General features: G+C 39.0%; 7 protein-coding genes and 1 pseudogene across 8 annotated transcripts; 7 read left to right on the top strand and 1 right to left on the bottom strand.

The window, feature by feature from the left end:
* The first annotated feature begins 38,831 nt into the window (after positions 1-38,831).
* Positions 38,832-51,451, top strand: LOC146363472 (N-formyl peptide receptor 1-like). 2 transcript variants are annotated; one of them, XM_084920000.1, is made up of 3 exons: positions 38,832-38,978; positions 46,180-46,360; positions 48,336-51,451. In XM_084920000.1, the coding sequence occupies exons 2-3, from the start codon at positions 46,187-46,189 to the stop codon at positions 49,227-49,229; spliced, it is 1,068 nt and encodes a 355-aa protein (XP_084776126.1). In that variant the 5' UTR covers positions 38,832-38,978; positions 46,180-46,186; the 3' UTR covers positions 49,230-51,451. The 2 variants fall into 2 exon arrangements, with proteins under 2 accessions (XP_084776126.1, XP_084776125.1); XM_084919999.1 differs by lacking the exon at positions 38,832-38,978 and adding an exon at positions 43,405-44,117.
* Positions 51,452-70,940: 19,489 nt separating this feature from the next.
* On the top strand, positions 70,941-73,313 carry LOC146363471 (formyl peptide receptor 2-like). The gene is made up of 2 exons (XM_084920183.1): positions 70,941-71,117; positions 72,275-73,313. Exons 1-2 carry the CDS (start codon positions 70,941-70,943, stop codon positions 73,085-73,087), a joined length of 990 nt encoding a protein of 329 aa, XP_084776309.1. The 3' UTR covers positions 73,088-73,313.
* A 2,873-nt stretch (positions 73,314-76,186) lies between these two features.
* On the top strand, positions 76,187-80,818 carry LOC146363470 (C3a anaphylatoxin chemotactic receptor-like). The gene is made up of 2 exons (XM_084920182.1): positions 76,187-76,455; positions 79,861-80,818. Exons 1-2 carry the CDS (start codon positions 76,222-76,224, stop codon positions 80,677-80,679), a joined length of 1,053 nt encoding a protein of 350 aa, XP_084776308.1. The 5' UTR covers positions 76,187-76,221; the 3' UTR covers positions 80,680-80,818.
* A 2,024-nt stretch (positions 80,819-82,842) lies between these two features.
* LOC146363469 (N-formyl peptide receptor 1-like) lies at positions 82,843-90,461 on the top strand. Its single transcript, XM_084920049.1, has 3 exons — positions 82,843-83,064; positions 83,178-87,556; positions 89,109-90,461. Exons 2-3 carry the CDS (start codon positions 87,326-87,328, stop codon positions 89,901-89,903), a joined length of 1,026 nt encoding a protein of 341 aa, XP_084776175.1. The 5' UTR covers positions 82,843-83,064; positions 83,178-87,325; the 3' UTR covers positions 89,904-90,461.
* Positions 90,462-96,195: 5,734 nt separating this feature from the next.
* LOC146363468 (formyl peptide receptor 2-like) lies at positions 96,196-98,130 on the top strand (annotated as a pseudogene).
* Positions 98,131-108,924: 10,794 nt separating this feature from the next.
* On the top strand, positions 108,925-114,377 carry LOC146363467 (formyl peptide receptor 2-like). The gene is made up of 3 exons (XM_084920311.1): positions 108,925-109,078; positions 109,702-109,867; positions 111,344-114,377. Exons 2-3 carry the CDS (start codon positions 109,724-109,726, stop codon positions 112,154-112,156), a joined length of 957 nt encoding a protein of 318 aa, XP_084776437.1. The 5' UTR covers positions 108,925-109,078; positions 109,702-109,723; the 3' UTR covers positions 112,157-114,377.
* A 6,675-nt stretch (positions 114,378-121,052) lies between these two features.
* Positions 121,053-130,288, bottom strand: slc39a7 (solute carrier family 39 member 7). Its single transcript, XM_084919816.1, has 8 exons — positions 130,010-130,288; positions 127,323-127,832; positions 125,675-125,843; positions 124,953-125,033; positions 124,673-124,807; positions 124,346-124,459; positions 123,388-123,584; positions 121,053-122,221 (listed from the first exon to the last, which is right to left on the bottom strand). The coding sequence occupies exons 2-8, from the start codon at positions 127,821-127,823 to the stop codon at positions 121,967-121,969; spliced, it is 1,452 nt and encodes a 483-aa protein (XP_084775942.1). The 5' UTR covers positions 127,824-127,832; positions 130,010-130,288; the 3' UTR covers positions 121,053-121,966.
* Positions 130,289-130,599: 311 nt separating this feature from the next.
* On the top strand, positions 130,600-140,382 carry LOC146363465 (uncharacterized). Its single transcript, XM_084918981.1, has 9 exons — positions 130,600-131,131; positions 131,808-132,074; positions 132,535-132,813; positions 132,984-133,286; positions 133,526-133,745; positions 133,806-133,823; positions 136,571-136,869; positions 137,469-137,747; positions 137,896-140,382. Exons 1-9 carry the CDS (start codon positions 131,083-131,085, stop codon positions 138,348-138,350), a joined length of 2,169 nt encoding a protein of 722 aa, XP_084775107.1. The 5' UTR covers positions 130,600-131,082; the 3' UTR covers positions 138,351-140,382.
* Positions 140,383-144,179: the final 3,797 nt, after the last annotated feature.

The following is a 144,179-nucleotide window of genomic DNA, read 5'->3' as shown; positions in this document are numbered from 1 at the left end:
AGTTATAGCAGAAACCACTGATTAGCCCATACGGACATAAACCCAATACAAAAAGCAAGAAGACTACAGCTGCTTTGTCTATAAGACTGTTAAAAAACATTATACTTAACTCACAGTGAATAATACTTTGTATCCAGTACCACAGTCTCTTATTTTAGGCTGCATGGCTTCAGAATAGTTGCTACACTGACCACTTTGGAAACAGAAACTATGAGTTTGCCTTTTTACTATCATACAAAGTTGTTTTGCTGAATTTGGCAGTTGCCTAATGACACATTAATGCCAGATTTGCCATTTTCCATCAATACCTTATTGTAGCTCTGGTTTTGGTCTCCACTGGTTTCTGGGGAAATTATCTGTCTCTTTGGCTGCTAAATGCTTAACTATGTAAACTCTATTCAAATACCTTCCCCCCCCCAGTTTTTCATGAGTCACAGCTACCTCCTGCTGCCCCATTTAGGTTAATGAAGCAAAGGTTGAGGGCTGTAAAACAACAGGCAATTAATCAAGAACACCAAACTGAACTATAAAGCTGAGGGGCACTTTAGATATGTCACTAGAAGCAGCACAGTGTTTATATTTTACGGCCATCCCATTTAATGTTTACGTATGAACGATAAAAAAAAATTAAGTCTGATGGACTGGACCTCCGTGACTGAATACCTCCTACTGTGCTTAGTTAATCCCTGGAAGAAGAACCACCCAGATGTTATCTGTTTGAGAATGAATAATTGCAATGAGTCTTCTGTAGTTTGTTTTGTCTCTATTTCATAAACTTCTTTTCATCATAACTGAAAGGAGTAACACCAAAATCAAGATTAGTTCATGTCTGCAGGTCTTTGTAACTTCAGAAATCCCATTATGCAGAGTAACAAAGAAATGAACTGTCCGTTAGTGTTAGATCAGGGATAAGGAATGAGAGGTATGCTGTGGGCTTTTTTTCCCCAGCCTGCTCTGGGCCTCTTGTTGGAAAAGGAGAAGGGAGCTGGCGCAGAGGTCTGACTCAGATTAATCTCTTGGCGGTGACATCACCGGGCAGATGCCCCGGGCTGCGCTTTTAGAGGGAAAACATCCACTTTGTTATGAGTGTCGGAGCACTTTAAACACTTTTACTGCCACTCAGGCACTCGGGGCAGTATACTTTATGGGCTAAGATTTGAGGTCAACAATGAGGTAAAAAGGGTGAAATTGTTTACCTAAGAAAACAAAGTGAAGTTTTCGTGATGTTTTATCCATTTAAAATTAAAACGACTTGAATATTTAAATTATTTTACACAGTTCAGTAAAGGTGAAAATTTATTAAATGTTTCTACTTATTTTCTTCCCTATATTTTAGGTTTTATTTCTTCCATTTTTGCTTCTATAGTTTTTCTTTCTATATTTCTATATATTAGCTTTATTCTAGCTGCTGTCGCTGGAAGATAAGTTTCAACCTTGATCTAATTTGCTGGTGACCTTTGGTCAGACATTATTCTTTGGAAGTCAGATTTCATCTCGTGACTTTGGCTGATCAGGAAACAGCAGGAAAGCAGAAGGTCAGCAGCCAGACAGACGTATTCCCGGAATTTTGACAAATAGTGCTGAGCTGTGAAATGTTACAGTAATGTGATTACAATGTGAATTTTATCCTCCACTTTTTAGTTACTAATCCCAGCAATGCTGTGTGATAATTTGGGGCCTATTCCTAGGTTTGAATGCTCTCTATTTAACATTCACCCTCCAATAAATGCATTGGAGAGCAACTTCAGCATCTTGCCCAAGGATAATTTTGCATGCAGACTGGAGCAGCTAGGGATCAAACCACTAACAACCTTCTGATTAATAGATGACCTGCTCTGCCTCCTGAGCTACAACTCGAAGTAGGTTAATGGAGTTTTGATTGTCTTGTGAGTTTAGCCTGTGGAACAAAACAGCAACCATTTGCTAAAAGACTAAAAATTTCATAATGAACTTGTAGTATACTTTTATGTCTTACTGACCAGTAAAAGCAAAATCATGCCTCTCCCTATTTGTTAAGATAGCACTTGGTCTTAGTCCAAATTAAATTCACCAAGATGGCATCCATATGGCCCTTTGTTGGACTGGGAACATGTTCAGGGTGTACTCAGTGTTTTAGCTAAAGAAAGCTTAGATAATACGCAGACCTCCCATGATCCAAATAAGTGTTTACTAATGGATGGATGGAAGCTGAGTCACTGAGGGCACCAGTGTCATAATGCTGAAACAAAAGATGGCTGTTAAATCAACGCATCTGGTGAGATGTACTTTTACATTCACAATGTGACTATTAATTAACAAACAATAGAGCTGTTTGTTAATTAATGTAACTGAAATTGATGAATTTAGGCTTTAAAAAATGTCCCCCCATCCCCCACACCACCACCACGACACACCTTCTTCATCCAACAAGTCAATAACTTTATTTTCTTCTTAAAAATCTCAATATAAAGAGTTTTGCTCTTTCACTCTTCATCTGTTTGTTCTTGTTATGAGTGCTTAATATTAAATGCACAGGGGGTCAAGAAGAGCTGGGAAACAATATTTTTCCGCCATCAGCATTCATGTCTGGATCTTATTACAGAGCTAAAATACTGCATCAGAGAACAATTTAATACTTTGATATGAGTCAGACATCGACCACCAGACAAAAATATTGCTGTCTGCTCTTCACTTATCCTCAATTTTCCCGATAGCACAAAACCTCGTGGCTTGATTGTAAGAACAACATAGTTTTTGGATTCAGTGTTGAACAAGATTCAAACACTAAATAGTTAATAACAAAAGTACAGGCATTGAATGAGTGCAACTGTGGCTTTTGCACATGCAACAGCAGGCTTCATGTTAAAATGATTTTCAGTTAGTGAAGGGCTCAAAATGCTTCATTTATTTATTGGAAAATTACTGAAAAAGCCATCAGCAAAACCCAACTGTCACACTAAGAAAAACATCCTCCAGCAGTGCTGCGTACAGTCATGTATTTGGCAGAGTAAACAGCTGTGACAGCATAACGGCACAGATCAAAGTTGCTTAAGAAGCAGAGTGAATGGGCCACCTTTAACGTGTTTAACAGGTCATTTCATCAGCACTCGTTTACCCACGCACGAAACATCAACACACGCACATGCAAGCTCTCACATAATCACAAGCTTCCACCGTTTCCGATCGGGTTCGTGTGCTCTTTCTTTCTTGCTGAGTCAGACAAACAAACCCTGGAGTTTCCTGTGTTTTCTCTCTGACACAGTGAGCGCCTTATTTCTTCTTATTTGCTCTTCTTTTACTTTGAAGACCGTCCAGTGAATAAAGTGTAAAGCCTGAGTGGCGGGAGGAGCTCTGTCATCTTTCTCCAAAACCATCAAATAAACAAGAAAATGGTAACTTTGTAATACCTGAAGTGTGAGGTTTGGCTTTCAAACAGGTTGTTTCAGGAGCAGAGTGACAGCACTAAGAACGTGTTTATACGTTTTTCTACCAAAACTAAAATAAAAAACACTTTGGATACTTCAGATAAACATAAATATATAATTTTATATTAACAGTGAATCAAATGATTATGTAGTCTAAAAGGTGGCACCCTAAGGTGACACACCCTATAAAATTATAACCTGACTGTGCTGTTTAACTCCTATAAAAAGCTTTACACTATAACAATCCAAAAGTGTTTACTATTTACAAGCCACATATTTCCCTTTAGGGAGTGGAGGTGGAGACCTGGAGTAGAGTTACAAGAGTGTGAAAGTTGCACTTACAAATTGAGGTGTAAGTTCAGTCACTCTGGATCATTCGGGGTTTGAACTTCAGCGTCTGTTTGCCTAAACTTCTTTTTATAGGTACAATTTTACAGAGCTACAAGTACAGAGTTGAAACCAGAAGAAAAAAATTTTTGACTCAAGAAAAGCCAAAGAACAGAAAAAAAAAACAAGAGAAGGAGGGCATGAGTCCTGCTGGTAGGATTACGCTCTAGCATCCTGGAAAGTACAATAGTTCTATAGAAGTTTACACAAGCCCAGTTTCAAATTACTGTTACAGAGAAATGCAACAGGAAGTGTGCTGAAAATGCCACTCTGCCGGCCTAACAGATGTGCCATGTCATTGTGGCTGATTGGTCCCATATACATAACTTGTGAGGTTCTTGCAGCACTAAATTGTTGAATCTATCCAAACCTGACATGAACAAAAGCATGTGAATGTCAAAATATTGCTGATTTTCATGCTATAAAAATCAGCTAAATGGAGGAAGAAAAAGATTCTTAAATATAAGTGGCATTGATTTAATTAACAATTCTTAATAATATTAAATTAGCCAAACATTTATTTTACTTTGTTTTTCAAATTGCAGAGCATGACTGTGTGCAGTTTCAATTCCTGCAGCATCCTGTTTTCTTAGGTTCACTGGAGACAGGGTGACATCACTCCAGTATGTAGCTATATACAGACTTCACTGGAATTAATCTTTGCTCTGCCCCATACAGCTAATCCATTTATGTAGCATAACAAGGGGAAACCTATTCCTTAAAATGACTCATACTCACTACAACATTATAAAAAAAATAATCATAGCCAAGCTTGAAATCTCCCAAGAAGCTTTGGACCATAATGGATAAAACCACTGCAGTAATAATGATTCGCGTTATGTGAAAATGAACATTTTCATTTGAAAATGAACATTTTCACATAATCTGAATATTGAGGTTGTTTATATTGAGGTTTAAAAAAAATTGGAGTGGATGAGTTGCAGTACCATTTTTGTCCACTTGGGCAAGCTGGTATATGAGCTGACTCACTCCACAGCAGAATCAGGGTTCAGGCCCCTTATAGTGAGTCTGCAAATTACATTACAGTAAATGCTGGTGATGTGCAATGATGACATCACTGTCTGATGACCTGACTAGTAGCTTTCACAACTTTTGGATAAACAGACTCTGGGTGCCTCATGGCTCCTGTTTTTGTTACTAGTCATCATGTTTTCATACTTAGTTGATGATCCAGTAGTTTTTGACTTAGTAAGAGTGTCATACAATACCAAACTGATTGGATGAGCATCAAGGGAATATCATTCCCAAAGCACAGATAAATACACTTAACACAGGCTCAGTTCTTTAAAACTACTCCAGCTTTTAATGTTATAAAACCTGAGATGACCGCACAACTAAAGTAGCAACTTGATTTATTCAGTTATTTTTCCTCCTGTCACTGTGACTGATTACCTCCAGACGACTGTGCGAAAGCAAAGGAAAAGTGGTGTTTTCATGTCAGTAAAACTGTCAAAACGTTTTTTGTTTTTTCTGCTGACTACAAAGGAAAACCACAGAGCCCACCTTCACTGCCCAGTGACCACAGCTTCCTTTTCATTCATAAATATGTGCGCCAGTTACACAGCCATTCATTTCTGTTGCTGTCAGAAACTAGGAAGTCCACGTGTAGTGTTGCCAAATCTCTCAGCTAAGCAACAACAACAATTTATGACTTTCATACACTGTGTTGACATGATGATTGCCTCTGTAAAACATTAAAACAGCACCATCATGTGAAGTTATTTTACTTCACTTTGATCCTACACAGCACAGTTTTATAACTGAGCATTTCAATAGTAAAAACTAACTAAACACATTCATGCAGTACTATATTAAATACCTCTACTTTACCTGAGAAGTTACATTTTATACAACCTTATGCGACTACTTCATTATCTGAGTGATATAGTTATTACTTAGAGTGTTTCTCTTCCACCTTGAGCAGTTACATTACAGAGCAGTTACGGTGAAATGCTGCCTGTAAATTCATGTGTCAGCATTAAACAGTAGGTTGGCCAAACAAATGCTACTTTCTACAACACTTTTAATACCCTAAGCCCATTCAGCTTAAAGTCCTTGTGTACTTAAGCAACTTTACTTTTCACATTTATCTGTGGGTACCTGTTTTTTATCTAAGGATCTACTTTTTAACCAGCTCGAACAACCCGGGAAACCCCTAAGACACAAAGACATGCACACTGACACACACACAGCACCAGCCAATCACAGCCCAACCTGAAACTAAACAGTGGCTGATTTCTAGAGTTCAAATTAAACATTTAAGCACTTCAAATATCACTTTGAGTTTAGTTTCAGCCACAGACTGCCCAGGATTTAATCATTCATCCATCCATTCATTGCCTCTCCCTCTCCACTTCCTTTAGGCTAAAAGTAAAAGTAGGAGACCACGTGCAGCAAAGCCCCCCTTCTTCACACAAACATTCACTCTCACACTCAGTCACTCACACCTCCCCCTCTTTCTTTAAAAAGTAACTTAGACCAACTTACATTTCATGTTTCTGCTCCTGCCGTAGTAAACAAACCTTCCTCCGAGTCCAGTGTGAGTACAGTACGTGTGAGTGATTGTGTTTGTGTGGACAAATGTAAAAGTTCCCTTTTATAGCTTAGAGTATGACACATCACCTGAGTCATCAGCCATCGTCGCCATTTAGGCATCACACCCACGCTGGCCAACCACCCCTCCTCTAACCCCCCCTTTATCTGAAAAAGCTTCAAATTTCTTTGTTTGTTGAGGTGATTCTAAATGGAGGAAATGATAAATTAAAAAAAAGCAGAAAATACCAGATTGAGCAATTTTCCTTTCCTCCTCTCTCTCTTTCTCTCCACTCTTATGTCATCACCTCACTTTCTTATTTTAACTACATTAAGTTTAGAAAATAAAACTCAGTTTGCAAAACACTGAAAGAGATTTAAGAAAGTAAATGTAAACTCTGTAGGAATGAAAGTGGCTGTAAAGCAAAATATCATTTGTACAACAACATATTAAATAAAAGAGGATATGGTGATACTTGCAGGAGTAAGTAGCGCAAACAGCGTGACCACATCCCAGCAGCATTGACCATTAATAATAAATGTACAGAAGGTGAAAAACATGAGGAGATGAAGACCGAGTGTAGCTTCGTGCCAGGAGTTAAGTCAATACTATTCCCAGATAATAGAAAGTAATACTCATAAAGGAGGAAATCTCACTTCTGTTTCTGACACTTTTCTTTGTATTTGATTTTCTGCAATTTCAAAAGTTTGGAAAAAGATGATCTTTTATTGTCATTTCGTTAATAATCTCCTGCCTGGGTTTAAAAAAAATTGATTCTTTTTTTCTAAGAGCTGAGGCTGTACTAATGAATTTCTTCAGAGTTGTGAGTTTGCGTATCAAAGGGATCACGTCAGTTCCCCCTGCTGAAAGTCATCTCTGTAGTGTAGTGATGGAAACGTTCAGGTTTAATCATTTTGTTTGTAAGCTGATTAAAGCACCACCTCACTTCTTGTGAGGTGGTGGAGACCAAAACAGAGGTAAAAGAGAATTAATCTTGGCCTGACTCACACATTCAAATGGAACATGATGTAAATAACTGTTTGCAAATAAAGCTGCCATATGAACATTAAAGAGGATAATAATATATGTAGATCTTGTTGCATTCAAAAACTAGCCCAAAGTGTTCATGAGAAGCTGTGCTTTAGATTCACTACTATATAGAAGATATTGGTCTGTAATCTAAAGCATTTCTGCAGGATTGTCTTCCAATGAACAGTTATAACCCATGGTTGAAACAGGAAGGGGCTCTCCTTGGTCAGAACTTGCGGCAGATGGGTGAGAAAAACAGGACAGAGACCAATGTGGACTTTATCTCTATTTGGACCAGTCAGGTGATCCCTGATTAAGGAAGTGTTAGGACGTGGACAAAAAAAAGCCTCAGGACAATAAGGAAGTACGTTCTAGTTGTGACCAGCAGGAAACCACCACACTCACAATAGAAGTAGTGAGTTGGGAGTGTAATTCTGGCATTGAGTCCAGGGCACAAGGACACCACACTCACAGTTATCATCCTGGTTACAAACAGGAAATGGTGTTCATTCTGACGAACAAGCAATCAATCACATCTTTCTTAATTAACATTCTTAACTTTTCCTGAGTTTTCATCAACCTTAATAGGCTTTGTTTTAGTAGGCAGTGAGTTTTCTCACCAGATCTTGGAAATGCAACCTTCAGTGTCATCTTCTTCAGGTCTTAGGTGCTTTCATCAGGTGGCAACCCTCTAATTGCACAATAAGGTTTTAATCCTTTGACAGTTTCTGGTCCAGTCTTATGTTAAAAATTCCACATATGCCCTGATTAAAAACGGATCCTCCTTTCAATAAAACTATTTGCCTTTAATTCAATTAAAATCAATTAAATTTCATTTGTATAGCTCCAAATCACAACTGCCTGAAGATGCAATAAGGTCAAGACCCTACACCCACCTTTAAAGATGTGCTTTTCTCCAACTAAGATCTCCAATTACAACCAGCTGCTCCTGTGTTCTACCTGGCTTCCTGTATCCCCACCCTCCTTTCCTCCTGTCTTGCTTCTTTATAGAGACGGGTCTCAAACTCACACCAGTCAACTACTTCTAGTGTTCAACTCCAAATAGCTGTCAGCTGAACTAGAGGTGGGATCTCTATTCCCACATAGGTGTGGTCTATATATAACCCATTAAAAATATACAAATAACTAATAATCCTAAGTAGATTGTCTCAGTTACTCTAATATTTCATATTCTACAACAGTAGAAATATTGTGTCAAAAATGAAAGTTTGTAACAACGGCTGTGATGTCAACTTGATGTCAGCCCTGTTCATTCACCAGGCACTGAGTTTTATAGTGAGGTCCTTAAAAGAGTGCTGAGCAGAAGGTGACTTGAGGTGTTCAACGTCTGCACAATTTCAATTTTAGAACTATTTTTTATCCAAGGCTTGACCGGTGTCAAACTATTTGCCGACAATTGATTTTTTTGTCTATTTTCTGTGATTTCCTTCAATATTGTTCACATTGCTTTTAGGCTATTCTAAAGAACCATCAAATGTTCAGCTCAAAAGTTCAAAACCTGATTTACTTAACCAGAGGAGCACATCACAGTGGCTACATCGGTTGTTATATAAAGTTTATACTATAAAAATGCTTTTCTTCAAATGTTAGCTCCCCTGCAACAGATGAAATGGACCATATGGCCAATACTGTGCATTGGTTTGTTGTTTGACCATCAGTAGTATTTTTTTTCCACATTGTCTTGGCAGAAGACTCTGGGTGCCTTTTTAGTCATAAATATTGATATTAACATTTGCTTATTGACAAATTCAGCAGTTATGGGGCAATATCGGTTTTTATATTAGGACGTGTGCATCTGATAAGATGTCTATGTGAAAGATATATTCTTTTCTTACAAATTGATGATGTGTGCACATTTCTCTTCATTTGAAGCGTACATTTTTTCCTCACAGCCTGAGTGTTTTCACTTACCAGGACCTCAGCCCTACCTAGTCTTTATAGATCTCTATACTACTTCTTCCACAAACAGACAAGTCATGCTTCAAAATTTTTCTGATCCATTTCCTAGAGTTGCAAAACTAACTGGACTGGACAGTGTCAGGTAAACTTATTCACACCTTTCTGCCTTACCGTAGTAGTTAGTCTCCAAAATCTGTAGTATTTGTGTTGATGATCATTGGCAAATTTAATCTCGGCTGTCCTATTCTTTCTCAGACACATATTCTGGCATTTGAGATGGGCTGTGGTTGGAGGGAGTTATTTGCTTTTGGAGGTGCAAGCAAAATATACTGAGATTGCAAGATCAATTGTGTTGCACTGTGAAATATTGCCATTTCAGTGCCAGTGCATAACTGTGGTAAAGTAAAGTAGAGGGCGTGACTCTCTTCTACAAAAAGCTCCAAGTGTTCTCTTCTCAGGCTCTTTATCGTGGCTTGGGAATTTACATTTTCATCGGATGACGATTCTTTTTGGCCCAAGAGTGTTACACAGTGAAACAGAATTGATCTTTCAGTCTCAATCTCAGGCCTGACACCCTCCACACACAATGGTGGATAATTTGGCATTGTGGGTAGAGCATGACGTCAGTCTGTGTAACAGAAAGTTTTGAACTTATGAATGGTGTCCCTCTGTGCCCATGCTCACTGATCCTATCTCAAGTTGCCTGTTAACTGTTGTATCTGGAAACTCATCTGTAAACTGATCTTGCTGCTGTTTCTTATCTGTTTTTGTTGACGCAATTTGCATTGAAGAGAACAATGTTTGCCCTTTTCCCACTTGACTATGCCAAGTGTCACTACAGTTGCTTTAACTAAATATCCATCCATTCATCTTCTAAACTATTTATCCAATAAAGGGTTGCCTATCCCAGCTGCCATAAAATGTAGGGTGTACTTTGATCGCCAGTCCATCACAGGATTAACGCATGATGACTAACATCCACACCTGCTGCCAATTAGGTGTATCACCAATTAACGAAACTAGCAAGTTTTCAGAGGGAACCCACACAGACACAAGGAGAACAAACTTCAGAAAGGCCTTTCTGCACACAAGAGACTGTATGACAATCACTGAATGGAGGTGGTGGCTTACGACACCAACCATCAGGCATCACATCTTGATAGTTCAGTGATGGTGGGGTAGGGCAATATCTCAGCGAGATTTCCCCCATTAACCCCAGTGACGATAATAACCCATGCGAGTTAACGTGAGTTAACGACCCTCACGACCACCTCCAAAGGAGACAACCCCACTAGGGTTTTATTGCCTGGAACTCTACACAAGCTCTTTTAGAACTGAAGGAGCTTCTTGGATGGGAGAGGCGACATGTCTTCACAAACCTAATGCAGCCCCCTTGTCTTCTTTTTCAAGCCCTCAAGATTACTATGACTTGAATGAAACCTACATAGACATTGAGACATAAGACCTTGCACTGAGGTAACACTTGTAACAAGTGGAATTTTCAAAGCATGGCAGGGTGGGAGGAAGGTGAATGTTACGTTCAGTAACTCACAGCTTACTCAGGTTGAGTCACTATGAACCTGAGGTGTGTTAGCCAAAAATCTATACATTTTAAGTAACAATTGCAGTTTTACCCTATTTTATCCATTACCAGTGGTTTGGCTTGTGTCACCGCTGCTTTGGCAGGGGGCACCGTGTCTAAGGAGTGACGTTACAGAGTTTCCAAGAAGCCAGTAGTTTCCTGCTTCTTATGAAATGTGTTTGATAGTTAAAAACTCCACCCACCAGGATACAAAGTTGATATATGTGCATGAGAACTATATCCTTCCCCCTCATTTCTAATATACATATTACTGTAGTAATTGGATAGTGTTTTTCATGAAATGCTGAACTAATGAACTTTGTGCTAGAGAAAGTGATGTGCAAGAACAGAAGAAACCACGTCATAAAGGTTGCAGGATGACTCGCTAATTCTCTCTTTTATCATCAAAGCCATATGGGGGTAATGGAGAGACTGCATGTTTCAGTAAGCGAGCGTGCGGATTGGATGAGGTGGTCTCATCCTCAATAGTGATTTGCACAGTCGGGTCTACTTGTTTCATCATTTCCCCAACCACCCACGCTCCGGATATCATTTACTCTAGTTCACGCTCTTCTCGTGTTCTGTGACCTCTGCTGAATGAAGGCATGTGAAGAATGCAGCAGTGAATGGGCGACTGGGGGAGGCAGCAATGCACATCACTCAAAGATCCAGGTTTTTCTTTTGTTTGCTGACACTAATACAAACACACACAAAGCTTAAAAATATGCTGAAGGCATGCTATTAAATTTATTACTTGCAACAACATGCTCAGCTCAGTAAGAAAAACACAATCCAAGCGTGAAACAATGCAAGCCACCACCCGCAAAACAACTTTCAGATATTGCACAGATTTTGGCATTTTGCCTATTCACACTTTGACACGCATTCACTATTTTTAGAAATCAAACGCTCTGCGGTCTGGTTTTGAACCCTCAGACTCAACCAGGACCAATTTAAACCATCACATTAGGCAGGAATTCAGCTTGGCAGACAGATGACAGCCAGATATCCCTATAGACAACAAATGAAGCGTGACATCAAAGCTGAGATTGAGGTAACAAGTGTGTCAGTGCTTCCTGTGGAATTTGTTGAGCCTGTCTGGGTTCGATGTTCTGTCTGAGACCCCAGCGCAACTCTGATCTCATTCTGGGGTCTGCGCGGAAAGGGGGGGGGTTACATACCCCATTCATATGTTATGTAGTTATAAGTTTTTCCAGCTTAAAGAGAAGTATGTCATCTTTTCACCATGGTGTTTCATAGCATGAAAGTGAAAGAATGTAGCTCATCTGCCATTAATTTCACTAAGGCTGAAATACTTTTATGGTCTCAACACACATATTTAGTAACTGATGCCAAAAATAGCAAAAAGTCTTAATCTGACAAGTCTTAAATCGATTTTCCAGAATGACAAAGAAGTATTTTTACTTCCAAAATAAACAGAATAATGAGTCCAGTGCCAGCACAGATGTTATGGCCCCACAGGGTCCCTATCTCAACATAATTAAGAGAAAAAAAAGAACTGTGGGAACAACCTACCTGCCAAACAATGGAATTGATGCTTTTTTTTAAGGTGACAGGTGTTTATATTGAATGTGATTTATTTTTTGGTTATCTGTTTAAGTGCCATAATGTCTCTGCCCTCATCCACATTTGTTGTGTTGCATATAAATAGGGACATAACATTTGGTAAATTTTGTGTGGTTCTCAACTTTTAGGTGGGCTTGTTTTATTTAAATCCATTACTGATCAACTTAACATGCATTTTTGGATTTTTCTTTAAATATTATTCATTCAGACAATCAGGTATTTTTAATCATAAAGCCTTGTTACCAGCACAACTGCCACTTTGATGAATTGCTGAGACAATTGCAGACTTGTGTGGCTTGATAGACCTGCATGGTATTCACACAGAGAGCATTGAAGAGCTGTGAGTGGACTGAGTGTTAGACTCTCAACCCTCCAGACACAAAAGCATCTGCTAATGATACAGTTAAATATTTAAGGGAGTTTTGACAATGACACTCATGTGTTAAGTTTTGCCCCACAGGGCCAAATCAGTCACCTGACCTCAACTCAACAGAGAGTTCTTTTCAAACACTTATGACAAAACTGAGCGCACAAAGACCCACAGACAAGCACCAGCTGGAGGGAGCTGTAGTAAACCATAATAATGCGGGCCCACAGTGGGTAGGTGTGGATGAACTGTGGGGCTGTGTGGGCAGGACAGGGCAAACCACAGGGCCCACCACAGGGCCCACAGAAGTTGTGCTCTTTGAGGCCCCTATTTGGGTTTTCTATGGGTAAGCACATGAGTTGCTCACAGAAAACTATAATGGGGGCCTCAAGGGGTAAAACTCCTGTGGGGCCTGTGTGGGCTAGTATGCATCAAGGGTTTTCCACCAGTTAAAAGGCCCATCAAACTCTGGGTTTGATAACTGATGATTTAAATACTTTCAGCTGTAACATTCAGCCCTAAATATGCTTTAAAACATGAGAGGATTATCAAAGCAACACTTCCACATTGATTTGTTCCCAATTATGCAACACTAGGATTAAGCTAAGATTATTTGCTTAGTTTGCAGTGGCCAGACAGCAGTGGGGTTTACCAACAGCTGTGTACATTCTTGATATGTATAAAACACAGGTACTATATTTTTGGTGATAATATGGTATGGGATGGCATTTTAAGCTTAGTAAGATTTAATTGATTTTTTAAAGTTGTTTTTTTTTAACATACAATAGAAAAATGAGGACAGCACGGTGGCATAGTTAGCACTGTTGCCGCACAGCAAGAAGGTGCTGAGTGAGGGAGTGAAAGTGAGTGTGACTGGCTGTCTGTTTCTTTGTGTTAGCCCTGCGGTAGACTGGCGACCTGTCCAGGGTGTACCCTGCCTCTCGCCCTATGACAGCTGGAATAGGCTCCAGCGCCCCCTGAGACCCTGAAAAGGATAAGCAGAAGCGAATGGATGGATAGAAAACTAACATATAGCTTTAAATGTTGCTTTTGGCCATTAGAGGCAACATTTCTAAACATTTTGAATACAAAGGGTTCCTTTGTTCACTATTTTATAGAAATGTTACCAGTGGTATTAAACAGATCACAGATCAGTTTTACACCTCCCCGTAAAAGGCTGATGTGGTATTGTCGTTACACTTCTCAGGGGGCAGGTGACCTGAAAACAAAGTTTGTGAATGTGATGACTCAAGTCACTACTGGGAAGCTTAGGGGTACTACTGGCTGCCACCAGTATTTTTACCCAAATATGTACATGTTCGACTACACAACTACGCTATGATCAGGTTTCAGTTTTATAAAGTTTTCACAACTTTCCTGTTTACACAGGTTAGTTTCATTCTTTCTCATGCTACCTTAAATCTTGAAAGCTATATGTGTGTCTGTTTTTCATATCAGGGACAGACAAGCAGATTGTGAAAGATAACTGCCTTATGTGTGTATTATGCATGTGGAAAGAGACTGAAGCAATTGCTTTCTTAAAATGAGCAAAAATATCACTTGTTGAAGATCAGTCAGCAGTTAAACCAATGAAGCAGTCGAGTAAAAAGTACATTTCTTCCTTTAAGGTAGGGAATCGGAAAGACTTTATGCTCACTTAAAGTAAAAATACTTTTCTGTTTAAAAGTAGTCAACGCTGTTCTTATACTATTTTACAATTCTGAACATACAGTAGGGCAAAAAAGTATTTAGTCAGCCACCAATTGTGCAAGTTCTCCCACAATGAGAGAGAGGCCTGTAATTTTCATCATAGGTACTATGATACAAATTAAACTATGCGAGACAAAAATGGAGAAAAAAATAAAAATAAAAAAATAATATCCAGAAAATCACAGTCTCTTATTTTTAAATAATTTCCAAATTATGGTGGAAAATAAGTATTTGGTCAATAACAAAAATTCATCTCAGTACTTTATTTTATACCCTTTGTTGGCAATGACGGAGGTCAAATGTTTTCTGTAAGTCTTTGCAAGGTTTTTCACACACTGCTGCTGGTATTTTGGTCCATTCCTCCATGCAGATCTCCTCTAGAGTGTTTTGAAGCTGTTGCTGTGCAACATGGACTTTCACTCCCAAGATTTTCTATGGGTTTGAGATGTGGAGACTGGCTAGGCCACTCCAGGACCTTGAAATGCTCTCTAGCAAACTTCCGACAGGCCTGGACATGTCCTAGCTTGAACAAGGGGTACGTCTCTCACTGCAGGATATCAGTCCCTGGTGGCGTAGTGTGTTACTGATGGTAGCCTTTGTTACTTTGGTCCCAGCTCTGCAGGTTATTCACTAAGTCCCCCCGTGAGGTTCTGGGATTTTTGCTCACCGTTCTTGTGATCATCTTCCGTGGAGCCCCAGATCGAGGGAAATTATCAGTGCTCTTGAATGTCTTCCATTTTCTAATAATTGCTCCCACAGTTGATTTCTTCACAGCAAGCTGCTTACTTACTGCAGATTCAGTCTTCCCAGCCTGGTGCAGGTCTATAATTGTGTTTCTGGTGTCCTTTGACAGCTCTTTGGTCTTGACTCTTGGCCATAGTGGCGTTTGGAGTGTGACTGTTTAGGGTTGTGGACAGGTGTCTTTTATACTGATAACGAGTGGAGGACAGAGGAGCCTCTTACAGAAGAAGTTACACATCTGTGAGAGCCAGAAATCTTGCTTGCATCACAATACTTATTTTCCACCATAATTTGCAAATAAATTCTTTTAAAATCAGAGAATATGATTTTCTGGATTTTTCCCCTCATTTTGTCTCTCATAGTTAAGGTATACCTGTGAGGTATTACAGGCGTCTCTCATCTTTTTAAGTGGGAGAACTTGCACAATTTGTGGCTGACTAAATACTTTTTTGCCCCGCTGTAGCTATCTATCCATGTGACATTTTGTTTCTAATTTTACCTTTTTGTATTTGCAGCTGATCAACCTCACAACATGACAGACTAACCCCACAAGTGCTCTGAACCCATCACAGCAGCATCAAATGGTCACAAGCTCCATCAGATTACTCTAAACTTTTCTAATCAAGAAAGTCAAAAATTAAAGGTGAGCACTCATTTCTGGCTTTCATGTTTCACATTATCCAGTAGATGATGAAATGAGATCATATTACATACATTGCATAAATGAAAGAAAACTAATTGTAAGTAACAAATTACAACTGATGCTTTTTAAAATTTTACTTAAATGTCTTTCCAAGTGTGCATATGTCTCTCCTCCTTTTCTCTCAGCCTTTGTCTTTTTCACTTTCACTTAACTGCATGAGTTGAACTACTATGAAGATTTAAATTTAGCTCAAAAAGCTGTAGTACAGCTTTTCCTCTCTTAGATTCTCTACAATATCCAGGCCAACCAGAAGTGGAAGTTTGCAAGCTAGAAATAGTTTACGGTGCATTTTTGCATATTTCAGCATCATCATTTCAAATAGGACAGGAACAGTAAAAATGAATCAGTGCATCCGGCAGGTGTCTCAGTGGACAATTTGAAATATTTATGCTGACTGGCTGACATCACTCACAACTAATTAAGCATTCTGCACACTAGTAAATTCCCCCAACTTGTGTCACTGTGCAGATCAAAAGGTCTGTGGGTCTCAGCTTTTTCTCTTCATTTCAGAGGAAACTAATGAGGCCAAAGTGACATCACTATTTGGTGTGTCACAGAAAGCCCTTTGAAGCAATTCAGTAGCTAAATCTTGTATGTGGTGTGTAAACATGACTGTTATGTTAACACGAGCTTATTCTTGACCTTTTCACCTTTAGGGTTTCAGCATTCAGATCATTGCATCTGTTGATTTAACCCCATGCTTCCCAAATGTGCAGATGTTGCTGTATTTTCTTTCATATTTTTAACTGTTTAGATCTTCCCTGTGCAGATTTGGCTAAAGCTTAAATTTAGGGATGTTGCAACTTTGACTGACAGATACTTAGATTGCACTGTTGTTACTTTTTGAAGCATTTAAATAGTATTATCTGATTAATAATACAGCCTGCTGTATGGTACAGACCATGCAAATTTGTGCCGAGTCAAATTCTAGTATTTTACCATTGTGTTGCACTATTTGAGGTATCTCTCTTTGAAAAGCGTCCATCCAGTTTCTGACGCAGCTTTTCATCCAGCCTGTCGGCGCCCAATAGCTGAGCAGTGAACTAGCTCATCCAAATATGGTCACTTCCCAAAGAAAGAACTAATTAACCCTTGTGTGGTGTTCATGTTTTTGTAACTTAGCCAGTGTTTGTGGGTGTGTAGACCTGCTACATTTTTTTGGCTTTTAAATGAATTCAGCCATAGATATTCAGGAAAAAAATACTTACAGAAGTTTACTTTATTCTAAGCCATACAGATTGTATATATATGTATGTATACATATATATGTATACACATATATATACATATATATATACACACACACACATATATATATATATATATATATATATATATGTATGTATACATATATATGTATACACACACACATATATATATATATGTATGTATACACACGCACATATATATATATATGTATGTATACACACGCACATATATATATATATATATATATATATATATATATATATATATACATACATATATATATATATATATATATATATACACATACATACATACATACATACATACATATATATATATATATATATATATATATATGTGTATACACACACACATATATATATATATATATATATATATATATATATATATATATATATATATATATATATATATGTATATGTGTGTGTGTGTGTGTATGTATGGTGCTGAGTCTAAAACTCAGCATCATTCAGCCTCAGCCTACTCCGTCTGATCTGATTGCTTTTGGACTTCCTGCCTTATTTCCTGTGTACCAAACTTCCTACCTCAGTAACGACTATAAACTTAGCCAAAAACACAACTCAGCTTGTGCTTTTGGGTCCTTATCCTGAGTTGCCAGTCTTTGATGGCACCTAGGATTAAAAGTGAAAAATAAGATAATGCCAGAGATTCAAAGAATTTAAAGAAAAAGCACTATTTTGTGATATTTATGGTTATCAGGATAAGAAATGTCTTAAATCAGGATATGAGATTTTGGTCATATCGCACAGCCCTAGATGTAGCAGTGTCTGTGAAGCTGGATTAAAGAAATAAGTGCTGAAGTTTTAAAACATGTTTAGCTCCATCTTCTGTCAGTACAGAATGTGACTGACATGTCCCCGTTGAGCTAACAGTTGCTAATGTTAAGTCAGTCATTTGAAGAAAGACCTGGGTGTATTTATCAGTGGGCCATGTCACTGAATAAGTTTGTGCTCAAAGATACAGTTATTATATTCACTGAGCATAATGAGAAGGAGAGGCTTGGACTCAGATGATACATCTGAAGCTTTTCATTGTAATAATGATAGGAATAATAATAATGGGAATAGACATCTTCAGGATATGAGAGAAGAATTTTAATATTACTTTTTTTTTTTTTTTTAGCAGAACATCAGAAAAGGTTTAAGGTTTAAAGACCCCTTGTCATGGTTTTGGGCCCTTTTTGCCCAACATTTTATGTTTTGTGGTATTTTTGTATAATGGGTTATGTCCTGGTTTATTAATAGTCTTTAGTTACCTTATTGAGATCCTCTAACTATTTAGATTTCCCAGTGTCTTCTCCCTCTGTGTGTCTGTGTTTGTACAGTTGTGTGAGTTCTTGTGCCTCATTTCCCCTCCTTGTGTTTTATTCCATTATGAAACATAACGGATGGGCCCAGCCCAGCATGTCTCCTCTCCCTCCCTCGTGTTCCCTTGCTCCCTCTCTGCCACTCACGCATCATATTCCTCTGTTTCCTGTTTTCTTTTGAAGGTCCCGTTTTTCCATGTTTGTTCTGTTCAGCCTTGCTTCCCCTGTCCCGTTGTGGTTATTCATGTCAGCTGTGTTCTTTATGTGTTCTCACTTCCTTGTTATCTTCTGTGTATTTAGGTCAGCGTCTCCCTCTGTCCTTTGTCGCATCCTCCCTCATAGCTGTGTGACTCTCCCTGTGTTTCCCTGTGAGTTTAGATTCTTAGGTTATCCCAGTTTAGTTTATTTCTATTTGTACCACCTCCACGCCTGCAATAAAGCAGTGTATTCTGAGTACACGTTTTGGTCTCCACGCCTTTAGGTCCTTTTCCTGCCTGCAGATCAGTCTTGCTAGAACTAGAAAACTCAAGTGTGACTCTTTAGATATTTCTAAAATTCCCATTAATGTTTCAGTATTTGTTTTCCTTTATTTTTTTATTTGGTGGTGTTTGTCTTGTGTATTTACAGATGTTGCTGTGGACAAAACAAAAATGATTGGTGGCTACATCTCAAAAAAAAGGAAGAAATGTGTAAAACACACTAACATGTTTAAATAAGCATGTAACAACTATTTTCAATTCACTTTGTTTTTAATGTTTATGTACTTTTATTTTCTTGTCTTGTATTTTTCGTTATCCTACATTTTTCTAATATTACAATGAATCTGTTAAAGTGCTTGAATGGTGCCTCTGTTACATTTCAGTCAACTGACCTCGTTCGAACACTACACTTAGCGTAGCTCTCTGTAATGTTTTAGATGTAACAGCTTCTTTAGGTGCTGCGGTCAATCTTGAAAAAACAAGAAAAAAAACAGATATAAAATGAAACCAGACTATATTTTAAAACTCTACGACAGTCCCATAATATAAAAGCAATCAAAACGATAAACTTACGCTCCTTATTTAATATCTTGTGATTCAACCTCTAGCCTGTCTAATTGTTATTATACAAAACGCCCTGACATTGTGTTATTGTAAGGAATGAGGCACCTGCATGGCATTCAACATGGTGAAGCCAGGCCCAGCACAATGGGTGGATATTCTTGTGCGGAACATATCTTCACATCCATGTCTTCTTCTGAGCACTGATGTGCTTGTTTAGGAGCTGACTCACCTTTGCCTCACTGCCAGACTCTACATTAAGGGTGACGCAATAGCTCACCTGGCTGAGCGGGTGGCCCATAAACTGCAGGTTAGAGACCTCCCCGCAGGGTCTGGTTTTGCAGACCCTTTCTTGTGTGTCATTCTCCCTCACCGTCTCCTTGCCTTCCCGTTACTATATCCAGTGTCCAAAAAGCCTCAGTTTCGTAACAATCCTTGAAATCTTCTCTCTCCCCTCTTCTTCTATTCCCCTTGGACTTGAACACTACATGTGTAATGTAAATGTGTGTGTGTTGGGGGGTAAAGTTACTTAATGATCAATCGAACCTAAACACCATACAAGAGGTAATAACTCCAGAAAACAAGAGGTGATGTCATAGTGGCTCTATCCATCTTGATATACAATTTATGCTATATCCACACATTGAGTCAAATATTTGTCAGTAACGCATTAATACAATATATTACTGAACTAAACAAGAATAGAATATAGAATTAAAGATAAAGAAGAAGAGCAAAATTATGGAGCTATTGACAGATTTTGAGGAGTGGACATATGGGGATTACATTACATTGTTATTGCATGAAAAGACACGAGTGCAACCGTAAAGCACGAACTGCATCGAGGTCGCAGACACACCTACGTTATGCTGCTAACACAAGTTTGGATCTCTGTAAAACATCTGCACAGACATGTTAACACAAGGCTACCCAAGAACCAGAGTGATGTTAAAGCCGAGTGAATGCTGACCCCAGCCCAGCAGCCAGACCCTGAATGTTAACATGTAAGCAGGCAGGCTGCTGCCCTTAAGTAGAATCACTGTTGAGTGCTTTAAAGTCCCCTTGAACTGTCTTCTGTTTCAGAAGTAAACTGTTTACAGATGCTGGGTTTTGTTTTTAATTTTAATTTTTTTTATTTTAATAATTGTCTCTGAACATTTCAGTGTGAACACTTGTTTTATGAGGGTGGGAGTTGCTGAGACCAAGATCTACAACGCGTGGGAAACTTATCAGTGCTGCAGTTTTAGATTAACAACTGTTTTCAGTTATGTTTACTGCATCTGATCCTTTTTGTGAGTTCTTGTTGTAAATGTTTAGTTTTTAATTTGAGAGTTTTGTTTGTGTTTTGCAGGGATCTGATTGAATCCTGCTGTCCTTTGTTTTCATTCGTCCACTCAACCCTGTACGGCTGTAAGATGAAAACGTCTGTGTGTGTGTGTGTGTGTGTGTGTGTGTGTGAGTGAGTGAGTGAGTGAGTGAGTGAGTGAGTGAGTGAGTGAGTGTGTGAGTGCAGGATAACTGCAGCATTTCCCTTTCAAAGGGTGCTGCGGGTAAAGTATGGTTATACTTAGTAGTGTGAAATGACTGCACTGCTTTCAAAGATATGGTGTGATGATCGCAGTGCAGTTATAGCTATTTGGACTTTAGTTATTCATTTATTTTATTTTTCAGGCCTCGCTTTGACTTTAGTGTATATAGCGCATATAGTTAATCCTTTTTGGAGGATTACTGGAGGCCCTTGTGTTAAGGAGCTGGCAGGCTAATGACCACTTAATGTCTGAGCTGACTCCATCACTGATTTATGTTCTAATGTGCACCTTTGTGGGGTGATGTCTAGACAATTTCAAGGTTGCAGTGCATGTGTGTTTGCTCCTTTTGCTCACTTTTACTCGCTTGCAGGGACTCAACATTAGGGAATGCTAACAGACAAACCAATTAAGTTTCCATATTCCATTCTTCATAATTCATTTAAGCCTTTAAAGCCAAGTGTATCATATTTGATACATGCATTTTTGTGACTTTTTGAGACTTTACATTATGAGCGTGACTTTTTTTTTTTAAACTCAAAAATGATATAAATTGCATGACAAATTTTTAGTGACTAAATTGCAAATATAGGGCTTATTCAGCAAACGTGATACAAATGAAAACTCATACATGCAGATTAAAACACTCCATTATCGAAAAATTAAAGATTTCTGGTAGTTATTTCATGGTTCAGGTTTTAAAGTGTTAATGGCACTACTAAGAACTGCTACAAAGTATTTTTACTTCATTATTTACTACCTTTGGCGGTAAATACTTTTGTAAGAAAAGTGAATAAAAATAAACAAGTTTAAGAATTTCAACAGTAGCTACTATGACACCAGAGTGATTAAGTATAGTTCTCACATCTCTTTCTGGATTTTATAACTTTGCTTACTTCTACTACTTTTTGACAGATTCCAACCACTGCCGGCCGGTCAGAGTATTTATTTCCTGTCAGATGCCAGAAGTTCAGAAATGAAGGACAAACAACTCCCGCCTCAGATGTCCAAACTGCTCAGACATGTTTGAACATGTTCCAGCATGTCTGAACAGGAACACCACACCTGGAGCTGGTCACAGTCAGAGGCCACACTGCAGGTCCCCAGATTAGGCTAGAAGCCCCCACCTCCCCACCCCAGCTCAGTCTGCATAGTAAACAAGGCCTATAAATTCAAGACTGACTGGCCACAAAATGTCACTGACATCCTTCCTCGTTTCATGCATTTAAAACATAAGTGGCTGCTGACATGCATCAAATTCATTTTCCCGACAAAAAGGTCCTTAGGTGAACTCTAAAACACGAGGTTTAGGTATTACGGCTGCTTTAGTAGAGTTGAAATATTTCAGGATGTGAGACTAGTATTAGATATGACAACTTAATTTCACTACCCTGTGGTAGCTCAAAATAAGGAAGTAAATGGAAAGTAAATGCTCGCTGTGTTGAAATATGTGGAGGATTTACAGATGTACTACTGCAGTGATGACAGTTCTTACAGCAATGAATGTGGCAGATCATTCTCTTACCTTCTAATATTCTATGAATCTTTAGTGAGCAACACTTAAGTTCTTTCACATTCAACCACTCACCACCTCCAACTTTATCTCTTTGCATGCCATTTTTTCTTATCGTGTTTCCTGCATGCAATATTTACCAAACAAGCCTTCTTTCTTAGGAAATATATAATTTATCTTGCACCGAACACATTCTGAGTGTATTTATATTTGCCTTTCCAAACATTATGCACACAAGATAGTGAGTTCTTAATAATTTCATTTACGTCTCATCCATTTACACATTACTCATCCCGACTTCCTGCTTCACTCAGAGATGTAAAGAACCACAGCAAAACCAGACTTTGACGTGTCAAAGATGTCAAAACTCCTCTTCAGATTACACAGAGGGGTATTTTTCAGACTGTCTTTTCTTTAGTTGCATGCCAAGGGGAACATTTTAAAAAAAAAATCCTTAAACCTCATGGAAAGATTTGGAAGGAGTAAAACAAACAGTGAAAGAATGTTATCGAAAAAATATGAGGAAGGATTAGTCAGCAAAGCAGGGCAGATGAGTTGTTTGGAAAAAAGCAGCAGGCAGGTTTTCAAAAAGTCAGCACTTACAGCGATTAAAGTTAATCTTCATAAAGTACGGTATGATTTTTAATCAAGAAGCACAATAGGAAGTGGCTGCTGGCTGGATGAGAGAATTAAAGCATGAAAGAAGAACAGACGTCAGGGGTTTTATGTCGGTAAATAAAAGAGATAAACATCACAGTTTGTTATTTTTCTCCAATTTGTGACGTTAAAGTTTTTTTTGTCTGAAGCATCTGCCAAACTTCTGTTGCAATCAAGTACTTTTTGGTGTATCCACTTTCCTATCAATTCTTACTTAAGTCAACAATTTCCTTTATTTCATTTACTCATTAATTTTTCACATGAAATTTTATCAATTTAAGCAAGAGAGTAAATTTTTTCTGCTCTTCAGCCACTTTTAAAAAACCGTCACCAGTTTAAGAAGTTTCATTTCTTTTTCTGAATACTGATAGTTAAAATGATAGTTTTCATTCCGTCCAATGTATTTTAGTCAAAATATTGTTCTGTTTTTTTACATTGTAGCTTTACCTCATCTAATCTCACCTCCTTTTACTTCAGCTCACCTCACTTTGTGGCTTTACTTAATTTTAATTTACAACCATATGTCATAAACGGCTGTGTAGCACTGGCAGGATAGGACCCAAATGTATTGTCACAGGCATGACTTAAACTCCAAGAACACAGCTTCATTTGCTGAACAAAAAAAGTGATGCAAAAACTATATAGGGAAATCTATGAATCTGAACATGTAGGGAAACACAGGGAGAATTACACAGCCAGGAGGGAGATCACGACACAGGACAGAGGGAGACGCTGACATAATTACAGAGAAGGATAACGAGGAAAGTGAGAACACATGGGGAACACAGCTGACATGAATTAACATGACACCACAGGTGAAGCACAACTAGACATCCCGAACGTGGAAACACGAGACCTTCACAATAAAACAGGAAACGGAGGTACATGACACAGAAGTGGAGGAAAGGCATAAAAACAGAACAGCCTGGGCATTATAGGAATAAACTCAAGACTAACTAAATGAATTTAACAATAAACTATATGACATGAAAATGCAAGAACACAGAACACTGGGTCAAATGACCCAGGACCATGACACCATAGGTAGCTGTCCTTCAATTTCTTTTGTACTTTTCCTTATCTTAACTTACTAGACTTCAATTTTCTTAACTGCTCACTTTGACATAAATTCAGTTTTATTTACATCAACTCAAGTTTTTATCTCATCTGGTTGAAGAACCAATTAGCAAGACACACTCACTGCTCCACCTAGAGGATTGGTTAGACATTAGTGATGACCAAACTCCAGTCCTTGAGGACTTTTTCATGTGTCCCTGCTTCAGCACACCTAAATAAAATTTGTAGGTTATTAGAAAGACTCTACAGAACTTGACTGCATGCAAAAGCAGCAACCCCTAACCCTACTCAAGTAGGTTTAAGTAAATCTAAGTGTTTGGAAAAATGTACTTCTATTGCACCATGTTCATTCACTCATGAGCTGCTGTAACATGAATCAAATGGCTGAATTGCTGCCTCAGCATGCAGTCAAATCTATAGAAGCTGTGTCCCAAAACATAGGCTGCATCCTCCTGAGGCCGCACTTGTAGACAGATTACGTCACAGCGATTCGCTGAAGGCTGTCCCAATTCGTAGACTCCCCCAAATCCGGCCGACAAATGCATCCTCCTTTTCCTCAGATTTGAAGCAGGGGTCGGGTGTATCCTTCGTGGCCCACCAAATCCCAGAATTCATAGCGTGGCCCAGCCAATTCCAGTTTCCAACAATGGCGGCCGCTACTAAGTTTTAAAATTACTCTTATTACACTTTCTGGGTCACAAAATAAAGTTTTAAGATATTTTCAGGCGAGAATGTAGCTGTGTGAACTTCAAATATCTGCTTGGTTTATCAAGATATCACATATTTGCAAAAGTGCTCTGACGTTGTCATAGATGTCTGTTACCAACCTGCTCGATAGCTAGCCGGGGGGTTCAATGGTCATTTGAGTCGGCGAGAACAGCAGACTCCCGGCTTCATTGTTTCCAAGCCCCCGCGGTCTTTCACTACTCAGGTTAAACATGCTATATAAGTCGCTCGGATAACTTTTTGGTAAAAATTTTATTGTTTGGCTTTTTTCAGCTTTTTTTTTTTTGTTCCTGAGTAAATCAGTTTGGCTGAGATCAAAGTTATTAGATTAGATTAAATAAAACTTTATTAATTCCTGGGTTGTAACACACCCAAAAAGATTCCAGGTCTAACCAACCGTCTCAGCTGTGGGCAAAAAGATGACAGTCAAGAAAATTCTAAAAGATAATTTATTGACACAGTACTCAAAAGATAAAACAGTCCAGTGTCCCATTTGCAGATCAAGTAAAAGCACACAGTCCCAAGGCCAGAGCCAGCTATGCCACAACGCCAGTTGCACTCCACACATCGACTTCAACAGGAGGAGTTGTCCTCTGAGACCAACCACCCTTCAAATAGATAGCCAGTGGTCACTCCAGCCTCTGCAACTCCGCTGCCTTTAGACTGTGGCATATAATAGGCCCTGGCCTGCACAGAGAGACAAAATTACACCTTCACTATATAATTCACAGTGCAAAACCCATCCATCCCAAACATATCAGGCTTCATCACATTACAAACCTGCACAGAGAGACAAAATCACACAGTTTTTGTAGTGTGGGCTATAAGTAGACCAGTGTATCAGTGCAATCAGTTACACCTGCCTCTAATTAGTCCAACCCCATTACAGCCATTAGCTCACCAAAAATGTGACACACACACAACCACTCACAACCCAGTGCAACTTCACACAATAATATGGAGTTGAATTAATACAGGCACATTAGTCTACCATGTTACAGGGTTCCTCTGGGATTTTCACACAGCTGAATAAACGCTGAACAGAAAACTGATTAAACAGAAGTGTGAGGTGGTCAAAAAATTTACTCCAGTGTCCTGTTATATTTTAGATAACAAGGAGCAGACAGCCGAGTTTATTCAACTCCACGAGACAGCGGTGACACAAATCTGAAGGCTAGACCGTCCAAGTTCACAGCCTCGCACTTCGGCCTTCTCGGTCTTTGAAGGACCCGGCTCCCATAGACTGCGATGGCTCTGAAGGATGCGGCCTACGTTTTGGGACACGGCTAGAGTCTTGCTAATGACCTACTCATTTTATTCAGGTGTGCTGCAACAGGGACTCATGGAAACGTTGCAGGACACCGGCCCTCGAGGACTGGAGACCTAACAGGTCAGGGGTCTCAAAGTCCACAGCATATTCACCATTTTTGTGGACATTTTTCCATTTCACAGCATCAAAGCTCACAGTGTCACCAAATTCTTACTCCTGATCAGCAGAACAATTTGATTCAGTAACATCATTAACCTAAAATTCTCAACGTTGATAAATGTAGCAGCACAAAATGATAATGAACTTCATGAAACAGCCAATGACGTGACAAGCTGAACATGTTGCACTGCACTTTTATCCTATTTGATGATGATAATCAAGTGGTCCTATTGGCTCTCTCCCATATTAGGAATACATGATTGGGGCACTTCTGTCACCATATATCATATAAGACAGTGTATGATGTTCAGTGCTATGACTTGCTGGTGCTTTCACATATTTTCATGCTTCCAATGGTCGTAGTTCCTACTAAAACTAAACCAAACTTTCATTTGATGGTGAACAAGATTCATTTATTCTGGATATGACGATGTTTACGAGCTTCTTTGACTTGATTAGTTTGTGAAATAAAGCCATCCAAAGGCAAGAACATATCTCTTTCTTTCTGTCTTTCACAGATCAGAGCAACCAGTGAACTGTGATGGATTGGGAACCGGATGAGCTACTTAAATTATGTTACTTTCAACCTTTCCACCACAGGGCTCAGTGGGTGGTTTTGAAAAGTGTGAAACCTGCAGAGAAGTTATTAATATTTTACAATAAAACATACTCATATCACATAAATAAGTTAAACACTAGAGTGTAGTCCGAGATACTTTACATGGGAAAATTATGAAACATTAAATAGACACTTTAAACAACACAATGGAAAATACAGAAAACCAGGAACATGAAGACGATGGGGCTATAACAGTGAGAATCATAAAGAAGCGAAAAACAGAAAGTAAAATGAGAAATGAAAGACAGATAACCTTCAAAGTAAGACAGGAAATAACCTAAAGACAAGACAGCAGAAGGGTAACACTAAGCAGCATCACAGAAGTGATGGAAGTCACTGACACTTAGATAAGACAGAGGGAACTCAAACTGTGGAGACTAGTAATATTAATATCATAAAAACTGAAACATATCACTAGAACAACCATAAACCTAAAGCAGGAACTCAAAACCTTGACCAACGTTTTCTTTCAGCTGCTCCCATTAGGCCACATCATCTTCCTCCATCTCATCCTCTCCCAAGAATCCCTTCTGTAACATCAACCTTCTGCATGTCCTCCTTCACTACGTCCATGAACCTCCACCTACCTGACAGCTCCATAGTCTACATCCTTTGTCCAATATGTCCACCCCACCAACAGTAGGACAGTAAAACAAGAATAAATTAAAACTCAGATGGACCGTAAAAACAATCTTTTGCTTTTTCAAATTTTGTATTCTTGTCTAATATTACTAAGCTCAGTATGTAGCACATGAATGAGTTTGCCTGAAACTGTAGCATCTACATTTCTTTTTGGCAAGATGTTGACTCCACCAACAGTCTGGTCACGTTATCATACATGAATCTAGCTTCTTGTTTCAAAAATCCACAGACTCGTATCCTGCTCGATATAGACATGTAGCAACGGCACGCAATCGCTGCTATGCAGAGACGCTCTGCAGGTACTGACACGCACTGCAAAATGCGAATCTCAGCTTTGATTTTGGGTCAAACTGTGCTGCTTTGATCGTGTCCATCACACATGTGCCTACTTTTCCTGCCGCTATCAATCTAAATTACACAAATGCAGGGACTTGTTACAACTGAACCCTGAAATTATATTTGGGTGCAGTGAGGTGATATTGGGGTGTATTCCACCTCAACTCATCAACTCATTTCATTGTCAAAAATCAAAGAGTCTTAAAACACAGGTCGTACTGCTGGTTTGTGTAATTTACTGTAGGTTTTTTGTCTGTCTGTCTCAGATACAGGAGACTCCCGACATCACTAACTGGTGAATCATCAGTCATGTTTTTGTCAATTATTAGTGTTCATGAAGTTCACTGATTCAGTGACTGTCTGTGACTCATCAGCCACGAAATCCAATTGTGCAATTTCAAAGCAGAGATGACTGTAGCCCGAGCACTACCATGATGGAGCTCACAAACGTGCAAACCTCTAGAGACACACGGTGAACTTCATTAATCCTCTCAGGCTTTGAGCTTTACACAGATATAAGCCAACATTCTTCTTGAATTGTATACCAATTTTTTTAAGCCCTCAGCAGTAAAAGGCTGACGGGGTAATGTCGTCACCCTGCTGGGTCCCCTGAGAGCGAGGCAACACCGGAGCTTTAAATTGATACAGCTGGTGCTTCTACCAGAAATGCCGAGCAAGCTCGAATTTCAGTGACCTTTACATGAAGAGGTTAAGTTTTCTGAAAATCTTGTGCATGCCATAACTTTCAGAACACGGCGACGTAAGATTTTGAAATTTATACAGCAGGTATAGGTACAGGCTGAGGGGAAGCACAGTTGGTCGGCAGCATTTTTTTTCCTTCACTCTTTAAGGTTTTGGTTAAGAAATATGAGAAATTATTAATTGTATGATCTGAACTAGAATTGATGCATTAAGAAAGACCAAGTTCAGGGATTTTCTTTTCTTTAGGGTGAGGTGGTCTCTGGCTGGGGAAGACAAAACTGATGGCAGGTAGGTTTCCGGATATGTTTTCCCAAAGGTGATACAGGCTTGTTTCGAGCTGACACGTAAGAAGAATGTAGAGAACAGAGAGAATCACAGGTGGGCAGAAAAAAATGACAGGTTAATGGCTGTAGTTGTAAAAGTGAGCAGGGATGGTTTTGTTAGCCTGAGAGAGACTGGTGACCTGTCTCGGTCCATAACAGCTGGGGGAGGCTTCAGCACCCGCTGAGATGGATAAAGCAGAAGATGGATGGATGTGAAACACATCTTTCTGTTGTCTCTGTACCAGGTGCAGGTCTTAAGGGGTTATTATCATAAAAGCAGCATTTCAGATTGAGGCCTGCAGAAAGAGAACTAGATCTAGAACTAGAACATCTGGAGGAGAACAGCAATAAAATGTCAGTATCTCCATGCTGTAGAGAAATGGAGCAGTTTAAGCACTTTTAAACATCTGATGACTCATGCCTGTGAACTGATGTTAAGAAAAAAGACTTTAGACTCAACACTGTTGGACCAGCGATGAGCTGGTTTAATGATTTTTGAGGTTTTGAGATAATACAATCAGAAGAACTGGCAGAGGAGGCATCCTTGTCAAAGGAGCTTGCAAAGAAATCCTTGTAACATTTGTCATCCTCAACATAACCTGCTATCTTCATTACCCATTACCCATGATGCAGCTGTCCTCTTCACATATGTATAGCAGTGCATGCACTATGAGGTCTCCACCCTCAGCTCTATAACCCCAGATTTTGTTTTTTAGCATTTCAAATGTGTAGTCTTAAGTCTGGGTGACATTCTTTCACACAGCTCTCTCTGGCTTTAAACAATTTCCTCTGAATTTCCCAAAACTTGTAAAAAAAGATAAAAGTGTAAAAAAAAAAAAAAAAAAAATCACTGGAGGGCTTCATAATTGTAAAAGAAGTTGTACCACCAGAGTCTTTAAAAACATTTACACAAAAAAATACTCATTGTGGGAATGTTCTATATTTTTTTTTCCTTTTTGGAAAGTGGCTGCGGGAAGTTTGGACCGTTTCTTCCCACAGTCCAGAGACATGCTTGGGTTAAGGTCTTTAAAATACTTTCCAAAATCTCCCAAACTTTGTCTTCTGGGAGACAGATTTGAGTTACTTTCAGACGTAACTAAAGCAAAATTCACTCTATCACTGGAAAATGTTTGTCTCCATGTGTTAGCCCTGTGACAGACTGATGATCTGTCCAGGGTTTATTCTGCCTCTCACCCAGTGGTAGCTGGGATAGGCTCCAGCCCCCCATTGCAACCCTGAAAAAGATAAGTGGAAGAGGATGGATGAATGGACAAATAACACATATAATTACACAAGTGTAGCAATGCAGTATAATCTGAATGTAGCATAAAGCACTTTGTGGTCCTTAGGGACTAAGTAAAGTGCTATACAAATACAGGCCATTTACCATTTTATTGTAAAGTTGCAGATCAAGTTTTCCTTCATGTCTGTAACTGCTGACGCTGGAAATCACACACACACACCTGCTTGCACCACAATAACAATGGCACCCTGTGCGTGCCCGCAGCCATGCCCACTGTGGTTTCATCACAGCACTGAGATGCTGTCTAATTAAAGAAATGCTTCTGACACGGCCAAAAAGTCCCGTGTTGAAACAAGTCGCTTGTTTTCCCAAACTGTATTTTATTGTGTCTAACATGTTCTTCAGTGTTATGGACAATAAATCTCTGTGTATGTGCTCATTATTACATTCAAGTGGTAAGAAAAAGGAAGAAAAAGATGAAAAGGAAGAAACTGTGTCAGCACATTTATGAATGAACAAAAGGGTTACTTTAATGGCTAAATCGTCGACAGTGATGAATTCCCAGTTACGGAGTAAAGGTTATGAAGACTGTTTTTGTTGACAGATCTTGTAGATATAGAGATCTGTCATATATAGTTCATGGCAGTAGTACTTAAATCTTAAAAGTTAGTCATAGCTCGCTGCCAACTAAACAAATGTAGAAGGTGAATAAATACAGGAAAAACTTAAAAGTAGCATTACAGGCTTGGATAGATTCTTAGCCACTGTACCACAGATTTATATGACTCTTTTGGGTTCTTACATACAAAGCAATGTATTGTATATAACGTTTTTGTTTACACTGTTAATTCCTAATAAGCATCATCTGGGTAGGTGCAGCATAAACAGATGTGTCAGCAGAAGACAGGTTTTTTTTAATCCACACTGCTCAAAACCATAAAGGGAACGCTTAAACAACACAATGTAACTCCAAGTCAGTCACACTTCTGTGAAATCAGACTGTCCACTTAGGAAGCAATAACTGTTGTACAATCAATTTCACATGCTGTTGTGCAAATGGAATAGACAACAGGTGGAAATTATAGGGAATTAGCAAGACATCCCCAATAAAGGAGTGGTTCTGCAGGTGGTGACCACGGACCACTTCTCACTACCTATGATTTCTAGCTAATGTTTTGGTCACTTTTGAGTGCTGGTGGTGATTTCACTTTAGTGGTAGCATGAGACGCAGTCTATAACCCACACAAGTGGCTCAGGTAGTGCAGTTCATCCAGGATGTCGCATCAATTCGAGCCGTGGCAAGGTTTGCTGTGTCTGTCAGTGTAGTGTCCAGAGCATGGAGGCGCTATCAGGAGACAGGCCAGTGCATCAGGAGACGTGGAGGAGGCCGTAGGAGGGCAACAACCCAGCCGCAGGACCGCTACCTCTGCCTTTTGTGCAAGGAGGAACAGGAGGAGCACTGTCAGAGCCCTGCAAAATGACCTCAAGCAGGCCACAAATGTGCATGTGTCTGCTCAAACAGTCAGAAACAGACTCCATGAAGGTACCATGAGGGCCTGACGTCCACAGGTGGGGGTTGTGCTTACAGCCCAACATCGTGCAGGAAGTTTGGCATTTGCCAGAGAACGCCAAGATTGGCGACTTTTCCACTGGTGCCCTGTGCTCCTCACAGGTGAAAACAGGTTCACACTGAGCACATGTGACAGACGTGAAAGAGTCTGGAGACGCCGTGGAGAACGCTCTGCTGCCTGCAACACCTTCTAGCATAACCAGTTTGGTGGTGGGTCAGTAATGGTGTGGGGTGGGGTTTCTTTTGGGTGGGCGCACAGCCCTCCATGTGCTCGCCAGAGGTAGACTAACTGCCATTAGGTACCAAGATGAGATCCTCAGACCCCTTGTGAGACCATATGCTGGTGCGGTTGGCCCTTATGCAAGACAATGCAAGACCTCATGTGGCTGGAGTGTGTCAGCAGTTCCTGCAAGACAAGGCACTGATGCTGTGGACTGGCTCAACGTTCCCCAGACCTGAATCCTGAGCACATCTGGGACATCATGTCTCACTCCATCCACCACATTGCACCACAGACTGTCCAGGAGTTGGCGGATGCTTTAGTCCAGGTCTGGGAGGAGATCCCTCAGGAGATCATCCGCCACCTCATCAGAAACATGCCGAGGTGGTGTAGGGAGGTCATAGAGGCACGTGGAGGCCACACCCACAACTGTGGCTCATTTTGACTTGTTTTAAGGACATTACATCAAAGCTGGAGTGGGGTTTTTTTTCACTTTAATTTTGAGTGTGACTCCAAATCCAGACCTCCCTGGGTTGCTAAATTTTATTTTTATTGATAAATTTTATTTTTATTGATAAATTTTGTATGATTTTTGTTGACAGCACATTCAACTTTGTAAAGAACAAGAATATTTCATTCATTCAGATCTGGAATGTCTTATTTTTGTGTTCCCTTTATTTTATTTTTTCTTTGAACAGTGTATTTTTAAATGTGCTGTTTATTATCATTAGTTATTTAAATGCTGATGTCAGCACCTTTCTTTCTTCAGGACAGGTAAACTCCTCTTACCTGTGCATGGTTCTTGTAAAAGCTGAAAACAGTCTCATACAGGACAGTCGGTCACTGGGATGCTGCAGATGGCTCAATGCTGCCCCCTTGTGTCAGCAGGGAGGAGAACATCCATGTAGCTCCTAAATTATTGAAAGGATTTCGAGTCTGCTACAGAAATAAAATATGGAGTTTATAGTTTGTAATGCCATAATTTTTTTGATTGTTAAGATTTGGTATTACATAGCAAATAAATGACCAATCAGACTCACTGGCCACTTCATTAGTTGCACCTTGCTAGTGTTAATATCAACACTTCACCGAGTTCTTTTGATTCCTCAGAGGCATCTGATGGAAGACAAAACACTGCTCAGTAGACCATTTAACTCTTTCTCGTTCACATTACTTCTAGAAGGGAGATGCGTCCTGCATGACATGCTGCCGCGAATCTCAAAATGGTGATGTGTCCCTGACATTTTTATTACAGAAACTCTCTCATTCTAGTCTAAACAACAGTGTCTCAGTAACTTTCCACTTGAGATAGTCCCCTCTTATCTACACTTTTCCCAGGCAAGTGTGAGTGAGAGTCTGCAGCTTTCTACTCCCCAAGGACACATGGTCTCATGCCTTTATTTTTCAGGGCTGAGTCAGCTTAATACTACACTATATAACTTTATAACACTTATCAATAAAAAAAGCATGGCATTATTGAAAATTGCACTGAAAATTGCACTGAAAATTATTTATTCCCAACACTAGTTGTAGGTTGGATATCCTAAAACTGCTAGAAACATTTCTCAGAGATTCTGGTATATATTGACATGACAGCATCACACAGTTGCTGCAGTTTAGTTGAACATCCATTACAGGAATCTCACCCTAAAGGTTCTCTGATGGATTGAGATCTGGTGACCGTGGAGGTCATTGTTATGTTCAAGAAACAGATTTGAGGTGATCTGAGCTTTGTTACTTGGTGCATTATCCTGCTGGAAGCAGTCTCAGAAGATGGGCACAGATAAAGGGACAGAAAGGCTGTGAAATTCTCAAGTGGGACTAAGTCACCACATTGTGACTTTACCTTCTAAATGTCACTGCAGAAATCGAAAGGAGGTGTTGTTTTTCCAGACATCTGTAATTCAGCCTGAGTTTCCTACACTTAGCTGGCATGTGGTGTAATCTTCTGCTGTAGTCCATCTGTACACTAAGTTTGACATGTTGGGTGTTCAGAGATGCTCTTCTATATACCTTGGCTGTAATGAGTGGTTATTTGAATGACTTTGATGTTGCCATCCTGTCAGTTAGAGTCAGTCTGGTGACCCAGACTTTCTCCTCTGACCTCTGACATCAGTAAGGCATTTTCACTAAGAGAACGCTGCTCATTGAAGGCTCACTTTTGTCTTTCTCAGACCGTCCTGTGTAAATTGTAGAGATGGATGTGGAAAAATCACAGTAGATCAGCAGTTTCAACCAACTATGTCACTTTCAAAGCCACTCAAATCACATTTACTCCTCATTCTGATGCTCAGTTTGAACTTCAGCAGGTCGTTTTGATCAGATCCGTGTGAGTAACTGCGTTTGAATAACTGCCGTGTGTGACGACCCACAAAAACTACATCACTATGTACCACTAGAGGGCAGCACAAACCGTGGAGTCATGCCTAAATGCAAGGATAAGCTGCATGAAGAATACTTCCACACCACACTGGCAGACACATGCACAACAACAATTCAGAAACACACACACAAACGGAAACCTTTACACACAACACAAATTGATTATTAAACCTAATCCTAGTGTGTTCTGAGTGTTCTACAGTTATAAGCTAAGTATATCAGATATTATATGTGTATGGACTGAATAATTCCATTTATTATTTTTTAATGTCACCTCATTTTCAATTGGATGTCACAAAAATCATCTAAATATTTGAAAAAACTTGAGACAGAGAAGTTGTGTAAGGCTGAAAAACAAAAAACAAGCAAAAATAAAGACATGTTGTAAAAAGAGCTTCCTTTTTTTTTCCACCGAATATTTGTATATGTGTATATGGGGGTCAGAATGCACATTTGTGTCTGTGTGTACCTGTTTGTCTCTGTCTATATGTCAGGTCAGGTCTTAGACACCACCCTTCTGGGAACATCTCAGGCCCTCCAAGGTATGGAGGCCTATCTCCCCTCACTCTCTGCCGGTGGCTGATGCCCTCAGACGCCGGTGCGTTGGTGGTTCTTGGTGTCCGGGGCTGGGCGCTCAGGCATGTACCGGCTCACTCCCGGTGGCTACTTGGCAGGGCCTGGCACCTGTGGCTCGGTTGGGCCCCTTCCGGAGGGTGGGGCCTCTGGGCCGTCAGGCCTCTGCGGCTCGGTCCACTCTGACGTGGCTGGCTGCTAGCAGAGCCCGCGGGCACGTCACTGCAGCCCCTCTGGCTTCTGCTCTGTGGCTGCTAGGTGACCCCTCATTTGGGGCTCTCCTCAGCTCTTCCCAGGAGGGTGGCACGGATGCCCCTCCGATGGTCCTCCTTGGGCTCTCGCACTCTGGGGCCTCTGGATGTCTGAGGGCTGGATCTCCTCTATGCCTGCTTCATGCCCTGGGGGACGGGGCTATGGCTCCCCACACCCTCTAGCAGACCGTTACATGGAGAAACCTTTTGAATACAAGTGTTGATCCACACAGGTGTACACACAGGTGTTCACAGACACAAAGGTGACCAGGTGGGAAAATAGTTCAAAGTGTTGTTTTAATGTAAGCTGCCAGGCAATTTAATGGATGCATATTTTATCATTCACACTAACTCAAACACTCCAGCAAATTCTAAAAAGGCTTTAGCCCTTAGCAGCAGCATATGACACTGATCTGTCATATCAGATTGCAAAAGTTGCTTCACTCTTAATACTTAACCCTGCTCTGAATGTTTTTGGTGTGTTGCTCAAAAAGAAATAAATTCATAAATGTTTAGCATGTGATATAAATCATTTGTACAACTCTCTTCCAAAATCATATTTTAATTGTGTTTTTAAATATTTTGTTATTATATTCTGCTTTTTAAAAGTTTTTCCAGAGCATTTCAAGTTTTTCAGAAATAAGTTTTGTACCCTGTCATTTAATGTTTTTCAGGTCAGTTTTAGTTAAAATATACTTTAATATTTCTAATGTCTGTATAATTCATAGGTCATACAAATGCAGTGATGTGATTACAGGACAGTCAGGGTAAAAACCGAACACAGCCTTACTGTTTTCATTGGAGTTCAGTAGGTCAGGAGCTGCTAATCAAAGGCGTTTGATTCCCTGAACATCAGCAAGTATGAACACCCCTATAAATGCATGAGGCTTTTTTCAGTTTGCTGGTGTGGAGCATTCAGGTGTGTGTTTGCACATCTTCACTTCTCTGAAGATTAATCCTGAGGACAGATCCTTCAGTGCTCAGAGAAAACGCAGCTGTAAAAAATACTCACAAACCTGTGCCTAAATAAGTCCACAGTGGTTTGAGAAACTAATAATAGCTTTTGCTTATAAAGAGAGTTCTACAAACTGCTGAATCATAAAGTCTATAGTGGTTTCTAATTGACTGGCTGAGTACTATCCCTGCCTCAACTTTGTGAAAACTTGTACTTATGTTTTATTCACACAGAAAGTCACACTTGCTCTCTTAATGTACTGCTTCACTGGTATTTTAGGAACCTTCAAGCCAGACGTTTTTACTCAACACCTGTCCTTTGACAGTTTCCTTTTATGGGCTTTTAAAGACAGTTCAAAAGAAGTTACAAAAATTTTGTTTTTTATCTTTTTTTTAAAGTTTGTGTGAAGCGGCAAGAAAGAGTTCACACGCAAAAATATGTAACCACCAAAACAAATGTAAATTTGACAAATTTAGCAAATTTAACAAATTTAAATGATCAAAAAAGATGAATAGTTAAAAAAAAATGTGGATAAATGAGTACCACTCTCTGCCCTGAAAAAAAATGAATGTTGTGCAATACATGGGGCATTTTATTATAGTTGAGCTGGTGGATGTTTCCATGATGGGAATCTCATCCCAAAGGTACTCTATTGGATTGAGATCTAGTGTCATGTTCACGAAACCGGTCTGAGATGATCTGAGCGTTGTGGCACATTATCCTGCTGGAAGCAGTCAGAAGATGGTTACACTGTTGTCATAAAGGGACCGACAGCACTCAGGTAGGCTGTGCAATTTAAATAATTCTCAGTTAGGACTAAGCGGCCCAAGTGTGCCAAGACAATATTTCTAACGTCACCACTACCATCACCATGGAGGCAACAATGGAGCCATGCTATCATGTTTTTACGCCACATTGTGGCCTTACCATTCAAACAACACAGCAGAAATTGAGAGCAGGTGTTGTTTATTCACTGTTCCGACATCCAGTTATGTGAGTCTGTGTAAAATGCATCAGTTTTCTTACTGTTAGCTGACTGCAGCGGCACATGATGTGGTCTTCTGCTCTAATCCAGCTGTACACTAGGTTTGACATGTTACCTCCATACTGTTATTTGAGTGATTTTCTTCAGAACATCCTTTGGAAACTGTAGAGATGGATGTGTGGGAAAATCAGCGATGAAACAATCAAAATCACTTAAATCACCTTTCTTCTCCAGGATGGCTTTATCATGTACAAGCACCTAAATGCACTTATTGGTCAACAAACAGTCGAACAGGTGTACCTAATGAAGTGGCCAGTGAGCGTATTATTAATAGTAATCTCAATAATAGTCTAAATTAATGGATCATTCTTCTTTTGTTGTTGTTGTTATTGTTTTTTTATATGTGAAATTGTCTAAAATTGGCATAAAAAAATAGACACAGCTCTGAGATGAATATAGTCCTGTAAGATGTAGTGAAATACAATATAAACCTTAAATGTGTACTTAAACTGTTATTGTGATCAGGCATATGAATGAAATGATTCTCCTAAATGTTATTGTATTTCAGAGACTATATAGACTATATACACTCTGCTGAGTGTTTTCTGTTTTCTCCTTCTTTCCTTCTTTTCAAAGCGTAGTCCCTCGTGTGGCTTTCGGGTTTTAATGTTTACTTGCCTCATTGTCCACTATCTTTTAATAACCTGTAAGTCACTGAAGTTCTTTGTTTTACTGCTGACCTGTTTCATTAATTTCGCCTGTGCTAAATCAACATTGTTTGCACACAATCAGAGGATCCGTTCTGGCATTCTCTGTCTGCTGGACAACTGCAGGATCATGCTTTTTTCTCTTTATACTTCTTGTCAATAAAGGTTGAGGTTTAAGTTCACTGTTTATTTTAATATGTGGCACTTTCCCCATACTCAGTGTTCCACAGCTTTTTATGTATATCAGTCATGTTACTTAAGCTTGGTTACATTTTCATTTTGATACAAATTCTTTTACTTTCTTTTTTTGTGTGTGTTTTTATTATTTCTTCAAAGGAGTGAGTTGCATCAGCCACATCTGTGGTCTCCTCAGTTTCTGTCGTGACGTTCTATTACGGGATGACTATTCAAGGCCAAATAGCCCCGTTTCCTGGAAACAGCTGTAACCAGTTCATGACGACATGGAGGCTGCGGTTCAGTTTAATAAATTGCTACTCTAAAATCTGGGCATACATTTAATGGAAATCAGCAAAAAAATAAAAAATAAAAAGGCTCCAACATGCATGACAATGCGTGAATCCCTCTGCTGTAACTACGCAAAGTCAGCGACTCCATTTGAATAAATGCGATGCTGAAGAAGAAAGCAATCGCTCTAAAGTCTGATTAATTTGTTGGTCATTCAGTGTCTGTGCTTTTGGATCTGTGTTTGTTTGACAAACAGAGAGGCGACGTGAGGGTGGGTTTGTGTGGAAAAAGAGAAGCAGCTATATAAGGAAAGGAAGACAAAGCTAGACACATGACAGTAACACAGAGAGGAAGTCTGCGTGTGATAGACATGATACAAAGAGAACCACTTGAAGTAACTGCGACACAGATAACAGAGCACACATCTCCACTTCTGCCTCTGACCACAACGACTGAAGCACACCTCAGCTCTGAGAGATCAGTCCAGTAACTGCAGGTAAGGACTCTGAACTTTGTCTGGATTTGTCAGATGAGATTGTTACTTGATATTTCCCACTTCTGACCAAAAGTTTTACATGTATTGTGGAGTTTTTACACACTTTGTGTTTTCTTACATCATCCAAATTTTTAAAAAGAAAAAAACAGGTAGGGTTTCCTTATATAATTCCTTAAGAGTTTGAGCTGTATATATTTGATTGAACTTACAATAGGCTGGTGGTTGTGATTGATAGTAGACTAAAAAGGGGAAATGTGTTATGATAATCTAAAGACTACACTCATAAAGACAATGATTAAAGATTTGATCACGCATTAGATGCTACAGGTTTAGTAGGCAGAACACTTTTGAACATTTATCAACACATCCATTCATTTTGTTAACCACTAATTCAGTGCAGGGTTGGGGAGGTAACCTACCTCAGCTGACAATGAGGGAAAGGTGGGGTACTCAGCAGTCTATCACAGGGACAATACAAATACATAAACATTCACACTGACAATCAATTTCTAATTATCAGTTGATCTAATGTATATGTCTTTAGACTGTGGGAGGGTGATAGAGCACCTGGAAAAAAAGAACACGCATTACAAATACTTCAGAACTACCAACACCACAAACACAGTTAGTGACCCAGGTTAGAGGAGGCTGTAAATCAGGTGTGAGCAATTAGGTCAAATGACAAATTGGGGCTGTTGTGGAGGCATGCTTTAGATAATATGCCAATTTTATAAGCTGTGCAAGAATTATGGTAAATACTAGTGTTTCAACAGTGCTAACCATCGTGCCACCGTGCTGCCCTATCTATAATCAATCAAAATGAAATATATACACAATATGCACACGCATGATGTTGATATACATGTTGTGTGATCATCAAAAAAAAGATTGCCATACAATTTCACTTCCTTGTAAAATATTCAGATGTTAAAACCTGCTAGAGATTAAAATTTAATACAGTTCATCAAAACTTTTCTCAAACTTCATGCAATTAACATGTATTTGAAATGAATTGATTCTAGACATTTGATCTATCAGTTGCTTCTGTAGCACCCGTGAAAGCGAATAATTATCAGGTAACAAGATACCTCAAGGCTACAGTCCCACAAACTGGAACAAATCCCTGTCATAATGAATGCACAAGCATATTTGTGTGTGTGTGTGTGTGTGTGTGTGTGTGTGTGTGTGTGTGTGTGTGTGTAAGTATGACCACAAATCAACACAAAGCCAACAGCGAAGCTGAAAGCCAGCACTAGGGGAGCTTCATTCAGTGAGTCCTCTGCTGAAATAAGTATGAGCACAAGCTCAAAGCCTGACAGTTAATCGCTGCTTTAGTTACCCGATGAATGCATGTGGTCAGCATACTCACCTTTAGCATAACTCTGGTTCTTACCTGTTAGCTTTCTGTTAGCATGCTTTCTTTGCAGGGGATTGCCAACAGCTACTGTCTTGTTCAAAGCAGCAGTTTTCTGGCTGCTTTGTTTTTTTATTTTTATTTCTGCAATGAAAAAATAAAATTAATGTTCACATTTCCACTCCTCATAAACTGAAGGCTGCTCTCTCATTTTCTGCCTCACTGCACGCAAATGGAAAGCAGCTGATTGTAACAGCAATTCTGTCTTGAGGATAATTAAAGAACTCATTGCAGGCAAAAAAAAAAAGTTTGACTTGTGGCTGTAATGTGATTACTGTAATTATTTTTACTACATTATTGTGATACTTGTGTGATTTTCAGTATTACAGAAAAAAATTATATTTTTACTTTTTGGTAGTGATGCATTTGCATTAAAGCTCCCCGTTCCTTCTCTTATTGTATTTAAAGCTGTTGGCAGTAGAGAAAAGGTACCAAATTCTGTAGTTTTGTCATGAGGACAAAAGTCTGACTGTGTTTAGTTTCACTGCAATCCATGCTGTACAGCAGGAGTGGACTAACTGACCAAACAAAAGAGTAATGTTTCTGTCCGTAGATCAAAGTTAAAAGCTTTAATAGGTACTTTGTCACACAGCTGTGGGACTCTGCTAACAAAATGAGGGCTTCGCCATCTCTAAAGGCAAATAGAAGGCTCATTAGCTCCTAAAAGCCTAAATGTATTGCACATGCACTCACATGCAAGCTGGAGATCAGCTTCTAGTTCAAAAGACACTGTGCCATGTACAGTGAATCAAAACAAGAATAATGAGCATGACATTACACACAAACAGTCTGTATTCATTAAATGTTAGAAAAGTGATTACGTTTTTCATATGTTAAATTTGGAAACTCTGGGAGATTTTTGTGTGAATTAGTTTTAAAAAAAACCCATCAGCATTAAGATGAGCTGTGACTCTCTGAGTGAAGACGAACAGTATCAGAAGCCTGAAATTGAAAACTCCCATCAATCATTTTATAACCATCTGTAAACCGAATGTGCAGCATTATCTAAGTTTTTAACCACTTTCAGAGATGTCCTGATAAGTCTTGTATCTTCTTTGCTGCATTTGCACATTATCTCATCATCTCCCATATCAGAAACATCCTGTCTCAGAGTGATGCTAATAGACTAGTTCATGCATCTATTATTTCTAGAGTGCAATAATTTATTAGGATATCCTAAAAACTCCATAAAACCTTCAGTTCATCCGATAGAGCACGCTGCTTTAAGACTGCTGGTTTATTTCTCTCAATTAGATGGTCACGCAAAGCCAACGTAAGGAAACACTTTGTTACAGCAAAGTGAATCTAAAAGGCAAAACAGGATTTTCACAGTGTTTGATCTTATTTTTGCAGTTGTAGAAACACAAAGATTTTATGATTTAAATTCTATTTAAATGTTTTCTACAGTTTATTTACTCTACAGCCTGCCTCTTTGTCTGCGTGCCTCAGATGTAAAACACCTCACACGTAAAGGAAATGACATTCAGAGCTTCTTTTCATCTCTTTCGTGTTTTGTGAAGTCTGTGGTTGGCTGCTGACTTTCCTGCTGGTAAACCACATCAACTGTGTGTCACCTATGTGTGTAAAAAAGTCTGAAGTATTTTTTTAAATTTTCTTTATAATCTGGTCATTGCAGCCATTCACCTTTAAAAGGTTTTAGCAAGAATGTTAATTTTAAAAGAAATATAAGAAGCCTGTTTACGTGCTCTACAGCCATAAAAGTAACCAATCGTGTTGTATTAAGTTCACGTGCACTTTTCGGCTGAACAGCTGCAAGTATGTTATCAGATTAGTAGCCAACTTTCAATTTAACACTTTTACTAATGAAAATGTATAAACAAAATGGTTTTCTGATCAAAAAGCCAATTCTCTGAAAAATACCAGTAAAACAGGTAAATGGAAAGAAAACATCTGTGCAGGAGATGTTTTGGATGGATGGTAACCAAAACACTTCTCAGATTGTTTTCAGATTCTCAGATGAATTCTAAAACTATGTTTTGCTTGACTTGATTTTGCCCATTGTTTAAACTAACATAAGCTGTCTATCTGTCAGGGTATGGAGTAGAGAGGACCTAATGTGGGAAACAGGCAGTTTCAAGCTGTTTCTAGCAATGAGAAAAAACATAAAGGAAAAAGGCCACAAACCAAAAAATGAATCCAAACACACACATAGTAATTCACAAATGTCTTGACAAAGGGCAAAGGGAAGAAGATATAAAATATGAAACTGAAATAGTAAACAAGAATGAACTAACACGGGGGGAGGCATAACAGGACAACAGATAAGCCCAGTGACAGAGTAAAGACAGAAAACAAAAACATGCAGAAGTGAAAGTCCCTGTATAAACAGATCGTGTTAAACGGGAACCAAACCAGAGAATCGCAGTCATTCCCAAGAAAACCACAAAGTTAAAACTGGAGTCAATGACATGAAAAGAAACATAACTCACTGTTAAAATAACCAAGAAATCAACAAGTTTGACAAACACAAAAAATCTAAACACTAATGACTATAACGGTATCTCATGTAGCAACATAATCTCACAGCAGTTTTTGGAAAACTCAGCTATAAGCTATTGACTGTTTTTAGGCCAGGTCTTTCTGACCGTACTTGCTGGCACACGGTTACACTCTATATTAAATATTAATGAGTGTGAATTCTTTAAAGCACTGGTAGAAATCTGTGGTTTGTTAAGCATTTGTATCTGCTGTCCTTCACAGACTGATGACACACTTCCTCAGTCACATTATCTCTTGGGTTTAAAAAGGTCAGATGACGCCTCCTCTGATCTCGGCCATCTTGGCTGCTATGTGAACAACTGAGCATTTGCGCTTTTTGGTTTGTCCTGCAGACCAACTTTTTTTTAACCCACGGTAACCCATATTTCAGACAGCCCAGCCAATTCAAAAACAAGTCTTACACAGTCCTGTCACATTTTAATCTAATAATTTAGCTTCATTAATTCTATTTTTTTTTTTTTTAGGTTTTTTAGTTTAGTCTCAGAAAGTTGATTTTGCTCATCTGGACGTAGCGTCGTCAGTGAGACGGGTTCACGGAGAGGACTTCATCACTTGCAGCCCACTCACTCTTATCATCATGGCCCTGTCAGGCCACAGCCCACACTTTCGATATTGCTGCATTAGGGGAATTTCTTCAAATCTACCACAAATGTACAGTTGAATTTCAGGGTAAACAGCCTCAGAGCTACTCTGAGCCCACAAAACAAGATTCTGAAACAAGAGCCATTTAATTACTTTAAATTTTTCATGAAAATGTCCAAAAGGATAAAATGTTGAAGTGATTTGTAGACAAAGACAATGGTTATGGAAGAACACTTCTGGTTATCATTTAGTCCTGCAACTTAAAAACAGAAGGAGCAAATCTGAGCTTTTTTTCACACTTTGTCAGAAACTGAATTAGTGTAATTATTTTTTGAAACCCTAATTTCTTCCTACAAAGATTTCATTACCAGCTGAATGATAAACAAGTCTAGGCATGGATGTAAAATGCCGTTTATCTGGTTTACAGAGACATTCAAACACAAGGCAGGGTTTTTCCTGTTTTGTTTATTTTTATCTGTGGTTGAAGTAGGCTGTGCACTCACTGCAGTGCCATGTTCATTTCCCCTTTGCAGCAGCTTTGCTTCTCTAAACAGCAGAAACCATGTTTGTGCTCGACAGCTGGGCTCTTTTTCTTTAAAGCTCAACAGTATTTGCTTGCAGTGGTAAGATCACTTTTTCATTTATGACCTCTTGAAACACATTTTATCAAGTAAGGTTTTGTTAACATCTTGTGCTGCACTTCATAGCTTTGTGCTGTGGCCACCACAGTTGTTGATTATTTTGTCGGCACTTTCACTATAGCTGAGCTAAATCAAACTTATCTAAACTGACTCGGGTCTTTGAGGGTTCCATGCATTTATTCTGAAAGAAACTCGGTCTCCTCATTAGAATCATAATAATTTTGATTTTAGACTTTTTTGGCCCTTTAAACTCTCATGATCAGACCTTTGTCCTAGAGTGACAGCTAAACATGTGCATTGAGTGTTTTGAAAAATGTAATTCTGTAACTCTTCTGAAAATTGTGCCAGGAGTAACATCCTATAACCACTGTTAAAGATAATATTAATAATGACACATTTCTAACATTTAAATGACAAAACTGTATGCAGTAAGGTGTCTGGAGATCTCAAAGTATATACCAACACCGCACTGCATTAGTGCACATATAGAGAAGTCTCTAAAATATTAGTTGACCAAGAACTTTCAGGAAGGAAATAAGACATGCTTCTGAAACATTTCACCTACATGTGAATAATGGAGAAGTGTAAACACGACTGTGCAGATAATCCGCCCGTATGTTATGGGACGAAAGAAACTGACTGGCTGTTTTCCAGTGTTTAAAATACCCACACCTGTGGGACTAATGAATGTATACATTTATCTACTTAAAATGGTTCTTATTCTGCTTTTCATTATTTTTTGTGTTATACCGTTATAATCATGCAAGCTCAACTTTAATATGACTTCAAATACAGTTGTCTCTGTATATACATTTTGTTAAAGGGAAACACGGGCATCCATAAAACACACAGGAGCTAAACTAATACTTTGGAAAAACTCAGGAGCCAACCAGAGCAGAGCCTTAGTGTGTTCCAGAAAGAGAGTTTACTTCAACTCTGAGTCAGTTACGGAGTTACAGACTCTGTGAACTTAACTGGATAGTTTCTCTTTGAGTTTATCTCTGATTCCTTCCTTCCTGCTGCTCCTGCCGCTGTCAAAGTTCAGAGCGAGGTGAATTATTCTGCAGAAATTGATCCTGATATCCCAGTAAAATGTGGGTTTGTTCCACTGACAACTTCATGGTTAATAAAAATATTAAGTGTGGGAACAATGGTTACATCACAGATTTATTCTCAGCTCAGAGTTAAATCTTCAGACTATCGGACAGTTTCCTCGCAGTGGAACTGAAAACTCAGAGTTGCTGATTAAACTCAGATTGTTCAGTCTGCTTCCTGGAATACGGACTAAAAAAGACAGGAGTGAAAACAGGACAGACAGTCACAGAAATAAACTGAAAACAAGAGAAAAAACAAAACCAACAACTAAAGTAAAACAGGAAGTGAACAGACAAGCAAACAGGCAATACTAAAAAAAGGAAGACAGTAAAACAGAAAAAGGAATATTAAACATTTAAATCCATCTATAGGAGAACAGGATTATAAAGTATAAAGACAGAGCTGAAAAAGAGTGGAAGGAAAAAAAAATATAGATATACATATACACACATAAGCAGAACGGTGAGCTCATGATTAGCACTGTTGCCTCACAGCAAAAATGTCCTGGGTCTAAATCCACCATCTGCATCATTGCACGTTCTCTTTGTGTCTGCGTGGGTACTCACAGGTACTCCAGCTTGGGGTTAGGTTAATTGGTTATTCTATATTTCCTATAGGTATGAATATGATGTATAAAACAGGGCTCCAAAACTAAAAAACAAACTAAAACTCGGGGATCTGCAGAGCCATGTGAAACCATGGACCTGCTCTAAACACGTTTCCTGCTCTTTAGTCTTTAGGATGTCAGCGAGGTCATATGGTGATCTCATGCCTAACTGTATACAGATAGGCTCCGTCAATCAGAAAAAAGTTGGCTTATAGGTGGAGTCTGTGAATCTATATTTGTTTTTTAATATAGACTCTTGTGTTTTCTTCCCGTCTTTCGGTTGAATTACACAATAAGTAACATGCCTGACATTTTGGCCCTTTTCTGTTTTCTCTTTTCCAGCCACACAATGTTTCCAAATACTTCTCTGCCCACCCACACACTCAAGTCTTCTAAGGATGACCAGGCGGTGGACATTGATGCCATCATGGACAATGTCAGCATCATCCTGTACACACTGACTGTTGTACTTGGCATCACAGGGAACTCTGTGGTGATCTGGGTGGCTGGATTCAAACTTAAGGTAGATATGAAGTGTGTCATATATTTGAAATAACTTAATATTTATAGTTTAATATTGTACAACTCCCTATGAGACTGCAGGTTTTCACTGCAGGTAACATGTATGTGTAACATTGCATGTGACAAATAAAGGCGTGTTTGATTGATTGATTGATAAGCGTAAGTAACATTTGGGTAATAACATATTGGGATAGAAGACGGCACAGATATGTGACTTTGTCAGTGTCAGTGTCACAGCACCAACACAGGAAACCCAAAGCAACTTAAAATAAAAGAAAAAAACAACAACAATTTGTCCCCTGTTTGTAACTTTTGCAGGGAGCTGTAACCGGGATAATTCACTTGAATATAGGGGCTCTTTTCTTTGTTACATAACATAAGATTCACACTCATATAAACACTAGCTGTTTTTGCTAATGCTAAAACGTTGTAAGATGGTTTAAAATATGGGATTATTCATGAAACGTGATACAAATTAAAAATGCAATTCTAGTCAACATTTTATCTCACGCAATCCTTTTTTAATTTAACCTTCAAAATAGGCACTTCTCGCGCAGCATATAAGGAAATCAAAAAAGCCTAAAAAGCTTATGTCCAAGTGTGTCATAGCTAAAGAAATAAGAGTTTGGCAAAGGGTTAACAAGAGAAGTAATGATCAGTGAGCAGAAGCTTGGCTCTGTGAAGAGAAAGAGCAATACAAATGTGACGTCTTGTCTTGTCTTGAGAGTGTCGATGGAGAAGTACAGAGACAGTCAGAAGTAGTTGTTCTGTGTCTTTGTGGATTTAGACAAAGCATATGATAGGTTCCATGAGAGGAACTGTGATACTGTATGAGGAAGTCAGGAATGGTAGAGAAGTATGTGAGGGTGGTGCAGGACATGACGACATGAGGACAGTGAGATGGTGGTAGGATGTGTGATAAGAGTTACAGATGGGTTGAAGGCATCAGGAATCTAGGCCCTTTTTGTTTGAAGTACTGCTGGACAGGCTGAAAGATGAGGCCAGGCAAGAGTATCTGTGGCCTGTGATGTTTGCAAATAACATTGTGATCATAGTGAGAGCAAGTGAGCCTGGAGAGGTGGAGGTATGCTCTGGAGAGATGTGGAATGAAAGTCAGTAAAATCAAGACCAAATACATGTGTGTGAAACTGATGGACATGCAGGGAGTCGAGATATTTGAACTCATCTGCCTTCACTACCTGTGTTCAACTATCCAAACTAACAAGAAAAAACAGAGAAGAAGAAAGTAGCAAGAGTGAAAGAGGAGATTTACAAGAGAAGGTTTAGTGAGACATGCTATGATTAATGGTTTGAATACAGTGACATTAACGGAAAGACAGGAGGCTGAGTGAAGAGCTGAAGATGCCAGGATTTTTATTGGGAGTGATCAGAATGAACAAGATTAAAAATTAGTACATCAGAGAAACAGCTGGGGCTGAGCAGTTTGGAGGCAAAGGAGGAAAAGATGAGGAAAAGAGGAAACCCAGCAAGGAGGCGAATCATTGTGGTGAATCCTAAAGGAATCCGTGAATCTGTAAGAAGAAGAAATTATGAGGAATTACTCACAACACATTATGCCTGACTGGTGATTTGTTGCTTGTAAAAGTGGATAGTGTGGCTAAATTTATATAATGTTTAACTAACAGTTTTGAATGTGGTCAGTCCACTGAGTAGTCAGTTGTTATTGTTGCAAACATATTGATCCCCTCTACCTGACCCAATAGGACATGGTTAACACTTTTCTCAAGGTACTTACTTTACCCTGCAGGACAGCACTAGTAATGGGTGGTTACCAGGTTTAAGGCCAAACTGTTTCCAGGTAAAAACAGCAGAGGAGGGCGCGTACTAGTGATGTACAAATGATAATGGCAATTCAGTGCCATCAAAATCAGGTTACATGCTTCATTTAAATAATGGCTTTGATTTTCTTTATGTTCCTGTTATCATTGTTGTTTTATTTTCTTCTTCATCCACAGCCAAAGGTCACCAATGTGTGGTTGGTGAATCTGGCGATAGCAGACCTGATCTTCTGCTTTACACGAGTTTTCTCTCTCACTAAGAAGCTCTTCTTCGACCACTGGCCTTTTGGTCTCTTCGTCTGCAAGTTCAATGGCTTCTTTAAATACGCCAACATGTTCTGCTCTGTCTTCCTGCTGGCTGTGATCAGTCTGGATCGAGTGCTCTGCATCTGGCAGCCCGTCTTCACAAAGCGTCGACGCACCATGTGGGTAGCGAGGATGGTGGCGGTCTGCATCTGGATCGCAGCGATCCTCTTCAGCATTCCCTACTTCATCCATCGCCAAGTCTACCTGGGCAAGAAGAACCTGAGTAAGTGCTCTGTGGATCCGAAGGAGAAGGCAGAGGGGTACAACAGCACCAAAGCTGCTCTCTACACCATCCGCTTCCTGTGCGGCTTCATATTTCCCTTCATGGTGATTCTGGTCTGTTATATCTTGGCCGGTGTAGGAATCAGACGCACCCGCCTGTCAGGGAAATCCCGCCCCCTGCGTATACTAGCAAGTTTGGTCATTGCCTTCTTCCTGTGTTGGGCACCTTACCACTGCCTCTTACTGGTGAAGATGGTGGACAATAAAAATGCAGTGGTGAAAATCTGGTACCCTGTAGCAAAGGGCGTTGCCTACTTTAACAGCTGTGTGAACCCATTGTTGTACTTCTGCATGGGGCTAGATGTGAGGGGGCGATTCAGGCAGAGTCTGATGGGTGTTTACAAAAGAGCTCTGGCAGACGATGTTGATGGACAGACAACTCACTCCAACGATCGCTCTTTGGATGAAACCTCGGTGTCAAAGCACAGCACTCTCATAGCGGCGGGATCAGGTCTGACAGCAATGGGTGTGGCTAAAGTTTAAGTTTTCCCTCTATTGATCCTGAAGCTTGAAGGACATGTTTCAAACCTATCACAATATCATCATTATATGATATGTACACTGGAAATGAAATAAATAGAAAGTCTTCCCCTATGATTGGATTGATCCACAGTGGCTCAAAAAAAAAAAGGAGCTGTGAGAAGTGTTCGTGTCCACCTTAACCTGGATTAGCTGGGTTGATGTATCACAAGAGAGGATAAGGACAAAATGAGTATATTAGATAAATTATCAAACTGACACCCCTCCATGATATCAAAGTACTACAAGATTGTGGTATTACTATCCACACCAACCTAGGGACTAAAGAACCAGATTTAAACAGGTAAGTTTATGTGGATAAAATAATTCAAGAAAACAAAGAAAAAATTATGTTTAGATTAGACAAGAGCGCAGCATACTAATAATCATCGCCTCTGTCAGTGCGCCCCAGGGTGGCTGTGGCTACAATGTAGCTGCCATCACCAGTGTGTGAATGTGTGTGTGACTGGTTGTGTAAAGCGCTTTGGGGTCCTTAGGGACTAGAAAAGCGCTATACAAATACAGGCCATTTACCATTTACCATTAATCAGCTAATGCTAACAAGCTTGAATAGCTAGGGTCACACACTGACACAGAAGCCTGTCAGACAATGCTCAATGATATACAGACGTCTTGGACAGCTTGCTTGTACAGTTACTGCACAGTTTTATTTTTCATGTTTGTTTTGTTTTTTAAATGACAACAAAGAGAAAATAGTCTAGTGTTGTTTACTGATATGTAAATTGTATGTTAATAACTGCAACGTTTTTGTAACTAAAGCAATAATTAGCATCCAACCACCAAAAAAAAGGTTATTTATTTATTTTATCCATTAATTAATATCAGTAAAGTGTGAAAGTAAGATGTGAAGGATAGCGATCTAAATTATGCCAAGTAGTAGAATGCAGTCTAACGCAGTCCACTCCTCTTTTGGTCTTTAGGTTTTTCTACAAGCATAAAAGCATAATAGTTCATCTGTACCTATACGGTTTTGAGCAGGACTTATTTGACTCCAGATGAAAAGTGTACTTAAAAAAATAAAGATGGTCACTTTGTACTTGATTTCTGCATAGTGGGCAAAAAATATTAAAACAACTAATGTTGTAATTCAAGTACTGGGACACTCTTTCTTTCACATTTTCCTTCTCAAATCGGATTTTATTTCCCGGTGGTGCATTTGAAAAATTCCACAATGTGAGCAAGTCATTTTTGAAAATATTTATTTTTAAGAAAAAGCTATTGTGTTGTAGATATATTGCAAAGCTGTTTTACATTTTATGTTGTTCAAAGTGGGCAGCACGTGATATAGTGGTTAGCACTGTGGTCTCACTCACAGGCCAGTGTGGAGTTTGCTTGTTTTTCCTGTGTTTGTGTGGGTTCTCTCTGGGTACTCTGGGTTCCTCCCGCAGTCCAAAGACATGCAGATAGTGGTGTTAGGTTAACTGGTGACTCTATATTGCCCATAGATGTGAGTGTGTCAGTAGAGCCCTGGATGTCACATTTCTGAGTTGTGTTTTTGGACATGTAATTGAAGTCACAGAAGAAAAGTGGAACTGTGATGAAGCAGAGGGAAGTGAGACTATTAAAAGAAAAGCCAGTAATAGCTTTAGTCATGACTCTGTCTTGTGTATAGAGGTCATTCTGAAGGTTAGATGAATGGAAACTGTGCAGTGTACCAAGCTGCATCGTGTGGTTTTTGTTTTTGTTTTTCGTCTTTTTTTTTTACCATGAGAAATGCGTCAAAAGTATTTCATCCATCCTGTGTGTATCTTACTGCTACTTAAGAGGGAGAGTGGGCTGAGACTTTTATGGCAGTCAAATATTATGAACATGGAATCTAGTTAATATCAATCCATAGCAACCAGCTTATAAAACACAGCACCAGAGTATTTACTCAGCTGCTTACACAGCACTACCTCTGTTTACAATAAAACTGTTTATCTGAAACCTGCTGTTCCTTTTGTTTAATAACATTTCTGCCATAAAAATATGATTAAAGCTAAACAGAGTAGCTGCAATGATGTGCACGTGGGTTTTTGTAAATAACTGAAATATAAGATATGACTTTGTAAATAGCACTGTCTATGGGATTATATTGATAAAGTTTAATTTTGAAGTGTCATTGTGCGAAGGTCTGCAATATGTCTGTGCTTTAAGAAACACAGTGTTCATTAAAAACTGAAAAAATAAAATTGCTTTTGTGTTTTATGTTTACAATAAAAAGCTCAACTACTAATTGAAATCCTTCTGACATTCAGTGTAAATCACACAGGACGTAAACGTGTTCAAGTTGTATTATATGGACGGAGATATTTCTCTTTGACATAGAGCACTAGAGTTTGCTTCCTTTTACAGATTTGCCACTGAATTTCCACAACCATAACCTTAACCATACTGAAGCTAACACAGACAATAACACTGACATTCAGCTTATAAACTATATTTTATACCTTTGTGGAGATGAACAACATCAGTGTTCTTGTCTGGGGATATGTAGGTTAAGACATAAATTACGATGATGTAAGATTAAGACTGACATACTTCATCACATGACCTGATTCTTTGGCTTTTGCCATCATGAAGAGAAGCTGGGGGTTATCAGACTCTTCTACTGTGTTGAACTGCCAGTTATGAATTCTGGAGGGCAGTACAATGTAAAACCTTTTATTTGGCCCTTTGTCAGTTGCATTTCTTAAAGAACAAATAACTACTCAAACTGAACAAAAGTGGCACTTTTTATTTTGCTTCAAATAAATCTCTAAATGAGCAACTTGACTTTCTGTCTTGAAAAATTGAAATGGAGCTAAGCTCTAGATTCCCACTGGCCTCATTGTGGTGTGGCTCAGCCCTAAACAAGCTGGCTAAATCAAAACGAAACTATGTATTGACAAGTATCTTGCCTTCAAACAGAAAGCTATAATATGTGAAATGAAAATGGGGGAAAAAAACAAAGAGGATGTGATCTGATTATTTCTGCGAAACCACTGTTCAGAAGAAGCTTTCAGAAGAAGAGGAAGCTGTTATTTAGAAGAACATTATTACAGACACTGTCCTCATTTTGGATATTTCTTGTCTGCTACTTTCACTGAATCAGACTTTAAAGACTTTGAAGCCATATGTCACAGTGGCTGGTGTCCTCTTCTTAGATATAATGCATGTGCACATACTACCACCTGTATATGAAGTAGTGGATTACAGTTTCTGTAGTTTACACATAAAAACAGTCAAAGATTTTATGTGTAACTAAAAGTAAAATGTTAAATGTGTTTGGAGTACCTCTGACTTGGTAACAATAGCCAAACCAAAATTTTCATATTGATGCCAATACTATTATTTGGCGTGAAGGCTGCCACATAAATTGGTTCAAATGTGAAGGAGGGAGGAGGAAAATGTTCTACTTCTACTCGTAACAAATCCTTTAACATATTTTAACATTTTTGTGAATGAGTTAATGTTGTTTGCTTGTTGGATGTTGTTTTGAAAGTACCTGGAGTTGGGTGAACATCAGCACCTTTAACTAATATTATTTTTCTATTATGTTTAAGTCATAAAGTGTTATCAATACAGGAAATATCCAGATCCAATTTTAAAGCTAAAAATAACATTTAAAGTAAGGTAAAAATAAAATCAGTTTCATACTCACTCCAAATGCCATGCACAGTAGCAAGGCGACAGATGTTGTGATTTGGCACAACAGAAATAAACTGAATTGAAGGGAATTGAACCAATTTATTTTATTGCGTTAAAAAATGATTTTCAGAGCTTAATTTTCATTTGTTCAGAAGGATTTTTTTCTATAATACTGACACATTGTGGCACCATTTGCACAATCATGGTACACCATGATTACATTTGTAGTTTATTATTAACAGGAACACAGTGGAAAGTATATTATTGGGATCATTTAAATGAGTGGTGGAAACCACTTCTTCTTCCACCTGTCATAGTAATATGCAAAATATGACAGTGAAAAGTCATCACGGTTCATGTGTGCTCACTCACTCAGCTGACAATAATGGCTGATCACAGACAGCCAAGACACAGTTTATGACACATGTGGCAAGACCACAAACCTTGTCAAACACAAACAAAAGTAAATCATAACACAGAACATGATGATGAGTTTGATGATGAGATAACAAGGCAAACTGAAGAGAGGGATAAACTGAGAGGGATAAACTGAGAGGGATAGGTGCTGCTGAGGAAAGAGAAATGTCACTCGTGGAGTCCTTTGGTGCTGCAGGCACTATCGCCTCACATCAATTAAGTTGGTCAATATTTAGTCAGGTAATGTTGTAGAGCATTTAAAGTGGATTATATAGAATAGGTTTCATTAAATTATACAGTATATCTGCAGTGAAGGTTAGGCTTTCAAAAATAAAAATACAACTTAAGAATATTTTATATATAACTGTCACGTTCCTGGGTCTGTTGACCCAGTGTTTTGAGTTTTAGTCTATTTTGATGTTTATGGTTTATTTTTTTAGTTCATTAGGTTATCTAAGCTCATTTGTTTATTTAGATTCCCCTTGTGTCTTCTACCCCTGTGTTTTAGTCTCCTTTTGCCCTTTATGTGTTTCATGCTGCGTGTCTTATGTTATCAAGTTTGTATTGTCATGTCTGCTTCATATGTTTCCTGTTTTATTTTGAAGGTCTGTGTCCTATGTCAGCGTAGTCAACTTTGCTTCCCTTGTCTCGTTATGTCAGATTAGTGTCAGCTGTTTCCCCATGTGTTTCCACTTCCCCTAATCACCCTTGTGTGTATTTAGTCTGTGTGTTTCTGTTCATTTGTTGTCAGGTCGTCTGTTGTTCATGCCAAGGTTTTCATGTCATGTTTCCAAGTTTCACGTCTAGGTTTTTCTTGTTGTTTATTTAGTTCTCCCAGTTTAGGTTGGTGTTAGTTTACTTCAGTTTGCTTTGCCCTTTCTTTGTACCTTTTTTTTTTTTACCAGCCTTATTAAACGGCTTGCTTTTTGTTAACATTCAAGTTCTGTTCCCTGTTCCTTGGAGTCTGCGTTTTGGGTCCTTTTTTCAATTCATACAGTCTGCCCTTGCCAGACTGTGACAATAACATAGATAGATAATAATATGTAAATAGAAAATGTTTCCCAGCTTTATTATTATTATCAGTCACATTTGTTTTGACTGACTGCATTCTCGTATGATAATTCTTCATAATGAAACAATAAGAACAAGTAGGCTGTCTAGTATTCATTATGAATGTATCATTTGAAGTAACCTACTTTTGCTTTGGATTTTGCAAACACACTAAGGTTTTATAGAAAGTATTTGTTTCAGATCAGTATCGTTGATATCAGCCTGAATTTTACTTGATATTAGACTGGAATGAAAATCAGTGGTGTCACACATCACTGCTAGATCTAGCTGTGTTTTAACAATGCCATTGGCATTTATCCACTGCATCTGAAAGAGGGTGCCTTTCAAATGGATGAGAAGGAGTGGAAGAGCTCATGATCCAAAGCATACCACATCATCTGTAAAACGCGATGGAGGCAGTGTGATGGGTTGGCCGTGAATGGCTGCCATTGGCACTGGGACACTAGTGTTTATTGTGACACAGGACAGAAGCAGCCAAATGAATTCTGAGATGTTCAGAGACATACTGTCTGTTCTAATTGAGCTAATGCAGCTAATGCTAAATGCAGTCAAATCGATTGGGCTGCATTTCATAATACAGATGGACAATGACCCAAAATATCCAATCAAAGCAACCCAGGAGTTTATTAAAACAAAGAAGTGGAATACTCTTGATTGGCCAAGTCAGTCAACCTGCTGCAGTAAAGGCCTAGCAGGGCATTAAAAAGGAGGAAACCCAGCATCTGGTGATGTCCATGAGTTTAAGACTTTAGCCTTTTATTGCCGGAAAAGGGTTTTTAACCAAGTAATGTACATAGTTTCAGTTATTTAATTACTCCAAATACTTTAGAGCCCCTGAAACATTTACAATTCATTGTAGTAACGTACAGAACCAAAATTATTAAAAAGTCTCTGTCCAGATATTTATGGACCTAACTGTATTTACATGTAATTATATCTGGTTTATATTGTGAACTTGACTGGCATGCTCTAAAAATATGTTAATATATGTTAAGTATAGAAAAAAAGAAAAGAAAAAAAAGACTAAAAGACAGAAAAAGAATAAAATGTTAGACTGATGGCATCTTGTAAACAAAAGGTCAAACTAAACTTAAAAACTAAAATCATTCTGGAAGAACACTTTCTGGGCATCAATTTAACTCTAGATTTGAGCAAAATAGCATTTTGATCTTATTTCACACTTGCATACTGAATTGGTGGCACTAATCTATGGTGCTCTACTCACTTCCTTCAAAGTGTTCAGCACCTATGATACATGACAACACGAGGGAAAGCTGCAGGTCATTTGGTTGGTAAAGACACAGCCACAATAATGTGGTTTCGGCTCAGGCTGACGTGGGCTGTGCAGTCATTACAGAGCCATGTTCATTTCTTGACCGCAAAAGCTTTGCTTCTCTAAACAGCAGTGAGACAGTCTTTGTACTCAATCGCTGGGACCTTTTCCAGTATTTGCTTCCAGCGGTACGATCACTTTCTAATTTATTACATAACTCCTCCATGAGCATGTCTTCAACTAAGGCTTTCATGTTACTCCTGGAAACAGTTAATTATTATAAAAATAATTATGTAATTTTCATCTCTGAGAATCAACAGGCATATCCTACAACTTCTGTTAAAAAATAATAGTAATAAAATGATCAACCATTTTATTTTCAAAACGTTAGATCAGGAAACAGCAAACAAACATTGATCTGAATATCTCAGACTGATGCCAGTGGCGACACAAGGTTGCAGGGTTTACGTATGGGAGGTGGCTGGAAACTATACTGGAAACTTGACTGGCATTCAAACAACTTTTTTAGGTTTTGCAAATTTCAAAACAATGCTGTGACACATGAGGGGTCGGAATAATGTAGCTCTGACAGCAATTTGTGGCTTTCTGAGCAGGACAGATCTGAAACCGTTTGTGGTGAACTACCATTCAAAGAGCCGCGGTGGTGTGCTAACACATCCTGTGGCATATTATTACACTTGCTGCTAAAACACCCAGATGTGTCCCACTTGTTTAAATCGATTTATTTCAATTTAATTACACAGTGGCAATTCACAACACCAGCTGCATCAAAGCACTTGACTTTACCTTACACTACCTCCTTTCAACAAGCCCTTGGTGATGGGTGGCTGTAGCTCAGGTGGCAGAGCAGGTCAGCCACTAATCAGAAGGTCGGTGGTTCGATCCCAGGCTGCCTCCTGGCTGCATGCCAAATATTCTTGGGCAAGATACTAACCCCGTGTTTGCCTACTGGTGGCGCCAGTGTCCGGCAGCCTCGCCTCTGTCAGTGCGCCCCAGGGCAGCTGTGGCTACAATGTAGGTTGCCATTGCCAGTGTGTGAATGACTGAATGTAGTGTAAAGCGCTATACAAATGCAGGCCATTTACCATGAAGGGAAGGCAAAAACTTGTTTTTAACAGGGATAAACCTCCTGCAGAACCAGGGTCATGGATGGGCAGTCTGCCATCATCCGTTAGGAATAAGGAAATAGCAAGCAGAAGGATATAGGACAAAGGACAGACAGGAGGAGGCACACTTAATAATGAATTATTAATGAAGAAATACTCACTGCGTCATGGGAAATCCCCCAGGAGCCAATGCTTGTTGCAGCATATTTAATGGATCACTTATCTCGAACAAACACTAGTAAGCCTGCTGTCTGAAAGAAATGAAATGTTAGATACTATGATGCTTTGAGATCTATAAGATAAGATGGGGCCTGGTTATGTAAAACTTTATATGTGAGGAAATTAAACTTTGGATTCTGTACGGTTAATTTACTTTTTTCTGAAAATGGATGAAATGCATTGGCACACATTTACTAGTTAACAAAATAAGAATCTGGCTCCAGTTCCACACACTTAAAAATACAATCTGAAAAATGTTTTAACTGGTGGTGTTGCATTAAAAGCTGTTTGCTTTTCTTTAGAATTTCTGCAGACGGTTTTTGAGATGAGCAGCCTACTTTCTGTTTTCCCCCTTAACTGCAGAGCATTGCAAAGATGGTTCCTTGATAAAAAAAAAAAGCCATTTCTCTGAAACAGCAATGATAAAGACATGTAAATGACAAACAACTGAACAGATGTGCGCAGCAGTTTTTGATAACAAAAATCATTTCCCAAATTCTGTGAATTCTAAAACCACAAATGGTGTCAGTTATTACATCTTTTAAAAAAAGTAAAAAGAAAAAGAAAACAACAATTGAGAGGGCAACATGGAAGGACAACAGCAAAACAGATAAGAATACTAACTAAGCGTATCTGTAACCGGAAGGTCGCCGGTTCGATCCCCGGGCTCTCTGTCCTGGTCGTTGTGTCCTTGGGCAAGACACTTTACCCTGCCGCCTACTGGTGTGGGCCAGAGGGGCCGATGGCGCGATATGGCAGCCTCGCTTCTGTCAGTCTGCCCCAGGGCAGCTGTGGCTACAACCGTAGCTTGCCTCCACCAGTGTGTGAATGTGAGAGTGAATGAATAGTGGCATTGTAAAGCGCTTCGGGTGCCTTGAAAAGCGCTATATAAATCCAATCCATTATTATTATTAAGTTTACTAGCACTTGATTGGTCGATGACCTATTTACTCCAGAGCTATAACCACCACAACAGTAGTACAACCGAGGCAGCTAAGCCAAAAAAACTGAAAGTCACCATACAAATACGCCATACAAATAAATAGGAACTGAAACAGAGAAATGTGAAATTCAGTTCTTGGAAAATCATGAGGCTAAAAGGAAAATCAAAACTCAATAATGTTGCAAACACATCACTGGAAGAAAAATAAATAAATACAGTAATAATAAGGTAATGTGTCTCATCAGAGGGTGATGAGACACACTCGTCACCACTTCGCATCAGTGTGAGGATTTATGCCCTGCTTTTGCTGTTGTCAGTGCATCCTGTTTTCCCCCTCTAGTGTGCTTTTCTATGTTCTGGATTCTGTTTTCTTTTGTTTGTGTGCATTTGTATTCTGTGGCTTCTGTGCCAGCTGTGAAAAAGGGGCTTGTGTTTTAATAATTTATTTATGCATTTGGATCTTAATTCTGCAACCTCTGGCAGTATCTATGCTTGAACAGCTGTGTGTTTGATAACCAAGGAGGTTATGTGAATGTAGTTGTGTTCAGGAAAAAATAAAAGAAAACAAAACCAGTATGCATGCAGAAAGGAAGGTTTCTTAGCTCATTTCTTAAAAGGAAGATAAAGCCAAACACATGATTAGAAGAAATAGAGGAAGTGATGTGCATGTGTATAGAGTACTCGAATGTGACAGACAGTAGATAATAGCCGAACTTGACGTAACCACGGCACAGATGAACATGAGCGGATGCATCTTCAATTCTGCCTTTGACCACTGAGACTGAAGCAACTCCCCTCAGCTCTAACATCAGTTCAGCATTTCAGGTAAAAAAAACTTTATCTTGGTCAAATTTCTCAATTTATATTCCTCCATTAAGACAAACATTTGTTACAGTTACTGTAGTGTTTATTAACAGTATGGTTTTTTTTCTGCCTATTTCTCCTGCTTAAAATATTTTTTCACTCTATGTTATATCATCAAATGGTGCTCAACCAGGAGCCTAACCTGACCAGGGGAGACATTGTGTTTTTACTCTTTGACTGAAGTCTGGCACACATTTTATTAACAACACGTAAGTAAGTACAACTTATTTATATATCACTTTTTTATATATAAAAATCACAAAGTGCTTCACAATAAAATCAGAAATATCAATAAAATAATATAAAATGACGGAAAAAATTAATTTAGAGCTTGTTTCTAGAGAAATGTATTCAGAAATGTCTTCAATGGAGTCTAGACAGCGTAAACACAACAGAAGAGAATTCTACAATTAAAAAAGAAAAAGAGAAAAATGTGAAAATTTAAACTATAGATTAACAGAACACACTTTAAAAAAAACCTGGAAAAATAACATATCATGTCTGATCATGCATTAGGACTCAGAAGATTTTCTGGGAAGAAACATTAGCTCAGTCACTAATATAAGCCACAGGAGGGGCCGTTAGAGGTTTGATGCACTCTAGTTTAGTCAGCAGTCAGACTTCTATGTGAACAGAGAGGCACTCTCAAAGTTGCATGTTTCTTTTGTGTTTGTTTTTTTTTCTGTCTTTAAGTTGCCAAAAGATTTTTTGGAATGTGTTATTCCAGCCAAAATCTTTTCTCTTCTTTCTTCATTATCACATCTTTTTTGCTAATTTGCATTAAAACCGTAATTCTGCTTGCTAAAGTTACTGAACATAACAGGTTTATTAAAAAACATATAATACATTAACAGACACTCATATGGTGAAACTAATTTTTGTCCCATTTCTTTAGAGTCTTCAGTTTAATCTATAACAGTGACACCTGATCAGATATGGATGTAAACTTTAATTTGAGTGGTTGGTAGAGACAGAAAACCACATGTTTTCTCATCTTGTAAACTGTATGGTCAAATCGTTCGTTGTTTGTTTTGCCTTTGACTGCAGCAGCTTTGTTTCCCGATAGAAAACACACTTAACAGCTCTTTTCCTATGAAGTGCTACTTACCCTCTTTCTATTTTTTTCCCCCCTCCACACACTCATTCAGCTGCATCATACATGCAATATGTTTTGTAGTTCATCTCCGGTTGTATTGAGCTACTTTTAGGACCCACTGATGGCTGGATTATTCTGATGAAATCTTGATACATAAAACCTTATATTGTGTAAGGAGCTTGGAAGAAAAGCGTCTGGACTTCTTTAAGTTGCTTGAAGACGTTTCACCTCTCATCCGAGAAGCTTCTTCAGTTCTAAGGGTCAAATGTGGAGAGTCCCAGATTTAAGCTCTGTGGGAGTAACCCACCGAGAGGGACAAAGGACCCCTAATGATGCTCTACCTATATCACATGAGTCAAGGTGTGAAAATGGGTGTAGGTCACAATCAGCCAAGGTTTCGGGTGAGCTCATTGTGAAACCTAGCCCCACCCCATATGTGATTTCCTGAGGTCAGATGGCCCAGGATGTGAGTGGGCGTTACGGCGTCTGGGAAGGGATCTCAAAACTGGATTATAGATGGCAGACAGTTGGTGTCGTAGAGAGAAGAACACAAACCTGAGGACAGTCATACCCATTGTTAGCAGCATAAACTCAGCCACTTACAACATTTCGAAACACCTTGCTACCATCCTTGCACCTCTTGTGAGGAACACCCCACATCACATCAAGAACTCCACCGACTTCACCGACAAGGTCCAGAAACTTACCCTGGATTCAGATGAAACCTTTGATGTAGTCTCTCTCTTCACAAGAGGAAGTGTGCACTGTTTTATCAAGCTCAGCAATGCCTCGGCACCTGGACATCAGGTACCAGAAGCAAAAAATTCCTTGATCAAGGAACTGACCTCACAGTCCATTGTTCTTTCAGTGGGCATGTTTCAGTTATTGTGCAAATGTACTGTTTATGAGGTTGGGGAAACCTGCAGTCAGCTGAGACTGAAGAAATCACTTGGAAGGGTGCTGAAACGTTTCTCCCACTGAAAACAGATGTACAGGATCAACCTTTTGGAATCTACTTAGCTGGATGATTGCGCATGCATCAAGAAATCTTATTGGGTGTTAACCAAAGTACTGTGGATTCAAACTTGTTAACTATTGAGTTTGCCAGTTTATATTCATCTGGAACTCCTGTCTGTATTCCCATTGCATCCATACATGTTGGAGAATTTTGTGTAAGATCAAAATTGTCTAATGTGGACTGTCTACTTAGATTTCTGGACTGCTGTACCTTTTGCCTATGTCCTATAACTGTTACTGGCAGTCCCAACTGGTACCTAACCAGATACTAGGGAGGAAATTTAACAGCCTTTTTCCTCCACAATACCAAAACAAATCTACCCATGATATCAAAATCTTGAGGAATTTGACCATAAAGTCACATTCATTGTGTTGTTACCCCAGTCAGGGCTTATCTCTCCCACTTTGTTAAGATTCCTCCGTGTCAGACATGTATAATTACCCTCCTTTGATATGAAAACTGATGGTGTGGTCAAGTCGGGTGCTATAGGAAACAAAGGCTCAGGACAGAACAGTTATCAGTCATGTGTTGACTATGCAAAGTTAGTATACATTTAAATTCCTCTTGATCTTCTGGGTATAATGGTACATTATAATTGGATCTATCAGGGTTAAACTCAATGAGTTAAATTTTGTCTTTCTTTTTTGCGGCACAACATCAATAACATATGCCCTTACTAGTTGTATTCTACTTTTTACTGATTGACTACCTTCAAGGAAAAAAAAAAAATCAGTCCCGTGGACGAGTGCTTGCTATTACATAAATCCATTTTGGATGTGACAAATTGGCCATATCCTTTTTTATATACAAATATTGTTTTGGCTATTTTACTCTTGAAAGTTCGATTAGCATTTTTTACAATGCCGTGCAATGCTGGATGGTAAAATGCTTCACAGATGAGTAACACCAAGAGCTTTCTCCACCTCTGCCAAATGTTTTTTGGAGCAGAACCAAAACCGAATCCACACAGGCAGTTCAGGAAGCTGATCCAGGGCTGGCTGCATGGACTCCCCGGAGCCTCCAACGGAGACGGAAGATGGCTGGAGCGGCTCCTCAGACGCTCCAACGGAGACATGCGGCTGAACGGGCCCCTCGAACCCCCAGGGGAAACAGACAGCTGACGCGGTTCTCCAGAACCCCCAGCGGGAACAGACAAAGGACCAGCGTGTGCAGAGACCTCTGGCGAAGATGAGACAGATAGCTGGAACAGTTCTCCTGAACTGCCAACGGAGACAGATGGCGGCGTGGGAGCCGCAGCATACTGGATGGCCTCTCGTGAGGCTCCAGTAGGAACAGATGCAGGGTCAGAAGGTGCAGAGACCCCTGACTGAACAGTTAGCTGAACAAGTGGTTTAGCTAAAAGGTAAACAAATGCAACCGATGCAGGAAACGATACATTTTTAGACATAAGTTGTAATGGCCGCTGTTTTCTTTGTGAGTATTTATTACACGGCGTGCTGCGGGGAAAAGCCTGTTCTAACGTTTCAGTCTAAGGTTTATTTTTTATCACCTGGCAGCTCTTTTTTACTTCTCATCCGTAAATAATAATCTGAATAAACCTCAAAACGATGAAAAAATATTGCCGTTAACAGTTTATTTTGCGACACCATGAAACAAACAATAGCGTAAAATGAAACGATAGACGTTTTTATATCGTCATCCGATATATATCGTTATATCGAACAGCCCTACTTTCAGGGACTCTTTCAGTTCAAGTTGTTCAGATCTGCTTAAATGACGGAGAGATTATCAAACTAAAATTTCAGTGCACTGTGAAAGTAACAAAAATAAAAAGTGTGGTTATATTAAATATAAGAGAAAGAGAGAACTGTAAGAAATTAATATAGCCACTACAGTGACCATCAAAACAGTGAAAAAATATTTCCGCAAACGTTTATTTTGTGACACCACTAAACAAACGATAGCGTAAAATGAAACGACAGACGTTTTTATATCGAACGTGTGAGGAAGAAATTGAACTCACAGATAGATGCATGCTCGAGTAATCATAGCTCTGTTTCCCTCCCTCTGATGCGTTCTCAAGCAGCTCCTGCTCTGAAAATGTGTAGCTTGCTCATCAGCTTAGAAGTGACTGCATGCAAAACAACAATCAGACTCACTCACACGCGTGCACACACACAGACCTATTCTGACGTCAATAACGAGCCTCCCTTCGCGTGTCCTGACACGAGGCTCCACACAGTCCTTGAATGTGGCTTTACCCTGCACGTTGGTAAAGGCTTTTATGTCACCCTCGGTGATGGGCCCCTTCTCTATGTGTGCCCGACACTGGGCCTCACAATCCCCGATCATGGCTCTCCCCGAGAGACTTAAGTAGTTCCCAACTACACTCCGTATATACGAAACTGAAAGTATAGTCATACAAAGTTGTTCCCAGGTGAGGTCTGCTTTGGAAGTGTGGATCCGTGCCCGTCGAGGGGGAGACAGACACTATACAACTGGCCCAGCAACAAACCTTACGTCCTGGGACTTCTCTACAGGCCACCTAAGGTCCTGGCTGACGTCAGGCTTCGGCCCGTCGTTCCCCTCCTCGGCGAACTAAGATCCCACATCTGCCTCGAAGGACCAATTAAATATCAGGGATTAGGGATGGGTATCGTTTAGGTTTTATCCGATACCGGTGCCAAACCGGTACTTTTGAAACGGTGCCGGTGCTTAAACGGTGCTCGAACTGGTGCTTAAAGAATGGAGAACACAAAATTGGTCCAAAAACCTCTCATGTTCAGCTGTTTTTTTTTTTTTAAAGATAACAATATTAGCCTTTTCTGCAGCTATGGGGCATATATGGTATCACTCTTGGCTGGAAGCAGTGCTTAAACAATGGAAAAAACACAAACTTTGTCCAGAAACCTCTCATGTTTAACTGTTTTCCACTTTTTCTTTGATCATTTTAGCCTTTTTGGCCAGGGTGAAGGGAGCATCTGCCATCAAACAATAAGGCAGCCGCATGTAGCTATGATGATGTTTGCTAGTTCACCTTACATGCATTAATGTAATAACGTGGTTAGCCTACTCAACGTAAATTACACACGAACAACATTAAGCTACTCACGCAGAGAAGAACGGCTGCTGCTGCCATCATCATCCGTCATCATTTCTGCTACACTGGCAAGGCTAGGGGCCAGGACTCTACTCTTTGGGTTTTTGGGGGATGTTGCTAACTCCGGGTCCGATAACAGGCACCACACCCGCAGTAGATGTGCACGGTGTGAGGTCTCGCAGCAAGCTATCAAATACGGCGCATTTTTCGGCTTTTAAAAAAAACGCTATGCGTCGCCAGGTGTTTCCTCCTTTGACAGTATCACAGTATCAGCTTAAAGCACTTGTTGCAGGCTGCTGAGTTTGCATCTTTTGCTGTGAAGTACAGCCAGACTTTGACCGCTTCTCCTTGGGCATTTTTAATCAGTAGCTCTGCTCTAAAAGAACGTACGTACCTGGACCCGCCTACTATCCTCGTAAACGTAAAATGATTGGCTAGAATTCAAAGTGTATGACATCTCAGGAAAAAAAAGCACCGAAATAAAGCACCGAAATGTGCGCTGCTTTTCGGTCTGGTTACTACCGTTTATGTCAGAACCGGTGCCATCATGGCACTGGATACCGGTACCCATCCCTATCAGGGATATATACCTGAAACTGCTGGATAAGCAGACACTCACTCAAGAACGAGATAGCACAGCACTCTTTATTGCATTTGCTGCAAAGGAAGTAGCTGCCTCCGAACTACTTCAACTACCTTCCCTCTGCAAGCTGCTTTCATTGGTTAGCCTCATGAATATGCATTTTACAAATACATGTGACATGCCTAAGCAGGCATATCTAAACAACATCAGTCTGTGTGTGTGTTTGTGTGTGTGTGTGAATGTGGGTGCATTTCTGTGTGACTTCCTGCTGATTACAAAAGGGTCATCTACGCTCCTCCAGTATATGGCTCAACTTTAATGGTTCACCATATACAAGCATAGGCGAGCCACTAAGTGGCCGGGAGTGACCATTCCTCGGAAGATAAGGAAACCAGGATCTCGCATGTAATGTGCCTGTAGTTAAACATTACGGCCTCCCCACAATTTAAAGGCTGGGGAGGAGAGCAAAAGAATATCTGAACATACTCTTTAAGACAAGGCTTACAACCTAAAGCACAACAATAACAACATTTCATGAAATCACTCTAACAGCCTACTCACTTATTTCCTCATGCAGATTACAGTGTTTACCCTCCGCTGTGCAGCACCTGATCTTATCAGTTCTGTACGTTATAAAAAGTTTTTGTTTAACCATGCACGAAATCCTAATCCTTCATTTGCACAGTGAAATGTTTCCTCTTTTTCTGTTTGGTCATGTTCCCTCCAGTTAGGCAAAGGACTTATGAAGGTTTTTCTCTATGATTGCAGAAACCACATTTTTACTTAACAGCTCTTTTCCTTTAAAGTGCTACTGTTTTTGCTTCCCTGGTAAAATCTCTTTTACTTTATAACATGTTAACTTTCTGAACATATCTTGTTTTACCAACAACAGCATTGTTAACATCTTTATCTTATCTTTGTGGCTCTTTTGGGGAAAGTTATGTAATTTAGGACTACTGTAGAACGTTATTTACTCCATTAAGCTCTCACAGCAAGAGTTTTTCTTTTTTTAAATCTTGCATTAAAAAAACAAAAAAGAATTCCTAAATCTTTGGAAACTCTAGTAGCTGAAAGGACTGATATTTAATTTCCAACGCCTATGAAGACTGGAGAAGAATGTTTTCAGCTACAAATAATCCATCAATCAGGGTTGAACCTTGAAAGAGGCTGTACTTTTTTAAAATGCCTTACAAGTAATCTGGGAAACAGCTGTTTCCATACCAGGACATGATGTTCTGTGTGAAGATGCTTTCCACAGCACCTGTATAGAAAGTCCTGAGCATCCCTGGAGAGACCCTGAACTTCCTCAGTTCACTTGGGGTGGGATGTAAGACCATCCTTAGAATATAATCTGAGTTTTAATATTTAGAGATCTTAGTTTATAGATTTCAACATGAGCCTGTGCATAGTTTTTGTTTCTTGATACTTTTATTAGTTTCATTTTGTTTTTGTCATGGTCCTGGTACTTTTACTTTTGATAGTTTTATGTATTGTGACTGTGGTGTTTTGGTTTCCCTGGGTTTAGTTGTGTTCCCTGTTTGGTGTCATCCTTGCCTGTGTATCTCCTTTTGTGTTGTAAGGTCTCTGTGTTAGTCCGCGTCTCTGAGTCTGTGTCCGTGTGTGTTTCCTGTTTTACTTTGAAGGTCCGTATCTGATCTCAGTGTGTTCAGTTTACTTTCCCCTGGCTCATCAGGTCTGATTACTCCCAGCTGTGCCCTCCTTTTGTGTCTCATTCCCTCGTTATCCTTCTGTGTATTTAAACCTCGTGTCTGCCTCTGTTAGTTGCTGGTTCGTCTGTGTTATTTGGTGTTTTCTTGTCTGTGAATCTCCCTCTGGCATCCTGTGAATTCTCCCTGCAAGTTGCTTTTTCTCGTGTTCAGGTTTGTTGTTTAGGTTTTAGTTTTCCCCAGTCTAGTTTATTTTTAACTTTGGTTTTTCGCCTTTTGTTTGTTATCACTCGGGTTCTGTGTCAATAAAGCCCTCTCACTTCACTGCATATCCGCATCTTGGGTCCTTCGTTAAATCCACACGGCTTGCTCCAGCAACTAGTGATGGGCAGATGAAGCTTCCTGAAGCACTGAAGCTTTTCATCCAATTGGTTCACCCCAGCGCAAAGCGTCTTGAAGCTTCATTTGCTCTAGTAGGACACCTACAGGACGTAAAAATATTAGTTGGCATGAATTTGAAGAGTGTGGCCTTTTGCACACAGCCTGTAAATGTCAACAACAAAAGGAGTGTGTAAAACATGCATATTGTAGTCATGGCAGTATACTGTGTATATTTATACTGGCACTATGGAAAATGATCATTTGGAAATGCTTAAAATGTAAATCATCATTTACTGTGAGGTGAGGTGTGGTTGGGGTGTGGACAGTGGTTGTGCTTTTGTAATGTTGAGGTATGGACAGCTACACACTGAGGCTTTGAGCCTCAGTCCTGCCTGTTCACATTTTATTCTGTAAAAACTAAATTTCCACTGCTTTTATGACCTTTTTAGTGGGGAGAACATAGCTAGGATTTAATGATTTATCAAATCTTTTAAATCCTTTGTCCTCCACAATGCTAAATGGCTGGGAGTCCTCGATCACCATGCTAACCAGGTCTTCATCTATTTGAGATTGTTCTCCTGAGGAAAGACAACAAAAACAAAGCACAGATATAAATATCACACACGTAACTTATAACAGTTGTATAATATTGTTATATCATTTAGTAACATTACTGCATGCTATATTATCATGACATTTGATGGCTCACCTGGTCTTGCTCCACAATCGGTGTTCCCCTTATTCTCATGCAAAGCTCTGTAGTGCCTAAGCATGGATGAGGTGTTGTTGTTATATCCCAGCTCCCTGGCACATAGCAAACACTTCACCTTGTACAAAAGTAAAGACACTTAACATAAATTGTATTGCACCATCAGTATTATGAAAATACATCTTCTGTAGAAATTTACATACCTTGTTGGGAGATATAAGATCAAAATGTTCCCACACAGGGGAGGACATCCTCCTCTTCTTAGCTGGCCCCATCCTCTCCTGACTTACTCTCCTCACTCTCATAAACCTCCAAACTGTCTCCAAACTCACTAACCGCAACTCTCCATCAAACACCCACATTTTGAATGAAGTCTGAGGGGTTTATATCGCTGTCAAAGGTTCGGCAAAGTTCGAACCACTTCCTGAACCAGTCACGTGGTACAGCCGGGCAACGAGGCTTTGGACGTCATTTTCAGCTCCTCCCATAAATGAAGCAAGCCTCGATACGTGCATCGCGGAAATGACCCCTCAGTTACTCAATACCCCTCAATTATTATTTTTCTGCATTTGGGTCTTAATTCTGCAACCTCTGACATTATCTATGCTTGGGCAGCTGTGTGTCTGACAATCAGGGAGGTGGCATGAATGTGGTTGTAAACAGGAAACAATAAAATAAAACAAAAATGCTATGCATGCAGAAAGAAAGGTCTTTTATGTGTTCATGTCTTTAAAGGACGATAAAGAAAAACACATGATAAGAAGAAAAAGAGGAAGTAGTGTGCGTGTGTATAGTACACAAATTTGACAGACAGTAGATAACAGCCAAACTTGATGTTACCACGGCACAGATGAACATGAGTGTGTGCATCTCCACTTCTGCCTCTGTTCACTGAGACTGAAGCAACGCCTCAGCTCTAACATCAGTTCAACATTTCAGGTACGAAACTTTGTCTTGGTCAGATTTCTCAATTTTTATTCCTCCATTAAGACAAATACTTGCTACCGTTACTGTAGGGTTTATAAACAGTGAGTTTTCCTGCCTTGTTCACCTGTTCAAAATAATCTTCCTCTCTATGGTATATCAGAACAATGATGCTCACCGTGAGCCTAAACTAACCAAAGAAGGCATTGTGTTTTGTTTCTTTGATTTTAACACATTTAATTGACAGTAAGTTAAAAAGAAAAAATAGAAAGATATGAAAATTTTCACTGTAGTTTAACGGAGACCACAAGTCTCTGCTAGAAGATTTTGAGGGAAGAAAAAAAAGCACTTTGTCGGTACATTCGCTCAGTCACTAATATATTGTTACATTGAGGATAGATGTCCAAAAATATCTTATTCACTGAAAAATATTTGTGGACACTACATTTTTCCTTCCTCAAAACTGTAACAAAATCCATGGAAAATGAGAAAATATCACTAGTTGGCCAAAGAACACAACAAGCGGGGTTTGTGTATCATAAGGATCCAGGAGCTATGTTCTCAGGCCCAGTTGGGTCCCGTTAGAGCAGGGGTGTCCAAACGTTTTTCACCGAGGGCCACATACATAAAAATATAGGAGGGGCTGGGCCACTTACTAGAAATTAGGTATATAGTCTAAGCTTTAGTGTATTAAAGTTAGAAAAATCAATTAAAAGTGGTCAAATATGTTATATTGTTGAATATAATTAAAGACAAAACTTTAAATATATTCAACAATATTTAAGTTATTAGGCTTAGCAACACACCTATTAACGTTCATTTGAAACAGTTATCAACATTAACAGACTGAACTGGACTTAATAACAGGAGTGCATATAATTTTAGTAAATTATTCTGGTTAGTGTCATCTGCACTGGGTATGTAAATCGGGGCATCCAGCTGCGGTGCTGATCCGACGCCACTTGTGCCACAAATCTGGAAGAATGTCACTTGATCAAGGAGCAAATCTGCATCAGATGACATCAACTAACTTTGTGTGTGCACTGTGCACAGCGGTGTGTAGTCTGTGTGTTAACAAAAAAACGCATATAAGAAAGTGGTGCTCAAAAGCAGGGTAGTGACAGAATTGATGCGCGTGATTGATATTTAAAGCATGTGTACCTGCACATGCATGCTTATTAACCCACAGGTACTGTGGAATATATTTTTTACTCACCTAAAGTGGGAACAGCATTGCACTCAGTTGGAGCACTGATGCTGCGCTGTGGACCGAAGGATGGCTGGTAGGTCTGGAGTAAACTTAGTGGTTGAGATGCGAAGGACATCTTGGAGATCGCTCATTTTGGTTCTTTGCTCACATATGTATGTTGAGCCAAATAGACTGATAATTTTTTTTGAGTGGCATCATTTAAGTCCCACTTTGTGAATTGAGTCTGACAGCTTCAAAAATATCCATACCCGTTGTTGTGCCTTTTAGACTCTTAAGATCGAGCAGCTCCTCTGAAACTCCAAAGTTCTCATCCACTCCCCACAAAAAAATTAGCAGCTGTCCGAAGTCTGTGGCATCAGTGCTCTCATCGCATGCAATGGAGTAAAAATCCTGCACTTTTTCCGGACACATTATTTAGGCAACTTTAATGTGGCAGTATTTTATGAGGTCTCCATCTCAAAAAGGCTTGCCATGTCTTGCGATGAGTTGGGCGACTTCAATGCTGGCTATTGTAGCCTTTTCCTGGACCTTTGAGCACGAAAAAAAAACTGTTGCTGACCCTGCAGGATAGCTACCATTTGCTTTACTTTCTGCTCTCGCTCAGCACCAGTGTAGGATGCATAGGCCTGATGTTTGATTTCATAATGACGTCGTACATTATACACTTTTCATAACCGCCACAGTTTCAGTGCAGATCAAACAGACACACTTCCCCTTGAATTCTTTGAAGAAATATTCACTCTCCTACCATGTCTGAAATTTTCTGCACTCACTTTCTACCTTTCGCTTCTTTGGTTCTGCCATGTTTAGTAACTTGAGGTAAATTTCTTCTGTGATTGTCCTTTTTGATGGAGTACCTGCCTTAATCAACAGTAGCTCCCCCTGGTGTTAAAACTAGGAAATGCAATACACTCAAGCAAAAGCTGAAGTGCGGGCCATATTCTATTTTATTTACAAAATTTCTTGTGGGCCTATTAAATATGGGCCGTAGTTTGGAAACCCCTGCTATAGGGTCTCCCAAGGCAAATTAGTCATGGATGAGGGGTCAGACAAAGAGTGACTGAAAAAAAAACCTTAAAAAACACAAACCCTATGACATCAGAGACATCACTGCAACAGTTTACTCTGCTTAACTGGTCACTTGGGTTAACTGGTTCTGGGCAGTTAACCCTGTCCCACCCTAGGCTCAAGCCCTGGGATGGGGGTTTGAGGATGTTTCTCTATCTCTCTTAGCCCATAGGATCCAGCCTATTGGCTAACCTAAAAGAGCTACACACATCTGTCTTCCTGTTAGACACAGGAAAGGCTGTTAGAGGTTTGCTTCACTGTGGTTTAAAGATATGATCAATGCAGAGAGAGGCACTCAAGCAACGCAGCAAAGTTGCATGTTTCTTTTGTGCATAGTTTTTTTGTGTCTGTCTTAAAGGTGCCATTTTAAATTTTTTCTGTTCTGTTTCTGTTTTTTTCCTTCTCAGGCACACAATGTTTCCCAATGCCTCACTGCTCACCGACACTCTCAAACCTGAGGATGACCAGGCAACTATGGTGGGCATCAATTCCATAGTGCACAATGTCACCATCGTCCTCTTAATGCTCACCGTTGTGCTCGGAATCACAGGGAACTCCGTGGTGATCTGGGTGGCTGGGATCAAACTTAAGGTGGATATAAAGTATATAATATGTTTCAAATACCTTCTGAGCTTGCCATTTATCTTTTTAACAAAAGCTCAGTGAAAACAACAACTTGGATTTAATATCTTGGCTAAAGAGATTTGGCATGCAGACTGGAGCAGCCAGGGATCAAACCTCCTACGTTTTGATCCAAGCCTGCCCTTATCTTTCACGTTTATGTATCAAAAGTACTTGTTTAGGGCTAAGAATGGACCAAAATACATCCTTTTGCAGTACAAATTAACAAGTTGACTAACTTAGGATGACATTTGCTACCACAGATCTTCATTAACTAAGTAGAAGATGTTTCCTGTCTCATCCGAGAAGCTTATAAAAGAAACAGCTTTTCAGAGGTCCTGTAACAAGTACTGACAGAGACTAGAAAGAGAGAGCACATTTGTCCCATACAGACTTCACTTCATTGGCCCCCTGTTAAATCAAGAACCTGGTATAAAATCCTTCTTCTTGAATACAAGATCTTGAATAATCATCAAATCTTGTATAATCTCTATTTTCGAGATTGGCTTATATCAGAACTTGATCAGGTGACTCTGGATCCTCCTTTGCTTCACAGGAAGCTTCCACGCTTAGTCTAGCTGTCCTAGCTTCCTCACATCACCTGCAACTGGTCTTGGCAAATGGCCGCACCTCCCTTAGCTTACTTCTGTCAGAGATTTCTTCCTGTTAAACGGGAGTTTTTCCATCCCACTGTCCTCATGTGCTTGCTTACGTCATCCACTTTCAGTGACATGTAGTCAGGATTTTGGAGAACTACATGGAAGCATGTGTGGGGTGGATGAAAACCCCTCTCATCCCTCTGAGTGGAATCGTGTTTGCAGAGCATGAATCTGCTGTAGCCTTCGCAAAGTGACGCTCTGGTGTGCAATGGCTTCTTTGTGGTTGAGTTCTAAACGTGCAGATATTTGAACTGACACACACCAAATGTAACTTCATATGTGGTAATAATACCTAAACCTGTAAAGTTATCTTATCTGCTTGTGGTTATATCTTTTTTAACACACTGCTTTTGACATGAATAAATTGGCATAGATAACATCCCAGTCAGGTTACTTGCTTCTTCCATTTTTTCTATTTTTTCTTCCTCTTATCTCTTTTCCATCTTTTATTTTCTTCTTCCTCAACAGCTGACGGTCACCAATGTGTGGTTGGTGAATTTGGCGATAGCGGACCTGATCTTCTGCTTCACACGAGTCTTCTCCCTCAGTCGGCTGTTCTTGTCAGACCACTGGCCTTTTGGCCTCTTCCTCTGTAAGTTCACCGGCTTCTTCAAATATGCCAATATGTTCTGCTCTGTGTTCCTGCTGGCTGTGATCAGTCTGGATCGAATGATCTGCATCTGGTGGCCAGTCTTCACAAAGCGCCGACGCACCCTGTCGGCAGCGAGGGTGGTGGCAGTCTGCGTCTGGATTGCAGCGATCCTCTTCAGCATTCCCTACTTCATCCATCGACAAACTTACATAGACAACAACAACCTGACTAAATGTTCTGTGGACCCAAAAGAGAAGGCAGAAGGGTACAACAGCACCAAAGTTGCTCTCTACTCCATCCGCTTCCTGTGTGGCTTCATATTTCCTTTTATGGTCATTCTAATCTGTTATACCTTGGCTGGGGTGGGAATCCGACGCACCCGTCTGTCAGGGAAGTCCCGCCCTCTGCGTGTAATAGCATGTTTGGTCATTGCCTTCTTCCTGTGCTGGGCACCTTATCACTGCCTCCAACTGGTGAGAATGATCAATGGTGATAATGATGTGAACTGGTTTTATGTTGCACAGAGCATTGCCTACTTTAACAGCTGTGTGAACCCACTGCTGTACTTTTGCATGGGGCTAAAATTGAGGGATGGGTTTAAAAACGGTCTGATGGGAGTTTATACAACGGCTCTGACAGATTATACAGGTGGCCAAAGTACTCCGTGCACTGATCAGTCTTTGGATTGAAGCTCTGTGTTTACAACAATCTTGTAACAGCAGAAAGGAGTTTGACAGCAGTTTTTTCTGAATAATTGTGATGCTCGGAAGATTACGTGTCCATTTTTTAGTTTTTAACAAATGTAAACTGGAGTGCAGACACTTTGATCTGTCTGTTACTACACAGGAAATTAAATTATTATTATTTTTATTACTTTCATTGTATTGTGAAGAAGGCACAAAGATCATAAATGTTGCTCAAAAAATGTACATATGTATATAATATGTTATAGATCTTGATTTTTTTCTTTTTTTAACATAGTAGACAATTTTTTAAATGCCTTCAAATTTATGAAAGAGTATTATTCTTTGATATCTATTGTCCGTCAATGTAACTTGTAATCTCTATGACTGTTGGAACAATTTACTCAAACAATATCTAAAAATCAAATAAATTATGTATATGTATATATTCGTGTCTCTGTGTGTGTGGTTTCAAAGTTTGTCTCATAACCATCTGACACCTGACATGCAGTTTTTATGTTATTTGGGGCCGTTACTACTGAAACATTTCCACACACACTACTGAAAACCAAGGTGTTTCAGGTGAACAGGACAGTGACCAAAGACAAACTAGTATATTTCAAAATGCAGATAAGTGCTAAGGCCTAAGCCTCAGCAGATACCATCAGAACTTTGTTGAATGCAACAGCTATGGGGCAGCAACCTGTTGCAGCTACAAGTGTGGATGTGCTGGATGGTCATCACTGATCAATGGCCATGAGTACCAGTTGGGGAATCGCTACAATCACAGCATTGTAAGATGGTGAATGATGTACCCAATGCCCAATATATTTTCTCAGAAATAACGGATTTATGTGACTGAGGACATCATTTCCTGTTTGATTGCAGAAACCACATTTTTACTCAACAGCTCTTTTCTTTTGAAATGCTACTGTTTTTGCCTCCACTGGTAAAATCTCTGGTAAAGAAATTTATGTTCAAATGTGCCACGTCCCCATTGTCTGTGTTCAACATTTTCATCTTTATATTATTCTTGTGACTTGAGCTAATCCTGCAGGATCTAACAGCCATCTATGTGTGTGAGTGACAAACGGGCAAGTAAGGTGTAAATGTGTTTCTGTGTAAACTAAAGTGACACAACGCTATGCAAAAACCAGGACAAAGTCAGAGACAGTGAAAAAAGGAAGCTGTGTGCGTGTGAGTGACATAACAGAAACTAACAGTAATAAAGCTATAGTTCCCATGACAGACATCGTTAGATTGCATTTTTACTTCTGCCTCTTAGACTGAAGCAGCTCACCACAGCTCTGTGAGAGCAGTTTAATATTTCAGGTAAGAAAATAATTCTGGGTTAGATTTCTCATATCAGATTGTTGTTTGATATTTGGACTGTGGTCAGGTGATGGGATTTGATTTTTGTGCCATTCATGGTTTTGTCCACTACACCGAAATGCGAATAACAAAATATTTTCACAGAACTTACAAAGGATTCCCTCTTTGATTGCAGAAACCACATTTTAACTTAACAGCTATTTTCCTTTGAGCTGCTACTGTTTTTGTTTATAACATATTAACTTTCTGAACAAATCTTGTTTTTACCAACAACAGTGTTGTTAACATCTTTATCTTATCTTTTTGGCTCTTTGGGGGAATTTTATGTCATTTAGGACTACTGTAGAACATTATTTACTCCTTTAAGCTCTCACAGCAAGAGTTTTTTTTTTTTAAATCTTGCATTAACTTCCAAACATGTAGGAAGTGTCATGAAAAAAGAATTCCTAAATCTTTGGAAACTCTAGTAGCTGAAAGGACTGATATTTAATTTCCAACCCCTATGAAGACTGGAGAAGAATGTTTTCAACTACAAATAATCCATCAATCAGGGTTGAACCTTGAAAGAGGCTGTACTTTTATTTACAATACTTACAAGTAATCCATGGGCAATTGTGAGCAGTGTAAAGAGCACCCATATGTAGGGCAAGAAGTCCCCTCATATGAAGCAAAGTAGAAGCCGGTCACAGCCAGGTGGCTGGTGTGAGGTGTGGGCAAATGCAGACAACGAAGGTGGGACTGAACTTAGCAAAAAGTGAGCCTTTATTGTGGCTGATGAGAGACATAAATGTAATGAGGAAACCAGCTAGATGAGAACTAACATAAAAACTTAAACTGGGAAGAACTAAATGCATGGAACCTGAAATACTTGGAGGCATGGAGACACATAGAAAACTGTGCCGGACAAACACAGGGAAACTCGCACAATATATAAACTTGAGGGTGACGAGGGAACGCATGGGAGCACAGCTGGGACAGTAGACATAATGACATTGCAAAGTAACACAGAGCACACTGAACACGGGATGAAAGACTGTCAAAATAAAACAGGTAATATACTGGGAGGAAGACTAAAACACACAGGTTTGACACTGGGACCTGGGGGAGAACAAACATGAGGACAAACAGACTGAGAAGATGGAGAGGGTGAGAGAACAAGAGACAAGATGGGCTGGGGAGAAAACACATGGATGCACATGACAGACTGGAGAGACATGGTAGTGGGTGGCTGTGGCTCAGGTGGTAGAGCAGATCAGCTACTGATTGGAAGGTTGGTGGTTTGATCCTTGGCTTCCCCAGTCTGCATGCCAAATATCCTTGGGCAAGATACTAACCCCAAGTTGCCCTCTGATGCATTCATCAGAGTGTGAATGTGTGTGAATGAAGATTAGTTTGCACTTGAGTTTAGAAGTGCTCGTATGAGTGGGTGTGAATGAGGTATGTTGTATACAGCGCTTTGAGTAGAAAAGTGCTATATAAGAATCAGTCAATCTACCATGGTGTGAAACACAAGGATGGGAACAGAAAAGGGAGACGAGATACAGAGGGAGAGAGAAGGGGCAAGAGATGTGAAGTAAGGCACAAACATGACTGAGGACACATAAACAAAGGACAAGACAGACTCTCACAGGAAACACAGAGATGATGGAGAAAGAAGGGGAACTTAACACAATAAAACATAAACTAGGCATACAAGAAAACTTTGCCTCCAGTTAAGTTGGTTCTATGTTTCTGACTGTAAAAGTGGAACTTAACCCATCTTTAAAATGCAAAAGTCACAGAAACTGCTGGGTGCTTCCTGTTAAGTCATGAGAGACATGCTGAGTAACTTGTTTTTCTTCTGTTCTGTCGTTTTCAGCCACACAATGTTTCCCAATGCCTCTCTTCCCACGCACATACTCACCTTTTCTAAGGATGACCAGGCAACTAAGGTGGTGAGTGCTGGCTTGGTCAATGTCAGCATCATCCTGTACACGCTCACTGTTGTGCTTGGCATCGCAGGAAACTCCATAGTGATCTGGGTTGCTGGATTCAAGCTTAAGGTAGATATAAAGTGTAGAATATGTTTGAAATACCTTCTGAGATCGTCAGTAATCTGTTTAACAAAAGCTCACTGAAAAAAAATCAGATTTATTCTGCACCCCATTTTACAACTCCCCACAAAGCAGCTTCAGCAAAGACAGTAAATATACTCTGCAATAGCAAACTGTGACCTTCAGTCAAGTAAAGGTGACAGCCACGATTTTTATTACCTGTGCGAAACGTGCAGAAAAACTGTAACCAGGATACTTTATATCAATATTTCCCAACCTTTTCGAGCCACGCACATATTTCACATTGGAAACATCACACGGCACACCACCAAACAAAAACGTCACAAAAAGGATATTGATAATATTTCCCTGTGTACCATGAATAGCGGAATTGGCTCAGTTTGTCCCCAATATACCTTTTTTGCTTTCTTCTTCACTACTCATGCTAGGGCCTTCATCTGGATTGGAATTTTCTCCAGGAGCCAGGATAGATTGACTATTTTTCTTTTCAAATATTTATCTATTGCTACTATGCGCTGGTCGTTTCACAACATGACTATCATGTAATTCCTTCTTTGTCATCTTCTGTTTTACTGGCAGTTGGCAACCCGTTTAATTAGAGTATGTACTTTTACTGCCCTCTAGTGGAAAAGAATGTAATTGTTCTGCCCATTACTCACACCAAATGTTTAGAGTACTAATCAGGTGGAACCAGATAATCTTCCATGGCACACCTGATCATTTCTCAGGGCACACCTATGTGTCACATCACAGTGGTTGGGGAACACTGCTTTGTAATATAGGGCTGGGGTTGGCAACCCAGGGCACGTGTGCCACAGCTGGCGCACAAAGGGTTAACCGGTGGCACGACCATAGCTGGACTGGTAGTGCCATCGGGCATGGGCCAATGGTGATTTTTCATTTTTACGGGCCTATGGTTTTTGTTTTGTATGTTTGTTTGTTTGTTTGTTTGTTTTGTGTGTGTGTGTGTGTGGGGGGGGGGGGCTGTAACTGTATAATGTGTAAAAATAACTCAGTTGTTTGGTGGTGGCTACGGCGGAGCTTCCACAGAGGCCAGCAGGTGAATGAGGGAAAGGGGAGGCAGGAGGAGGAGGAGAGACCCGAGGCGGCCACCGGTCCGGTAAGAAGTTATGACCTGCAGTCTATCTGGGTCAGATATAAACCAAGTTTAGGTGGAGTTTATTTTTGTTGTGCTGACTTTTTACAGTCAGTTACAATAACTCGTACTGCGTACTAGCTAGCATGACGGAGTTTCTATGAAGCTGGGTGAGTGCTATGATGTTACTGATAGTGAACTTTATTTTATTCATAAGGTTAGTTAGTAGAGTTGCCAACCGTCATGTAAAAAACAGAATCGTCTCGTATTCAGAGAAAATATTAAACGTTTCGTATTGAGCAGAAAAGAAACACAGTTTGTACTTAAGCTACAATGGAAAAAAGACACAAAGCTGGAGTCATCCTGTCTTTCCGGTGCACACCTGCCTCTTCTTCTCTCATTCTCTCACCCTCCCTCTCCTGTTGCTACTTCAATCATGAAACTGATCAATGATCAGCTGATTGGCTTTTCTCTCTTGTTTGTTTATCGCCCACTTTGCACCAGAAAGAGGAAACCAGCGGATTTCGCGCTAAACAACAGCAGCACGTTTAAGCTTGATCAACTGTTGTTAGAATTTATTTAATATGAATTTCTAGTATCAGCTGATGTTTGCTGGAGCCACAGCTCTAAAAGCTGCTGGTCATGATGTCAGTTTGGATATGTGGTGAGAGGGAAACATGAAGATGAAACCAAGAGATGTCCTTACTGAATCATCAGAGCTGAACAGGTGATGGAGAAACAGGTTTACCTTTTAGGTGACATGAATGAGTTGAAGTTATGAACTGTTTCTGAGAGACAAATAACACCAGGATCCTTTTCTAAGTAGCTGACAGCTGGTAACTGTGCAGGGGCGGGTCTAGTAAAGTTTTGTCAGGGGGCCAAGTAGGGCATTAACAGGGAAAGGGGGGCACAAAGAAATACTTTTCTTTCTTATTCTCATTTAAAATGTCTAGTTTTTAATAGATAATTATCTGAATCTTACAACCAACGTTTTTATCTGATGTAAAATGTATAGAAATCATACATATACCAACAAGACAGTGTACGTGACTGTCACAACAGCGTTCATTTTCATTCAAAGGCTTTCTGGTTTTTCCTATAATACCTGGTGGGCTGGTCTCTAGTCAAAATGCCTGGGCCGATTTTCTGTCCCAGTCCAACCCTTGGCACGGCATGCAGTGAATTAATCTGAGAGGGTACAATAAAAAATATATTCAGGAACTGTCCGCTCAGCGCAGCATCAGCACCGCGGAAGTACATGCCTACATCCATAGACTCGAGACAGAATTCACAATGCATTTTCAGGACTTTCAGGTCTATGGACCAATGTTTTCTTTTCTGATCAAACCAGAAAGGTTTAATGAGCAGCTGGATTTGTCTCGCATTAACTGGCTGCACACAGAGGACATCAAAATGCAGCTGATTGAACTGAAAAGCTCGACTCTGTGAGGGTCAAAGTTTGCAGAACTATGAACGCAGCTGGAATCCATAGCTGTGCGTGTTCATGGAGCTGCATTTTCACCTGCTGGACATCACTACCTGACAAGTTTAACTGTCTTCAGAACATTGCGGATGCCTTATTGACAGTATTTTTCATTGTTATGAGGAGACCATAAATTTGCATTTGCATGTTCTGTTGTACAGTTCTTGTTATGGATAAAAAGTGTTTTGGTTTTTTTTGTTTCCAAATAGCTGATAACTGCTTATAGCTGCCAACATCTGCAAACAAATATTATTCTATAAAGTTGTTCTATATAGTGTTTAACTGTTAATATAGACCGTTATTACATTTATTGCTAATGCAATCATATGGTACATTAACTTCGGAGGAAATTTTAGATGGCACTCATCATCAGAAAGGTTGCCGACCCCTGATATAGGGTAAAGACTGTACAATAATAGAGAGAAAACCCTGACAATCAGATGTCTGGACACAAAGACTATAATTGGGGATGAGGGGAAAGAGAAGTGAAGGGAGGAAGGAGATAGGATAACATGAGAGAGAGCCAGAGTTTAAAGCAGTGAGAAACTCCAGGCCTCGAGGGCCGCTGTCCTGCAGCTTTTAGATGTCATCCTGTTTCAAAACACCTGAATCAAATGATTAGTTCATTACCAGGCCTCTGGAGAACTTAAAGATCATGTGTTTATGTGTTTTTAATGTTTTCAATGGCTTTTAACATAAAGAAATCTCCATAGACAACATCCCAGTCTGGTTCCTTGCATCTAGCAAATGTGAGCTTCTGTTTTTCTTCCTCTTGTCTCTTTTCCATAGTATTTTTTTTCTTCTTCCTCAACAGCTGACGGTCACCAATGTGTGGTTGGTGAATTTGGCGATAGCGGACCTGATCTTCTGCTTCACACGAATCTTCTCTCTCACTCGGTTGTTCTTGTCAGACCACTGGCCTTTTGGCCTCTTTCTCTGCAAGTTCAACGGCTTCTTCAAATATGCCAATATGTTCTGCTCTGTGTTCCTGCTGGCTGTGATCAGTCTGGATCGAATGATCTGCATCTGGTGGCCAGTCTTCACAAGGCGTCGACGCACGCTATGGGTAGCGAGGGTGGTGGCAGTCTGCGTCTGGATTGCAGCGATCCTCTTCAGCATTCCCTACTTCATCCATCGACAAACTTACATAGACAACAACAACCTGACTAAATGTTCTGTGGACTCGATTGAGAAGGCAGAAGGGTACAACAGCACCAAAGTTGCTCTCTACTCCATCCGCTTCCTGTGTGGCTTCATATTTCCTTTTATGGTCATTCTAATCTGTTATACCTTGGCTGGGGTGGGAATCCGACGCACCCGTCTGTCAGGGAAGTCCCGCCCCCTGCGTGTAATAGCATGTTTGGTCATTGCCTTCTTCCTGTGCTGGGCACCTTATCACTGCCTCTTAATGGTGAAGATGGTGGACAATAATATTGCACTGTTGAAAATCTTGTACCCTGTAGCAATGGGCATTGCCTACTTTAACAGCTGTGTAAACCCGCTGCTGTATTTTTGCATGGGTCTAAAAATGAGTGAGGGATTTAGACAAGGTCTAATGAAAATTTATAGAAGGGCTCTGTCAGATGATATGGATGTCCAAATTACTCAGTACACTGAACATTCTTTGGACTGAAGCTCTGGGTTGAAACACAGCACTGTTTCTGTGCCAAAAAAGAGTCTGACAGCAGTGGGTGTAGCTAATCTTTGTGTTTCTCTGATTTATCCTAAAGCTCAGAAGAATAAATTTTCATGTTTTGATCAGTCTGTTGTAATTTCTCAACGCAAACCATTGTAATGCAATTAAAATGAAAATGCTTTACAAGGCACTAAGATTAGTATACTTAATCTTATATATAGTTACTTAATATAGTTACTGTAACAAAAAACAAATTATATACATATATATATATCTATATATATATATATAGATATATATATATATAGATAGATAGATAGATAGATAGATATGCGTGTGTGTGTGTGTGTGTGCGTGTGTGTGTCACATTACTTTGTTTTCTGTCGAATGCACACACTGCCTGTGTATGAAGTAGGGACTACAATTTATAAATGCAATGAGTGCATACAAATTCTTTGTCTAAATATTAATAACACAAATTAATAACAGTCTACACCATTAGACTGTTAACGGATACAATTCTCCTGGATCAATGCTTAACTCTCCCTTGAGTGCCTGAAAATACATTTTATTAGCTTTACCTGACAGTGAAAGTCAGGGTTAGACTGGATATATTGTATGCATTTTGGTGCTTGAGGCATTAACAATAGGGAAACTATACAAATAATGACTGTGTAAGCTGCATACTTGAGTTTAAGGTTGGACTCCTGATTTTCAATAATATGTTTAAAACCAAATTCAGTTTTCCTATAGAACCAGACAGTAACAGTCTTTATAACATATCATACTTAAATTTACAGGGCTGTTTCTATAGGTGCCTGTAGGTGAAAGACTTCCTTTTTGTAGGATTCCCCATTATTATCCTCTGCATGCACACCTGGGACAGGAGTCTGTTCCAGGAAGCATAATCAACGTACTTCAACTCCAAAATAAGTAACTCTGAATTATCAGCTCCAGAACTGATCAGAGTTTGTTCCGTCCTGTTCACCCTGGGTGAAGCACATGCATGAGTAGAGAAAAAATGACATCATCAGTGAAGCTCAGACACACACACAATTCACCATGGCAATCAGACAGAAAGAAACAACAACAACAAAACATTGGACTCATTTCACCCCAATTTAACTGGATGTTCTGCTGTGTGTGTATGGTGAGTATAGTGCCAACTCCAGCTGCCTTAAGGTGCTTTATATCATTAGGCAGATACCCTACACCGATACAGAGAAAGTCCCAATAATCAGATAAACCCCACTATGAGCAAGCATTTTGTGACAGTGGGCAGGAATAAAACTCTTTTTAACTGGAAGAAACTTCTGGCAGAACCAGACTAAGGGAGAGGCTGCCATCTGCCACGACCAGTTGGAGATAAGGTGTGGAAAATGGGACAAAAGGCACGCTGTGGAAGAGAGCCAGAGGTTATTAACAACTATTAAGGCATGGGTTTAAATGGGTAAGACACATTTTTCTACTCTCATTTTGGTTTTCCTTGTTTTGATATATTAAGCAAGACTATAAGAAAGACTGTATGAAAAAATGGTTTTAGAGTTCTATTTAGCTAACAGAAAGAAGGCAGATGTTTGCAGAGGTTTCTAGTGCCTTCAGCATAGTCTAGTTGCTGAAGGCATTGCTGGAGTCAGTCACCTCCCAGGACTTTAGTTTCTGCTTAAAATATGATTATTTTCTATGCTCATACTGATGACATTCCCTATTGAGCCTTCTGCCTAAACAGAACCCCTTCCATCTGTAAGTAGGCCACTCAGTCCTGAGATTTTATCCACAAAAATCTCACTCTTCAACAGAGGGTAACCATGGTTAAATGCCATGACATGTCATGAAACAAGCACAATTGTGTAAATGCTCATGAAAACCTCGGGACATTTATTACAGCCTGACAGTTAGACTAGATAAACTAGATATGTGTGTTTTAACTTCAAATCTGTAAATCTATATCTGATACACTTTTTTAAGTATTTATTAAGTAAGTATTTTGTTACTGTTTTAAAGGTGGCTCTTGGAGTTTGTTGCTGGAGCTGTAGTCCTGTGCTCTCATCATAATTGTCCATTTTCATTGGTTTCTTGTGTTCCCCTTGTCTATGTCTGAGAGTTTTCCATTCACTTCCAGACTTATTTTAAGGCTCGCTTCCTCATGTAGCCTTCAGTGTTTATGCTTCATAATGCAGCACATTTTTTTTGTCAGGTCTATACACGTAGGTTATAAAAACTCTTTGTTTTTCCATGCACTTTTTTCTTTTGTTTTTTTTTTATTTATTAACTAATTCCTAACCGTTCATTCACACAGTGAAGTTGTTTCTGGCATTTTCTTTTTCTGAGCGGCCTGTTCCCTGCAGTTGGGTATCTGAAAACAACAATTCTGTTCTTAAGGTAAATATTCATTATAATATGTGTTATCACATCCTTGCATTCATATCAGCGGTGTTATTTGACCTTAGTTAAATACTGGTAATATTTTAAAAGGTTATTTTCATTTTTTTCAGGGTGCTGCTGTTCTACTGGGAAACTTTAATGCTCAAGTGGGCAACGACAGTGAGACCTGGAGGGACACGATTGGGAATAGCAGCCTGTCCGATCTCAACCCTTTACCTGAACCACAGTTTTTTTCATAACCAACAGCATGTTCAAACATAACGGTGTCCATAAATGCACATGGCACCAGGACACATAAGGTTGCAGGTCGATGATTGATATTTATAATCATATCATCAGATCTATGTTCTGTACACTTGGATGAAGAGAGGGACTGAGCTGTCAAGTAAACGACACCTGGAGGTGAGTTGGATCAAGTAGTTGAGGGAGGATGCTGGAAAGACCCGACACACCTAAATAGTGAGGGTGTGCTGGCAACACCGAGCAGAGTTCCCAGTCCACGAGATCCAGCCCAACTCCCAACTCCGGCAGAGCTTTGACAGCATTCCGAGGGAGAATGGGGAACTTACGTCTCATTGAGCTGCAGCTGGAAGTTGGTTGGTTGCCACAGATTGTTTTCATAATTTTTATGGACAGAATTCCTCAGTATAGCCACTTTTCACCATGAGGATCTTGACTCTGCTTTTCACAGATGATGTGGTTCTGTTGGCTTCATAAGGTGGTGGCCTCCAGCTTGCACTGGAGCAGTTCACAGTCGAGTGTGAAGTAGCAGGAATTAGAAGCACCTCCAAATCTGGAGAGGGTGGTCTGGCTGTTCTCCTTAGGCTGCTGCCCCCACGACCTGGCCCTGGAGAAGCGGATGAAAATGGGCGGATGGATGGATGAATCAACTTTCCATTGCTGGATGCCAATTAAGCCTTGTTTCTTGGAAACAGCTGTGAACAGTTTATAACAGAAAACAATTCTGCAATTGAATTTAAATAACTTATTCACACTTCTGGTCTTATGCTCAATTGGTGTGTGAATCTATGTCTGAGAAAAAATGGGAGGGAAATGTGGATATGGTTGTGTGAGGAAAAAAACAGCTATATTCAGAATGGAAGATAAAGCCAGACACATGACGTGAAAAAAGAGGAAATGGAGGGTGTGTGAATGTGCCTGGGAGTGTGTATTCACATGTGTGAGAGCCATGACATAAACTATGTAACAGCCAAACTTGAAGTAACTACAGGACAGACAAACAAATACACCCTCACTTCTGCCTCTGACTACTAAGAGTGAAGCTGCTCACTTTAGCTCAATATTTAAGGTAATAAATTCAATTTTTCTTTCTTGGTTAGCTCTCTCAGATGATACTTAAATTCTTATTTTTTTTAATTTGTGTTTTTGCATTTTTGTTTTTCCTGCCTGTTTAAATGTAATATTAGGTTTTTCTGCTTAATAGAGAGCTTTGGTTATGTATAGTTGATTGAAAATCTTTGGAAAAGAGCTTATGATGAATTAAATTGTTTACGTGCAGTTTTTTAAAAAAAGAAATCAAGAAATATTTAGAAACCACATCAGATCTCCCACAATGGGAGAAAATCCAACTCAATATCTATACTGATATTGACTAGGCAATGTGTTAGGAATGAACACATTCAAATGAATGCTACATTATTTGATGGAAATGAAAGTTATTAACCTAAACAAACAGGATGTCTTTGTGAGAATTTAATTTGCCTTTCCAAAGGAAAGTTTTAGGAACCTTAATATGGATAAAGAAATGAAACTAGAATTTCTTCTAAAGCAGCTGACCTGTGGTCTTGTAGGCATCTAAAGTGTAAATAAACATGTGCATCAAAGCATGATTGGGCCAACTGTAATAACAACTTTTTACCAAACTAACAAATACTAAAACCCAGACAGTTTTCCATATATAAAGAATTTCTTTGTAGTTAGTGTTCAAAATTTGTTCATCTTGCTCAAATCTTTCATGTTCAACTACATTATGGGTTAAAACTTGAGGGTCAAAATACCCAAAACAGCACATTAAGTTATAGCCTGCTACATTTTTTGGCAACAGGCAAAAATATAGTGATAAAGAAAACCATATGTCACCATATGTCCTGACGCCTCAACAGAGTGAAAGTAGTTGCCACTAACCTGTGGAGGAATTGAAAAATCGAATTTTTTCCTAAAAGTAGGGAATAGCTTGTGTTACAAGTGTGAGTATAGGCTGGATTTGTCACAGTCTGGCTGAGGCAGACTGTGTTTGCAAAAGAGGACTCAAACGCAGACCAAAAACAGAAGGTGATGTGGATTAACAAAAAACAAGCCGTTTATTAAGGCTAGCAAAAACGGTACAAACAAAGGCCATGGGTGAAAACTAAACAATAACCTAAACTGGGTGAACTAAAACGAAAACATGAAAAAACCTTAAACATGGTGAACTGACATGGATACCTGAAAACACGACGTGAAATAACAGACGACCTGAGAAGGAATGACTGAAAACATACAGACTAAATACACACAGGAGGCTAATGAGGGAAGTGGGAACACATGGGGAAACAGCTGACACACATGAACATAACGATGTCACAAGGGGAGAGTAAAACTAAAAACACTGAACATAGGAACACAGGACCCCTTCAAAATAAAACAGGAAACATAATGAGACGCAGACATGAGAACATGAACTTGAAGGGCAAGGGAGACTTAACAGGAGTTGAAAGCACAAGGGGAAACTAATAAGCAAATGAACTTAGATAACCTAAATAACTTAAACATACCATAAACATCAGAATAAACCAAAACTCCAAAACGCTAGGTCAAACGACCCAGGATCGTGACAGGATTCTATTATGTATCTGCACTGATTAATGAACAAGAACAAGATCAGGCCTCTTTACAGATCGGGGTGACAGTTTAATATGTTATTAACAGCTTTTAATCTAATATCTTCTGCATAGCAGAAATTAGATTATTTTTAAGTTATATAAACTAGTATATTTAAGCTGTTAAACCTTAGTGAGTTGTTGCCAGAGTCACATGTATTCAAAGACTAAGGTCTAAGGAAATAATCTCATCACAAATACCACTTGTTACTTGTTTTTAAGCTTTTGACTCTGTAACATGAGCTTTATCAGATGATGAAATTTGCTTAATGTCACAATTTTTTTTCTGACCTGACCCATTTTCATAACATACTTCCTGTTTCTATAAGTTTAACCATTTCCCACACACTTTAAAATACAACAAAACCTTCAGCCAACAGTTGGTCAAGAATTACACCCCTATGCATACATATATGCATATATAATTTATACACACTTATATATACTATATTTTGTATGTTTGGATGAATATTTCTTACCACTGCAAAACCTGTTTATTACCCCCATAAGTGGTGCCACATTTGCACATTTGTAAGGATAATGCATTTATGGGTTGAGCAGTGGAGCTGAGTGTGTCGGCTGTGCCCATGAAAAACTTGTCAAATCTTTTTTTGCCAAACAGCTTATTCTGTCATTGAGTCGTGTTTATTGGATTGGATTATTGAAGTCTAATGAAATAAAACATATTGGAAATGTAACAGCTTATTCATTTAAGAAACAGCAGCCTTAGTAGCATGTGGAAGAACCATACACAGCCAAAACAAGTCAAATTGTTTTAAAATTGCCTTGTAACCATTTCACAGACTAATCGGCAGCAACAATTGCTTCTCTGAGATCACTGCTGTGTATGTCCTCCTAGGCTCTGTGTAAACAAACACCTGAGTGTCCCACAACAGACAACTGCCAAATCATTTGCTGTTATAGATATGATCACACTTCCTGACGCCCAGTCTAATGCACTTACAACACTCCCCCTGCTTCTTAGCCTCTTAATTTCTATGGAAGCAGTAAGACTAACACTCAGTCTCTGGCTCACTGCTTCTGCATATTGGTTTTTGTTAGATAAATAACAATGTCACTTTTTTTTGTTCATTTGAGTTGTGCACCCATTTGAAGACCCACTGGTTATTTTTATTGTAACTTGATATATAAAGCAGAGTACATTCTTTACAATGGCTGTAAAAGTAATATATATATCATTGTGAGCAGCGTGACAAAGACCTAAATAGATGAAAAGATAGCAGCCAATGTGAATCAAAGCAAATGCCATAGCTGGACAAAGAAAAATCATCTACGGAGTCAGTGAGTATGATAATATACAGCAGCGTGTGAGGTAATCTTATGACTTCCTATTCACTGTCTGGAAGATCAGGAGTTACATGATGAGTAATATTTTGTTATTTTTCTGTTCTCTCTTTTACAGCCACACAATGTTTTCCAATGTCTCTGTGCCCAATCAGATGCTCAAGTTTTCAAAGGAGAACCAGACAACTATGATGGGCATCAATGCCATAGCGGACTATGTCACCATTATCTTATATGCACTGACCGTTGTGCTCGGCATCACAGGGAACTCTATAGTGATCTGGGTGGCTGGATTCAAACTTAAGGTAGATATAAAGTGAAACATGTATTTCAAATACCTTCTGAGGTTTTAAGTATCTCTGTGAAATTCTCATATTTAGTTTGTACAATATTTTATAGGCAAGAGTTTTCGAGACAGCTTCAGTAAATATGTTTTTGGGTTTTTTTTAATGTTACATATCAGTGCATGAATGCAACCAGTATACTGATTAAAAAATACTCAATGGCAGATTTATCATTCACCTCTTAGTGAAATATTTCCTTTTGCGTGCCAAAATGCAGAGGTGGCACAAGAACATACATTCATCACTTAAGTAGAAGTACAAATATTTGAGTTTGTTTGAAAGTCTTAATACTTTATTAAAGATAAGAAGCAAAAATATAACATGTGCATAAATATTTACAGCCTTTGAGGTCAGGTGCATCCTGTTTCCACTGATCAGCTGTCAGATTTAAGCCCCAGACTGACAGTGCATGTCAGAGCACAAACCAAGACAGGAAGTTCAGGGAATTATACCCGACCTGAAGTTTCCCAAAAGTATCTGAAGGAGTCTCAGACCATGAAACACAAAATGATCAGGTTCTCTGAAAAGAAAGATTGAACTCACTGGGCTGAATGCCAAGCCTCATGTCCGTAGTAAACCGGGCACTGCTCATCATGATGTACAGAGACATCCTTGATAATAAACTGCTCAACAGCGACTGGACCTCAGACACGAGTGAAAGGTCATCTTCCAAGAGAACAAGACCCTAAGCATACAGCCAAGATAACTAAGGAGTGGCTTCGGTACCACTCTGTAAATGTCCTTGAGTGATTTCTTGATAAATGAACCCACCAACCCTTGGCTTAAATAACTCCAAATAACCCTCTTTTTTCTTCTCTTTTGTTAATGAACCCCTTCTGTCATAGTTTCTAGTCATATCAGCATATAAGGAAATCCAGCTGTTAATAAACTTCTTACATCCATTGATTTGGTATGATTAAACTTATTTTTGACCAATTAAGACTTAATAAGTTAAAGCACTGATTATGACTGTACAAGTTGAAACACAGTGTGTTAGGTCTCAATGTGCACAGGGTGGCTAAATTTAATAAGTACATCCTCACCTATCAGCCTTTGGCCTTATCAGCCCAATGAGTGATCATTATCAGTCAATATCTGTCTCACCTCTTCCTCCTACTGAGAGCTGGTCACCCTTTCAGAGGTAGTAATGGATGGTGTGTTTGCAAGTTAAAATAGGAACACAAATCCCCACTTGGAGGCTGGGCAGAGGTTTATTTCACTTAGCTGAATTGCTAAGTGAATTGCTAATTCACTTAGCAATTGCCTTGTGATACAATTTGCCAACAGAGTCCTCTCATGTATTTTTTCACATAAACACTAGATGTTTATTGATACCACTGATAATAACAACCTACTGAGTTTGATACAAGATTAAGATGAAGGCCAAATAGTGATATTTTAAAATTGCTAATATAGCTGATAAAATCACAATCTGGTGACTTGCTTCATATAAATACATTTTTTTCTTCCATTCTTCTCTTTTCCATCTCGCTTTATTCTCTCCTCCTTAAAGCTGAGTGTCACCAACGTGTGGCTGGTGAATCTGGCGATAGCAGACCTGATCTTCTGCTTCACACGAGTCTCCTCCCTCATTCAGATGCTCTTCTTCGACCACTGGCCTTTTGGCCTCTTTCTCTGCAAGTTCAACGGCTTCTTCAAATACACCAACATGTTCTGCTCTGTCTTCCTGCTGGCTGTGATTAGTCTGGATCGAGTGCTCTGCATCTGGCAGCCTGTCCTCACAAAGCGTCAACGCACCCTGTGGGTAGCGAGGGTGGTGGCAATCTGCGTCTGGATTGCAGCGATCCTCTTCAGCATTCCCTACTTCATTCATCGCCAAATGTACATGGACAACAACAACCTGACTAAATGTTCTGTGGACCCGAAAGAGAAGGCAGAGGGGTACAACAGTACCAAAGTAGCTCTCTACTCCATCCGCTTCCTGTGTGGCTTCATGTTTCCCTTCACAATCATTCTGATCTGCTACACCTTGGCTGGGGTGGGAATCCGACGCACCCGCCTCTCAGGAAAGTCCCGCCCTCTGCGTATACTAGCCTGTTTGGTCATTGCCTTTTTCCTGTGCTGGGCACCTTACCACTGCCTCTTACTGGTGAAGATGGTGGACAATGAAAATGCAGTGGTGAAAATCTGGTACCCTGTAGCAAAAGGTGTTGCTTACTTTAACAGCTGTGTGAACCCGCTATTGTACTTCTGCATGGGTCTAAAAGCGAGAGAGGGTTTCAGGCAGAGTGTAATGAGAGTTTATAAAAGAGCTCTGACAGATGAAATGGATGGTCAGATGACTTAGTCCACTGATCGCTCTTTGGATTAAAGCTCTGGTTTGAAACACGACACTGTTTTAGTGGCAGGAATAAGTGGGTGTAGCTAAAGTTTAAGTTCCCCCAATGATCCTAAAGCTAAAAAAAATGCATATCTTTATATAAACCATTAGTATAGCAGTGAAATGGCAATAGCAAAGTCGTTATTATAATGTAACTTGTAATCTGTTGCTTTTCATTGCAGTTTATGTGCAGCAAGAATTAGTAGGTATGACTGTGAAAAGGTGTTTTCTTTCATTCTGTGCTCAGTGAAAAAAATATATGTTTGGCACACTGGAGTGAAACACTGTTTTGTGACCCTTCTTCTAGAGTGTCTGCAGCTCCAGGGGGATTGCTCCAGGTTTCTCTTGTTTTAAAAGCTAGAGGCTTTTAATTGTCATTTTATTTTGTTTCTGTGACTCTTTAAAAGCCATTTAGCATCAGAGCACTTTCACTGAACAGTGCCAAGCTAAATCTCATCGTTCTATAACTTGTTTCTATCTATCTATCTATCTATCTATCTGTCTGTCTGTCTGTCTGTCTGTCTGTCTCTCTCTCTCTCTCTCTCTCTCTCTCTCTCTCTCTCTGTGTATATATATATATATATATATATATATATATATATATATATATATATATATATATATATATAGTAACATTTTAAAATTCAAAGTGTTTTTGAAAGGCAAATATTTTTAATTCAAATGCAATACAGTAGTACTGCATTAAAGGAGTGATATTGTTTTTAAAGTAATGTTAATGGTTGAGTAAATAACAACATTTAACACTTATACCTATTAAATAAAATTATTTTATGTGAAATAGATTAAATCAACAGTTTGTACTTGATGTTATGTACACTATAATGTACTGTAACTGAAATAATGATTTTCTCAATGATTTAAAAAAAAAAGAGAAAAGCTAAATCTAGTTATTTTATATGTGGAAATATCATTTTAATGGTGAATGTCTCTTAAATATACAAGTTTTTTTTTTTTTTGCAAAGATACACATCACATTAGAATTGAATGATGGAATGTGTAAACTCATTAACTACTTACAAAAATTTTGGACTTTTAATGGGTGATATTTCATTTGGGTACATTAAATATAGATTATATCAGCGGTCCCCAACCCTTTTTTGCACCACAGACATGTCTATCATTATGTCCAACAATATTTTCACGGACCGGCATTTAAGGTGTTGCAGATAAATACAACAAAATAAAACCAGTACCAGTACCAAAAAAAATTGATTTCTTTAAAACACATGGGATAAGACCCAGGGACACAGAGTTAACGCTAAAACCGTTTAAAAGAAAAAATTATGTCAAAAACCAATAAATACTCTGAAAACCATAAATTTCACAGCCGAGCCTCAACTCTCACGGCCTGGTACCAAACGACTCATGGACCGATACCGGTCCGTGGCCCTGGAGTTGGGGGCCGCTGGATTACATATACAAGACTGTTCTGTACATAATGAAATGCAGCTTATAGCAGTGCAATCAATGCAATTTAAACTAGATTATTTGTATTACAACTATAATACAAATGTATTTTTAAAACATCATCTACCCGTTATAGTAAGCAGATAACTTCCATTGAGATCTGTTTCGGCAATTATCCTCCCGGACACTCTGTAAGGCTGGACCCACCCAACATCAGAAAGACAGCTCTGTCTTCAGGCCACAGCACATAGCAGGCTCTGGTTAATACCACCACACCATGATTATCTCTTCATCATGGCACCCGTGTATAACAAGAGCCAAAATGTGATGGACAGACAGCGAGGTCAGAGCATCTTCAAAATCACAGCTCTTGTGGGATGTTCTGGTCTGCAATGGTCAGTATCTATCAAATGTGGAAGAAACAGAAGGGACAGTGATGATAGGGTCATGGGTGGCCAAGGGTCATGTGCATGGGGAGCAAAGACTCCGCAGTTTGTTGTGAATGGGGCAGTGCATAGCCACAGACCTGTCAAGATGCCCATGGTGACCCATGCAACTGAAAGCACCAACAATGGGAATGAACATCAGAACTGGCACCAACACAGCATCATGCAGGTGGTCATAATGTTAAACCTGATTGGTCTATTTATTTATCTATTTATTTTAAAGAGTACATAAGTAGTATTCAAATGTGTAAAACGTTACACAGACAGGCCGATTCTTGGAACACTAAAGATCAGGACTCAACATTTCAGGAGACAAGACGAAGTATTTTCCAAAGTACTATGTACAGCACTTTGGTATTGTGATTGATTGATTGATTGATTGATTTTTATAAAATAGCCAGTGACAAGGAAAAAGTTGGGGGAAGGAAAATGAACCATTTATACTTTGAATGGGGTGAAGGAGGACAAACAAGAACAGCCAATGTAAATGCAAACTTTCAAATCAGACATGAGAACATTCTAAAATTGTTGTAACAAGAACAATAGTAAATTCTAAGGAAAAAGACTATTCACTAGTGATGTGATGCACTGTGCCAGGATTTAATCCAGGAAATCTTTTATCAAGTACATATCATAGCTAGGTTTAAGGGTGAGTGACATCAGTCGTGATGTGTGAAGCCTCGCTGTTTCAGAATGTGGTTTGAGTGTTGATGTGATTCACGAATATTCATAAGCACCATGGATTACCCCCCAAAACTGCATGTTAGTGTTCATGTTGGAGTTTTCCCAGTGACATGAGGAGGTTGTTTTCATGGAGCCTGCTGAAAGGAGAAGCATTTCCCCCTGTGTGGCAACACTTTGAGCTATTACACGTAATATTCCTGTAAATAATGAAACATGTTACTGTAGTTTTAGTCAAAGTCAACACCAGCTTTGTTGTCAAAGACCAGTCATACACAGGAAATTGAAATTGCAACACTCCCACAAACACAAACACGTCATGATTATTCCCATGATGACACTGTTGTAAGAAAGCAAAGAGGCTGTAAGAAGTAGTTGAAAGATTTTGACCAGCAGGGTGGGTCTGTGTACACATGAAGCTTTTGGAAATGAACCAATTTTTAACCAGTTGGATGGAAAGCTTCAAGGCCATCACTACCATATCTATACTTACCAAACATACTTGAGCTTTGATCTGTCATATCTAGTCCAAAAATCATCAGACACACTGACTACTAAAAAAACCCTAAATGGTAGTTTGTATGCCTGTGTGTGTGAGTGTGTGTTTGTGACAGTAGCAGTACATTTTAAAATAAAAACAAAACACAGATTTAATTAAGTAATTAGTTAAATGTGTCAACTAATTAAAACTGGAAATAGAAATAACTTCTAAAATGTTTTAAATGAAATGAATTGACATTTAAATAATGATAGATATATTTGATTATTAATTAATTACAATTGTATTTAATTAACGACACATTTAATTAATTATTTAATTAACTCATTTTGGCACTCGGGACATTTCATACATGCTCACCATGGCATGGAGGTTACAAATTTAATTTTGTTTGCCATTTCCTCAGACATCTCTGACAAACATGCATCCGTGAGTCACACGGTGATGGAGATGGAGGAAGAAACTGTATTAACAGCTTCAGAGAGGAAGACTTTTTTTTTGGCCTTTTTCCTTCAATGTAAATATTTAAATCTATATTAGTGATGTCTGTATGGACATAGATGTAAACTTTATTTTGAGTGGTTGGACATACAACCACAAGGTGGTGGGGTTTTCTTCTTTTTACTGTGTGTGGCTAAAGAAACTGTACCGTCCCTGCACTCCCACGTTTATTTGCAATTTGACTCCAGTAGCCTCTAAACAGCAGAAAAAACCTTTGTTCTCAGCCATTGGGGATCTTTTCTTTTGAAGTGCTACTGTATTTCTTTCTACTGGTAAGACTTCAGTTTTCAATTTATGACATAACACCGCCCTGAACACTAACTAACTTCTAACTTCTTTAGCTTTGTGAAGGTTTCTACCACCACAGTTCATTTTGATGTGATCATGAAGTAATGATCTTTTAATTTTCATTATAGACTCTTTTTTTCATAATTAGCAAAAGAATGGTTAAACAATTATTTACTCCTTTAAAATATCACAGCCAGAGCTTTTTTATCTCGAAATCACTTCCAAGTATGTGTGTGTGGTGCTTAAAATCATATCATGTTATATGTTATATTATATGGGGAGTAACACGAAGAATGTTATCATTTTCATATTGAGCCAAGGTGTGTACATCTTAAAATTAATAATAGTAATAAAACCAAAAAAACTAATCTCAATACCTTGCCATGTATGGTTAATTACATTTTTATGTAAGTAAGTGTTTGGAAAAATAATCCTGAATTGATTTCTACATCAACAGGAACAAATGGAGTAGGATCAGACCTATAACATTTCTGGTCAACAGCTTGACATTATTATCACTTTTCAAGTGTTAGACATGTATAATGAATATCATCTGCATAGCAGCAATTTGATTACTCTGTAGAAATGTAGACTAATACCATGCATCCGGGAAGTATTGATGGCACTTCATTTGTTCCACATTTTGTCATGTTTCAGCCTTATTCCAAAATAGATTGAATTAAAAAAAAAATGCACCTCAAAATTTTACACACAATACCATCTAATGACTAAGTAAAAACTGTTTGCTCAAATTCTCGTGAACTTGTTAAAACTATAACATAACAAGGTGTAGTAGGTGTAAGTAGACTGCGGAGTCCTGGCCTGATGAATTAGCTCTTCTGTGTTGTGCCATCTGCTTCGCCACAGGTTGTTTGGTTTCCTCGATATATAAACCATGGCCATCCTCCTGGCACTTAACAGCGTACACTATATTATTCTGTTTGTGTCGGGGGACCCGATTCGTGGGGTGGACCAATTTTTCCAAAAACAGTGTCTGCGTGGCTTTTAAACCCCAAAACACGCTCTGCCAAAAATTGGTCCACCCCAAGGATTAATGATCAAGGAACTGATCTCACAGCCCATTGTTCATATAGTGGGGTGGTTTCAGTTATTGTGCAAATGTACTGTTTATAAGGTTGAGGAAACCTGCAGTCACTTGAGACTGAAGAAGTCACTTCGATGAGTGACGAAACGTTTCTCCCACTGAAAACTCTGCATCCAGATGAACAGAATCACCTTTTTGGACCCAAATTACTAAAATATAGATATTTTAGATATGAGAATTGATTCATAAAACATCTGGCATTGGAGAAGTCGATATTTTACTATCAGTCCGCACACCACTAATGCTTAGCAGAGTAGTCATTTGAATCCACACTGCACTGGTGCAGAGAGAAGCCAGCTTCTAAAAGATTATTAGAAGGGATTTATTAGTTGTAGCTTTCTGTGCTAGAAGGAAGGAAGGGAGAATTTCAGCAAGCCTTCTTTGAAAGAACTTACACCTACATTGATAATGAGCAAATGCGATGGGTTATTAGCATATAAGTGCATATTTATATGATTTATTTGACATTTCCAGACAAGAAAATAAATATGTAAATATAAATAAGTCTGCACCCCTATAATCACACTTGGGATCTTGTTCTAATGTATGGCATAGAAACTGAACATTTAACAATAAAATAAAAACCCTTCAATGACATATTCCCCTATAATATAGCACAGGTACCTAAGCTTACCCACAAAGGTCTATTATCTTATTAATAATGTTGAATCATGACATCACTATCCTGGATAGTGTGTCTCCTCTAAAAAAGGACAGTCTCAGATAAACAAATAAGCTGGAAAGGAAATGATGTGTCACTAATTTAGAAGAATGTCATTTAACCTGGAAAAAGACTATTAAAAAAGCCCTCTCTAACAGGATATATTACTCATCATCAATTAAAGAAAATAAGAACAACCTTAGGTTTCTTTTCAACACTGTAGCCAGGCTGACACAGAGTCAGAGCTCTGCTGAGCCATCAGAGCTCAACTGTAACTACTAATAACTTCATGATTTCCATCACAAAAAACTCACTGGAGAAAAAATAATATATAGCATAACCATCTCACAGACATATCATTTTGTACAGCTATTTTCAATACTATTTACATTTACTATTTACTATTTTATGCTGAACTTTGTGAGGAGGACCCAAATGCACAACATGAAGGCAGCTGATGTGAGGCAAAAATCCTTTATTCTGAATTTAACAACATAAATTCATAACAACTTCTGATTGTACAAATTGTATTTGGGATTCCCTAAAATTATCTCTGTAAAAAGAATCTTCTGCTTTGTTTACCTGCAGTTTTCCCCTTCTTTTAGGTTTTAGACAATTTCATTTTAAAATAGTGTTAGGGAGTATGATAACGTAGAGCAACATGTGATATAATCTTACATTTTCTTACTCACAGTCTGTTAGGTTAGGAGTTACATGATAGTGTACAATTCTTCTGTTCTCTCTTTCCCAGACAAAAAATGTTTCCCAATGCCTCTCTGCTCACCCTGGGACTCAAGCCTTCTGAGGAGGCCCAGGCAACTGCGGTGGATATTGATGCCATAATGAAAAAATTCAGCAGCATCCTCTACACACTGACCGTTGTACTCGGCATCACGGGGAACTCTGTGGTGATCTGGGTGGCTGGATTCAAACTTAAGGTAGATATATTACATAATCAGTTTCAAATACCTTCCGAGTCTGAAATTTTTCTGTACAATATTTTATAATGCCCTAAAAGGCAGCTTCCTTGAACAGGAAATATACTTTCACAACATCTACCCAGGAAAGCCACAATCGGTTAAAAAAAATCTAAAATCAATGAGTACATAACTTGTAAGGCTTGAATGTTTATCAAATGTCACTGAGCTTAAAATAAAAAAAAAATTCTAAACTTTTCACCAGACAAGGAAATCCAACTCTTGACAGACTTCTTGGATGGTATAGATAGATTTGATAATAGCTTTGGGAAAGTAAATTAATTAGTTACAAGATTGATGAATGAAAACTGATAGAATGTTATCAGCCAATTGAATGGCCATGATCGCTTAAAATCTGTGTTAAATATACAATATTATACTACCTCCAGACCTATTCATGTACTTCTGATTACCTCACAAGTATAGTTAAATCAGCAGATAACAAGACTGCCTATAGGGATAAAGTGCACAAGTAGTAGCATTTCAATATCGCTCAATCACAATTCGTATTTTGTATATATTTGACAATATAACAGGTTTGCTAGCTTACAATGAAATTTACCATCAAATTAATGTATTTCACTTTCTTCCTCTTTTTTATCCATCTTGTTTTATTTTCGTCCTGCTTAGCTGACAGTCACCAGAGTGTGGCTGGTGAACCTGGCGATAGCAGACCTGATCTTCTGCTTCACACGGGTTTTCTCCCTCACTCAGATGCTCTTCTTTGACCACTGGCCTTTTGGCCTCTTCGTCTGCAAGTTCTATGGCTTCTTCAAATATGCCAACAAGTTCTGCTCTGTCTTCCTGCTGGCTGTGATCAGTCTGGATCGAGTGCTCTGCATCTGGCAGCCCGTCCTCACAAAGCAGCTACGCACCCTGTGGGCAGCGAGGGTGGTGGCAGTCTGCATCTGGATCGTGGCGATCCTCTTCAGCATTCCCTATGTCATTAATTGTCAAATGTACATGGACAACAAAAACTTGAGTTTGTGTTCTGTGGACCCAATAGAGAATCCAGAGGGGTACAATAGCACCAAAGTAGCTCTCTACTCCATCCGCTTCCTGTGCGGCTTCATATTACCCTTCATAGTGATTCTCGTCTGTTACATCCTGGCTGGAGTAGGCATCCGACGCACCCGCCTGTCAGGGAAGTCCCGCCCCTTGCGTATCATAGCATGTTTGGTCATTGCCTTTTTCCTGTGCTGGGCGCCATACCACTGCCTCTTACTGGTGAAGATGGTGGACAATGAAAAAGCAGTGGTGAAAATCTGGTACCCTGTAGCAAAGGGTGTTGCCTACTTTAACAGCTGTATGAACCCACTGTTGTATTTTTGCATGGGTCTAAAAATGAATGAGGGATTTAAACAGAGTGTTACAAGAGTTTATAGAAGAGCTTTGGCAGATGAAATGGAAGGCCAGACTACTCAGTCCACTGATCGCTCTTAGGATTTAAGCTGTAAGTTGGAACACATTAATGTTGTGGGGGCAAAAAAGAGAGAGTGGGTGTGGTTTCTGCCAGTGATCCTGACGCTAGTATTTGATAGTATTTATTCAAGCTCAACAAAACAGGCATGTGAGGTTCCACCTAACCTTCCTCATCTGTGCTTTTAGTTAGCCAAGGGTGACATTAATAAATTCTGACATCCCTACAGTAAATCAAGATGTGTTTCATCATGATATATTATATATAGTACATACTATATGCAGTCTTCACTACTCAAAAAGTAAAGGAAAACTTTAATCATAGCTAGCATCGGGTCAGTTTAGGGATATTGATCTGTTCAGTTAAGTAGCAGAAGTGATTGTTAATCAGTTTCAGCTGCTTTAGTGATAATAAAATTAACAGCAGGTGCACTACAGTGGCATCAATTAGACAACTTCCAAAACTGGAATGATTTTGCAGGTGGGGGCCACTGACACTTTTCACTTCTTAATCTTTTTCTGACAGTTTTTTACTAGTTTTGCACTTAGCTAGTGTCTGTGTCACTAATGGTAGACCTGGGGTTGATACCAGAATTGATGGGTTCACCAACTGGCTCCCTGTCCTTTTCATGGATGAAAGCAGGTTTACCCTGAGCAGATACAACAGACATGAAAGGGTTGGAGAAGCTATGGAGAACATTCAGTATGATTGGTTTGGTGGTGGGTCAATGATGGTTTGGGGAGGCATATCCATAGAGGAATGCACAGCACTCAACAGGGTAGGCAGCAACACCCTGACTGTCAGGTATCGGGCTGAAATCCATGGACCCTGTCAGACCCTACACAGATGCAGTAGGTCCTGGATTCCTCCCAGTGAACAAGGCCCCTCATCGTGCGAGAGTATGCAGGGAGTTCCCGAAGAAAATAAGAATTGATACCGTTGAGATGTTTTGAAAGTGTTCCTTTAAATGTTTTGAAGAGCGTATGTCATGATACTCTTGGCCAAACTACCCATGGACTGACATATCAAATCTAACTGGACAGGTTAATGTCAAAAAGTAACAAAATCATAAACATGGTTTAGAAATCCAGATAACTGAGAAAAATGACTCAGTGGTCACAGCATGTCTGCATCTGCCTGTCATTTGGCACGCCCCTAAATGTAAGTGTCAGTGTAGTTTAGATGAGTGAGTTATAGGGGAAACAAATCCACTTTTTTGCAGTTATTATGATCATTAAAAATGGCTTAAGTAAACACAACGTTTTTTTAAATACCAGGCTGTAAATATGTTTTATTAAAAGCAAACAAGCTAATGATCAGCAGCCTGACAGGAAATAGTAGGTTTTACTCTGTTGAGGAGGGTTTTTTTTTTCTTTCTATAGCTTTATATTTATATCAGTAGGACGATAAGATCTAATTCTGCCAACCACTAGATGTTTTAAATTTAATTATGATCAAACAGAAGGCTGTCATAAAACTTGCTGTTGCAACCTTTCGATCCAATAAATAACAACATACTGTGAACATATATACATTATTTTCCATGGTGTCATCTAGAGACAATTTTCATATAGAAATTAACTCTTTATAATAATTTTCATCAGGAAACTGCTGTAGTTGTTTGCATCAAATAATTATGAAAATGTCTTTGCCTACAACTTAATTACTGGATATCAAATATGTACTGAATGAATAAATAAACAAAGATGGTGAGTTTGTATATACTTTGTGGATATTTGCATCAGTTCCTCCTTTGGGTGGCGCTCTCACTTGGTGTTGGCTCTCTCTGCAGTATAGTATCACTTCCTTTTACAACCAATGACTGCAGAAAACATGGACGACCTGACAGCGCCCCAAAAATGAAGCCAAAACGTCTCTGACGCCCCCTGGTGTCTGGCTGCAGTATAGGTCATAAACTCTGCCTCCTCCATGTTAGCACATTTTTTTCTTTTTAAATTAACTTTATTTGTCAACAATAATATAAAAATGTGAGACCATATTAGTTATCCATGCATATAAATATATACGGTTGAGCATTACAACAACAGAAAAAGAGAGATTTAAAAAAGCAAGAGGAATAACAAAAGAATGAAAGAAAAAAAAAGTCTTAGGAATTCATTAGTTGGCTAAATCTTAACCTCCATGGCCTCAAATTCTTTTAGAGTATAATTTCTTTTAACTGGGTTGGGACAGATTTTGTTTATCAAAATATTTCTGATCACTTTGTTTGTAAACCTGCTGTCACAAGTCAAAGACTCCAGCTATGCAGAGCTGTCTCAGTCTAGGAGAAATTTTTAGAGTTTAATCATTGATCTCAAAGGGACTGGGATGGCTTTTGTTAGTGTTTTATAACTCTTAGCAGTGCATCTTACGTCAAACTTCTCACAGAACATCTGTTTTAATAAGATCCCATTCTCATCCATAAAATCAGCTACAGCCCAAATGATCTTCAGTCATCCATGTACACTGATTTTTAACAGGTAACGAACTGCAATCAAAGTCACAACTTAAAATTCTGTTCCACCCATTTTACCAATCATCACATTAGGATTAACATTTCAAAAGGAATGTTTTTTCTTAAGGATCTTAACCATTTCAATTTTAACATACCATTCATAACAGCTCCGCGTGGCTTGGAAAAAATTATAAGTATTTAACTGAAGTTTATTTTTATTTGTGTTAGTTCTTTTTTTCTTTAACTTGTAGTTCTAAATTGGAAGATTATTGTGATCTTGAAATATAGAAATAAAAAATTATTTTTTATTATCTTTTGTCGCTCAAAATAAGCGTCACACTCGTGGAAGCCGGTATACCCACCAAAACTTGTGCATTTATTGAGACTTTTGGGGGGTGGTGCAAGATGGCGAGTTGAGCAGTCGCACGAATTAGGAGCTCGATAAATTTGTCCCAGAATTTAGATTGTGTTCTTAATTGTTTCCACTCAAGAATAGTGAAAAGAATACCCCAAGTATAGTTAAACCTGCTAAACTCAAAGTTGACCCCAAAAAACAAGAAACCAACATCGCCATGTGGTGAAAAGAAAGACTGCAAACAGGGAATAGAACAGGACTACGCAGCAATGGACGTAGCAGTGGTGAGCAAAAGGGAACATGGCAACGACTTGGTTCCTACACCTAAAAGAAGCCTGCAAAAAAGAAAGTTAAATCAGCAGGGATGAGTGAAGGTGATGAAGTCTCTAGCTAACCAAAGATAACTACGATCTTAATGAGAGAGTGAGAGAGGAAGAAAGGTTTAAAATGAGGTGGTGCCTCCGGATTAAAGGATTAGAAGAGAAAAAAAAAGATGAAGATGTCACATTATTATTATTATTATTATTGGTTATTGGAATCCTTGGCAAAATCGCACCTGATATGATATCAAAGGTTGAGGAATCTGTAGTAATGGTGCAGAGAGTTGAGAAGAAGATTGAGAACAAGGTCAGAAATGTCATCATTACTTGCTCTGAGACGTAAAGGAAGAGCATCGAAGCAAAGGCTTGGCGGTCTGTAAGGACGGCGGTTTCCACTTCGCTGAGGTACTTCCACGGGAGAAGTGGGAAGAGGCGGCGGCTGTGGCCCCAAATTGAACAAGCAAGATGGACTGGAAAACGGGCCTTTTTCCGGGGTCCTCATGGATAGACGAAGGATGGAGGATTGGTGACGTTGAATGAAAGACTTCATGTAAGACTATATACAGTGTAATATTATTAATGGGGCAACAGAGCTCTACTGAAAGTTACAGGTTATTACTCATTGAGTGGGTGACAAGTGTTATGATTTAAACTCATACTTATTTTTTTTATTATTATTTATTTATTTTTTCTGATAGTATGCTCTCTTAGTTGTTATGGTTCACTCAAAAATTTAATTTGGTTCATTAAACGTTTGGGGTTTGAAGGAAATTGTTAAGAGAAAGGCACTTTTTTTTATTTTGCAAGGGGCAAAAATGTCACTGTCTGTTTCTACAAGAAACTCACACGGTGGATGCTGACCTTTTGGGCTAATCAGTGGGGAGACCAGATTCAGCCATGGTTCTAACAGATCTGGAGGTGTGGCAATTTGTTTTAATAAATTCCCCGGGGAGATTATAACTTACAAAGCTCACAGAGGGGCCCATTGATAAACTGTAGTTTTGAAGAGTGAAGGTATATTTCTAATTGTCACAAATCTTTATAGACATAATAATGAGCGTCAAAATAAAAGTCTATTGGAAAATTTAACAAATGTTATTTTAGAGTTTAAAGTTATGTACCCCACAGATTACATCCTAGTAGGAGGTTGGAACATGACAACAGATGAATGGATGGACAGATGGCCTCCTCGCTTAGGAAGGAGGCAACAAAATAATATTATTGAGAACTTGTGATAGTGATAATAATTTTACAGACATTTGGAGAAGTATGAATCCTAGAGTTAAGAATTATTCGTGGTTTAAACCTAATAGTTCTCTGGGAACATATCAGGCTCTCCGAGGTATGGAGGCCTATCTCCCCTCACCACACTCCCTGCCGGTGGCTGATGCCCTCAGACGTTGGTGTGTTGGTGGTTCTTGGTGTCCACTAGGTAAAGTAAATCCGCTTGGCATCTTTCTTGGCCTTCAGACAACAATTCTGATGGCTAAAGATCCAAACGGGACAGGCAAAAAATAAATAAAAAAAATGCCAGCATTGCTGTGGGTAACCCTGGACAGTTGCCTATCAAGGTCTGAGAAAAGCTTGCTGATTTTATTAAATGTTTTCATTTAGTTAGAGATTGTTTTCGCCCTCTTGTGGTCATACCTGAAAACATTTACTAAAACCCTTCTTCTCAGCAACATAACTTTTAACCACCACTGAAGAATTGTTACATTTGTGTTGTCCTCGGGATTCCCATATACTTGTTTGCCATTCACATAGGGACCATTTTTGAGCCGAGGACAACCCAAGGGCAGTAGATGCCCATTATGAGCCACAAATGACCCGTTTGTGGCAGAAAAAGACATTGCAGTGCACTCTACATCAGTTCTACTCAAAATTTGAGTTACTCTGTTTTTTTTGGTGGAAATCAGCAAAAGCCGAAAAGTGGAGAGACTGCTCGAACATGTACCACTTCACATGAGGCTTCTGCTTGGGACATAATGCTCCTTCATGATGAATCTGATTGGCAGACAAGCCTGAGGAGAAAAGCAACCAGTCTGAAGTATGATTAACATTTTCATCTTCTGTCTATATTTATCTGTATGTGGGTGTTTGACAAATAGCGAGGCAACATTAGTGTGACTGTGTGAGAAAAAGAGCAGAAAAGACAAAGCCAGACACATGGCATGAAGAAAGACAGGAAGTCTGTGCGTGTGTGTGTTTGTGTGTGTGATTGAGAGATAGACAGACATGACACAAACTAAATAATCAAATGTAACAGTAACAAAGATAAACATCAGTAGATACATTTTCACTTCTGCCTCTGACTACTAAGACTAAAGCAGTCCTCATCAGCTGCGTTCAAACTCTGCAAGTAAGAAATCTGAATTTTTTGGAGTTTTGGTTCCTCAAATAAGATTGTTACTTAATATCTCCCACTTATGACTAAAAGAGTTACAGTTGTGTACATTTTACACAGTTTGTGTCTTTCAGGATTGCTGATCTGTTTAACAATAATTTTACATAATACTCCATGTAATATTGGTAGCATGATTCTCACTGATTTTTCCTCACAAGTTTTTCTTATTGATGTAAGTGTATAAGCTGGTGATAGAGTTTGGTAGTGTTCACTGGAGTCATATTACAGAGATAGTGTTGATAAAATGCACAACTAAGTTAGGCTAAAAAAAACTAACAAAAAAAAGATCTGATCATTCATTAGATGCTACAAAAGAATTTTGATGTTTTTGAAATTTTCATTAATACATTTCATCGTAAATACTGTGACTTTAACAAGAGAAGTGTATTACTACTACATGTATTACTATGGTTTTTATAAATTTGCTTTTTGGATATTATCGTTATCTTGTACAACATGCACGTATTTGAGGGAAAGAGGATGACTGTGTGGCATCACTTGCACAATTGTGGTACAAAACAGTATTTCAGTCTAATGTACGTGAATTATGCCCAGTATAGAAAATATTAAGCAGAGATACAAATAGTAAGTATCAAAAGTGTTCAATTTCTTTCTTTATATAATTTGACTGTATAATGAAAGAAGAGCGCAGTTAATGCGGAGTCATTTCTTTGTGGTGACTGTGTCCAACACTTAACCACCAACTTAAATAAGGCCATTTTATACTACTTTTACCATATTAATGGAGGTTCAGAATGTGTCTTTTCTCAGAGGATCACACAGTTTAATTCTAACGTGTCTGTATAGTTTGATCTCTGTTTCAAATTCATTATTTTATTGTCTGCACCTTTAAATGCAAATGAGCTCCAGCCAGTTTCACAATGAAGGGTGCTTTCCTAAAGTCCCTCCTATCTCCTTTTCCTACCTCCTTTTTAATGACCTCGATTATGTTTTCAGTAATAAATGTAATGTAATGTACTGCATTAATCTTCTTAAAAGTAAGTTTGTATGTTCCAGTATGTTACTGAATTACTCACCAGAAAGTAATTCTCTGGTGAGTAATTCATGTCATTTACTCAATAAAATTTACTCAATAAAATGACATGAAAAACAATGTTCTCATAAGTTGTCTCATAAGTTAACAATATAAACATGAGGCTACAGTCACGCACACCAACACAAATACTTATACTAATGAGGACACAAATAGGATCTTTCTTTTAGTGTTTACATATCAGAATCAGAATCAGAATCAGAATACTTTATTAATCCCGAAGGAAATTAGGGTTACAGCAGGCAGCACGCTAATGGCGCATGCGCACTTACAAAGGAACCTTCTGACCAACTTTACACAAACATCACATTGGGGAGACATGTCAGAAAGGTCGGCTGATAGGAAAAAAACAACGAAAATACATAACATGAGGTAAGAGGAGGAGAAAAAAAACTCCACTCAGACTGAGCTCCTAGTGGGAGAACAGTTTGATAACAGAAAAAACACCTCAGCACAAAAAGCACATGACTATCAATACACCATAGAAACACAAGACAAGCAACAGGGGCGGGTAAAGGGTAAGAGAGAGCCGGTGTAGACAGCGCATCCGGTCCCGCAGCATGTCTCCGCTGGTCCAGTCGACTGCCATCTTCCCCGGTAGGGCACAAGCATCGAAGGCGTTTGGAAAGGGAGGGGCGATCAGTGTGTGCATATCAGTGTGTGTGTGTGTGTGTGTGTCCAGAGTTCAGCTGAGACAGTGTCCTTCGCCCCGCCAGGCTAAGTAAACAGTCTTCCAGCCAACCCAGGTGGCCTTGCATGGAATGGGGGGAACAGTCTAAACACAGTCGTTATCAGGGTGTTTTGTTCAGCTCCAGCCTTGAGACCACAGCTGGCGCCGACGGGGTCTCTGCATGAAGTGATGGTGCTTTTTACTTTAGTGCGAACAACTCATATGAATTTCAAAGCTGTTCTAACAGTCCAACACTGGTCTCTCAATCTCCCGTTGGAGAGCCGTGAGCTTTCTATGATGTTATCCAAACTTACGTTCCGTGATGTTGTCATTCTTTTTTGCTCAAAAAGCAGGTTCTGAGAACTGACGACCGCAGTGCACTTCCCCAAGATGTGATCGAATTTGCGCTCAAAGGTGTTATTCGAGCTAGCCCCTCCAGATGTAATCCAGTTTTTCACTCAGAGTATTCACGGCAGCCGCGCGTTCTCCAAGATCTTCTCCGTGCTGCACTCAATGAGCCCATTTTGAGAAACTCACGCCTCGTCCCATCATTTCAATCCCAGCGGGCAGCCTTGTGGGGGTTTGAACAGCCGGTTCCGCTTCCTTAATTCTTCGATAAGCCAGGGCCAAGCCAGCTCCGATCAGCAAGAACCCTGTTACCATGGTTCCGAATAGGTAGATATCTTCAGCAGTCAGGCTCACCCGAGCCCAGACTTCTCGTTGAGAAGGGGTGTCAATTGTATTCAGAGACCAGTTGATCAAATCCATAATTCCTCTTTTAGGTTTTAGAGAACAGACTGTGAGAGAGTGTTCCAGGGAAAAGTAAGTAAAAACACAAGACAAGACAAGGACATAAGAAGCTAAGCAGGGAAGATAAGGGCAGGAGAGGAGAAAAGTGCGACCACCTTCGCTGAGAGCCAAAAGAGAAAGATGAGCACAAAGCAGACAACACAAAGTAAAGATGACAGCTGGCCTAAAGACACTTAAAAGTGATTTTCACAGTGATTCTACTTTAAAAACAACATACACGGAGGCTGCAGCCTGACTGCTCATCACTATGTTACACTATGTTATCACTCTTGGTTCTTGGCTAGCTTTGCGTTAGTATGCTGTCTGTAAAGATCCTGGCAAAGAGCTGAGGTTGTGTTAGCAGTATAATGTGGTTGTTTCTGTACTGGATGCTGTTTGCACTTTACCATTGCATTTTATCCTTTAGTGCATTAAAAATGAAAGTAATATTCATATCTCCACTCCTGAAAAGCTGTATCACTATACCACTGCAACATTTTCCTTTTCTCGAACACATACTGAAATTTCCTGATTGTTCCCCTAGTGCCCAGGAAGAAAAGAGTTTGATGGGGTTTTTTTTCTTTTTATGGCATAGAGATACCTGAAGTACCTTTAATTCTGGCATCATGGCATATGTGTTTGCAAGAGTTTCCCTTTGACAAGGATCAAATCTGAATGTATCATGCATGGGTGATTTACTAATACTTGTGGCATGCAATTTAGTACAAATAAATGTAATGCTGAAGAAAGCAGTAACTTCCCTTATGTGTTTCAGGTTGTGTACATCTGTGTGCCTTTGCCTGATTTTGACGTTTTGTACATCAGTGTGAATAAATGGCTCACCTTTTGTTCACTCCATCTGCCTCCTGTGTATCTGTACTTAGGTCTTAATTGCATGCTTTGTGACACATTTTGTCTCTTTGTTGATTTTTGTTGTGCTAATGGAAATGTTGCATTAGAAAATCTCTGCCGATTAGGCTCCCTTCTCTTCTGTAGTGCAGCTAGATGTTGCTAGAACTGCACCCAAAATGCTTCACCAGATGATTTTCAGGCATTTTACCCCTGAGTACCTGAGTGTAGTGCTATATATAAATTATAGATTTTTGCCTCTATTAAGTTGTCATGTTCAATAACAACTGATGACTGATACACCAAAGGGATTGTGCTTTTGTGTTAGTGTGCCCTCAATTTAGGTTCAAATTGGTTTGATGTCAGGAAGGCAATAAGTGAACTAAGTCACCTCAAATGTGACATGAGAATTATCATACTCTTTCACAGAAATTAAAATGAGAAAATGATGGAATTGTTATGGTCCTGGATCATCTTGACCCAGCGTTCTCAGTTTTCTTGTGATTCTGTATGGTTCCTAGGTTGTTCTGTTTAGTTTAGTTTATTAGATTCCCCCTTTCATCTTTGCCCTCTGTCTCCCTTTGTGTGTCTGTTTATTTAATTGTGAGTTCTTATGCCTTGTTTCCCCTCCTTGTGTTTCCCCAGCCCGTCAGGTCTGTGCTCTCCCCCTCGTGTCTGCATCTCTGTCTTCCTGTTTTACTTTAATAGTCTCCCGTCAGTGTACGTCACGTTGTGTTTGCTCCTGCTCTGTCTTGTTACCATTATCAGTGTCAGCTGGGTTCCCCGTGTGCTCCCATGTCCCTTGTTTCCTTGAGTGTATTTATGTCCGGGTCTCCCTCAGTTCTGTGTCGCGTCCTCCCTCTTGGCTGTGTTTCCTGATGTGTCTTTTCGCATTATTAGTTATTAATTTTCCAGTTTAGTTTTGTACCACCTTTTTTCCCATTCAGCGAATATAGCTGCATTTTGGGTCGAAATCCAGTGTTCCGCCTGCACACAGCTAATTTATGAAAGGAATGGTAGCATTTTATAAACTTCAAGACAGATGTCAACTTTACTGTGACGTCAAATGTTCTACAAAAACCCAAATTTCTTAAGAACAGAAAGAGCAGTTGTCACCTTTTGTGACACAGATACTGAATTCCTTCAAAGTCTTCGGTTTAAATTATATTTCTTTTTGTCTGTGGACAGACATGGATGCAAACTCTAATTTGACTGGTTGGTAGACAAACATCCATTAGTTTTTTTTTGGTTTTTTTTGTTTTTTTCTTCCTTTGTTTCTATATGTGGTTGAAGAACATTCTATGGTCACTGTCATGCCATGTTTATTTCCCCTTTCACTGCAGCAGCTTTGCTTCTCTAAACTGAAGAAACCACCTTTGTGCAGAACAGCTTTTTCCTTTGAGGAGTTGTTGTTGTCTTCTTTTCATTTGCACTATAGATTCTTTTTACATGACTAATGATAGGGCATGGTTGGAACATTATTTGCTTAACATGAGAAGTATAATTTTAATCTCTTGTAACGGGTTTTAATGGTTACATCCTATAGTTTATGTTAAACAATAACAACAATAATGGGCGGTGCTACCAATCGGAGGAGCATCTTCATGTGGATTTCTAAAGTTCTGAATTGATTTTTAGAATTAATGGATCAGGCCAATGACGTAACCTTTTTAACACTTTTTTAACCAAATATAATCTCCATAGCAGCGACTAAACTACTGTTTACCTAATTATAGATATATAAACTGGAATACTTACGTTGTTAACCCTTGGTAAGTTGTTGCCAGAGCATAAGTCAAATATCTTCAAAGGTTTAGGTCTGAGGAATAAATCTCACCATAAACACCACCTGGTACCATTTCTGGAGTTTTAGACTGTGCTCATGGTATTTGCCTAATGTTGCTGATTCAATATAATTCAACCATGCACAAAACTGGTTAAATGTAAAAATAAAAATAGATAAACATGGAAGTTCCAGGTGGAGACTGGTGGAAGACTGAGTCAGGCTGGCTATGAATGAGGACCTGTCCAGACCTGTCCTAGTTCCTGCTTCCAATGAGCTGTGCATTTAGCCCTGGGCCTTCCGGTGTGCTGTGTGAACGTGTTTCTAGGCTGAGAAGAGCTTGGCTGTGTTGTATATATTGTAAATAGCTTAAATAGACCTTTTTTTGTTGTTGATCTGGTAGCTATAGGGGTGGGAAGTCGTTTTCTTTTAGTACATTTGGGGATTCTCATTATAGGTAAGGCAGTTCTGTTTCATTTCTAGAGTGTTTTGTTTGTTGTTTTTGCTATGCCCACCCTGACACTTGCTACCTTTTGAGTTTAATAAAAACCTGGTTGTTGTAAACCGTAATCCTGTGGCAGCGTTCGTTTTTCCTTGGGAGCAAGGAGTGTGGGCATTTTTACTATACTTTTTTTCTTTTTCTTTTTTGTGTTGTGCTCCGGTATCCCACACGGCTCAGACCTGTAGATACAGGTCTGCGTCAAGGGCCAGTATAATCATGCACAGCTACTCTTCCAGAGTTCAGGAATAAAAAGTATCTTATTATAACAGTATCACCAGGCTAATGTATCCCTTGAGATTAGCAGCATTAGCTTACAGATTTTGGCAAAATAAGTTCATGAAAACTGTTGCTTATATAAACTGATTTGGCCTTGCCTGAAATTATTTCTAAGATAATAATCTATTAAGATGACTTGCACTCCCATATTTACCTCTTCTGTTAGGCTTCAGTCAATTATCTGTTTGTTTGTTAGTCAGGAAGTATGATACTATAGAATGACATGAGGAAATCCTATGATTTTGTACTCAGTGTCAGATCAGGAGTTACGTGGTTATTAATATTTTGAATTTTCTTTTCAGTTCTCTTTTTTCCAGCAACGTAATGTCTTCCAATGCATCTCTGTCCACCAAGGACAATGATTACATCATCATAAGCAACATCAAGTTTGTCCTCTACACAGTGACTGTTGTGCTCGGCATCACAGGAAACGCTGTGGTGATCTGGATGGCTGGAATCAAACTTAAGGTGAATATAGAGTGTTTTAAATATCTAATTTTGTTTGTCAGTAATATCTTCTGTGTCTCAGTGAAAACGCCAAAACGAGCATTAATGCGCTAATGCGTTGGCGCCCGGGCCGATCCACGTTAACTCGCTAACGGGGATTTGCCGCGTTAAAGCGGTTATGATGTTAACGTTGAATTAATGAGATTAACGCTGACAACACTACTTACATGTAAATGCAGAAACAAGAATATGTCAAACACTATACTCATGGAAACACACTCAGTGACAAGTTTATCAAACACTTAATAGAGTTGAAAACATTGTATTTTTATGCTTAAAAAATGCTGTACAAAAAGTTTTAAAACTAAAAAAAAAAAAAGAAAAAGCAAGTAATAAGAATCCTGTAAGTCTTCACTGTCATCATCATGGCTAAGTACAGTACAGTACATCTAAGTTAAAACCCAGAATAAGGCCATATGTTCTTGAAAAAACAACATCATTAACATAAGTGGTTGCTAGTAACTAAGACTTATGAATAGTATTGTGCAAAAGTCTTGAGTCAAACTTCATTTCTTTATGTACAGTATACAATACATCTGGAAAGTTTTTACAGCCCTTCACTTGTTCCCTAATTGCCCATGTTTCAGCCTAATTACACAATAGATTAAAGTAATTTTTCATGTCAAAATTCTAAACGAAAAACCCCATAATGACAAAAAGTGTGCTTGAAATTGCCAGGATCCTGGCACAAGCATTTATTATTCCAGGCTGATAGATGTCAGTGACTTTCCTTCTCATCTGTTATTGAGTTCCTTTAGATCAGGGGTGTCCAACTCCAGGCCTCAAGTGCCAGTGTCCTGCATCTTTTAGATATTACGCTGGGTCCACACACATGAATCAAATGATTAGTTCATTACCAGGCCTCTGGACAACTTCAAGACAAGTTGATGAGGTAATTTAGCCAATTAAATCAGCTGTGTTGGATCAAAGACACATCTAAAACCTGCAGCACACCTGCCCCTGAGGCCTGGAGTTGGACACCCCTGCTTTTGATAATGGCATGTGATGCTGTCTGACATCTTTTAGGCTACTTAACTTTGTCAGGTAGATTCTATTTAAGTGATTTTATGCATGTTTTGCATGTCATTACCCTGCATGGACGTCTAAAACTAACACATGAGTTAGAGTAAGTTTTTATTGTGCTACGAAGTTCCTTTTATATCAGCAAGAGCAACCTAAGTTTATGTGCTCTGGGAACTGAGTTTGGGCTAAAACACACCGTTTTACAAAGTGACATAATTGCTAATTAACAATATTAGTTGACACCAGATTTTACATCCACTTATTCACATGATCACTAGATGTGTGCATAATGCATGCTGCTCTGTTTATTGATAAATTGATAATGACTGTTTGGGGGGATAATAATATCAAAGTCTGGTTACTTGCTTCATGTAAATAATATATTATTTTACTTTGTCTCTTCTTTCTCTTCAGCCAGCAGTCAACAATGTGTGGCTGGTGAATCTGGCGATAGCAGATCTGATTTTCTGTTTCACACGAATCTTCTCCGTCATCCAGATGAAGTTAGGACGGTGGCCTTTTGGTCTCTTTCTCTGTCAGTTTCATGGTTTGTTCAAACACACCAACATGTTCTGCTCTGTCTTCCTGCTGGCTGTGATCAGTCTGGATCGAGTGCTTTGTGTCCGTCAGCCCATCCTCACGAAGCGTCGACGCACCCTCTTCGCAGCGAGGGTGGTGGCAGTCTGTGTCTGGATTATAGCGCTCCTCTTCAGTATTCCTTTCTTCACCTTCCGCAAAATCTACATGGACAACAACCACACTAAGTGTAAAATGGTGTGGGTGGAGAAGCCAAAGGAAAACAAAAACACCAAAGTTGCTCTCTACTCCATGCAATTCATATTCAGCTTCATAGTTCCCTTTATGGTCATTCTCATCTGTTACATCCTGGTTGGCCTGGGCCTCCGACGCACTCGCCTGTCAGGGAAATCTCGGCCCCTTCGTATATTAGTATGTTTGGTCATTGCCTTCTTCCTGTGCTGGGCACCTTATCAGTGCCTTCTATTAGTAGACATGGTGTATAATGAAAACAAAGTGGTGAAAAAGTGGTACTCTATAACAAAGAGCATTGCTTACTTTAACAGCTGTGTGAACCCGGTGTTATATTTCTGTATGGGGCTAAAAGTCAAGGAGGGGTTTAGACAGAAACTCATGAGAGTTTATAAAAGGGCTCTGGGAGATGATATGGATGGCCAGATGGCTCAGCCAACTGATCCCTCTTTGGATTAAAGCTCTATGTTAAAACAGAGAAGGCGGAAAGGAGTGGATGTAAGTAAAATTTACCTTTCCCCAGAAAAATACATGTCCTTATACATAACCATTAATATAATATTGAAATGCCGAAATAATTTTTTACTTCCATTATATGATCAAAACCAGTATTTCAGAGTGAAACATAAAAGGTGGGAAGACTACAGTAATGATAATCGGTCAAATTAAAAGATTTATCAACAAAGGCTCAACAAAACAGGTGTGTGAACTCCTACCTTTCGCTAAATCTGTTTCACCATCACTATATTTAAAGTCAAGTCTTAAGAACAGTGATAATTTGTTTGTTGTTTATTTATTTATAATTCCTGGAAAATTCAGATTGACACCAGAAAATTCACCCGCAATCATTACGTCATATTTTATATATTATATATTATGTTTTTTTCTTTTGCTTTTTTCTTTTGTTTATCTATAATTACCTAATTATAGATAAACTGGAATAATTACGTTGTTAACCCTTGGTAAGTTGTTGCCAGAGCAGAAGTCAAATATCTTCAAAGGTTTAGGTCTGAGGAATAAATCTCACCATAAACGACACCTGGTACCATTTCTGGAGTTTTAGACTTTGCTGATGTTATTTGCCTAATGTCGCTGAATTGTGTGGGGTTTTTTTGTTTTGTTTTTTGCATAGTTATATTGCATTGACCTTTGCCACTGTTTAAACTTAACTATTCCTCAGATGCCTTAAAATATAATTCAACCATGCACAAAAGTAGTTAAATGTAAAAATAAAAATAGATAAACATGTAAGTTCCAGTTGGGGACTGGTGGAAGACTGAGTCAAGCTGGCTATGAATGAGGACCTGTCCAGACCTAGTTCCTGCTTCCAATGAGCTGTGCATTTAGCCCTGGGCCTTCCGGTGTGCTGTGTGAACGTGTTTCTAGGCTGAGAAGAGCTTGGCTGCGTTGTATATATTGTAAATAGCTTAAATAGACCTTTTTTTTGTTGATCTGGTAGCTGTAGGGGTGGGAAGTCGTTTTCTTTTAGTACATTTGGGGATTCTCATTATAGGTAAGGAAGTTTTTCCAGCAACGTAATGTCTTCCAATGCATCTCTGTCCACCAAGGACAATGATGACATCATCATTAGCAACATCAACTTCTTCAGTCTCAGCTGACAGCAGGTTTCCCCAACCTCATAAAACTCATAAAATTTTATAGTGGTAAAAAAAAAAAAATTACTATGGAGGTAAAAGCTCCTACTTACCTACAATGAAAAAAAGAAACAAGAAAAAAAGTGTTTACCTGTAGCTTAAATGTCTTTTTTATTTTAGAACCCCATGTTACACTCAATTAAAAATGGCATGTTATGTAATCAACTTTTCAACCAAAATACCAGATGGACTTTTCAGACCATTACAGGAAGCTTTGAAAAATATAGAGCACATTTATTTACATATGTTTATGCCTGGCATGAGTGTATACTGTATAAATAATACCGCACCCAGCTATCTTACTGATCTCCTCAGCTTTTATACCACTGGGAGAGCGCTTACATCAGCAAGCCAAATGCTCCTGACCTTGGCTTAAGACCACAGGTGACCACGCATTCGCCTCTGTTGCACCCTACCCTCTGGAATAGTCTCCCCGAAGCTATTCGCGTGTCTATTTCAATTGAATCTTTTAAATTTCAATTAAAAACTTATTTATTTAGTGTAGCCTTCCCGGCTTCCTAGAGGCCGCATTTTGTAAGTGTGATTTAACCTCCAGCCTTTTGGCTTGTGCCTACAATGCCTGGTGTTAGTTATGTCTCCCACCTATCAGTATATTTGTATTTGTATCTGTTATTGATCTTAATTGGTTCTGTGAAGCACTTTGGCATACCTCTGGTTTTTTGTGCTATATAAATTGTAATGTATTGTATTATATTTAACCTCACAGGACTTATAAACAAAGATCTCCACTATCATTGTCTTACAAAAGGGAGTCTATGTATACATCTGACAAGATGATACTGCTAATCTTCTTGCAGAGATTTATCTCCAGTGGAGGACATATAAGGAGGTACATCCCTTTCTATCTCTGTCCAGGTGTTCCACAGGTTTCACAAAACTTTTGTCGAGTAAGGTCAAAGTAAAGTTTTATAACATGTTAACATTTAACATGATGTATCTTTTTTTCTAAGTTTTTCATCAACTGTTGTATAGTTCCCAATACAGACATTTTTTATGCACACAAAATAAAGACAATTTATAAAAATTCTAGATATTTAAATATTTTGTTAAACATTGATCAACACTGCAACATATATTTGCCATTATAGTAAAAAGGAAATTCCTTTCTAAATGTAATAATCTGTTCTGATTGTAATAATCCATTGTGATTCTAATAACTTGGAAAAACCCTGGAAACTGTGGCGAACGGAGCTCAGTCGATCCAAGTTGGTACCATATTTTTCGGACTATAAGGCGCACTTAAAATTCATTAATTTTCTCAAATTGACAGTGTGCCTTATGATTGAATTCTGGTTGTGCTTACTGACCTCGAACCAATTTTGTGTGGTACACGATGCTCAAAAATCTGTCAAAAAACGTTTTAATACGACTCTGGCAAACTGCGAAGCCGCACTGCTTGATGGATTGTTGGAGTATTACCACTGTCGTAGTCAAGAGTTAGCTCGCTAGTATCCACCTAAACATGATATACAGTGGTCCCTCGCTATAACGCAGTTCACTTTTCACGGCCTCGCTGTTTCGTGGATTTTTTTGTGTGCAATTTTGCATGCTTTTTTTTTTATAGCGCATTGTGTTCTGCGTCCTGATCGTCTGTAGACCACTGTCAATCAATCTCATGTACAGTGCAGAATGCATTCAGCGTGTCAAACTTCCATAAATCTTTGATTGCTACCAGTGTCAATCTGAAGTGCTGTACTGTATGTTTGTTTTCTCCCCAACAAACACAACAATGTCAGCTAAACGTTTTGCAACGTCAAAGGCACCTGCAGTAGCACCCAAAAGGCAGGGTGAGATGCTAACCATAAGGTGCACCGGATTTTAAGGCGCATTAAGCGAAACATAACAGTCAGATAAGTCAAACTTTACTCAGCTCATTCTTCTTGGTTTCTCTACTTCTGTACCATTGATTCATTAAAGTTGAATATCTCACAGCTACTTCCCATGTTCTGGATCTGAAAACTGGGTTTGATGTTTGGTTTTCATTCTATAATATTGGACTTATATTTATATGAAGGTTTGAACTTTGAGAGTGTTTAAACAAGAGAGAAAAGTGTGAAAATGTTCATACCTGTTTGAGAAATGTGTATAAAGTCAGTCGTGAGGGGTTTTACAGCATTAAAACATCTATAATAATTGTAAAAAATAAAGCTCTGCTACCACTTCCAACATAAATGAAAACATAAAACTAAACAGCAGTGACTTTTGTAGGGACGCTGAAGTTGGACTAGCTGGTATATAATGATGTGCTACGTGATTGCTAGCAACACAGCTATGTTAGCATAAGCTGGACGGTGAACGCTAACTTTTTTTCCACTCGATAACAGTTAAAGCAAGGGTTCCCGGTGGTTAGGGACAAATGCAATCGCATGGCAGGATGCTATAAACAGACCAAACTTCAGTCAGGAGAACAACATAGATAATCCATCCACAATACGAGGTTAGTCATTACAACATGGAGCACTGTGTACTGAGTACTGATTAGAGTATTGATTATACTTTTAAACACAAATAAATAATCAATTTTCTGCATGGAACCCAATTTAAAGAGAAAATTATATTATGATCAAGTCATATTTTAAATAACTTGAATCAAAAAGATATTCAAGAATTCTTTGTACAAAAAAATGAAAACAAAGAGAGAGTATGAAAATGTTCTGTAATGGAAGACTAGATCAGGTTATCATACATCAAAAGAATATGAGAAACTTGATTGAAATTTTATCTGATTTACTATTACCAAACTTCAGTCATTCAATTTGATATTAAGGTAAAAGCAGCAAACTCATTGTCACCTAGATTTATAGTATAAACAATACTTCAGATTCTTCAGATAAAATAATAAATGACTAACCTAGCCTCATTTGCTTATTTCGATATATTCACACTGGAACTGAGGTTTTTCTTATGTAAATAAATTACACTTGAATCATTGTAAATAAAAAATAAGTAGTAGATGTACTGCAGTTTGGTAAAATCTCAGAGATATCTTAAAGTGTTATACAGTCACATCTGCTTTCTGGTGACCTCTGACTCAACATCGCTGTCCTCAATCTCAAAGTCCTCCATGGAGCTGTAGCTTGAGTCTGAATTAGAGCTGGAGCTATGCTGGAAGGCAATTGAACAAACATTAGCACAAAAAATTATTTCTGTACAGTTAAAAGAATACAAATAATCTGTCTATGCAATATAGTTGCAAATACCCTTTTGCCTTGCAGGTATGACTTTATCGCTTTGGGTTCTGTGTCCACAATGGCTACATAATGTATGAGGGTGTGAATCCTGAACACAATGAACACAAAATAAGAATGTTAGATTCTCTTGGTGAGTATCAAAACACTGCGATGTGATGTAAGAGGTCACCTGTGGTATAGCATCGCAAGGAACTGGATCACAACTGAAACTGCAAATCCCAAAATAAACATGAAGGCAACTGGATCAATTTGGATATCATCTCCTGTTTTCTTTAACTTTGGGATCTTGATAGATAATGTGTCACTGAAGAGCTGGAGGATGAAGGTTGCCACCAGCCAAAAGGCATTTAACATGAAGAAGACAAAGCTGACCTGTGTTTAATGAGAAAGATGAGACGAATCTAAGATTAACTGCACATTTTTCCAGTTGGAAAGGTACCAAAGCTCATGTTATACAAATGTACAAAGTAACAGCGCTTTCAACCTGGAATCATAGGACATAAATGGTGCCCATTCTTGATAACACATCTTCCAACACTTACTTTGTTTCTCAGCTCTCGCAGCTCATTGGCCATCTTTTTCTGTTTTTCTTTGTCATCAGGCAGAGGTTCAAGATACTTCTTTTGAAGTTCTTCCCAGAATTTCTTTTCCTCCTGGAAAAGTTAGAAATATTTTTAAGGTGTTTAAAACTAAATAAACAGCAACAAAAGCTTTAGAGGAAAATAATATGTTCATTAATGGAACATATCTATAGCTTGTAAAGTGTCATGAATTAAAGACATTTCTGGGGGGCAAGGTAAGCATTTCTGCATGTTAATGAACAGTAATTATTACCCAAACACATAAATATCATACTATACATAAGACCATCATCATTTTGGGGAGTATGGGAGTAATGATAAATTCTAGACAGAGGTCATTTAAGCAAGGCAAATGAATTAATCAATAACACATGCACACCTGGTCGAGTGAGTCCTCTTGAAATGTCAGGTCACTCGACAAACTCTGGAGCTTTTTAATCCAGCCTGCTGAAAACAGCAAGGCAAAAATTATTTAATTGCAGTATATTTGTCTGATTTAAAAAACAAGCAAAAAAACTTTGCCAGGGTGTGGTTTGTGGCTCAGCTTCAATCTCATTGAGATTTTGAGACACGCCCATGCTTGAACTTGTGTTTACGGTTTGTTTGTTTTTTTACAACCGGTAGGCGACGAAGTAACAACTGATTATGGTCAACATCCAATTACAACAGTAAATGAAAGGAAATAAAGTTTTATGGGTACGTTAATGGTATGTCAGTCCTTTGCTTGCATGATGATTAGTGTAAATAACATATGCAGAATGTAGGTTAGATATTTTCAAGAGAAACACATTTATGCCACTCCTTTGATAAATCAGTCAGTGAATGTATTTTTATTTTTTTTTGTCAGTCCCGTTTGGATCTTTAGCCATCAGAATTGTTGTCTGAAGGCCAAGAAAGATGCCAAGTGGATTTACTTTACCAAGTGGATCATCATGGCCTTGCCATATTGGTCCAGTTGATTGACCTTTATTATAATTATGTATTTATTTTATTTTTGTTTTTTAAAGACGGGACAGACATGACTGGGGGATAGGACAGGGTGAAAGAATGAAAGAAAGAGAGGGAGAGAAAGAAAAATAGAGGGGAGAACAGACGGTGAGAAAGGGGGGAAGAAAAAAAAAGAAAAACAAACAAAACACCTGGATCACCTGTATGGAGATAAAAAACCAGAAGAGAAAACAAACAACAAAGAGCAACATAATAAAAACAACACCATCACAATAAACTAGCTAACAGTAGATACTAAATATTACATGTTATTGTGTTTTGTTTTGTTTTTTCCTTTTTTAATTTCACCTGTTGAGAATGAAAAAAGAAAACAAGCAGAAGAAAATGAGAGCAACATAATAAACAACATCACGATGATCTATGGGAATATAACTGTAAATACTAAATATTAAACATTATTGTGCAGCACGTAAGATCGACAGCGCACAGTGTGCTTTGAGGTAGGAGCCAAAAAGGGTGTAGTTTGTGTGTGTGAGCACCCGTGTGTACACCTGTGAACATGAACACGCTGGTTTTTAAAAGGTTCCTTCATGTAATGATCTGTTAGAGGGTGTGGGGAGCCACAGCCCTGTCCCCCAGGGCATGAAGCAAGTATGGAGGAGATCAAAACTCCAGACATCCAGAGGCCCTCAGCCGCGCCACTATCCCAGAAAAAGCTGAGGAGAGTCCCAGATGAGGGGTCACTCAGCAGCCGCGGAGCAGAAGCCAGGGGGGGTTGCAGTGACGTGCCCGTGAGCTCCGCCGGCAGCCAGCTGTGCCAGAGTGACCGAGCCCCAGGCCGAGAGGCCGAGGGCACCCCACCCCCGAAGTCACCCGAGCGAGCCCCAGGCTCCAGGCCCCGATAAGCAGCCACCAAGGAGTGAGCCGGTGTGTACCTGGACGCCCATCCCCGGACACAAAGACCCACCAACGCACCGATGTCTGAGGGAGTCAGTGAATGTATTCCTAATCTAAAACTGCAATTGGAGATAATGGATTTCGATAGTGGTTATCAGTTTCGACTGTTTAGCCCGGCTATCTGCTTCGGGCTCACATGTCACGTGACACCAAGGCACATGCACAAACGGATCCCTGTGAGTGCCTCCCACACCAATCTGAGATGTTATTCAATGATAAAATGGTCATAAACATCTTACACATAAAAATCTATAAGAACATAAAATTCAACACACTCTGTGTCTCTGTTTATTTACAGTGTGATGCCAACAGATTAGAATTCTGAAACTGGAATTATTTATACATTAAATTGCTGTCCTACAGCCTAACAAAGGAATCACTTTATTAGGCTCGAAATCACTTCAGAGCAAAGTGATTTTAATTTTACTGATTGAATAAGTATCCTCTGTGTCTTCTGTGTTCTACTAGCTTGCAATACCAGCATTGTAAAAGAGACTTGGCACCAGATTACATAAAATATATAAAAAATAAATAGACATTTTCTGCATCACCAAATTAATACATACAAATTCTAGCAATGCAGGCACAGTTTGCACTGCTGTAAAATTGCAGCTGGGCTTCATTCTTTATGTTAGTAACTTACATCTTAACAAGGTGCACAAATAAAACATATAGCCCCGGCAGATAATCCAAATTTATATCACACTTATTATATGCCGTAAATTAAAAAAAACTTCTAGATGAGCCAAAACTCAGAACATAACCTTATTCTGACCAAGTTATGTGTTCAGCATAAGTTACCATCGTGATTTATCCAGGTAGAAATAAAATAATTTTTGTAACACAGAAAATTCTTGACTTTAAGATCAACACCTTGCTTTGTAGCAGAGCCCTCACACCAAAAGACAGCCTGTGTAGAGTAGGATGACTGAATTAATCAGCACAGAGCTAAATGTCATGTCACATTGTGACATGACAGTGTTACCTTATTGTTGTTTAAAGCTACCAGTTGTATAAAGATCAATAATTTTTTCACAGATTTCGTAGGTTTGCGTGCATCAACAGGCTCAGTTTGTTTTTGTTTCAAGCTTTTCCTCGTTTTAAAACTGCATTTACGAAAAGTTGTTTGAAGGTCGTGGAGCAGGAAAGACCAGATTAGATCAGCTAAGTAGGTCAGGTGGGAGTGACCTGTTTGATTGGTATGGTTTGGCTACACAACAGAGTTGATCAAATCTAGTGGCAAACCGCAGAGCAGCCATATAAAAAAAAAATTATTTTGCCAAACAACTTGCCTTCTGAGTCTATAGTGAATTCTAAAATAACTAAATAAATAATTGCGATTAGCCATTTTGCCTAAACATGGTTAAATCTGGAGATTATGGTCTAAGGAGCTTGGAAAGAAAGTGACTGAACCCTCATCCAGGATTATTTTCTTATAAAACCAAATGGCCTATTGGCCGTGCACCTCACCACATACACCAAGGTGTGGAAAAAGGCGTGGGTCATTCTCAGCAGAGGTTTTGGTTGAAACCATTGTGAAACCTTGGAGGTTCTCAGTCATCTAGGTCAGATTGTTCTGCCACTATCTGCAACTCTTGTGAAATAAAAAAAAATAAACCCACAAACACACAAGTGTGTTGCTTCACAAGTCTAGCAAATGTCCTTTAAGGTGCTTTTAACATGATTTGAGGACGTGAGATCTGTCAAGCACAACAAATGCTGCGCGAGACATCTCTTACTCCCTCTCGTGGTCTTTTCTGAAAATAGTCACAAAAAACATCTTGACGCATGCTCAATCATCCAGGTAAGTACATCTCCAAAAGTTGGTTCTGTTCATCTGAACGTTTTCTCCCACTGAAAACGCTACGTCCAGATGAACAGAATCAACTTTTGGAGAGTCACAAAAAACATTTCTGTGTTTGGTAACATCACTTCTAACAACTTAAAACCATTTCATTATAATCTTGTTACGGTCAATTACAGAATATACAGAAAAATCATCAACACTTTGAAAATAATTACCCTTTATTGAGGATTTCAGAACAGCTGCAAGTGTTTTATTTATTCTTTGTCATCAGCTGAAAAAAATAGTTTGGTTAGGAATGTGAAAACTGCTTCTACTTTAACAAACAACCAGGTGAGAGTTTAATAATTTCAGAGTAATTATGTTGCCATTTGTAGCACATGCGTAAAAGCCACATTCACTTTTATTGTGTGGAATGTAAAAATATTGAGATTTGGTACATTCAAACTAAACAGATATTAATCAAGTAGAACAGAGCACTGAGTTACTTCAGTGAGAGCCACACCAGCACTGTCTCCACTCTTTCACTCACCAAACCTTGAAATGAACAGAAGACCTGTTACATCTTAAACTGATATGGATTCAGATGGAAAATGTTTCTGACTTAGAGGGAAGTTACTTGTCAGCTCAGCATGTCGTTAGATGGCGGCCGGATGGTCGATGTAGTGAAGATGTTAAGTTGATACTGAGCCGTTGTACAGAAAGAGTCCACATCCACGTCCTTCCCTTTCCCAAAAATCCTTCCACTCATGTTATTTCTTCCAGCTGTCAGTTTCTTTAGTGGAGCAGTGTTAACAATCAAGAAGTTAACACTACTCCTCTCAAAAACCACAAAGTAGTTATACAAATCAGGGATGTGCGCATGAACTGCTAAGAAAAACAGACACTACACAACAAAAACATCAGTTTTTCCACTTTCCATCAAGTAGTGGCGTTTGTGCCAAAATACAACTCAATTTAAAAAAAAAAAAAAAGAAACAAACAAGGAAACACAGCTTTGACAAAAATAATCCACATGATCTCTACGTGAAAAGGCTTTTTTAACCGTTTGACCTCTTCTCTCTGTCTCTCCATCCCCTGTGCCGTAAGAAGTCTGTGCGCTCTGCAGCGCCTCACTCGTACTCCGCGATCAGCACCATCATGCCAACTCCGAACAGCAGGGCAAGAATTTCCATTAGAGACTGGCCGAAACTGGAGCGGCCCGCCAGCAGCTCTGGGAGCACCGTCACTGTGGCGATGTAAACGAACCCGCCAGCCGTGAAGGGCAGGATCCAGGCGGTAGCAGCGGCACCCACACCTTCAGCCAACAGCGAGCAAGCTGTCCCAGCCAGAGCTCCCAGAGCGGTCAGCAGCTGTAGACACATGGCCTGCAGGCAAGGAGGGAGAAGACAATGCTTCATTAATTTTCTATAGTTTTATATATATTTTTAAAAATCTTTTAAAGAGAACCAGAATATTTTGGTCCCCATTCTTAATCCAGTATATAAATGTCTATTTTTTGCACCACATACTAGGTAATCTACACTAAAAATAAAAATATATATATATTTAATTACTATTGAAAAAATATTTTTTCTATTTTAAAGCTAAAACCAGAGATAGGAGTTTATTCAAATCTTACAATTAGCTTTAAATATGTTGCATATATTCCAAGAGTACAGCTGTCATACTGTGCATATATCAAAGGCTTTTATTGTGAAAGAAAAGTGCAAGAGGAAGCTTGTTTTGCATGTGTGGACCAAAGCAGCTTCCCTGTACATATCCGCAAAGAGCACAGCAGCATCACACAGTCAGGGTGAATTTGTACCAAAAATATTTGTTTGGCTTGTTTACTACTTTTTGTCCTTATCTGCACTATAATTTTAATACCTGTACAGTACTCTGCTTTGGTAACTATTGTCCATGATGTAAATATGTAAAAATTGTGTGTGTTTCTGTTCCATGTCTTGTTCTGTTTGTGTATGTGGTTTGTTTTTTTTTTTTGCTGCTGATACAACCAAATTTACCCTTGTGTGACAATTGAAGGATTAGTCTATTCTCTCTATTTTCAGCACCACTATGGAGTTTTACAGTTTCACTCAGTTAAAAGTGTGCTGAGAACTGTACACAGAAATCCAAGGACTTTTTGGCCTCTATACCAAAATTCAAGAGTTTCATGGTTCAAAAGCACAGTTGCCAGTCAGACCACAGCAGGTTTTCCACTGTGTTTTATGGGGAAGGTGGAGCAGTGGCTTTACATATTTAATGACTGTGGATGCTGTTTGGGTTGTCATTTAGAGACTAAACTGACCACGAGACAAGATGTGTCAGTATGTGGGTGGATAACCATTTCCTGGTGAACACGCTTTACAGTGTAAATTAGAAAACTGCATGTAGACAGGCTGTCTTTGTTTGAATAGTTCTTATTAATTCCTCCTTGTATGTAGTTGTTGTTTTCTGCTTGTTTATACTTTGTTAAGTATACTGACAAGTGTGTGTACATTGTGTCAACGATTTTGAGACTTTTTGCAGCTTTTTCATATTTGGTGGTTACCTTCCTCTTGGTGCAGCCAGACTGGATGAGGATGGCAAAGTCTCCGATCTCATGTGGGACCTCATGAAGCAGGATGGTGATGGTGGTGACGGTGCCCACAGCTGGACCAACCAGGAATGAAGCTCCAATTGCCAAACCATCAGTGAAATTATGTGTGAAGTCAGCTGCCAGGTTTAGGTAACCAGACACCTTGATATCTGCATTAGTGGAAGGAACAATAAAGACCCGAAGAATATGTAAAGTGTTTAGTGGCTCATGGATTGATGCAAACAATGAGCTTTTTATGTTTCAAGATTCCCAAAAAAAAAACTTAAATAAGAACAACCCAAGAAAAATGTGAACATTCTTTCCTCTGACACGCACATTAAAAACTTGATTCCAAACAGATTTTGAAAGACCAAGAAAACATGTTTGCAGCTTGGTTCTGTTTTGTGTTACACACAGCTGATCTCTGAAGCTAAGCAGGGTCGGGCCTGGTTAGTACTTGAATAGGAGACTGCCTGGTACCAGTCTGTTCACCATCTCACATGTGAACATGTTCTGTTTTATCCTCAACTGCACATTTTTGCAGATTCCAGACAATCAAGAATCCAACCTCTGCGCCACGTTAATTCTATCCCAGTTCCATCTAAAGTGGGAATTTGGAAATTCAGAGTTCGCCAAAGGGGGTTTTCCCCCTTAAAAAGTCAGAGCAGCAATACCACAACCCAACTTTACAATCCAAGATGGCAGCAATGTGAATAAACAGTAGAAAATGTCATTTTTATTACCACTATTGTGTAGTTATGACTCGTAAAAATAAGCCAAACACAGGCTGACGCACACAGTGACCAGGCTCTATCAGTGAACGTCCTGCAGCAGCATTTTTAAGAAGCTCAAAGAAGTGTGGGTGTGTGCAGGTTCAAATTCTGTTTGAAATCAGTTGCTTCAGCACAGAAACTACACTTCAGTCCTTCACCTGTACTCTTTTTCTCCTCTTTCTTTGATGGTTTCTGATCTTTGCTTTCTTTCTTCTCCTTCTTCTTCTTCTCCTTTTCCTCCTCTCCATCACTGTCCTTCTCTTTGGCAGCAACTGAAAAAGCCACACAGAACAAAGTTCAAAACACTTACAGAGAATAAAGCTGGGGAATCTAGTGAACATGCAGTTTTACAAAAGACAGACTTCTGAACTGAAAACAGCAACAAAATAACATTTACTACATGCAGAAATCTGGTTTTGTACACAACTGATCTTTTAGGGCAATTTAAAAGAGTTTGATCAAAAGAAGAGTTTCCTCCAGCGTACCGTGAGAGTGTCCATGGGAGTGTCCGTGGCCATGTCCTCCCTTCAGCAGACGCACAAATTTTTCCACCACTAGGAAAGCGATGATCCCACCGAGAACCCAAAGACCCACAGACATCATATGACCGTGGGCCGCTCCTATGCAGGTAGGGAATAGGGAGCACTGCTTCATGAGCTCTGCTTGGCTTCAGAAACTGTTTTTTTTTTTTTTTTTTAAATCACCCGCAAATAACCAGACAACACACAGGCAACATTAAAAAAAGGAAATCCCATTAATGCATACCGTGAGAGTGGCCGTGGTCATGTGACTCTTCAGTTGCATGCGAGTGTCCATGATCCCCATCTCCGTGATGTGAGTGGGGCTCTGTGCAAAACAAATATGACACGAGGAGACGTCAGAAAGACAAAGTGAGGATCGTGCTGCTCTGTTTTTCTCTCTCAGCTGTTTAACAAATCTAAAAGTTAAAACCAACAGAGATACCGAGCTGCTCATTTTACCATCACAGGCAATTATGGCTTTGACAGGAGTGCCAAAGCTGTAAAGGCACCAGTATACCCTCCGCATGGGTCGCGTAGCACGCCGCCGCAACATCATCACGCAGTCACTTCTATTTAGCCGCTGCAGTATTCTCCTGAACGACAGGTGTCGCCACTTGGACAATAACACCACATAAGTGCTGATACAGGAAGAGAAGAAGTCAAAACCAGACGCAAAGACTTTGCCCAACTACAACCTTACTTTTTTCCACAAAGTGTCATATTTTCCAACTGTTGCAACATCTCTCGCTGTACATATGTGTTTACTTTTTCAGTGCCCGACGTGCAAAATCACTGGACTGAATATCACTGTAATCAATTAAAAACTATTGTCTCTGTCATACAATCTTTGTGATTAATGTGAGCATATTTGAAACACTTTATAAATACTTAAAACCTTCACTTACATAAACCTACAGCAAAAAAAAAAGAAAAGAAAAAGGAAATGAGAATGGAACTCGTACTCACCCAGAGCATGTGGTATGAGGTGGAGGAAGGCGTCACCCAGCAATCCACCAGATGCGAAGCTCAGCAGCACTTTGAGCAGATTCTGGTGCTGGTCGCTGTTGGACTGAACTGGGATCAGAAACAGGATGAGGAAGGGAGCTGCACTAATGAGCAGGGTGGCTCCGACAGCCTGCAGACAAAGATGAAGGAGGGTGTTTAAATTTCAAATGCTTTGTATTCATGTAAAAGATAATCCTTAACTCACTAAAGAAGAAACATGAAGGAAAATATATAAACTAGGAGAGGGAAAAAAAGGAAAGGATACAAATATAATATAATATATAAGGATAAAATATAATATTCTGAGGTTTTCGGATCTGTCAGCACAGAGCTGATGACTGGAAAACAAAACTAAAGAGCTTCTGGCTCAGACAGATACAGCACCAAGGAGCCATTTGGATGCCGACTGTAACTCCAACTTTGTTCTTCAGTAGTAACAATGCACCACTGCAAGGCTGTGAGTCATTCAGGGAACAGACAGCGCATTCAAGTTCCTCAAAATAAGAAACAAACGAGAGCCAGGGAAACTCTTTAGAGAAGATACAGATAAAGGCACACAATAAGTTGCATAGATATCACTCAGTTGTGCAAACCTCCACAATTCAATTCATTATGAGATCATAACGAGTCTGATTTTGTCTCAAGAATCCTGCTGCTTTGCTGCACAACTATAATTTGAAAAGAATGTAAAACATGATCAACAGCTTGCAATAACAGACCTCACACTACAAACTAAGGCTTTAAAAAGCAATTTCATTTATGAAGCCTTTGCTGCTTAGTTGGGATTGACACTTGGCTTGAGCATCATACTGTGTATCTCACTACCAGCTTTGTGATAGTATCATAAAAGTGTATAACAAAGGTTAGCATGTTGTTTTGAAGAGCTTTGATGTTGTGCTGGGAGCGGTGGATTGCCATTTGTGGAAAGAGTGCAGTTTGCTTTTTATTATCACATTCTTGTCTGTTTATGCAACACATCTGAAGTAATGCCAATAAAGGTGTAGAGCGCTCTGACAGACCTACCTGCAGTCTAGGAACAGTTGCACAGTTTTGTGTACAATGGCAAACGTTTTTCTTTTCAAGCATCAAAGAGATAATCAGAGAAAATAATTAATGACATATTTTGTTTGATTTGTAAACATATTGTGATGACTGAATTTACAGTGCAGTAAAAGGTTGATGTTTCTTCTTTACACACAAAATGTAATCTGATTAAATACATGTGATTACTGGCGATGATAAATGGTAAAATGAACATTTGTTAATTATCTAAATAATCTGTGTATTTTCATATTGTTTTCTAAACTGTTTTTTTTTTACTAAAAATAAAGTGTATTTAACAAAAGGACTTATAAGAGTATAATAATATAGTTTTTCTTAGGCTGTGGCTATGACCCATTTATTGTTATTATTCACAGAAAAGTTTGAATCTGACATTTGAAAGCTGTGGCTTATGAGACAGACGTTTCTTGTCTTCATGCTTTATAGAGACTGAGATGTGAACATTGTATCAACGTACTCAAATCATCAGCAGGAAAAACAGGTTTATACCACTATGATTAATTTGTCTTCAAACCCAACTGCTGAACCTAAACAAGCAGTCACTCACCTGTGTCCAGAGCTCCACCATGTTCCTCTTCTCTTTGCCCGCCTCCCTCTTCGTCCTCTCCCCTCCGTGTGAGTGCTCGTGTCCACCTCCCTCCTTGTGTACTCGAACAACATTCTCATGATGAGCATGCTCATGCCCATGATCATGAGAGTGGCCGTGTCCGTGATCGTGGCCGTGATCATGAGAGTGGCCGTGTCCGTGATCGTGGCCGTGATCATGGCCGTGATCATGAGAGTGGCCGTGGCCGTGATCGTGCTCCTCTTCCTGCAGGTTGGCCTCAGCGCTCCACTTGCTTGCTCCATGGAACATCTTCACCTGAGAGCCATGGGAGTGCCCATGGTGGTCATCCTCGCCGTGTGAGTGGCCGTGGTGGTGGTGATGGTGGCCGTGGGTATGTCCATGGTCACCATGGGAATGGCTGTGAGCAGTGGCAAAATGGGATGCTAACAACAGTACTGCAGATGTTGCCAATGTCAATGCCAGCAGACGTAAACAGCCCATATTAAAACCCTGGGATGTAGAGAAAAGAGAAGAAGACATCTAATAAATAAAAACCCAGCAGCATCAAAACTGAAGCCAAAGTGAGGGTGAAGAAACAGACTCTAAGTTTAAACTGTCCAACCAAATGACATTAAGAAAATCTTTAAAGGTTTGATGCAAAATTAACTATGAAATTCCCTTCTGTGGACAGTTTCCACATCCTTAACAACAAAGGGTCAATCTGTTTGTAACACTGCAGTTTAATTTTCTTCAGGCTTAAGATTAAGGCTGCTGACAGACAGGGAAATGCAGCTGATCAGGGTCGGGTGGACCACACTTTGAGTCACTGAACTGGACCTCATGACTCAGTTTGTGTTGTTATTGCCTTATTGAACAATTGTCAATGAAATTGTAATACTTTACTAGTCTCATCTATATTAAGCAGTTTAAAAATGCAGCTTGGTAACCAAGCTAGCATCAGCTGATAACTACCACCTTCTACTCCAAATATAGTAACTTCCTGCTCCAAAAAACTAACATGGCAGAAGTCAAATACAGAACACTGAAACTTTAACAAGAAGAATCCAAGACCAATGGGTGATGCAATAATGGTTATGTTCCTCATTTATATACAGTTATGGCTGTAACTCAGAGGGCATGTTTACATCTACACTCAAAGCTTCTCAGTTAGTCTCAGGCCGTCTTTGTAGAGCCTACGACGTAACCTGTGTAAGTTGCTGAACTCTACTGGCATTTATGCTTGTGCCTGGTGCATTATGTGTTAATTTCTTTGTGGTCATGTCCTGATGTTTTATATATGGTGGTTTGTTAGAACCAGATACAATGTTGGGACTTCTTTTCCTCCTGGGTGCCCACCCTTTGTTTTGATCATTTCTTGCAAACATATTTGTGTTAAGCTTTTTTCACTTCTTTATACATTCCCTTTTGTTTCACCAGTCTCTCCCCAGGAATTTGCTGACATTTGTGAGTCTTTATATTGATGCTATGATTAATACTATTCCTTATAGTGAGATGATGATTGTTATTCTCTTATTGAATTGACTGTACTCAACAGGACAGTTAAAACAGTTGTGCGCTGCGTAGAGCCGATGTGTAGTTAGGTGCATGTTTGGTTATGTTGTAGGTTATAGCATAGGATTCAGAGGGGTTTGTGGTTATGACGTAGGTTTCCTGTTGAAGCACAAATCCCCAGTCACTCTTTGTTGCACTGTCTACGCATGTACAGACAGTGCAACAAGTTATTGAGCATAGTCCTCAATGTTATCTTTATTTAATCAGTAAACATCTAGCCATATTTTAGGATCACGTTCTGTTCATGGCGAGTTTAAAAATCACAAGAAGAACAGAGTATGAGTCAGAATCAATCTTTGGCCCAAACAGTTTGCGTGACATCCAAGGTATTTCAAGAGGAAATTAGAAACTACGCATGTACAGACAGTGCAACAAGTTACTGCAGAAACGAGCACTTTCTTTAAATGCAGGATTTGAGCTATTCTCCAAGATCTGAGACGTCAAAAATAAGCCTTAATAAGCCTAACCTATTAATATATGACTACGTATGTCATTCCGTGCGTCTTAGGACGCATTTCCAGTAAGAAATGGGATCCGCACCAAATGTGGCGATTGATCAGTGAACTGATCAAGATAACAGCGAATTATGCTTAATTCATCGGAGTTTGCATGAAGCCGTTGCAACTGTCCACTGCTGTAACTCCAGACTGAAGCTCTTCAAATCAAAATGAAAACTTTGTAGCTTGTGTTTTTTGTGCTTTTAGCTGGTTTGCTTTGATATAATACTGTAATACATCGCTGCATGTGTATGTATGTGCACCAGCATCTGCTGATGTGTGCTTGCAACCGTATCATTTTAGCTGTGACGATACAATGAAGTGAAGGTAATCTGACTTTGATTGAGCTAGCTTTGTCTTCTCTTGTGATTGTTTATTTGCTCACTGTTTGGTGGGTGAAAGTGGATAATCCCTGTGGAGAGCATCAACTTTAATCTCAAAGTAAACAGCAAAAGTCGCTCAAAGAGGACCACTGACCGCAGGTTTCAATTAGCTGTTAGGAAAGTCTGCTAGCTGGCTAGCTAGCTAGTTACTAAACTTGCTAGCATGTTGCTGCAGCAGAAGCAACATGTCTGAATGCAACATGATAATAGAAAAAAATAAAGATTAAAATCTTACCAGATCGTGCCAGATATCACCGAGTGTCGGCCACTTGATAACCGTCTGTCCTGGGCTCAGAACTACCAATATTTCTGCCTACGTTGATGATGCTGGTGGCTGAGAATAAGACGTGGCATTTACTCAACTAAACTAAACGAAACCTCGCGGGAACGCGTTCCATTCAAAGCCTACCTCCTTTCGTGGTGCTTTTGAGACACCTTTTTACTCACTACTTAGATTCAATTATATTTTTATTGCTTTTTTTAAAGCATTATAGTGGCATATTAAAACGTTTAACTCAAAATAAAAAGAGTACCATTTCTTCTAATTTAAAGGAGATAACCAAATTATCGCGAGATATGTGATACCGACAGCACCAACCCGGAGACAAGGAGGATATAAACATCGTGACTCGATTAACTGAAGGTTTGTTTATTTATGTAAAGGAAGGAGACTTTTTTTATGATAGAGAGGGAGTCTATCACGACATAAACAACAACAACAATAACAATAATAAGATTATACACATTTATATTTTATTAATTGTCAGATAACTTTTATTTAAAAGCGGAACATAAAAATAAGTTGCTTTAAATCCAATGATAATAATCGTTTGATGAAGCAGTCACTGCATTATGAATCGCATTTTTTAAAAAGTAATTAATTGAAAATAATTTTTTTTTTTAAAAATCTACATTTTTAATCTGGAGGACAATGCTTTTGTCTTTTAGGTCCTAAAAGTTACTTACAGTAAGACACATCTCTGACATATGCTGACCTATTTTAACAAGTTTTTGAAATAAAAGGCAAATGTGGTAAAATTGGCATAAAAGCTCAACTGCTGAATCTTAAAAAAACAAAACAAAACAAACAAAAAAACAAAACAGAAAAAAAAAACCCAGCTTATTATGCAGTGCTTCACTTTCGCACTCAGCACGATATGTTATGACAGGTCGGCCGGTGTGTTCTGCCAGCATCTAAATGTGACGTTATTGGTCAGAGACGCTTTCACACCCCCAGTTTCTCTCTTCACATTTCTTATCAGCGGCCTATTTTAGCTCTATAGGACCCATCTTATTTATACAAACAGGATGAACAGCCTGTGTCTTTTTCTCCTCTCCTGTCACGTTTCATCTTCAGGTAAAATTATCCCTTTTTATTTCTGTAAAGCACGTCTGTGCTGCAACAGCTGTTATTGTCCTTTCTTCCTGTATAACGGGACTCTGATGCTGCGTTTTTAGTTTTACTTTCGTCTTTAATTTTATGATCTCCTAAATTACAATTATTTACACGTAGGAGGAAGTTAGAAATAGCTCATAAATGCACTCCTGAAACATCTCCTCCTAATTTAGTTAATATTATTGATATTTAATCCGCAGTTATCACGAGGAAGAACTGCTGACATTGTCAACCCGTTGATATCGTCACACGCAGTTCCCATTAATGTAACTAAATTAGTTGTATATCAGCAACAAATAGTACTACTACTCCTTCTGGTGCTACGGCTGCTACTACTATTGAGTTTAAATGAGAATATTAGTACATCATTTGTTATTATACCATATTTAAACACTGGGGGCAGTGTAGCCAACAAAGCGACAATCTGCTATTTTAACCCGAGACAACAGTCCTATATAAAAGGAGATAGAAGTATATAATACAGATATGATAGATTTGACTTAAGATGAAATTAGCTTAAAATTCACGAGAAGGAATTTTTTAAGAGCAATAAATACTGAATTATTAGTAAAATTCCATTATAAATAAATTCATTCTTCCATTTGTGCTCTAATGGCTGACATGTTTTCCTCAACAGTGAAACACTCCCTGAAATATTTCATCACTGCTTCCTCTGGGATCTCAGACTTCCCAGAATTTGTTGGTGCGGCTTTAGTTGATGGGGCTTTAGTGGGTTACTGCGACAGCAGCATCAGGAGAGCTGAACCCAAACTGGACTGGATGAAGGAGTTAATAAAAAAAGATCCTCAGCACTTGGAGTGGTACACGCAGAAGTGCTCTGGGAATCAGCAGGTCTTCAGAGCCAATATTAATAGTTTGAAGAAGCGCTTAAACCAAACTGAAGGTACACTAATATCACCCTTTACCTAAAATGTTGCTCTTTTCCTTCACACACACAGCAAGACTTACATCCTCCCATCATAATTTATTTCATTTTATTTGGATGTTTTCATTTACACACCTAAAACACTCAGTCTACCACATAAGTAAAATTACAAGTAAGATATTTACTCTGTTCTAGTGACCAGAATAAATTACTGATCTAGTTTAATTTGCTCTGTTAGAGGGATGGCAAGAAAAATCCCTGCTATACAAGGTCACTGTCACTGTGTACATCAACAGTAGCTGAAGTAAATGTTACTTCCAAGGACAAGAATAATAAAGATGAGAATTTCTTTTCCTCTTATGATGCGGGTGTTGTTTTGATGATAAATATTGACGACTCGCAGCAGGATTTACCTTTCTGATCATCTTTAACCATCCACAACTTTACTGGCTCTGCATTCTCTCTCTCTCCCTGTCAGGTGTTCACATTTTTCAGAGGATGAATGGCTGTGAATGGGACGATGAGACTGATAAAATCACAGGCTTTAATCAGTATGGTTATGATGGGGAAGACTTCATAGCGTTGGACCTGCAGACACTAACATGGATTGCTCCTAAGCCACAGGCTGTCGTCACGAAACTGCAGTGGGACACTGAAAAACCCCGATTAGAACACAACAAGAACTACTACATCAACAGGTGCCCCGACTGGCTGAAGAAGTATGTGAAATATGGGAGGAGCTTTCTGCAGAGAACAGGTAGAATTACATATGCTATTATATATGGTTGCAAAAGCTTCCCTTTCTGTTTCTATTCTACAGCACCATTTCAAGGAAAATGAACCAGTGCATAGACAAGCATTTCATCAATGACTATCAGCTGTCCCAGATAAAGCCTCTCTCTCTATTTTGCTTTTATCTTTTCCCAGTTCTTCCCTCAGTTTCTCTCCTGCAGAGGACTCCCTCCTCTCTAGTCAGCTGCCATGCTACAGGTTTCTACCCAGAGAGAGCCATGATGTTCTGGCGGAGAGGTGAAGAGGAAATTCATGAGGGTGTGGAGCATGGAGAGATCCTCCCCAACCACGACGGGAGCTTCCAGATGAGCGTTGAGCTGAATGTTTCATCAATCAAGCCAGAGGACTGGAGGAGGTATGACTGTGTGTTTCAGCTCTCTGATGTTAAGGAAGACATCATCACCAAACTGGACAAGACAGCGATCCGGACAAACTGGGGTGAGAAAGGCTCAGGAATTAAGTTCTGTATCTCAAAGTTTACAACACCATCATATTTAAAAAAACAAACAAACTCTGAAACAAATGTCTGCATGAAAATCTTGAGTCAATAGAAAGTCATTAGTGATGTCATTTTAATGTCAATAAATTACAAGTGTTCAGAAGTGATGCATTAACACTGGAAACAGCAGCTTGGTTTGGCAGCAGTGTGAATGATCTTACATTTTGGACCTTTTCAGTTTCTCCCTCAGTGTTTCCTGTTGGTCCTGTTGTTGGAGGTGTTGGAGGACCTTTACTCCTCCTGGCAGTCTTTGGTTTCTTCATCTGGAGAAGAAACAACAATGGTGAGATTACAGCAGATTTTACTCCAATAATGAATTTGGAATTTATGCACCTTGTAGTTATATGTACTTACATGATATTTTTGGTGATATTTTTAGTGAGTTCTTTGATAATCTGGCTCTGCTAAACTCTGTCATGTTAATCATTTTGTTTTTCATTATTCTGCCTGTATTTCAGGGTTCGAGCTTACAAACAGTGAGTAATATTAATAAAATGCCGCAACTTGTTTTTACTTTGTTAGTAACTGATACTCTGTTTACTGTAACAGGAGACATTTCATTTTCTGTTCTCTGTTTATCTTAGCAGGGGAGCAGTGACGGTGAGAAGAAGCTGAGTGAACACAGAGTTTCATCACATTTTCCCAGAAAGGGAAATATTTTCATTTGGAGAGTGCTGATGACCCACCAGCTTTCATTAGCTGAACATACAGTGTATGCATAGAAAGATGCAGCTTTCAGGTTTGAAGAACAATGCAAATGCAAAGCGTTAAACCAGTGCAAAGTGGGAGAGTTATCTGACTGTATGGAGGACAGCCAAACAGCTGCTTTACATTTTGATCTCAGTAAACAGTTTCCTGATGAGTTTATAATCTCAGTCACTAATTTCAAGTGTTACAACATGATGCTCGTTCAGAAACTAGGGTATGCTTTAGGATGGGCCTAAATTGTGTAGTTAGCATAAAGTGCCTCATTTCTCTGTCCACTCCTCAATCAGCAATGGCCAAAATGCTCCGTTTGAAGCTTCAAGGATGTGACTTCACTAACATCTGGGTGATGATATTGATAATGATATTTTAAAAAAAAAATTAATAAGTGTGGTGAGAAGAGTTAAAATCCATTTTTGTTTTCTGTGTTTTTTGGTACATGTTCAGAATTCTTACAAGGTCTGTTTCCTTCTAACCAGCTATTTATTCAATATGATGTAAACATATATGGTACTGTGCCCTGCATAGAGAGTTGCACATGATTGTTTAAATATTTGTGAACCTTGATTTTGATAAGAACTTAATTATTATACACAGAGATAACATGCACAACAAAATAAAAGAAGCAGACTTTTATCCTTTGCTCTGTTGCTGACTGTGTTTGTCTCTGTTCTAAACCTCTGTTGTGTGAGTTTAGGCTCATTTGAAAACAACACACATCAATCCTGAAAATAAGTTCTGTCTAAATCGAGGGTAATGCAAGACATTAAATACAAAAATTAAATTATAAAACAAAAATTAAATTATGTGGATGCATAAATATCTGATTAAATCTTCATAATTGCTCTGTCTCGCCAATACACCGTGTATCAGAAAGTATACATTATATGTATATACACTACAATGCTGATAGCTGAAATGGTTTTGACTGAATAGTCTTTTGTTTCAACAGTTTGTGATTAGATATTTCTATTTAAATGCGTGGGAACTTTGGTTGTGATAGTTGATGTAGTGGTAGCTTCCTCATGAGGACAGTGAGACTTCAGTCTGACACGCCCACATTCCACAGGTTGAGGACAAAGCATGTTTCAAATCTGCTGACAAAGGTTTGAGCTCCAGGATTTCCAGAACAAAATGAAGTTGCTTGCACTGCTCCTCTTCTGTAACACTGCGTCTTCAGGCAAGATCACATCCTAACTCTTACTGTTACTTTCTGCGGGGATTGTTGGAAGGGTTGTTTGATTTGATTACATTGTCTGTATTTGGTTACTATCCTGTGTAGCAACAAGCTGTGGAAGTTTTACTTTCACTTTTAAAGCGAGCGTTTTAAAGTTACTTTGCTTTAAAAATGTTGCGTTTGTCTTAGAGGCAAATCAGATTAATTAAATTAAATTTAAAAAAAAAAAACTTTCCCCCCTTTTTTTAGCCTGTCTTGTGTGCTGCTTTTGCAGAATTATCATCTGAATGCACTGTTGTGCCAAACATAGCTCTATAGACTTCTCTTGTTTGTGTGTGTTCATTTGTTTATTTATTTCTATTATTTATTTATTTATGAAATACTATTTTTATATTTATATCTATTACCTATTATTTTCAATGTACACGTGAAATATGGCAATGACAGAGCTGAAATTCGAAATTAATCGAATAAAACAGAAATTATACAAGATTAACCAAATTACAAGACAAGATTATCAATAAATCAACTGACCAGTCACTCCTTGTTGTTTCCATGTTGAGACTGAAACGCCAGGGGGACCAAGCTTTTGCTGTTGTGGCTTGCAAATGATGGAATAAGTTGCCCCTCCATATTAGGGTGGCCCCAACACTTGAAATTTTTAAATCACTTTTAAAAACAAACTCTTTTCCCAAGGCGTTCTAGGAGAAGTACCAGAGTTAGCTTGTAGTCTTAGTCAGTTTTTGGTTACTTTTAATCTTCTTTACTTTGTTAATTTTATTTATTTTATATTTTAATATCTATTTATTTTATTCATGTTTTACAAGTTATTTATTCATTTTTTAAAATCTTTTTTCATGTATTTATTTCTTTTATTGTTATTTAATTTTCTTTGTGTGTTTAATGTATGTTTTTTTTAACTTTTATCACAGTTTTTCACTGGAAAGTACTTCAGTCAGCCATGTTGTTTTTAAAGTGGTCTAAAAATAATGTTTGATTGGAGTAAATAAGAAGAAGAACTGAAAAGAAATAAAGGGTGAAATGAACATACAGGTCCTCACTGAGAGAGTGAAATGGGTAGTTTCAGCACTCGTGGAAAAATACTGTAACTGTGCATAAGTATGGTATGCAACTAATGAACAATTTTTGCTGTCTCATAAAACATAGTCTAAGTGGAAAATGGCGTAAATAACGAATACTATTTTTCCCTTTCATTTGATTCTGTTTGTTAATGTACAATCTTTATTTTACATGAGTAAAAATGACAAAAACATTAGGTTTATAACATGTTCTTTAGTAACCCACTGTGATAAAACAGGTTTAAAAACACTTCTAAAATGTATCTCGAAACTTAAAAATTTCTCTCCTCACAGTGAAATACTCCCTGAAATATTTCCTCACTGCCACGTCTGGACTCCCAGACTTCCCGGAGTTTGTGGCTTCTGCTTCGGTTAATGGAGTTCAGGTGGGTTACTGTGACAGCAACATCAGGACAGCCGAACCCACACAGGACTGGATGAAAAAACTAGTAAAAGACGACCCTCAGCACCTGGACTGGTATTCTGAGAAGTGTTTCGGAAATCAGCAGGTCTTCAGAGCCAACATTGATAGCTTGAAGCAACGCTTAAACCAGACTAGAGGTAAAAAAGATAATGACATATACATTCTATGTGTACATCCATTTTTAACTTTATCTTGCTGAGGTGTGATCATTTTATGACTTAGCAGATATGTTTCTCTCAGGTGTTTTGTCACTTTGGTGTAGTACAATGTAGTAGTCAGTGTAACCACATGCAAACACATGCATGCATTCATTAACGCATTTTTTAAGAAAAATAAAATAAATCACAGGAGATATCTGACTTTTTTTTGTTATGTTTTGTTTATCTCAAATCTGTCCAAGTCCAAATAACAAAACATCTTTTTTGTTTAGATATTCATGGAGAAGTTCTGGTAGTTTTATTAGATTATTTACTGCTGTATGGATTTACATTATGCAATGTCATTCTTGCCCAAGAGTGGCTCTGATTATGTTTATGCCCATTAACTAAAATCTCCATCTAAGTGTCTGTGACAACCTCACAGTGTCCCATGTAGTCTAGGACTGCTCAGCATTTTCTTTATTGTTCTCCTGCCCGATATATGTATATTGTAATGATTATATTAGTCAAAAACTAATTTAATCCACCTCTGATAATCAACTTATGACATTTGGCTCTGCTTCAATCTCTCCTTACAGGTCCTTACATCTTACAGAGGACGAATGGCTGTGAATGGGATGATGAGACTGAAGAAATTAAAGGTTTTAATCAGTATGGTTACAATGGTGAGGACTTCATAGCATTGGACCTGCAAACACTAACATGGATCGCTCCCAAACCACAGGCTGTCATTACAAAACTGAAATGGGATGCTGAAAAAGCTCGATTAGAACACAACAAGAACTACTACATCAACAGGTGCCCTGACTGGCTGAAGAAGTATGTGAAATATGGGAGAAGCTTTCTGCAGAGATCAGGTAGGATTATATTTCTTAGTCTGTGCAAACATATGTTATGTACCCATTGTATCTCTAATCCACAATAACATTCCAGTGAAAATGAAAAAATGATCCCATGACATCTGTTCAAAACATCTGTCTCAGTTAAGACTCATTTGCTTTACAGTTCTTCCCTCAGCTTCTCTCCTCCAGAGGAGTCCTTCATCTGTAGTCAGCTGCCATGCTACAGGTTTCTATCCTCACAGAGCCAGAATGTTCTGGAGGAAAGATGAAGAGGAGTTTCATGATGGTGTGGACAAAGGACAGATCCTCCCCAACCATGATGGCAGCTTCCAGATGAGTGTTCAGCTGAATCTTTCATCAATCAAGCCAGAGGACTGGAGCAGGTACGACTGTGTGTTTCAGCTCGCCGGTGCAGAGACAGACATCATAACCAAACTGGACAAAAAAGTGATCCAAACCAACAGTGGTAAGACAGGCTCAGAAGTCATGTTATTGCTGTTAAAATACTGTAGCTATGGTGTCTTTGTCTTCTTTATATGTCACGTAGCCAGATATGTCAAAGTTGAACTCTTGTACTCATTTCCAGCTGGATTTTGTTTTATTCTGCAAACCTGCTAGAGTAGCTTTACATGATTCATAGTTCAAGACAACTCCTTTTTAATTTTTGTATCCTACAAATACTGATGGATTATCACACATGAATGTTACAACAATAAAATGATGTCTGGTTTAGGCTTTAGGGAGAAAGAGGAACAGGAGTGTGGAGCTGTGTGGCTGTTTACAAAGCCTGATTTTTTTTTCTTTTACCCCCTGAGTTGTCAAAGTATATTTTTAGACTTGTTCTTTCCTAGATTCACATTACACCATCTCATTTGCACCCTGTGAATAACAAACCAATCAACTAACAGAACAAGGGCGTAGATTTGGCATGGACGGAAGGGACATGTCCCCACCAATCTCCAGCGATTATTGAATTGTCCCCACCAATAATTTGATCTAGAAAGAAAAAAACATATGTCGACGTCTCATTCACCCAGCGGTGCAGAAAGAGTTAAATTACGTTCTCTACTGGAGTCCTACGTCATGTGACAAATATGGCCAATGTAATTGGCTGTGCCTTTCAGGGAGCTCTGTTTAGTTTTAGCAGCGGCAAGCCTGCGCTGCCAGGAGGACGTCAGCAAAAAGGAAGAACCTGGATATAAGAAAGTATTTTTCAAAGAAACCTGTAAGTCACTTAAAGCCAAGTTCACTCATAAAATGTGTCCGTCATAATAACGTTACAGGCTATGCTAGGCTTTGGCCCACATCAGTCTAAAACTGTATGTAACCATGAATAACGTGTTTTGGAAACTAACTGCACAACAGGCGGCACTATTAGTTATCTCAGTCTCCTAGAGTAGCATTTCTAATTTTGATTGAAACTGTCAGAGAAAACGGCAGCCTCGAGCAAGCCAGGATATTAGTTTACAGAGGCTGTTAAAATTATGTCTAACGTTAAAATGTTGGTGACACAATAATTTCTTCCTAATGGTACTGACATATTCATAGGGTTAATTTTTGAGACAAAATATCATGAGGTAGTCATGATTTTGCAAATATTCCAACCAACACAAAGCTCAGAGAGTAATGGTGATACAAGATCACAGGTGAAATTGGATGATGACTTGATGGTTCATGACTGTATTTGAAGCACATGTGTGACTGCATGTATTTGGAATGTCTCACTGTTATTTATCAGGTGACAGAGGCAGCTCTGCCATGTTGTAGCTCAGACAGAGGTGAAGAGGTGAGGTCACTGGTGACTGACTGATGATTTGGTGCTATAGATTAACTAGTATTTATTATCATGACAATTGTTAGGCTGCTGATGTAAATTGATTCATTAGTGTATATTTGACAAAGAAACTGAATTGACATGTCTCACTTTTTATATGGCACGAATCCATGTGTTATTTTATCAGGTGGCAATATGTCCTAGTGCAGTCAGAGGGGAAGAACCAGGGCCAAAGGTGAGGCACATCAAGCACAGAATAATACTTTTAATCTGAGGATAAAACGCATGTACTGAGGCTAAAAGAAGTTTCAGTGCTCTCAGAAGACTAAAAAGATGGGTAAGGTTAACAGTGACTCGAATGAGATTAAACAATGCTGCTGTATGTCCACCAGGAGAGACTGGACAGTATAGATGTAAAACCAATATGCCAGCAGTTTATCTCAGTTAACGAGAGGAGCAGGCATGTGTGTGGCCCCTTCACATAGTGGACATTGAGTTGTTGTGTGGGACACCAGTAGTCCATGTCTGTTGCTGTAACAGTAGTTCATGTTTAGAATAAAAAATCCCAGCTCACTGATTTGATCGGGGCAATAGTGCTTAAAATGTTGCATAATTTTGCTGAGAGATCTTTTACTTTGTGGTAATCTTAGATGAGTAGTTTTATGGACAAAAACCACCAGGTCATTCAGTGTTCCCTTAGTGCTAATGTATAAGAGATGTTGGTGTATTATAACTGAACTAATGTTGTTAAGTCCTTAAAGTCATATTCTTTTATTGTCATGACTGTATTTGAAGCTATTTTTATTTTTGTATGATACCTGATTTATATGAAATATGGCTGAAGTAAACTAAACTCTAAAATACTTAGTCAGTCATTTGTTTAACAGTAATTTAACATTATATAATTCAAATGTAAAACTATGAATTGTAATTTTAAATGGTTTAAAAGCATGTAGAATAGCATATGTAGGCAAGTATATTTCTCCTTTTTTATCAAGAAGCAAAGACAAAAAGGGGAAAAAAAGAAACAGGGCAGGGTTTGGTGGTTGAATCATCTGTCCCCACCAATGCCAAAACCAAATCTACGCCCTTGTTGTGCACATAGACATAGACCTCCAATGGAGCTCAAACACCTCGGCGGTTTTAAATAAGGCCAAAAGCATCTCCATTTTCTAAGAATCCTCAGAAAAATAGACCTGAAGAAGCTGCTGATTGTCTTTTACCGCTGCTCCATTGAAAGTGTGCTGACATACTACATCTCTGTATAGTTCGCCAGCTGCACCATGGCACACAAAAAGGCAGTTCAGAGGATCCTTAATATGGCCCCAATCATTGGACATCCTCTTCCCTCCCTGAAGGACCTGTACAGCACTTACTGTCTCAAGAGGGCACGTGGCATCTTACGGGACTGTACACACTCAGGACACTGGGTATTTAAGCTGCTGCTGTCTGGCAGAAGATTCAGGCTACTGAGGGCGTGGACAAACAGATTAAAGGACAGCTTTTACAACAGCGCAATAGCCCTAATCAATGCTAACAGCTGACCTGATTGGCTACCTCACTGGAGTTTTTTGGGGGGTAACAACAATAATAATATTTATAACAAGGTGTAATAATAATAATAATAACAATAATAATAATAATAATAATATTAATAATGTGCAATAATAACAATGCAATAAACATACACCTAGTCTTCTTTTTATTACTTAAGTTAAGTTACTGTGTTGTGTGGTATGTGTTATGTTGTACGTAGTACCGACATGGGACAGTTTTCCAATTTCATTGTACTATTGTCGTATGTATGACTGTGCAATGACAATAAAGAGTTATCTTATTGTGGCGGGGGCGTGGTTTTCTGGCCTGTTGCAGAGGAGGGGTGACACAGTGAGCTCTCTGGGTGGCACGGAGGCGGGGAGGGAACAGGTGTACAGGACTGTTTTAATGAGGGAGATGTGTCATATGTGGGTCTGCAGTGAGAAGGAGCAGAGGATGCTGGGAGAGAGTCGGAGTGGCTGCGTCCGAGGCGGGTGCCAAAAACCACAGAATTAAAACGTTGTTGAATACAAGACAGTCTAAGCATAAACCAGCCGTGTGGGTCCTATGTTACACTTATCTTATCTTATCTTATCTTATCTTATCGTAATTCAGCAATATATGGTCAGAGAGGCTTGATTAGGTGCTGAATGACCAATAAAGAAAATATTATGCACTTTGTGCCTGCTTTGGTCCCTCAGGTCCTGAAAATGAACCTTCAAGTTGATAAATACATCCGTCTGGATAAATGTGAGGGTGTCTGTCAGTCCTCTGAAGCTCAGAGGACTTATTCAGTGCAACAGAGACAGTAAATTTTAGAGCGTTATGCTATTTATATACAGGATGTGCTTCTATTGATTCAGCTTATCAGAAAACCCATTCAGACAGTCCACTACATGAATTTCAACACATTAATTAGTCATTACCCTGCATTTAGTTAGATGTTAGCACAGGAATGAAAACTGGCTTTTTTCGAGTGTCAGGAGTAAGTAGTGCTAAAATAAATATCATTGTTACACAGAGCACCCACATGTCCACACACAGCCCTGTGATAGTCAAAGCATCAGTATGCTGGCAGGTACATAAGAATCTGTAGGTGGCACAAATCCCCTGAAGTGAAAGTTGTAGAACACCTGAGTGCCGGGTTATCCTTGAAACACCTGAATCACCAGAGTGAACTCTCTAGTCAGTCTATTCTTACCTGCATACATGACCAAACAGTAATTATACTTCATTGCCTGTTATTTGTGGAATGTCTACTGAAACACATCAACTTGCATTTGTGAGATTTTCTGTAAACTTGACCTCTGACCTTGACTTTAAGGTTGTGGCCTATGATATCCTACGTTGTGTTGTTCTCGTGTTCACAAAGTTGGTGTAAGAACAGTAATAAAAGTCTGCAGGTGAGTTGCTCGAGCAAGAGAATTCAAGTGAGGCCCAGCAGTGATAGTCTGGTGATAAGGTCTGGCTCACATTTGATGACAGTTGGAATCTGATTTGGCTTCAAGTGCAAAAGTACCTCAAAAATGCACTGAATACACAATATTGTAGAAACAGCAAAATAATACCATTTAACCTCAGACACAGCTAGATGCTGCTCTGGGTCAATCAGCTTTCTGAAATTGTTCCTCTGATTCCTCAGATGTGGTCCCAACGCTGCTAACAAAAGCTCAAACGGCTCGACTGACATCCTGAGAAATGTACAAAATCTTCAACTCCCGGATCAAACCATGAAATTCTGTGCTGCTACCTGCTCGTGAGAACCCAGAATCTCAGTTTCCTCCTTTTCTTGTTTAGAAACATCAGCCACAGCTCATCATCGCTGGATGTTGACTACATTTTTTCACAGTGGGTTTTTTTAAGGACATATTTTTCATGAAAACAAAACACGCTCAGTGTGTAAAGACCTTTATAGTCCTGGCTGGAGCTGGGGGCCCTGTGAAGGCCATTCATTACAGTTATTTTTATTTTATCTGGTCAGCAACACAGCATTCTACTTTTTTATCTTTTAAATGGAGTAAATTAAGTTTGTTAAGGGTTAAAATATACACACAGTGGACAAACTGCTCACTTACAAAGTATGAATGCTAACAATGACGACTGACCTCAGAAAGTGAGCGGAGGGACTGCATAGTCGCCATGGTGACCAAAATTGGAGCCAGAAGCCACTGAAGCACAAGGAGCAGGTCAGGATTCGGAGTGAAGCTCCTGCAGCAAACAGATATGTGAATCTAAAGTGTTTGATGGTTTTCAGAGTGAAACATAAACAGGACCTGATGCTGTGGAAACTATACAAATGAAGCACACGTCTGTTTCTCAGCAGCCAAACAAACGTCATCATCCACATCCTTAGCCTCTACCTCTGCTGCTGCTCCACCCACACAGCTGAAGATGAAGATGAGCATTCATCATGGAAGGAAGAGTCAGGACAAAGTCAGTTGTTGAAAAAACAAAAATATTAAAACGGCTTAATTACTAATGTAGTTTCTAGAAGAGACAGGGAGTAATTCTGGACATGCACTTTTTTAAATGATTTCATTTTTAATGTGGACAAGCTCTAAGACTGTGATTCTATATATAACCCATGGGTGTCAAGCTCCAGTCCTCGAGGGCCAGTGTCCTGAAACTATTAAACATGTCCTCTACGGGACACACCAGAATAAAATTATTAGGTCATTAGCAAGACTATAGTTCCTGACTACATATTGAGGTGGCAATTCAAGCATTTAATTCATGTGTGTTGGACTAGGGACACATCAAAAAGTTGTAGTACACTGACCCTTGATGAATGGAGCTTGACGCAGCTGCTGTAACATAAGACTGACATCCACCTAACCACAGCTAAAAAAAAAAATTAGAGCAAACTTGCCAGTACATGCTTCCTCAGATTACATATTGAGTTTTTTGAGACTCAATAAGTAATCTGAGTAACCTGCCGCCACTCATTTCCCTCTCTACTATTCTAAAATACCTCTTCCTCGCTCAACTCCATGTAGTTATAGGTATCATCATTCACCTCCTTGCCCTGAACTGGTAGTTAAAGAAAAGTATCATTACAATATTGCTGCCGGACCAATGCAGGCTGTTGGCAACACTCCCACATTGAGCTTCTTGCTCTGCCAATCTGTATTTTGGGG

This window comes from Perissodus microlepis, chromosome 22 (assembly GCF_051167445.1).
Source record: "Perissodus microlepis isolate ML-2025 ecotype Zambia chromosome 22, ASM5116744v1, whole genome shotgun sequence".
Lineage (NCBI taxonomy): Eukaryota > Metazoa > Chordata > Actinopteri > Cichliformes > Cichlidae > Perissodus > Perissodus microlepis.
The sequence above is the reverse complement of the archived record's forward strand: the minus strand, read 5'-3'. Positions and strand labels throughout refer to the sequence as shown.

Bases quoted from the DNA above. Each gene is read 5' to 3' on its own strand.
- LOC146363471 (XM_084920183.1), top strand. From the start codon at position 70,941: ATGTTTCCCAATGCCTCACTGCTCACCGACACTCTCAAACCTGAGGAT. The intron at 71,118-72,274 runs GTGGATATAAAG...CTTCCTCAACAG, and splicing joins TGGCTGGGATCAAACTTAAG to CTGACGGTCACCAATGTGTG.
- LOC146363472 (XM_084919999.1), top strand. From the start codon at position 43,870: ATGATAAACAAGTCTAGGCATGGATGTAAAATGCCGTTTATCTGGTTT. The intron at 44,118-46,179 runs GTAAGATCACTT...TCTCTTTTCCAG, and splicing joins AACAGTATTTGCTTGCAGTG to CCACACAATGTTTCCAAATA. The intron at 46,361-48,335 runs GTAGATATGAAG...CTTCATCCACAG, and splicing joins TGGCTGGATTCAAACTTAAG to CCAAAGGTCACCAATGTGTG.
- LOC146363470 (XM_084920182.1), top strand. From the start codon at position 76,222: ATGAGAGACATGCTGAGTAACTTGTTTTTCTTCTGTTCTGTCGTTTTC. The intron at 76,456-79,860 runs GTAGATATAAAG...CTTCCTCAACAG, and splicing joins TTGCTGGATTCAAGCTTAAG to CTGACGGTCACCAATGTGTG.
- LOC146363467 (XM_084920311.1), top strand. From the start codon at position 109,724: ATGTCTTCCAATGCATCTCTGTCCACCAAGGACAATGATTACATCATC. The intron at 109,868-111,343 runs GTGAATATAGAG...CTTTCTCTTCAG, and splicing joins TGGCTGGAATCAAACTTAAG to CCAGCAGTCAACAATGTGTG.
- LOC146363469 (XM_084920049.1), top strand. From the start codon at position 87,326: ATGATGAGTAATATTTTGTTATTTTTCTGTTCTCTCTTTTACAGCCAC. The intron at 87,557-89,108 runs GTAGATATAAAG...TCCTCCTTAAAG, and splicing joins TGGCTGGATTCAAACTTAAG to CTGAGTGTCACCAACGTGTG.
- slc39a7 (XM_084919816.1), bottom strand. From the start codon at position 127,823: ATGGGCTGTTTACGTCTGCTGGCATTGACATTGGCAACATCTGCAGTA. The intron at 125,844-127,322 runs GTGAGTGACTGC...CTTTGTCTGCAG, and splicing joins TGGTGGAGCTCTGGACACAG to GCTGTCGGAGCCACCCTGCT. The intron at 124,460-124,672 runs GTACGCTGGAGG...TGGCTTTTTCAG, and splicing joins CTCCCATGGACACTCTCACG to TTGCTGCCAAAGAGAAGGAC.
- LOC146363465 (XM_084918981.1), top strand. From the start codon at position 131,083: ATGAACAGCCTGTGTCTTTTTCTCCTCTCCTGTCACGTTTCATCTTCA. The intron at 131,132-131,807 runs GTAAAATTATCC...TTTCCTCAACAG, and splicing joins CTGTCACGTTTCATCTTCAG to TGAAACACTCCCTGAAATAT. The intron at 137,748-137,895 runs GTAGGATTATAT...TTTGCTTTACAG, and splicing joins AAGCTTTCTGCAGAGATCAG to TTCTTCCCTCAGCTTCTCTC.